Source organism: Oncorhynchus masou, chromosome 12 (genome assembly GCF_036934945.1).
Source record: "Oncorhynchus masou masou isolate Uvic2021 chromosome 12, UVic_Omas_1.1, whole genome shotgun sequence".
Lineage (NCBI taxonomy): Eukaryota > Metazoa > Chordata > Actinopteri > Salmoniformes > Salmonidae > Oncorhynchus > Oncorhynchus masou.
Genome location: NC_088223.1, coordinates 44,653,267 through 44,797,445, shown reverse-complemented (window position 1 = coordinate 44,797,445; position 144,179 = coordinate 44,653,267). Strand labels below are relative to the sequence as shown.

Genomic DNA, 144,179 nt, shown 5'->3' with positions numbered 1-144,179 from the left:
AAGCCTCCTCCATATTTCACTGTAGGTATGATGTTATTTTCTTTGAAAGCTTCATTTTTTCATATGTGAACATAGAGCTGATGTGACTTGCCAAAAGCTCCAGTTTTGAATCATCTGTCCAAAGGACATTCTCCCAGAAAGATCGTTGCTTGTCAATATGCATTTTAGCAAATTCTAGTCTGGCTTTTTAATGTTTTTCTTTCAAAAGGGTCTTCCATTGAGCCCACTTTCGCTCAAAAAGCGACGGATGGTGTGATCAGAAACTGACGTACCGTCACCTTGGAGTTCAACTTCTATCTCTCTGGCAGTTATCCTTGGTACTTTTTCTACCATTTGCACTATCCTTCTGTTCAATCTGGGGTCGATGTTCCTCTTGCGGCCGCGCCCAGGGAGGTTGGCTATAGTTCCATGGACCTTAAACTTCTTAATAACATTTGCAACTGTTGTCACAGGAACATCAAGCTGCTTGGAGATGGTCTTATAGCCTTTAACCTTTACCACGCTTGTCTATTATTTTCTTTCTGATCTCCTCAGACAAATCTCTCCTTTGCTTTCTCTGGTCCAAGTTCAGTGTGGTGCACACAATGATACCAAACAGCTCAGTGACTACTTTACTCTGGTCCATGTTCAGTGTGGTGCACACAATGATACCAAACAGCACAGTGACTACTTTACTCTGGTCCATGTTCAGTGTGGTGCACACAATGATACCAAACAGCACAGTACTTTTCTCCATTTAAATAGGCTGAATGACTGATCATAAGATTAGAGACGTGTGATACTAATTAAAGAAACTAATTAGTTTGAAATATCCCTATAATCCAACGATTTATTATCTTTTCTAAGGGGTACCAACAAATGTGACAATATCTTTGTAGAATAAGCAATAATGAATATTTTTCACAGCTTCTTTGCTTTATTCTATGACGTACCAAAGGTGGCAAGTATACATGATGAAATAGCTTTTAATTTCATCACTTTTCAGGAGGAATGAAGCATTATTTCAATGAGCTGTAAGGCTACCCAACAAATTTGAGCATGTCTGTATGTTACCACTAGGTTTGTAATTTTCTACCGAGAGCTGATCTTGAATCAGTCTCTTATTGGACATGTTTGAGTAAGTCAAACTCCCATGAGCACAGTTTTAATGCTAAGTAGCTTTCCTTTTCTCTGTTTCTCTTGTCATTTCCCTTTATCACAACTTTGGACTACCTTCCATTTATTTCCTCTCTACTTCAAACTTTAACCTCCTTTTTTCATTTCTTTCAATGGCTCCCTTTCTCACATCGCATCACTTCTTTCTCTCTCCTTTCATCTTTGCCACTTGCAAAATCATTCCCTTTAACCTTTCTCACTTTTCCATAACGTTTTTGGGCTCTCACCCTCTTTGTCTGTAATCATCTCTGCTTCTCTCCATATTTTACTTTCCCATCTATTTCCCTTTTCCACTCTCCCATCGCTGCCTTTTCTTTCGCAAACTCTGCCTTTCTCCCTCCCTCTCTGGGTTGCTGGGTGAAAGGGGGCTTTATCAGTGTGGCTGAATGGTGCAGGTCCAGTGTAGGCTGGGACAATACGTCCATCATCAGAGGAGAGCAGAGCACATGAATGAGGAACAAAGACCCCCAGCCCTAGAGAGGCCCCACGCTCCACGCTCCACCTCACACAACCACACAGCAGCCCCAACTGAACCCTGCCCTGTACACAGTACTGCACACCCTGCTCCACTGTGTGTGTGTGTGTGTGTGTGTTTTTGTGTGTGTGTGTGTTTTTGTGTGTGTGTGTGTGTGTTTTTGTGTGTGTGTGAGAGAGCAGGTGTTAAATTGAGATTGAGGGAACTGTTCCCAAAATGTATTGTCTCAGGTTCAGCTATCCATTTTTTAAACAGGCACTTTGATATTCACTGACGGCACTATGCACCTATTATTGTCTCGATCCATCATTTGACTGCATTACCTCCAGTGTATTCGTACCACTATGCATTATGTACTATTGTTTGTCAGTGTGCATATGCCACTGCACTTTGCCTGATGTCTGTGTGGATATGCGACTGCAAGTGACAGCCGTGATAATGCAAGTGACAGCCATGAATATGCATACTAGGCTTTGTGACTTCGTGGCTGCCTAGCAGCGGGAAAGAAAGTGAGCACTTCAAAACAAATGTGTTTGTGCATAGAAAGCAGCATGTGTGTGACTGGAATTTGACATGTACTACAGTGTGTGTGTGTGTGTGTGTGTGTGTGTGTGTGTGTGTGTGTGTGTGTGTGTGTGTGTGTGTGTGTGTGTGTGTGTGTGTGTAGCAATGGTACTCAAAATTGTTAAAGGTTTTTAAAAACAACTAATATATGCAATAGTTGGAGAATGGATGAAGATGCTCCAAACGTTTTGAATTTGTATAATCCATCAGATATTGATTGAATTATAGAACATAAAACATTTTACTGGCACGGACAGTTCAGGGATTTGTGGGAATTCAGGTATTTTCAAATATCACTTTTCTTATTTAGAATGCCCTCAAATATAAATATATACTTTCTTATTGTATCAGGTATTTTGTTGGTGTGTGTGTTAAAATAAAGAAAAGGTGCAGCATTTGCATAAATACAATGGGTGTATTTGCATATATGGATACATTAACATAAATGAGAGGAACAGAGCTGCAACCCCAAAACACTCGATCCATCTACCCTACATGCACTCACCTGCACTGTCTAGACTGCCTAATTAATTACTTTGTTGTCACGTTCTCTTGCATATTTCAACAAGTGTCAGAAATCAACAGGCTTGGCTCTAGATTACACCTATCTAAACCATTGGTGGTCAGTGACGTTTAAGATGAGGAAGGACAATATATATTTTTTATGAGCAAGGCCTTATTTTTATTACAGCATATTGGATGACTGTCATTTATATTCCATTCACCCAGCTCAATGTAACATCAATAGGTTAAGGCTATTTACCACATGATACTCAAATGTTCCCTATACCCATCATGAGGTTGCTACCTTCTAGCCTAGGAATTAAAGTTTACAACGTAGGTACAGAGGTCGAGATACATTTTTCAGTAGCTGGCTGTAATTTATGCATTCAGTTCTAGATTCATTCTCTGATCCTTTGATTGGGTGGACAACATGTCAGTTCATGCTTTTTATGAAATTCACGGAGGAAAACAAACGTTACATTGTTTGCGAGATCAGACATAATTTCACTATAATCCAAGTGTTCATTTTTTAAATTTGCTTTCATTTCAGCTAATCTAATTTGTAAACATTTCAACTGTATTGAATTGCTACTTTTTTAAATTACACAAAAAAATGAACTCCCATCAAAATAAAGTTATCTTTCTTCTCTTTCTTGTGATGTATAGTTGAAGTCGGAAGTTTACATACATAAATGCATTTAAACTCAGTTTTCACAATTCCTGACATTGAATTCTAGTAAAAACTCCCTGTTTTTAGGTCAGTTAGGTTCACCACTTTATTTTAAGAATGTGAAATGTCAGAATATTATATTCCCAGTTGGTCAGAAGTTTCCATACACTCAATTAGTATTTGGTAGCATTGCCTTTAAATGATTTAACATGGGTCAAATGTTTCGGGTAGCCTTCCACAAGCGTCCCACAATAAGTTGGGTGAATTTTGTCCCATTCCTTCTGACAGAGCTGGTGTAACTGGTTTGTAGGCCTTCTTGCTCGCACACACATTTTCTATAGCATTGAGGTCAGGGCTTTGTGATGGCCACTCCAATACCTTGACTTTGTTGTCCTTAAGCCATTTTGCCACAACTTTGGAAGTATGCTTGGGGTCATTGTCCATTTGGAAGACCCATTTGCGACCAAGTTTTAACTTCCTGACTGATGTCTTGAGATGTTGTTTCAATATATCCACATCATTTTCCTTTCTCGTGAAGCCATCTATTTTGTGAAGTGCACCAGTCCCTCCTGCAGCAAAGCACTCCCACAACTTGATGCTGCCACCCCCGTGCTTCACGGTTGGGATGGTGTTCTTCGGCATGCAAGCCTCCCCTTTTTCCTCCAAACATAAAGATGGTCATTATGGCCAAACAGTTCTATTTTTGTATCATCAGACAAGAGGACATTTCTCCAAAAAGTACGATCTTTGTCCCCATGTGCAATTGCAAACTGTAGTCTGGCTTTTTATGGCGGTTTTGGATCAGTGGCTTCTTCCTTGCTGAGTGGCCTTTCAGGTTATGTCGATATAGGACTCGTTTTACTGTGGATATAGATACATTTGTACCTGTTTCATCCAGCATCTTCACAAGGACATTTGCTGTTGTTCTGGGATTGCACTTTCGCACCAAAGTACGTTCATCTCTAGGCGACAGAACGCGTCTCCTTCCTGAGTGGTATGATTGCTGCGTGGTCCCATGGTGTTTATACTTGCGTACTATTGTTTGTACAGATGAACGTGGTACCTTCAGATGTTTGGAAATTGCTCCCAAGGATGAACCAGACTTGTGGAGGTCTACAATTGTTTTTCTGAGGTCTCGGCTGATTTATTTAGATTTTCCCATGATGTCAAGCAAAGAGGCATTGAGTTTGAAGGTAGGCCTTGAAATGCATCCACAGGCACACTTCCAATTGACTCAAATCATGTAAATTACCCTATCCGAAACTTCAAAAGCCATTACACCATTTTCTGGAATTTTCCAAGCTGTTTGAAGGCACAGTCAACTTAGTGTATGTAAACTTCTGACCCACTGGAATTGTGATACAGTGAATTATAAGTGAAATAATCTGTCTGTAAACAATTGTTGGAAAAAAATACTTGTGTCATGCACAAAGTAGATGTCCTTACCAACTTGCCAAAACTATAGTTTGTTAACAGGTTGAAAAAGGAAGTGGTTGAAAAACGAGTTTTAATGACTCCAACCTAAGTATATGTAAACTTCCGAATTCAACTGTATGTGTCGAGACGTTGCATTAAATCCCAGACGAAGCTTTAGCATTCTTATATATTCAACGGAAAGCCAATTTGTAAGGGTTTTCCTCTGGTGAAGGAGAAGCGGACCAAAATGCAGCGTGGTGGTTATTCATGTTCTTTAATAAAAGGAACTCGACATGAAATAACTAACAAAACAATAAATGTGTGAAAACCTAAACAGTCCTATCTGGTGAAAACACAGAGACAGGAACAATCACCCACAAACACACAGTGAAACCCAGGCTACCTAAATATGGTTCCCAATCAGAGACAATGACTAACACCTGCCTCTGATTGAGAACCATATCAGGCCAGACATAGAAATAGACAAACAAGACATCCAACATAGAATGCCCACTCAGATCACACCGTGACCAACCAAAACATATAAACATACAAAGCAAACTATGGTCAGGGTGTGACACAATGTATCCCATTGAGCCCAGTTCAGCCATTACCGTGGTGTGTTTGACAGGTCATTAGAATTATTTCCATGGTGGTAACGTTAATGGGAAAAAACACAGGCACAAGAAAGAGTATGAAAGAGTCACAGGAGTAAAATGAAAGCAATCAATCCAGCGAGATTTAAGTGACAAGTGGGTTTCGTACCTCTCAAACACAGAAAATTCATGTCTGAAAAAGTCAGATCCTCAGGTGGGTGGGGCATGGCGCATTGCTAGTGTGCGTGTGTGTGTGTGTGTGTGTGTGTGTGTGTGTGTGTGTGTGTGTGTGTGTGTGGGCTCTTATTAGAGAAAGACCGTTGCTGTAAGAAACAAAGGAACCCATCTGTTCTTAAATTTGTAATCATTTACTGTTCACATCTCCCCAGACATCAAAAGCACAGCGATAAAACCCAAAGGGACTTAACATATGACAAAAACTAAGAATACCTATAATGCGCTTAATAGCGAAAGAACACCTAATGCGTGCTCTAAGCCTGTATTCCACATAATAATGTTGTGCAATACTGTAGCTGTTATATATCCGAGGTGAAGCCAGTTCGTATTAACCTGACCTTAAAGAATGAACTGTAGAGAGCTTGTGATGGATGTTAGTAAGGCGACACTGCATCTTAACTTTTCCTCCACATTTATTGGATTGGTTGAACAGTGCAGAAGAGAACCTCCCCTGCCAGGAGTGTATTGGGATTGTGTAACTGAGTTGTCAGGTAACCCATGTTGAGACTTGTTTACATGCACTGCAGGTGGATAACATACCGCGCCCTGAGCATGACACGTATACACACATGCATGTACGCACGCACGCACCAACACACACATGCATGACATGCACACATGCACTCACTCACTGATCACTTGGCTACATAGCTGATGCACGCTGGACTGTCCATTAATCACGGTACCTCATTCTGCTTGTTTATGTTTTATCTGTCGGCCCCGTTGCCTAGTCAACGCCATTTTACCTGCTGTTGTTGTGCTAGCTGATTAGCTGTTGTTGTCTCACCTACTGTTTTAGCTAGCTCTCCCAATTCAACACCTGTGATTACTGTATGCCTCGCTGTATGTCTCTCTCAAATGTCAATATGCCTTGTATACTGTTGTTCAGGTTAGTTATCATTGTTTTAGTTCACAATGGAGCGCCTAGTTCCACTCTTCATACCCCTGATACCTCCTTTGTCCCACCTCCCACACATGCGGTGACCTCACCCATTACAACTAGCATGTCCAGAGATACAACCTCTCTCATCATCACCCAGTGCCTGGGCTTACCTCCGCTGTACCCGCACCCCACCATACCCCTGTCTGCGCATTATGCCCTGAATATATTCTACCATGCCCAGAAACCTGCTCCTCTTATTCTCTGTAACCAATGCTCTAGGCGACCAGTTTTGATAGCTTTTAGCCGCACCCTCATACTACTCCTTCTCTGTTCCACGGGTGATGTGGAGGTAAACCCAGGCCCTGCATGTCCCCAGGCACCCTCATTTGTTGACTTCTGTGATCGAAAAAGCCTTGGTTTCATGCATGTCAACATCAGAAGCCTCCTCCCTAAGTTTGTTTTACTCACTGCTTTAGCACACTCTGCTAACCCTGATGTCCTTGCCGTGTCTGAGTCCTGGCTCAGGAAGGCCACCAAAAATTCTGAGATTTCCATACCCAACTATAACATCTTCCGTCAAGATAGAACTGCCAAAGGGGGAGGAGTTGCAGTCTACTGCAGAGATAGCCTGCAAAGTAATGTCATACTTTCCAGGTCCATACCCAAACAGTTCGAACTACTAATTTTGAAAATTACTCTCTCCAGAAATAAGTCTCTCACTGTTGCCGCCTGCTACCGACCCCCCTCGGCTCCCAGCTGTGCCCTGGACACCATTTGTGAATTGATCGCCCCCCATCTAGCTTCAGAGTTTGTTCTTTTAGGTGACCTAAACTGGGATATGCTTAACACCCCGGCAGTCCTACAATCTAAGCTAGATGCCCTCAATCTCACACAAATCATCAAGGAACCCACCAGGTACAACCCTAACTCTGTAAACAAGGGCACCCTCATAGACGTCATCCTGACCAACTGGCCCTCCAGATACACCTCCGCTGTCTTCAACCAGGATCTCAGCGATCACTGCCTCATTGCCTGTATCCGCTATGGAGCCGCAGTCAAACGACCACCCCTCATCACAGTCAAACGCTCCCTAAAACACTTCTGTGAGCAGGCCTTCCTAATCGACCTGGCCCGGGTATCCTGGAAGGACATTGACCTCATCCCGTCAGTTGAGGATGCCTGGTCATTCTTTAAAAGTAACTTCCTCACCATTTTAGATAAGCATGCTCCGTTCAAAAAATGCAGAACCAAGAACAGATACAGCCCTTGGTTCACTCCAGACCTGACTGCCCTCGACCAGCACAAAAACATCCTGTGGCGGACTGCAATAGCATCGAATAGTCCCCGCGATATGCAACTGTTCAGGGAAGTCAGGAACCAATACACGCAGTCAGTCAGGAAATCTAAGGCCAGCTTCTTCAGGCAGAAGTTTGCATCCTGTAGCTCCAACTCCAAAAAGTTCTGGGACACTGTGAAGTCCATGGAGAACAAGAGCACCTCCTCCCAGCTGCCCACTGCACTGAGGCTAGGTAACACGGTCACCACCGATAAATCCATGATTATCGAAAGCTTCAACAAGCATTTCTCAACGGCTGGCCATGCCTTCCGCCTGGCGACTCCAACCTCAGCCAACAGCTCCGCCCCCGCCGCAGCTTCTCGCCCAAGCCCTTCCAGGTTCTCCTTTACCCAAATCCAGGGAGCAGATGTTCTGAAAGAGCTGCAAAACCTGGACCCGTACAAATCAGCTGGGCTTGACAATCTGGACCCTCTATTTCTGAAACTATCCGCCGCCATTGTCGCAACCCCTATTACCAGCCTCTTCAACCTCTCTTTCATATCCTCTGAGATCCCCAAGGATTGGAAAGCTGCCGCAGTCATCCCCCTCTTCAAAGGGGGAGACACCCTGGACCCAAACTGTTACAGACCTATATCCATCCTGCCCTGCCTATCTAAGGTCTTCGAAAGCCAAGTCAACAAACAGGTCACTGACCATCTCGAATCCCACCGTACCTTCTCCGCTGTGCAATCTGGTTTCAGAGCCGGTCACGGGTGCACCTCAGCCACACTCAAGGTACTAAACGATATCATAACCGCCATCGATAAAAGACAGTACTGTGCAGCCATCTTCATCGACCTTGCCAAGGCTTTCGACTCTGTCAATCACCATATTCTTATCGGCAGACTCAGTTGCCTCGGTTTTTCGGAGGACTCCCTTGCCTGGTTCACCAATTACTTTGCAGACAGAGTTCAGTGTGTCAAATCGGAGGGCATGCTGTCCGGTCCTCTGGCAGTCTCTATGGGGGTGCCACAGGGTTCAATTCTCGGGCCGACTCTTTTCTCTGTATATATCAATGATGTTGCTCTTGCTGCGGGCGATTCCCTGATCCACCTCTACGCAGACGACACCATTCTATATACTTCCGGCCCGTCCTTGGACACTGTGCTATCTAACCTCCAAACAAGCTTCAATTCCATACAACACTCCTTCCGTGGCCTCCAACTGCTCTTAAACGCTAGTAAAACCAAATGCATGCTTTTCAACCGATCGCTGCCTGCACCCGCATGCCCGACGAGCATCACCACCCTGGATGGTTCCGACCTTGAATATGTGGACACCTATAAGTACCTAGGTGTCTGGCTAGACTGTAAACTCTCCTTCCAGACTCATATCAAACATCTCCAATCAAAAATCAAATCAAGAGTCGGCTTTCTATTCCGCAACAAAGCCTCCTTCACTCACGCCGCCAAACTTACCCTAGTAAAACTGACTATCCTACCGATCCTCGACTTCGGCGATGTCATCTACAAAATTGCCTCCAACACTCTACTCAGCAAACTGGATGCAGTTTATCACAGTGCCATCCGTTTTGTCACTAAAGCATCTTATACCACCTACCACTGCGACTTGTATGCTCTAGTCGGCTGGCCCTCGCTACATATTCGTCGCCAGACCCACTGGCTCCAGGTCATCTACAAGTCCATGCTAGGTAAAGCTCCGCCTTATCTCAGTTCACTGGTCACGATGGCAACACCCATCCGTAGCACGCGCTCCAGCAGGTGTATCTCACTGATCATCCCTAAAGCCAACACCTCATTTGGCCGCCTTTCGTTCCAGTACTCTGCTGCCTGTGACTGGAACGAATTGCAAAAATCCCTGAAGTTGGAGACTTTTATCTCCCTCACCAACTTCAAACATGTGCTATCTGAGCAGCTAACCGATCGCTGCAGCTGTACATAGTCTATTGGTAAATAGCCCACCCATTTTCACCTACCTCATCCCCACACTGTTTTTATTTATTTACTTTTCTGCTCTTTTGCACACCAGTATCTCTACCTGTACATGACCATCTGATCATTTATCACTCCAGTGTTAATCTGCAAAATTGTAATTATTTGCCTACCTCCTCATGCCTTTTGCACACAATGTATATAGACTCCCCTTTTTTTGTACTGTGTTATTGACTTGTTAATTGTTTACTCCATGTGTAACTCTGTGTTGTCTGTTCACACTGCTAAGCTTTATCTTGGCCAGGTCGCAGTTGCAAATGAGAACTTGTTCTCAACTAGCCTACCTGGTTAAATAAAGGTGAAATAAAAATAAAAATAAATAAATAAATAAATAAATAAAACTCATGCACGAACCCTACATACTCAAGACCAGTACGTAGGAGATCAAGTTTCAGGCATTGATTTTATGCCTGCTAAGTTAGGTTACACCTGCAGAGACCTTGGATGACTTAGTCTGAATATACATTCTATGAAGCGCTTAAGAGTGGCTCAGTTGGTAGAGCATGGTGCTTTGAACGCCAGAGTTGTGGGTTCGATTCCCATGGAGGCCAGTATGAAAATGGATGCACTCACTACTGTAAATCGCTTGGGATAAGATGTTAAATGGTTGTGCTGTTTAAGATTTCATTTTTTTTATTTCACCTTTATTTAACCAGGTAGGCTAGTTGAGAACAAGTTTTCATTTGCAACTGCGACCTGGCCAAGATAAAGCATAGCAATTCAACACATACAACAACACAGAGTTACACATAGAATAAACAAACAAATAGTCAATAACACAGTAGAACAAAGAAAACAAAAAGTCTATATACAGTGAGTGCAAATGAGGTAAGATAAGGGAGTTAAGGCAATAAATAGGCCATGGTGGCAAAGTAATCACAATATAGCAATTAAACACTGGAATGGTAGATGTGCAGAAGATGAATGTGCAAGTAAAGATACTGGGGTGCAAAGGAACAAGATAAATAAATAAATACAGTATGGGGATGAGGTAGGTAGATAAATGGGCTGTTTACAGATGGGCTGTGTACAGGTGCAGTGATCTGTGAGCTGCTCTGACAGCTGGTGCTTAAAGTTAGTGAGGGAGATATGAGTCTCCAGCTTCACTGATTTTTGCAGTTCGTTCCAGTCACTGGCATCAGAAAACTGGAAGGAAAGGTGGCCAAAGTAGGAATTGGCTTTGGGTGTGACCAGTGAAATATACCTGCTGGAGCACGTGCTACGGGTGTGTGCTGCTATGGTAACCAGTGAGCTGAATTAAGGCGGGGCTTTACCTAGCAAAGACTTATAGATGACCTGGAGCCAGTGGGTTTGGTGACAAATATGAAGCGAGGGCCAGCCAACGAGAGCATACAGGTCGCAGTGGTGGGTAGTATATGGGGCTTTGGTGACAAAACGGATGGCACTGTGATAGACTGCATCCAATTTGCTGAGTAGGGTATTGGAGGCTATTTTGTAAATGACATCGCCAAAGTCAAGGATGGGTAGGATCAGTTTTACGAGGGTATGTTTGGCAGCATGAGTGAAGGAGGCATTGTTGCGGAATAGGAAGCCAATTCTAATTCTGGAAGCCAATTCTGGAAGGAGAGTTTACAGTCTAACCAGACACCTAGGTATTTGTAGTTGTCCACATATTCTAAGTCAGAACCGTCCAGAGTATTGATGCTGGACAGGCAGGCAGGTGCAGGCAGCGATCTGTTGAAGAACATGCATTTAGTTTTACTTGCATTTAAGCGCAGTTGGAAGCCACGGACGGAGAGTTGTATGGCACTGAAGCTTGTCTGGAGGTTAGTTAACACAGTGTCCAAATAAGGGCCAGAAGTATACAGAATGGTGTCGTCTGTGTAGAAGTGGATCAGAGAATCACCAGCAGAAAGAGCGACATCATTGATGTATACAGAGAAGAGAATCGGCCCGAGAATTGAACCCTGTGGCACCCCCATAGAGACTGCCAGAGGTCCAGACAACAGGCCCTACAAAAAATGTGCAACCCTTTGGGTCCCCACGACTAGGATTGGGAAACACTCAACTATTTGAATGCTCACTACACTGACTATTGCAATTAGAGAGCAGACATCTCCCTAATTTTCCTGTGTAGCATGAACTTTACCAGTCCAAACCCAGAATCTGTACCTTACCCACAACAATACGTCAGGTCTTTGGGAAGGTGAGTTCACTGTGTGAGGTCTAAGCTAACTTTGAATAGCGCCCATGCACAACACCTGTACTAATAATAGATCAGTGGGTGCATCCAAAATGACACTGGTCTCTGGTCACCAAGGTTCTGATCAAAAGGGAATAGGATGCCATTTGGGACACTTTCCGGGTTGTTTGATCACTCTGACCCATTTTTTATTGTGTGATAGTATTGTCTGTGTTTTGTTTTGGAGTGTATTGGGATTGTGTACCTGAGTTGTCAGGTAACCCATGTTGAGACTTGTTTACATGCACTTCAGTTGGATAACATACCGCGCCCTGAGCATGACACACATACATGTACACATGCACCAACACATACATGCACACACGCACTCCAATACATAATTTCCTGTCCGGCTTTGGTCTGCATCTGTCCGTCTCTCTCTCTCTGTCTGTCTGTGAGTGGATATGTCTGTCTGTTTGTCCGTCATCTCGTTTATCAATATCCATGTATGAGACAATCTATCTATAGCACAAATGAGCACTTTTGTATTTATCCCACTCCCAATATAAGGTACAATCATATTTCATAATGTGTTGGTCTACTACAGTAAGTGGGCTTAGGCTAGTCTGGACAAGGGCCAGTATTGGTGTCCTCGCAAATGGCACCCTATTACCTACAGTGGGGAGAACAAGTATGTGATAACCTGCAAAATCGGCAGTGTTTCCTACTTCCAAAGCATGTAGAGGTCTGTCATTTTAATCATAGGTACACTTCAACTGTGAGAGACGGAAACTAAAACAAAAATCCAGAAAATCACATTGTATGATTTTTAAGTAATTAATTTGCATTTTATTTAGCATTTTATTGTTTTAGATTCCGTCTCTCACAGTTGAAGTGTACCTATGATAAAAATTACAGACCTCTACATGCTTTGTAAGTAGGAAAACCTGCAAAATCGGCAGTGTATCAAATACTTGTTCTCCCCACTGTACATAGTGCACTGTTTGACCAGAGCTCTATGGGCTCTGGTCAAAAGCAGAGCACTATATAGGAAAGAGGTTTCTATTTGGGACATGGACCCTGTTGAAAAATAGACAGCCAAGGTCTCGTAATGGTACTGAGGTTTTGGCCTTGTTATGTGAGGGCAGGTGAGGATAGCTAGCTGCCATCACAGAATGAGTACGTGCCCACTGTTCAATACCAGAACAATGGCACTTTACCGCATTACACAGGTGTGATATCCTTTTTTGGGGCCCTAGGGTATGAATGATGCAATGGAGAGAGTCTGAGAACACACATAATGTGATTTAATTTGTATGCGTTGCGATTGCTGCAAAATGAATTGGTTCATTGAGGCCCTCCCTCCTGTCAATAGGGCTATATATGGACGGACAGCCAACAATATCTAGGCTTGTTAAATCTCCTATTATGACCATGGAATTAATAGACCACTAACATGGAACACATAGTGTGTGAGGGAGGGAGAATAAACCTAATGGAGAGATTATTTGAGATCATTTGAATAGGTACATATTTGGATATAACGCCAATAGAGGGCATGGCCTCTGTCCTGCCATCACCATGTTTACTAATGGATGCAAAGCCAATCCAGGACACAGACAAAAGGCTCTCTATTCAATCTATTCAATCCGCATCGTGGAAGTTAAGCTTTACAACGTGATTGAAATCTAAAGGCAATGTTCCCGCGTTAGCAGAGACTGCATTCACGGTAAACGCTGTTTATGTTGACTCAATCGAAGATTACCTTTACATTTCTATTGCACAATCCAGAACGCTTCAGCAATCCAGATTGAATAGAGCCCAGATACTCATTTTGTGTCCCAAATAGCACACTATTCCTTATGTAGTCCAGTCATAGTTGAAGTGTACCTATGATGAAAATTACAGGCCTCTCTCATCTTTTTAGAAGAGAACTTGCACAATTGGTGGCTGACTAAATACTTTTTTGCCCCACTGTATACTGTAGTCCGAGTTTAAAAAAAGGAATGATACAAAAAAATAATTTATTTTGCACTGGCTGTTACACAAACAATGTTTTTATTACATTTTTAGGTATGCTTGCAAAGCAAAGCACTATATATTTCTTATGTACTCATATTATTATTAGATTTCTTTAGGACACTCTATAGCTTAAATGATTTAAGGTATTAACACGAAACCAACTTCCCAATGTCCAGACTGCCCCAGATTACTTTTTTGAACTATAACAATATTTAAATGAGCTCCCAATGCATTTTAATGGCAAAAAAGGAACCATAGACTTGAATGGTAAAAAATAAACTATTCTAGACATATCTACTCCTACACCGTTTAAGCTATCATCACCAAACCAATGTTAAGAGGTTCAGACTGGTCGAAGGGATATGGCTTGTCAAAATAAATGTAATTACTATCCATACTTTTGGAACCATAACCATTTAAAATGTGCATAAATTAACATGGGTTTGAATGAGAACCATAGGAATACAGTGGTTGCTATTCAAAATTGTCCTGCTCGTTGGTTAATGAAGATACAAGACCAACTTGTACCAAATACAGTATACCTAAAACAGTGGTAATCAACCTTTTTGAATAAAGATCACAGTTTTTTTTTTACATTACTTAAAAAACGTAAGCATATGCAACATTAACCTATTAAAAATAGTATTGTAGTAATGAGGTTTGTGCAGTAGGGTATAGGCCCAAAACATTATCACCGCATATTGACTTTGCTTGAATTGCCCTGCCAGTGCATTGTTGTTCTTATCAGACCATTTAAAAAAATTATATTTCAGGTAGGAACATTTGAGGTAGGATATGATCACACCGGTAATAATGCAGTTGTTGTATTACTTGTGAGGCACAGCTGAGTGAGCATACATTTTAGTAATTAGCTTTTAAAATTTTTACTGGGCTGATAGAGTCTGCATCTGACACTGACCAAAAAGGGATACTGTCTTCAAGCTGATGGCAAAACTCGAATCAGACAGCATTATTTCTGCCTCATGCACAAATTAATGTTGTTACTCCTATGACCAGAGAAAATGAAAGATTCCTTGATATTAAAATTACCCAAGCTGTTAATAATCACAATAACACAAGCTGGCCGTGCTGAATTAAAACATGAACTCACTCATAAAAACAGCAGCTCTTTGCTGTATTTGTTGACAATCTCTCTCTAGTCATGGTTTTAAAAATGTAGAAATCTCACAGTATCAACTTTGCTGTAGCTTTCTTTTACACATGCTACGTTACTGCAGACACTGAAATCTGAGGCATCCAATTGGTCAGTGGTAGGCCTATAGTGCACTTGATTTGCTCCCCCGGGCCTGCCGGGAAGGCAGTTTGTACCTTTAGAAGTATGAAATGGCTCAAACTGGGAACACGTCGCCTAACTATATAAATTGGCATACATTTGCATAATATAACTCACCAACAGTAACACTTGAACTGTTCAATCTAGAGAACCAAACCAACTTCATCATGTTCAGGTTATCCTAAATTAAAATTCTTAAAAGATTTTATCAACTATAACTATAAAAAAAAGTATCAATTAGCACCAATTGACTCACCAACAGTAACTCGAGACACGCTATCGGAGTCGGTACAGCCAGCTGGTTTCTTCACCCATCGCGCCGACAGAAACAAGCATCTTTCTGGTAAGAAGAAGGGCGGGGGGTATGCCTTATGATTAACGAGACATGGTGTGATCATAACAACATACAGGAACTCAAGGCCAATCTGAAAACAATACTCCCTCAATTCTATCAGCATATCGATTGTGCAATCAGGGCTGGTAAAACCCTGGATCATTGTTATTCTAACTTCCGCGACACATATAAGGCCCCCCCGCCCTCCCTTCGGAAAAGCTGACCACGACTCCATTTCGTTGCTTCCAGCCTCTAGACAGAAACTAAAACAGGAAACGCCCATGCTCAGGTCTATTCAACGCTGGTCCGACCAATCTGATTCCACGCTTCAAGATTGCTTCGATCAGGTGGACTGGCATTGCGTCAAACAACAACATTGATGAATACGGCTTGAGAAAATATTTTTTATATAGTTTAAAAACTATAAATGCTAACAATATTTAAATGAGATCTCAAATATGTTTTAATGGGGGGAAAAGGGCCATAGACTTGAATGTAAAAAAACAAAAAAAATATTCTACAACTCTCCCCTCTTTTACCATTTCAGCTATCAACTCCAAACCAAAGTTGAAATGTTCAGAATGGCCCAACTTAGATTGCTTGACAAAGGATTTTTGATACAATTTATACTTTGTGACTATAGTGGCAATTAGCATAAATGTGTATAAAACGTCATGGATTCAATGCCAAAACACCGGAACATTTTTTATGCTACTGCTCTTAACCATTTCAGCCAAAAAAGCATTAAAACATTAAGATTTTCAAAACCATAAATACATTAAACAAGAGCTTCAACGATATAAGCTATTCAATAAACCAACTTCCAAATGTGCAGACTACCCCAACTTAGATTTCCTTGAGAATTAAAAAAAATATCATTTATACTTTTTAAACTATAACAATATTTAAATGAGATTAAAATCTGTTTTAATGGTGAAAAAAAACTCCAAACCGTCATTGAGATGTTCAGAATGGCCCAACTTAGATTGCTTGTCAAAGGATTTTTGATACTTTTTGAACTATACCCATTTTAAACATACATCATTTGAAAGAGAGATATAGGACTACAGTGTTAGCCTTTCAAAATGGTCCTGCTCCCTGGCCAACTAATCTACAAGACGAACTTTAAAACATTCAGCCTATCCTAATTTCAAAATCTTTAATATCTTTATAAACTATAACTATATAAATGTGCATACATTAGCATAATGTAACCCACCAACAATAACCCTTTAACTGTTCAATCAAGAGACACTAATTCTACTTTCACATGTTCAGGCTCTCCTAATGTCAAATTCGTTTATCAACTATAGCTATATAAATTTGCAGAAATTAGCATAATATCACTCACCAACAGTGACTCTTGAACCGTTCAGCTAGAGACACAAAACAAACTTTTACATGTTCAAGCTATCCTGTCCTATCCAATCAATCAATCAGCCAATCAATCAACACACGATTAAATAAAGCGTGAATAAAGCATACTTAAGTATTTTCTTATTATGAGTTATTATTATGAGAGGAAATAGGGGTCTTTCAGCAATGTTGAAATGTGTTTGTCTTTCATTTATAAGGTGCTTTGGCCACACAAATGGGGACATATTATTTTTATATTCTAAAAAGGAGGTGATCCATGTGAGAGGCCTTTTAATGATAAATTATCCCTGTCAAAGAGCTGTAAAGACATCTGATTTGATGAGTTGTGAATGTGTGAAAAGCCCCCACTCTCGTTTATACAGAGACTTAAGGAGATTCACTGTTTTATATGTTGATTTCGAACATTATGGACATAGTTATTCATAGCAAACTGTAGTTGGTGGCTGGTGACAGAAGTTCCATTTGATATTCTGTGATAAGGGTCTTCCGCTTTTCAACACATTGGGCTCAACTGATCCAGAGGATTGTCAGGAACCCAAATTAATGCGCACAAAAGCCCTCGAGGAATTGAGCTTAACGCCTTTCTAATTAAGATACACATTGATATTTCCCCGCTCCGAGCTTCCAGACTGTAGGCACTTTACAGCAGCATTTCCTTGAAGAACCTAGCTCTACAGATAAAGCCCTAAATGTAGCAACAGCTGTTCAGATGCCATGCCTACCTGGCTAATTCCGCCATGTCAGCTGTTCTTGTAGTCCACTGCCTCCATCATCCTCAACTGTGCCACTCAGAGGATTGGTATCTGTCCAAAGGGTCAGGCACCTCAGTCTGTGACCATGTGTGTGAACTAGCTAACAACAAGGAGACAAGCATGAGACAAAGCATGAAAAACATGATCATCCAAACATGATAACCCCAACCATTCCTACACATGTATTGTGTGAAAAGACTCAGGAATTAGCAAGTGGCCTTTTTCTGTTTTGAAAGCGCTTTGAAATTGACTGTGTTGTCACTCTCTATAATAGCCTACTGGTTTGGTTTAAGATTGAGGCTCGAGGTTGAACAGCCAAAACATTATAAAGGTTTTCCTCAAGGCGTTTGTAATGTAGACGGATGTTTGCTTTCATAAGCGGCTCATGCTTCCTACCGGTCTATGGGCGGGAAGCACGAGCCGCGTAGCCTAGGCCAACATGTAAAATAAATGAGAGGGATGATGGAGGCTGATTTTTTGACAGCTAAATTCTGTACAGTTGACAATATATTATCACAATAGTGATACAATAGCCTGGGGCTATTTGGTTAACCACCTATGAATAATTAGCAAATTCTTCAGCTATAAAAAAATAAATACATTTGAGCAGTTGCCAAATAAACAACAGGCCTACCTACAGCTGGAACCAGCCTTCCATCCGACCAGCCCCATTTTGAAGCATGCTGACGAGATTCTTCATTGATGTCATACGCTCTTACAAGTTCTCAGTGGAACTAGAGTCGGCATCTGGTTCATTGTCGGGACCAGACGGTGCAGGTTGTCTAGGGAATTCTACCCGGGGTCCGCCATGCACCCAGTAGGCTAGGTTACAGATGGTTTATCTCACAATACATGACTCAGAAAACAATGTGTCCAAATCACCTAAAGGTTATCTCCCTTTACTAATGGAATGTCACAAAAAATGGTGAAATACCCTTTTTTTAAGGAGTATAATGTCAATGGATTAGGCTATAGCACCTTGGTAAGCTCTTTTAAAAATCAAACTAACATTAATCATCATTTCCAACGTTCTCCAAACATGCAATCCTCAGGCTAATGTCAAGCAATAACTGATGGTGGCACACACATGAGCTATCATGTTACTTACTCGCAGATGGCGATATTGAGTCGTTTCATCTTACCGTCCAACGGGAATGTATTCAGCCGGCTATACACTCGTATCCCACGTGGACAGGTTTGTACATCTCCATTCAGGCTGCAAAGGCATCGATGTCCTCTTTAATTAGATTTAATGGCAAAAAGGTGGAAAGAAATGGAGAAAATATGCATACTTTCTTTGGCTAATGCTACTTCCTGACATTGCGTACAGCGTTCAGACCAAGTGTAAACAACAGACTGTTGCAACTTGACTGGCTGAACGTGATACACAACATCCAGGACTAGCATTTAGACGCTAGCATGGTGGAGGAAAATGGGGTTTCATAAATAAAGCATGGATAGTTTCTATGTTTTTTCCCACATTCTCACTATTGAATTGAGTTAAGGAGGACATCGACACCTTTGCAGCCTGAATGGGGAATGTTTTATGTACGAACCGGTCCACGGGGGATACGAGTGTAAAGCCTGCTGCATATATTCCCTTTGGATGGGAAGATGAGGCATTTATTCTTGAAGTGATGATTTATCTTATAACCAGTTTAGCCCAAAGAGCGACAGTACATCCTACCTCTACCCCCAAAAAACATAAATAAAATCATACAAAATGTAAGTATTAAATGAATGTACAAGTCTAAAGGAGACTGACTAAGATCCCAAACGCATGTGCATGCAGAGCGCCAAGGTGACATGTAATGTAATGTAATGTAACTATCGATCTTTCAATTAAACCCATAAATATCAGATATAATCAGGTTTTAATATCTATAATTGCAATGAGACACCAGTTAACGTTCCTCTGCACCTTTTTCACCTCCAGCTAAACAGCTTTGTCATTGCAGTGAAAAAGCAGGAGAGAGAGAGAAAGAGAGAAATAAAGCTAGAAGCACAATCATTCCCAAACCTCATCCTGAGGACACAAAGAAGTGCACTTAGCACTAAGTAACACTTGATTCAACAAATAAACGTATCATCAAGCCTTGAGTTGAATCAGGTGTGTTACAGTAGTCATAGGGAAAAAACAAACATGCACCTTTTTGGGTGCCCAGGACCTGGATTGGGAAACAGTAAAACATGAAAGAGAAATCTAACTTGCCCTCTTTTCTCTCTGATGTGGACATTACTGCATCTGATATACAGTTGAAGTCGGAAGTTTACATACACCTTAGCCAAATACATTTCAACTCAGTTTTTCACACACCTTAGCCAAATACATTTAAACTCAGTTTTTCACAATTCCTGACATTTAATGCTAGCAAAAATTCCCTGTTTTAGGTCAGTTAGGATCACCACTTTATTTTAAGAATGTGAAATGTCAGAATAATAGTAGAGAGAATGATTTATTTCAGCTTTTATTTCTTTTATCACATTCCCCGTGGGTCAGAAGTTGACATACATTCAATTAGTATTTGGTAGCATTGTCTTTAAATTGTTAAACTTGGGTCAAATGTTTCGGGTAGCCTTCCACAAGCTTCCCACAATAAGTTGGGGGAATTTTGGCCCATTCCTCCTGACAGAGCTGGTGTAACTGAGTCAGGGTTATAGGCCTCCTTGCTCGCACACACCTTTTTAGTTCTGACAACAAATTTTCTATAGGATTGAGGTCAGGACTTTGTGATGGTCACTCCAATACCTTGACTTTGTTGTCCTTAAGCCATTTTGCCACAACTTTGGAAGTATGCTTGGTGTCATTGTCCATTTGGAAGACCCATTTGTGACCAAGCTTTAACTTCCTGACTGATGTCTTGAGATGTTGCTTCAATATATCCACATAATTTTCCTTCCTCGTGACACCATCTATTTTGTGAAGTGCACCAGTCCCTCCTGCAGCAAAGCACCCCCACAACATGATGCTGCCACCCCCGTGCTTCATGGTTGGGATGGTGTTCTTCGGCATGCAAGCCTCCCCCTTCTTCCTCCAAACATAACGATGGTCATTATGGCCAAACAGTTCTATTTTTGTTTCATCAGACCAGAGGACATTTCTCCAAAAAGTACGATCTTTGTCCCCATGTGCAGTTGTAAAACATAGTCTGGCTTTTTTATGGCAGTTTTGGAGCAGTGGATTCTTCCTTGTTGAGCGGCCTTTCAGGTTATGTCAATATAGGACTCGTTTTACTGTGGATATAGATACTTGTGTACCTGTTTCCTCAAGCATCTTCACAAGGTCCTTTGCTGTTGTTCGGGGATTGATTTGCACTTTTCGCACTAAAGTACGTTCATCTCTAGGAGACAGCACGTCTCCATCCTAAGCGGTGTGACGGCTGCTTGGTCCCATGGTGTTTATACTTGTGTACTATTGTTTGTACAGATGAACGTGGTACCTTCAGGCATTTGGAAATTGCTCCCAAGGATGAACGAGACTTGTGGAGGTCTTGGCTGATTTCTTTTGATTTTCCCATGATGTCAAGCAAAGAGGCACTGGGTTTGAAGGTAGGCCTTGAAATACATCCACAGGTACACCTCCTATTGACTCAAATTATGTCAATTAGCCTATCAGAAGCGTGTAAAGCCATGACATCATTTTCTGGAATTTTCCAAGCTGGTAACAAGTGGAGGAGAGAGGAGCCTCTTAAAGAAGAAGTTACAGGTCTGTGAAAGCCAGAAATCTTGCTTGTTTGTAGGTGACCAAATACTTATTTTCCACCACAATTTGCTAATAAATTCATTAAAAATCCTGCAATGTGATTTTCTGGATTTTTTTTCTCAATTTGTCTGTCATAGTTGAAGTGCACCTATGATGAAAATTACAGGCCTCTCTCATCTTTTTAAGTGGGAGAACTTGCACAATTGGTGGCTGACTAAATACTTTTTTGCCCCACTGTAGATGTATGTAAACTTCCGACTTCAACTGTATGTGTCAGTCCCTTTTGTAGACTTCTCCGGTTAGCGTACCAAGATTAGAGAGAAACTGACAGGGGCACAGGGAGCGAGAGGTGGAGGGGCGGGGAGAAAGACTGAGGGAGATAGAGATGTGTGGAGACATGAATGGCTTGCAGGTGTTTTGTGGGGAGGAGAGCGAGAGAATGGGGGATGGAGAGAGAGAGAGATAGAGCAGTGGGTTGGTTTTCCCCACGTTGTCATTATGTTTTATGGGTGCTGCGTTTGTGCTCTCAAGTGGAGATATATACAGTAGTAGGCTTGATTACCAACAACGACGAGACGGCCTACAGGGAGGAGGTGAGGGCCCTCGGAGTGTGGTGTCAGGACAATAACCTCACATCAACGTCAACAAAACTAAGGAGATGATTGTGGACTTCAGGAAACAGCAGAGAGAACACCCCCCTATCCACATCGATGGAACAGTAGTGGAGAGGGTAGTAGGTTTTAAGTTCCTCAGCATACACATTACAGACAAACTGAATTGGTCCACTCACACAGACAGCATTGTGAAGAAGGCGCAGCAGCGCCTCTTCAACCTCAGGAGGCTGAAGAAATTCGGCTTGTCACCAAAAGCACTCACAAACTTCTACAGATGCACAATCGAGAGCATCCTGGCGGGCTGTATCACCGCCTGGTACGGCAACTGCTCCGCCCACAACCGTAAGGCTCTCCAGAGGGTAGTGAGGTCTGCACAACGCATCACCGGGGGCAAACTACCTGCCCTCCAGGACACCTACACTACCCGATGTTACAGGAAGGCCATAAAGATCATCAAGGACAACACCCACCCGGAGCCACTGCCTGTTCACCCCGCTATCATCCAAAGGCGAGGTCAGTACAGTTGCATCAAAGCTGGGACCGAGAGACTGAAAAACAGCTTCTACCTCAAGGCCATCAGACTGTTAAACAGCAACCACTAACATTGAGTGGCTGCTGCCAACACACTGACTCAACTCCAGCCACTTTAATAATGGGAATTGATGGGAAATGATGTAAAATATATCACTAGCCACTTTAAACAATGCTACTTAATATAATGTTTACATACCCTACATTATTCATCTCATATGTATACGTATATACTGTACTCTATATCATCTACTGCATCCTTATGCAATACATGTATCACTAGCCACTTTAACTATGCCACTTTGTTTACATACTCATCTCATATGTATATACTGTACTCAATACCATTTATTGTATCTTGCCTATGCGGCTCTGCACCATCACTCATTCATATCTTTATGTACATATTCTTTATCCCCTTACACTGTGTATAAGAAATTCGTTTTGGAATTGTTAGTTAGATTACTTGTTGGTTATTACTGCATTATCGGAACTAGAAGCACAAGCATTTCGCTACACTCGCATTAACATCTGCTAACCATGTGTATGTGACAAATAAAATTTGATTTGATTTGATATTACTGTAACCACAGGCCATGTGATGAAGGTGTTCGTGTGGGTGAGTGGGTTGTGCGTGTCAGTATGTAGGATGGAAATAGTTCAAATGAGTATACGAGAGAGGGAATGGATCTTAACAGGAAAAGACAAGGACCAAACAGAAAGGGAAGATAAACACACAAACTGTAAGAGAAAGTTTAGGGCAAGGTAAGGTGGAGGTGAGATAGAAGATCAAATACGAAAAAGAAACATAAATGGAGACTGAAAGGTCGTGCTAAATCCAACAAGCTCTCAGTCTGTCAGAATTAGACATTCATCCATGTTTCTCAAACATCAAGTGTTTAGTAACTTCTCCGCATCATTCCAAGGTTAAGTTTAGGCATTAACTCATCATTCTTAAGGATAGGAATGAACTACAAATGGTTACGTTAAGGGTTAAGGTTAGGGATAGGCTTACATTTTTTTTTAAAGCAACTTTCTATCGCTGGATTCGAACATGCAACCTTTGGAACCGCCCTAGCAAAACCAAAGCCTCCTTGAAGGTAACAACGCTCACTGCTGCTCCTAGTGGCTGGTTTCCACGTCATCTCCCAACGTCCTTAGACATGGATGGACATCAAATACTGACTTGTATCATGGGTGACGTGCCTGGCGAAATCATTCTTATAAAGAACGTTCCAGACAAAACAACTTAGCAACTGAATAATTTAACTTAGGATATAGATGTATAAAGACTTTTGCTAAAAGTATGATTTTTATTGTCATCATTTTAATCATTGTCATTCTTAGTTCAATTTACATGTTTTTAAATTGATTCTTGTCAAAGGTAAACACAATTCTTGTTGTTGTCTCCAACATTAGTAAATGCTTTTTTTTTTTAAATCCCCCCGGCCCCTAACATAAGCTAACATTACTGAAGCACATACTCTCTATCTCTCATACACTCCTGCATATTCAGATCCTACAAACAAGTCCCTCAACGAATACGAAAAGTCTAAAATGCACACATACTCGAAAGCGCGGACAGTCACACTCCTTATACCTCCATACGCACAACAATGTGTTTTTCTCTCTCAATAATGCCTTTTCTCTCTCACTCTCTCTGACACACCCACACACACACACACAAATCCAGCACCTACCAGCACATTTATAAAGTTATATTACAATGCACTATCGTCATTTCTCGTGTCAAGAATTTTAAGTGCAGCACTGGAGGAGTGATGTTTTTTTATCCAGTATCACCTCTCCTCTTATTTCCCCCATGCTGCTGGCATAAATGCTATTGTTAAATGTAATGCTTTATAACATGTGAGAAGAATAGTTACACCTCCTCAAAAGTCTTAACTGGCATACACCCATGTACTGTACTTAACAGAAGCAAATGCTTTAGCAAAAATAAAAAAGTAAAAAAAATTTGGTACAATAGCTTAATGAAAAAATACTTGGAAATGTACATGGATAAACAAGCAAAGCAATAAATAATGTAAATACATGTTAATAAACCATACAGCATTATCATTGAAAATGCAATCCTCATATTGTCAGACTTTATAGTATAAAACAGTAAATCTGTGGATTGCTGTCTGTCTGCAAATTCACGTATGTTTACAAAATGGAGACTAGAGTAATCTGTGACACAAATCACAGTTTCCTCAGGCACCTGCCGCACTGTGACTACTGTATTTGGTAGTTACCACAGTGACTGAGATTGTAATAATGAACAGCCCTGATTCGGTAACCTTTGAAAGTGATGGAGGAAAAAATAATAATAATCAGGTCTGGATTTGTAGGGTATTTGTTGTTATGAAATGTTTAATATTGTAATTTGTGGCAATAGAAACCATTCTGTTGACTATTGATACAAGATTGCTACCTGGAACCCAGACAAAGTGTTATGGGTAGATGCATCAGGCAAAAACACAGATTTGTGCTTCTGGGAATGCCCTCAAAGCACAGGTCTCTTTAATTCCAGTTAATAAGGTTTGAAGGCAGATATGAAAACAGATCGAGGACCAGTTCTTGAAGGGCACCGTCTATTTTGTCTTTGACATGTGGGCTTTGGACCTTTCTATGCACCACAATGCCACAGTTAGAGCACATCTAGAGGAGATGGATAAGGGCTCTCGAAAGCCTTATAGAGATTCTCTAAAAATATTTCTGTCTTCCGGTCAACACCATTAACACCTGGGCCTCAGTGTGACCAACTCGTATCTATGACAGTAAAAGATGGGTTAACATCCGGTAGAATGGCAGCAGTGTAGAGAAATGGCTGCAAGTATATGGCACAGCACAGTACAGTGAATCTTGGCAGAGTCCAGCATGGTCCACAGTACTGCAGCACCGCCAAGTCCAGTTGAGTCCCATCCATCAAAGCCTATTGGACAGTCCATTGGTCAGGCTCAGTGGAGCCCAGTCCAGTTATGGCCATCCTACTCCACAGAGCTCAGAGGTCCTTCATATTGGGACAAGCTGAAGACAATGTCATGCGAGTTCCTTCGCAGATAGACAGGCAGCCATACTCCCATTACAAATCCCACTGCACATGCCCTACTTTAACTCTGTGTGTGTAGCCAGAGGCAGCCTAGGCATTATGGCTGTATCATGTCTAAGTCTGAATGCCATTTTCTGCTTTGGTCCGTGTGGTGGCACACCGAATGCATGAAATGCAGTGGCACATATGCACGTAGTGTATGTCCGACAATGCATGAACCAAAGAAGTCGCACAAACTGTGTATCAACAGTGACTACAGGTGAGTTAAGATAGAATTGAGTGAGTACGATTTGAGAGTAAGTCCTGTTTTTTATGGTTGTGTCAAATTGTTTGTAATTCTGGCTTTTGATTGGTTGAATTGTGTGACATTTACTTGGTTCCCTCTCACTTTCTAATTGAACCCGGGGTCAATGGATACAGAGCCCTTCAGTCTAAGCTGTTCAGATATCCATGTGATGTCACTCGGGGGGACAGTCGCTAGGAAACCAAGAGGGCGGAGATGAGCAGTGTTGCCACGGTGAGCAGAAGGCGATCGCGTGATCGGCTGCTGCCACTGACGCTCTTCTCCAGTTTGGGAATTTCAGGGTTAAATTCATCTGTGGAGAGAGAGAAAAAGAGAGAGAGAGAGACAGAGGGAGCGAGAGAGACAGACAGAGACAGACCGAGAGAGTGCGAGAGAGAGAGAGAGAGAGAGAGAGAGGGTGAGAGAAACCATCAAATGACACATTAACTCAATCAATCTACAGCCAATGTTGTGCAATGCATACAAATAATGCACATCCACATGTAGAGAACAAACAGAGAAATATAACAAAAATCGGCAATTATCACCTGTGCTGCTACATATGATGCCATATTCCCTCTTGGGAGGAGGAATAAACACACTTTGTTGTAAGCTTGGGATGTGTGACCCGAATCCTGAGCCTCCCTATAGGCAGGTAGCCTAGTGGTTAGAGCATTGGGCCAGTAACCGAAAGGTTGCTGGATTGAATCCCCGAGCTGACAAGGTAAAAGTCGTTCTGCCCCCGAACAAGGCAGTTAACCCACTGTTCCCTGGTAGGCCGTCATTATAAATAAGTATTTGTTCTTAATTGACTTGACTAGTTGAATAAAAGGTGAATAAAATAAATAGGCCACTATGGGGACAGACAGTGAAGAGTTAACGAACGAAGAGAGACACACACACAAGATGTGACACTGACGTGGCAGCAGACTTTTCCCTCTCGTTGACTCAAGAGAAAGAACAACATCCAACTCAACCGGTTTGTCTGTGCGCGTCTGACACAACAAAACCATTCTTAGAAATATTAGGAAACATGTCTGTCGGCAACGACGATGACACAACCCTGACATCTACACCAGTGACATGGTCAAATAAAGTAATATGGTAAAGTGAAAGGGCCGAGTCCAGTTGAGTACATGTGGTAAACTGAGACTGTTCCAGCTGACAGCCCATAAAGTTAGATAGAGGATTCCAGATGGATATAACCCATTTAAGCATGCCATTGAGGGCCTCTACCCTTTTAAAGCAGTCAACTGGGTGGGGATTCCTATGGGTTTTGAGCAATCAGCCAAGGATCAGAGCATGGTCTTCTTCAAATTGGATGGCCTATGGTCAGTTTTAATGGCTTTAAGCTAAATCACCACCATCTATTCTCAACAATAAACACACAAGATTTGATTCAGGACTCCAGCACTGCAGGTGGCGGTAAACCACCAATATTAGCTTTACACTTCATTCAAACACAAAAGAAAAAGATTGACTACTTGGAGCCTCAATAGCAATGTCCATGTTGTCACAGATGCCACAATTGCACAAATAAAAAGACGAGTTCTTTATTTAACTCTTAGCTGACAGTGTATTCATCAATATGTTATCTCAGACAGGGAGGGGCGTTGAGTGAGTTTGCTCCATAGAAACTGTAAGTGAGTTTTAACCTGAACAGGAAGTTAGTATGCTGCAAAGTTAGAGAATATTGACACGGCATTAGGTGGAATAGTGTCCCTGATTGTGTAAAGTAGTGTTTAAAAAAAAGAGATCAGCTTTAATATGGAAGATAGATTGTGACTTCTATCAATGTAATTCTCTGCATTACTTCCAATACACCACATATCTTTGTTGTAAATATATACTGAACAAAAATTTTAACGCAACACGCAGCAATTTCAAAGATTTTAATGAGTTCATGTAAGGAAGTTAGTCAAATGAAATAAATTCATTAGGCCCTAATCTATGGATTTCACATGCCTGGGAATACAGATATATATCTGTTAGTCACAGATAACTTTAAAAAAAAGGTTGTGGCGTGATCAGAAAACCAGTCAGTATCTGGTGTGACCACCATTTGCCTCATGCAGCGCAGGACATGTCCTTCTCATAGAGTTGATCAGGCTGTTCATTGTGGCCTGTGGAATGTTGGCCCAATGGCTGTGCGAAGTTGCTAGATATTGGCGGGAAATGGTACATTGAGTATGCAGGCCATTGGAGAACTGGGACATTTTGAGCTTCCAGGAAATATGTACAGATCCTTGCAGCATGGGACCGTGCATTATCATGCTGAAACATGAGGTGATGGCGGCGGATGAATGGCACAACAATGGGCCTCAGGATCTCGTCACGTTATCTCTATTGACATCGATAAAATGCAATTGTGTTGTCTGTAGCTTATGCCTGCCCATACCACAACCCCCACCGCCACCAAGGTGCACTCTGTTCACACATCACAATGACGTCAGCAAACTGCTAGCCCACACGACGCGGTTGTGAGGCCGGTTCTCCAAAACGACGTTGGAGGTGGCTTATGGTAGAGAAATTAACATTCAATTATCTGGCAACAGCTCTGGTGGACATTTCCACGCTCTCTCAAAACTTGAAACATCTGCGGCATTATGTTGTGTGACGAAACTGCACATTTTAGAGTGGCCTTTAATTGTCCTCAGCACATTACCTGTGCAATGATTATGCTGCTGAATCAGCTTCTTGATTTGCCACACCATTCAGGTGGATGGATTATTTTGCAAAGGAGAAATCTTCACTAACAGGGATGTAAACACATTTATGCACATTTGAGAGAAATTAGCTTTTTGTGCTAATGGAATTTTCTGGGAAGTTTTAACATGGGACCAACACTTTACATGTTGTGTTTAAATTTTTGTTCAGTATATATACATATATATATAAAGAATATATTTTAATACATTCCCCATTATTTTTCGCAACTCCTACCACTCCTCCCCTAATTGGAGTAAACGAATACTTAGGCTTCTACATCCAGCTTATACATGCCATATACATTTTACGAACATATTATATTTTACATTAGTTATATTTTTGTTTTGTTTTTAGTCCCACCCTCCAGCTACCCTCAACCCCTCCCATATATATCTGAAGGCCATCCAGTTTTGATTTAAATGTTTCACAACATTTCGGAACCTTTCTATTCTCATAGTTTCTACAGATTGTAAATTAAAGACAAAAAAAATGTCTAAGACTATTCTTATGTTATTCATCAATTGACTATGACTTTTCAAATCACGTAGCAGTGCTATATGCAGAGTTAGCTCCAGGTAAATGCTACAATTCTTCAGCCATTGCTGAACCTACGACCAAAAACAAGCTACATATGGGCACTACCAAAACAAGTGACCTAATGATTCCGTCTTGTCGCAGCAAAATCTGCAGAGCTGGGATGATTGTATCCCCCATATACATACAGTGCATTCGGATAGTATTCAGATCTCTTCACTTTTTCCACATTTTGTCACGTTACAGCCTTAATAATTTTTTTCTCATCAATCTACACACAATACCCAATAATGTCAAAGCAAAAACAGGTTTTTAGAAATTTTAGCAAGTGTATTAATAATAAAACAGAAATACCTTAAGTATTCAGATCCTTTGCTATGACACTCGAAATTGAGCTTCCTGTTTCCATTGATCATCCTTGAGATGTTTCTATAATTAATTGGACATGACTTGGAAAGGCCCACATCTGTCTATATAAAGGTCCCACTGTTGACAGTGCATGTCAGAGCAAAAAACAAGCCATGATGTCAAAACTGTCCGCAGAGCTCTGAGACAGGATTGTGTCGAGGCACAGATCTGGGGAAGGGTACCAAAAAATGTCTACAGCATTGACGGTCCCCAAGAACAGAGTAGCCTCCATCATTCTTAAATGGAAGAAGCTTAGAACCACCAAGACTCTTCCTAGAGCTGGCCACCCAGTCAAACTGAGCAATCAGGGGAGAAGGACCTTGGTCAGAGAGATGACCAAGAACCCAATGGTCACTCTGACAGAGCTCCAGAGATCCTCTGTGGAGATGGGGGAACCTTCTAGAAGGACAACCATCTCTGCAGCACTCCACCAATCAGGGCTTTATGGTGGAGTGTCCAGACGGAAGCCAATCCTCAGTAAAAGGCACATGACAGCAAGCTTGTAGTTTGCCCAAAAAAACTAAATGACTCTCAGTCCATGAGAAACAAGATTCTCTGGTCTGATGAAACTAAGATTGAACTCTTTGGTCAAGCGTCACGTCTGGAGTAAACATGGCACTATCCCTACGGGGAAGCATGTTGGTGACAGAATCATGCTGTGGGGATGTTTTTCAGCAGCTGGGACTGGGAGACTTGTCAGGATCGAAGGAAAGATGAAGCAAGCAAAGTACAGAGAGAACCTTGATAAAACAAACCTGTTCCAGAGTGCCCAAGACCTCAGACTGGGGCGAAGGTTCACCTTCCAACAGGACAACTACCCTAAGCACACAGCCAATACAACGCAGGAGTGGCTTTGGGACAATGCTCTGAAAGTCATTGTAACATAACAAAAAGTCAAGGGGTCTGTCATGCGTACTCCCACTCCCCCGCTCGATGTTGCCGGTGTACTACTAACCACCAGTCCTGGCAATCATCATTACGCACATCTGCCCCCCATCGTTACGCACACCTGGACCTCATCATCACCTTGATTTACTCTCCCTTTATTTTGCCCTCAGTAGCCCCAGTCATCAGGCAGTATTGGTTTTGTACACATGTTTTTTTCTCTTTTTTTTCTTTTCATTAAACTTACCTTCTGCACCTGTTTCCAGTGTATACTTTACAGGGTCTGAATAATTTCCAAATGCACTGCATACATTTATTTATCTATCTATATACTGTATATACAGTATATCACAAAAGTGAGTACACTCCTCACACACTGAAGAAATGACACATTGCTACAATGTAAAGTAGCGAGTGTACAGCTTGTATAACAGTGTAAATTTGCTGTCCCCTCAAAATAACTCAACACACAGCCATTAATGTATAAACCGCTGGCAACAAAAGTAAGTACACCCCTAAGTGAAAATTTCCAAATTGGGCCCAATTAGCCATTTTCCCTCCCCGGTGTCATGTGACTCCTTTGCGTTACAAGGTCTCAGGTGTGAATGGGGAGCAGGTGTGTTACATTTGGTATCATTGCTCTCACACTCCCTCATACTGACTGGTCACTGGAAGTTCAACATGGCACCTCACGGCAAAGAACTCTCTGAGGATCTTTTTTTTCTTTTTTTTGCTCTACATAAAGATGGCCTGGGCTATAAGAAGATTGTCAAGACTGAGCTGCAGCACGGTGGCCAAGACCATACAGCGGTTTAACTGGGAAGGTTCCACTCAGAACAGGCCTCGCCATGGTCGACCAAAGAAGTTGAGTGCACGTGCTCAGCGTCATATCCAGAGGTTGTCTTTGGGAAATAGACGTATGAGTGCTGCCAGCATTGCTACAGAGGTTGAAGGGGTGGGGGGTCAGCCTGTCCGTGCTCAGACCATACGCCGTACACTGCATCAAATTGGTCTGCATGGCTGTCGTCCCAGAAGGAAGCCTCTTCTAAAGATGATGCACAAGAAAGCCCGCAAACAGTTTGCTGAAGACAAGCAGACTGTGGTCTGATGAGACCAAGATAAACTTATTTGGTTCAGATGGTGTCAAGCATGTGTGGCGGCAACCAGGTGAGGAGTACAAAGACAAGTGTGTCTTGCCTACAGTCAAGCATGGTGGTGGGAGTGTCATGGTCTGGGGCTGCATGGGTGCTGCCGGCACTGGGGAGCTACAGTTCATTGAGGGAACCATGAATGCCAACATGTACTGTGACATACTGAAGCAGAGCATGATCCCCTCTCTTCGGAGACTGGGCCGCAGGGCAGTATTCCAACATGATAACAACCCCAAACACACATCCAAGACGACCACTGCCTTGCTAAAGAAGCTGAGGGTAAAGGTGATGGACTGGCCAAGCATGTCTCCAGACCTAAACCCTATTGAGCATCTGTGGGACATCCTCAAACGGAAGGTGGAGGAGTGCAAGGTCTCTAACATTCACCATCTCTGTGATGTCATCATGGAGGAGTGGAAGAGGACTCCAGTGGCAACCTGTGAAGCTCTGGTGAACTCCATGCCCAAGAGGATTAAGGCAGTGCTGGAAAATTATGGTGGCCACACAAAATATTGACACTTTGGGTCCAATTTGGGCATTTTCACTTAGGGGTGTTCTCACTTTTGTTGCCAGCGGTTTATACATTAATGGCTGTGTGTTGAGTTATTTTGAGGGGACAGCAAATTTACAGTTATACAAGCTGTACACTCACTACTTTACATTGTAGCAAAGTGTCATTTCTTCAGTGTTGTCACATGAAAATATATACTCAAATATTTACAAAAATGTGAGGGGTGTACTCACTTTTGTGATATACTGTATATAACATTCAATTGGTTGCAAGTTTTGAATCAGGCGTCGTCTTGTGTATCAGCAATGTGCCACGGAATAGGTCAATCGAAAATCTCTTCCCAACTATTTTCAACCTGTTTGGCGCAGCTATTGTTGTTTGGCGCAGCTGTTGTCCTTAAATAATATGCTTTTTTATTTATCACAATTTTCTTTAACCAATTTTGGTCTTTAATGCAGGGCCAACAGACAAGTTCATTACTGCCTCCCCTTTCCATTGCAGTAATACTGCAATCTTTTGGTTGTAATTTTGGATAGAGCAGACATTTCCATATATTTTTGTTAACTGCATGTGTGACATGCACTACCGTTCAATAGTTTGGGGTCACTTAGAAATGTCCTTGTTTTTTAAAGAAAATCTAAAAAAATGGTCCATTAAAATAACATCAAATTGATCAGAAAAACAGTGTAGACATTGTTAATGTTGTAAATGACTATTGTAGCTTGAAACAGCTCATATTTAATGGAATATCTACATAGGCATACAGAGGCGTATTATCAGCAACCATCACTCCCGTGTTCCAATGCAACATTGTGTTAACTAATCCAAGATTATAATTTTAAACGGCTAATTGATCTTTAGAAAACCCATTTGCAATTGTTAGCGCAGCTGAAACTTGTTGTCCTGATTAAAGAAGCAATAAAACTGCCATCCTTTAGACTGGTTGAGTATCTGGAGCGTCAGCATTTGTGGGTTCGATTACAGGCTTAAAATGGCCAAAAACAAGGTACTTTCTTCTGAAACTCATCAGTCTAATCTTGTTCTGAATGAGGAGTGATGGGGAGTGAGGAGTGATGGTTGCTGATAATGGGCTTCTGTACACCTATGTAGATATTCCATTAAAAATCTGCCGTTTCCCACTACAATAGTCATTTACAACATTAACAATGGCTACACTGTATTTTTGATCAATTTGATGTTATTTTAAATGGACAAAAAATGTGCTTTTCTTTCAAAAACAAGGACATTTCTAAGTGACCCCAAAATTTTGAATGGTAGTGTAACTCCACCAGTCCTATTTTTTTTTTAAATGTAAAAAATAAAAAATCAATCCATTTGTTAATTCTGGTGCTTAAACTGAAATTGCAACCAGATTTCTATAGCTTCAACATGGCCAGCGAGGCCATCAGGGTCGCACAAGTGTTTATGGGTTATGACTTCTATTGTGTCCTCTTTCTGTTGATGCCACTAATCCATAAAGTACAGAAAGATGCATCAGGAGGCCCCAAGGCATTTGGGTTGTTTGGACTATGTGTGTTTACTCCATAAACTCGGTCATGAGCCATCCGGCAACCATTGAACAACTGTGTGTGTGTGGTTGTATGTGTTTGTGACAGAGAGAAAAAGAAAGAAAGATAAATATAATGTGTGTGAGTGTGTGCCGAGCAAGGTGGTATTCAGAACTAGAGATCGACCGATTAATCGGAATGGCCGATTAATTGGGGCCGAATTCAAGATTTCATAACAATCGGAAATCGGTATTTTTGGACACCGATTTGGCCGATTTGTTTTACATTTTTTTACAGCTTTATTAAACTAGGCAAGTCAGTTAAGAACAAATTCTTATTTTCAATGACGGCCTAGGAACGGTGGGTTAACTGCCTCGTTCAGGGGCAGAACGACAGATTTTGACCTTGTCAGCTCGGGGGATTCAATCTTGCAACCTTACAGTTAACTAGTCCAACACTCTAACCACCTGCCTCTCATTGCACTCCACGAGGAGCCTGCCTGTTACGCGAATGCAGTAAGCCAAGGTAAGTTGCTAGCTAGCATTAAATTGATCTTATAAAAAACAATCAATCAACCATAATCACTAGTTAACTACACATGGTTGATGATATTACTAGTTTATCTAGCGTGTCCTGTGTTGCATATAATCGACGCGGTGCGTATTCCCGAATAAGGAATGTCGTTGCTCCAATGTGTACCTAACCATAAACATCAATGCCTTTCTTAAAATCAATACACAGAAGTATATATTTTTAAACCTGCATATTTAGCTAAAAGAAATCCAGGTTAGCAGGCAATATTAACCAGGTGAAATTGTGTCACGTCTCTTGCGTTCACTGCACGCAGAGTCAGTGTATATGCAACAGTTTGGGCCGCCTAATTTGCCAAAATGTTACGTAACTATGACATTACATTGAAGGTTGTGCAATGTAACAGGAATATTTAGACTTATGGATGCCACCCGTTAGATAAAATACGGAACTGTTCCGTATTTCACTGAAAGAATAAACGTCTTGTTTTCAAGATGATAGTTTCCGGATTCGACCATATTAATGACCTAAAGTTCGTATCTCTGTGTACTATTATGTTATAACTAAGTCTATGATTTGATAGAGCAGTCTGACTGAGCGGTGGTAGGCACCAGCAGGCTCGTAAGCATTCATTCAAACAGCACTTTAGTGCGTTTGCCAGCAGCTGTTAATGACTTCCATCCTATCAACTTCCAAGATTAGGCTCGTGTAACCGATGTGAAATGGCTAGCTAATAGCGTTTTAAACGTCACTCGCTCTGAGACTTGGAGTAGTTATTCCCCTTGCTCTGCATGGGTAACGCTGCTTTGAGGGTGGCTGTTGTCGATGTGTTTCTGGTTCGAGCCCAGGTAGGAGCGAGGAGAGGGACGGAAGCTATACAGTTACACTGGCAATACTAAAGTGACTATAAGAACATCCAATAGTCAAAGGTTAATGAAATACAAATGGTATAGAGAGAAATAGTCCTATAATTCCTATAATAACTACAACCTAAAATGTCTTACCTGGGAATATTGAAGACTCATGTTAAAAGAAACCACCAGCTTTCATATGTTCTCATGTTCTGAGCAAGGAACTTAAACGTTAGCTTTTTTATTCCACTTTTACTTTCTTCTCCAACACTTTGTTTTTGCATTATTTAAACCAAATTGAACATGTTTCAGTATTTATTTGAGGCTAAATTGATTTTATTGATGTATTATATTAAGTTAAAATAAGCGTTAATTCAGTAGTGTTGTAATTGTCATTATTACAAAAAAAAATAAAAAAAATTGTCCATTTAATCGGTAGCGGCTTTTTTGGTCCTCCAATAATCGGTATCGGTATTGGCGTTGAAAAATCTTAATCGGTCGACCTCTATTCAGAACCCATTACTGAGAGAGAAAAAGAAAGGGGGCAGCAAGAACGGGGGAAAGCATCAGAGAGAGCACATCAGGATAGAATTGAGAGCACTCACCAATGTTGTGTATTTTGATATTGGGCCTGACTGTGTAGTCAGGTGGAGTCTGACTGGAATCATCACCATGGGAGACTTAGAGAGAGAGGAACACAAATATGCAAAGTCATTAAATTGCCCACACTACTTATTTTACACAGAAACCAGAGAGCGGGTTCCGTCTCAAACGGCATCCTATTCCCTATATAGTGCACTACTTACAGTGCCTTCAGAAATTATTCACACCACTTTACTTTTTCCCAATTTTATTGTGTTACAAAGTGGGATTAAAATTGATTTAATTGTCATTTTTTTGTAAACAACTTACACAAAACGCTGTAATGTCAAAGTGGAAAAAAAAATCATTTTTTTTTACAAATGTATGAAAAATAAAACGCTAATATATCTTGATTAAATAACAATTCAAGTCAATACATGTTTGACTCACCTTTGGCAGCGATTACAGTGAGTCTTTCTGGGTAAGTCACTAAGAGCTTTCCACACGTGGATTGTGCAACATTTTCCCATTATTCTTTTCAAAATTCTTTAAAATCTATCAGATTGGATGTTGATCATTGATAAAGAACTATTTTGAGGTATTGCCAACTCCAATGAAGATTTGGCCTTGTGTTTTGGGTTATTGTCCTGCTGAAAGGTGAATTCATCTCCCAGTGTCTGGTGAAAAGCAGACTAAACCAGATTTTGCCTGTGCTTAGCTCCATTTAATTAATGTTTTATCCTGAAAAACTCCCCAGTCCTTAAGGATTATAAACATACCCATAATATGATGCAGCCACCACTATGGTTGAAAATATGGAGGAGTAATGTTTTATATTGGATTTGCCCCAAACACAACACTGCATTCAGGACAAAAAGTTCATTGCTTTGCCAAATGTTTTGCAGTATTACTTTAGTTCCTTGTTGCAAGATTTTTATTCTGTACATGCTTCCTCTTATTTATTCTGTCAATTAAGTTAGTATAGCGGAGTGACGACAGTATTGCTGATCCATTCTCAGTTTTCTCCTATCACAGCCATTAAACTTTGCCCCCATTGTCCTCATGGTGAAATCCCTTTAATTTATTAGTCAACAATTTTTTTTTAAATGACGGCCTACCCCGGCCAATCCCGATGGGACTCCCAATCACTGCCAGATGTGATATGGCCTGGATTTGAACCAGGTACTGCAGTGACGCCTCTTGCACTGAGATGAAGTGTATTAGACCACTGCGCCTCTCGGGAGCCCCCTTCATTATTTATTTACTTATTTAGGCTTGCCATAACAAAGGGTTTGAATACTTATCAACATTTTACATACACAATTCCACTTTGACATTATGGGTTATTGTGTGTAGGCCAGGGACATTTTAAATTCAGGTTGTTACACAACAAGTGTGGAAATAGTCAAGGGGTCTGAACACTTTCTGAAGGTAGTGTTGAAGCTCCTTTGGCAGGCAGTGCCTTCAGAAAGTGTTCAGACCCCTTGACTTTTTCCACATGTGTCAATCGACAAACAACACTCCATAATGACGAAGCAAAAACAAGTTTAGACATTTTTGCTAATTTATTCAAAATAAAAAACGGAAATATCACATTTACATAAGTATTCAGAACCTTTACTCAGTACTTTGTTAAAGCCCCTTTGGCAGCGATTACAGCCTTGAGTCTTCTTGGGTATGATGCTACAAGCTTGGCACACCTGTATTTGAGGAGTTTCTCCCATTCTTCTCTGCAGATCCTCTCAAGCTCTGTCAGGTTAGATGGTGAGTATCACTGCACAGCTATTTTCAGGTCTCTCCAGAGCTGTTCGATCAAGTTCAAGTCCGGGCTCTGGCAGGGCCACTCAACACCATTTAGAGACTTGTTCCGAAGCCACTCCTCCGTTGTCCTGGCTGTGTGCTTAGGGTGGTTGTCCTGTTGGAAGGTGAACCTTCACCCCAGTCAAGGTCCTGAGCGCTCTGGAGCAAGGATTTCAAGGATTTCTCTGTACTTTGCTCCGTTCATCATTCCGTCTATCCTGACAAGTCTCCCAGTCCCTGCCACTGAAAAACATCCTCACAGCATGATGCTACCACCACCATGCTTCACAGTAGGGATGGTGCCAGGTTTCCTCCAGACGTGACACTTGGCATTCATGCCAAATTGCTACATCTTGGATTCATCAGACGAGAATGTAATTTGCCTTTTATTGAGGAGTGGCTTCTGTCTGCCCACTCTACCACAAAGGCCTGATTAGTGGAGTGCTGCAGATCTGGTTGTCCTTCTGTAAAGTACTCCCATCTCCACAGAGGAACTCTGGAGCTCTGTCAGAGTGACCATCGGGTTCTTGGTCACCTCCCTGACCAAGGCCCTTCTCCCCCGATTGCTCAATTTGACTGGGCAGCCAGCTCTAGGAGGAGTCTTGGTGGTTCCAAACTTCTTCCATTGATGGAGGCCACTGTGTTGTTGGGAACCTTCAATGCGGCAAACATACCCTTCCCCAGATCTGTTCTTCAACACAATCCTGTCTCGGAACACTACGGACAATTCCTTCGACCTCATGGCTTGGTTTTTGCTCTGACATACACTGTCAACTGTGGGACCTTCCATAGACAGGTGTGTGCCTTTCCAAGTCCATTGTATTGAATTTACCACATGGACTCCAATCAAGTTGAAGAAACATCTTATGTAAATAATATATGTCTTTATTTTGATTAAATTTGCAAAAAAATCTAAAAAGCTGTTTTTGATTTGTCATTATGGGGTATGTTGTGTAGATTGATGAGGAAAATGTTTAATTTAAACCATTTTACAATAAGGCTGTAACATAAGAAAATGTGGAAAAATGGAAGGGGTTGAATTCTCTCTGAATGCACTTTATATAGTGCTACAGTTTATAGTACACCGTATAGGCCTAGGTCAGAAGTAATGCACTATAAAGGGAATGCGTGCCATTTGGGACACATATTGTGTGAATGCCAGGAAACTCCAGTCCAGTACATAAAGATATACTATGAGGTGAAGCTATAGAGCAGAAGATGAAGGCATATTCACTGAGAGGGAAAGTATTACACACACTGATAGTCTAGACTTGGCATTACATTAACATCAGCTCAGTGAGATTTTAAATAAGAATGCACATTGCTTATCCATATTCTATTGCACAGCAAAGAGGGATGTAGCATATGGCACAAGATACGAGGCATATGGTAAGTATTTGTAGAGAAAAATGGTTTCAAAACAAAAGGGATAGGGCAGAGATAAAGTGGAATGAGAATAGCAATTGGGTTCAGATGATAGCCAGGCTACTAAGCAGACCTTGCAGAGTAACGGTTGTCGTTTGTAAAGTAAACACTATCACACACATTGGAAAACACACGGACACACACGGACACACTTTATGCCCCCCCCAAGTGGACACTTCAATAGATTAGCCCTGACACTCAGAGAGGAGGTTAAGGTGATGTGTACACAGAAGCTGACACTGGCCTGGGTGTGGGATGTATTAATGCTGACAAGGTTATAGAGAAGTAGGGAGAGCTTTCAGCACAGGGCTTTGATCAAAGGCCTGCAGGGGAGAGAGGCTACTGGAGTAAAAATAACACAGAATGTCACTATCAGAGAGAGAATCAACTATCAGAGCGATGGGGAGAGGAGAGAGTGGGGCAGGAGAGGAGTGAGCGAGAAAATCAGAGAGAGAGAGAGAAATAAAGAGAGAGAGAAATAAAGAGAGGGAGATAGAGAGGGAAGTTGAAGAGAGGCAGAGAGAGAGAGGGAGAGAACGAGAGAGGAGAGCGGCTGAGAAAGGGGGAATGCTTCAGAGGGAGAGAGCACATCAGGATAGAAGAGAGATTTACCTATCAAACGCTATTAGAGCACTGAGACCCAGAATAACACTGTACATTACTACCAATGCCCTGGAACACAGAATAACATCATACAACCCTGGAACACAGTGAGATAGAAATAACCTCACCATAAGAACACTGGGAAATCACTGTCAAAACATGTAGCCTCAGGTCTCCAGTGTCAACTGTGTGTGTGCGTGTGTACATGTGACTGAGTGTGTGTATAGAGAGAGAGAGAGAGAGAGAGAGAGAGAGAGAGAGAGAGAGAGAGAGAGAGAGAGAGAGACAGACAGAGAGACAGAGAGAGAGAGAGAGAGAGACCCACCCGTGGAGCAGCAAACGTAGACTCTCAGTCTCAGGCAGCTGTGGCCGTGGTGATGGGTGGGCGTGGCTTCAACAGAACACATATACAGGTCAGCCATGCGCCATCTAGAGGCCAGTCTATGAACTAATGGCTTTGGCTTTCTTGGCACAATATGGTTTTGTCCCATATGGCACAATATTCACTACATACTGCACTACTTTGACATATATGCCTTTGACAAAAAAAAGTGTGGTACATAGGGAATAGGGTGCCAAATGGGATGCAACCAAAGTGAAATGTTCATTATAGTTTATTACAGCAGTTTAACAGTTACTGTATAGTGGTACGTTTATTCACAAATAACAAAGTATATTTAGGAATGTGGTGTAAGAGTTAAATGACCTAAAGTAGTTTAATGACTCACAAATTGAATCCTGATATAGTCCAACTCTAACTTACTAAGGTATGTGGGTGAGTGCTACACATTGCTAATGGCTGAAGCGAATTTCCACTACCGACGTAAAGTACCTGCACTTGGGAAAGCGCTATATAGATAGCCCATGCAACCTATTGTCATTAGTCGACTATAACGCTATGTAGAGAACGAGTATCTCAGCTCCTTACTCATCATTACATCATTATTATACACTACCGGTCCAAACTTTTAGAACACATACTAAATCAAGGGTTTTCCTTTCTTTTTACTATTTTCTACAAGACATCAAAATGATGAAATAACACATATGGAATCATGTAGTAACCCAAAAAGTGTTCAAAATTAAAATACATTTTAGATTAATCAAAGTCGCCACTATTTGCCTTGATGACAGCTTTGCACAATCTTGGCATTCCCTCAACCAGCTTCACCTGGAATGCTTTTCAAACAGTCTTGAAGGAGTTTCCACATATGCTGAGCACTTGTTGGCTGCTTTTCTTTCACTCTGTGGTCCGACTCATCCCAAACCATCTCATTTTGGTTGAGGTCGGGGGATTGTGGAGGCCAGGTCATCTGATGCGGTCTAGGATACTGCATCTCAGTGCAAGAGGCGTCAATACAGTTCCTGATTCGTATCCAGGTTGTATCACATGATACAGTGATTGGGAGTCCCATAGGGCGGCGCATAATTGGCCCAGCGTCATCTGGGTTTGGCCGGGGTAGGTCATCATTGTAAATAATAATTTGTTCTTAACTGACTTGCCTAGTAAAACAAAGGTAAAAATAATAATGCAGCACTCTCCTTGATAAATAGCCCTTCCACAGCCTGGAGGTGTGCTGGGTCATTGTCCTGTTGAAAAACAAATGATTGTCCCACTAAGCCCAAACCAGATGGGATGGCATATCGCTGCAGAATGCTGTGGTAGCCATGCTGGTTAAGTGTGCCATGAATTCTAAATAAATAACAGACAGTGTCACCAGCAAAGCACCCCCACACCATAACATCTCCTGCTCCATGCTTTACGGTGGGAAATACACATGCAGAGATCATTCGTTCACCCACACCGCATTTGAGATTTTTGGTTCCAACCGCCGTGTCTTTGTGAGCAAAGACATGGCGGTTGGAACCAAAAATCTCAAATTTGGACTCCAGACCAAAGGACACATTTGCACCGGTCTAATGTGCATTGTTCATGGTTCTTGGCCCAAGAAAGTCTCTTATTATTATTGGTGTCATTTAGTAGTGGTTTCTTTGCAGCAATTTGACCGTGAAGGCCTGATTCACACAGTCTCCTCTGAACAGTTGATGTTGAGATGTGTCTGATACTTGAAGTCCGTGAAGAATTTATTTGGGCTGCAATTTTTGAGGTTGGTAACTCTAATGAACTTATCCTCTGCAGCAGAGGTAACTCTGGGTCTTCCATTCCTGTGGGAGTCCTCATGAGAGCCAGTTTCATCAAAGCACTTGATGGTTTTTGTGACTGCACTTGAAGAAACTTTCAAAGTTCTTGAAATTTTCCGTATTGACTGACCTTCATGTCTTACAGTAATGATGGACTGTTGTTTCTCTTTGCTTATTTGAGCTGTTCTTGACATGATATGGACTTGGTCTTTTACCAAATAGGGCTATCTTCTGTATACCACTCCTACCTTGTCACAACACAACTGATTAGCTCAAATGCTTTAAGGAAAGAAATTCCACAAATTAACTTTTAACCTCTCTAGGCTAGGGGGCGGTATTTTCACGTCCGGATGAAAAGTGTGCCCAAAGTAAACTGCCTGCTACTCAGGCCCAGAAGCCAGGATATGCATATCATTAGTAGATTTGGATAGAAAACACTTTGAAGTTTCTAAAACTGTTTGAATGATGTCTGTGAGTATAACATAACTTTTTTGGCAGGCGAAACCCCGAGGACAAACCATCCAGGAATTATTTTTTTGAGGTCACTCTCTTTTCTATGTGGATCTTGATTTCTAAGGTACATGCTTGCAGTTCCTATCGCTTCCACTGGATGTCAACAGTCTTTAGAAATTGGTTGATGTTTTTCCTTTGAGAAATGAACAAGTAGGGCTGTTCAGAACGAGGGTCGAGTCGACCTGAAAGCTCGCTCCACTTAGTTTTTATCTGCTATTGAACGCAGTTTATCCCGTCTTAAATTTGATTGATTATTTACGTTAAAAAAATACCTAAAGTTGGATTAGGAAAGTTGTTTGAAATGTTTGGACAAAGATTACCGGTAACTTATTACATATTTTGGAGTCATGTTGCGCGAGTTGGAACCGGTGTTTTTCTGGATCAAACGCACCAAATAAATGGACATAATCGCATAATTTGCTTTCGCGTGAAAGCCTTTTTGAAATCTGACACTGTGGCTGGATTAATAAGAAGTTAAGCCTTATTTTGACATATTGCATGTGTATTTTCAAGAATGTTAAATATTTACAATTCTGTAGTTTCAATTTGGCGCCCTGCACTTTCACTGGATGTTGGTCAGGTGGGACGGTAGCGTCCTATCTAGCCTAAAGAGGTTAAGAAGGCACACCTGTTAATTGAAATGCAGTCCAGGTGACCACCTCATGAAGCAGGTTGAGAGAATTCCAAGAGTGTGCAAAGCTGTCATCAAGGCAAAGGGTGGCTATTAGATTAACACTTTTTTGGTTACTACATGATTCCATATGTGTTATTTCATAGTTTGTCTTCACTAATATTCTGCAATGTAAAAATAAAGAATGAATGAGTAGGTGTTCTAAATCTTTTGACCAGTAGTGGACTTCTATATACACTTAGAATATAAATATTCCACTCACATATGTAGTAGTACTCATGACCCACATTGAACTCGTAGCCCAGGGAGAAGGCACTGTAGCGCTGGAACTTCTCAGAGAACTTGATGGGTGCGTGGGGCGCGTGCGGCCGGTTGCACTCCCAGCGCTTGAAGCCCATCTGGGGGTCGCAGGTGCGGTAGCCGCGGTAGCTGACCATGTAGAGGACGTACTGCTCGGCCACAGTGCGCTCCAGTGTCCCCCGCTGGCTGGCGGCGGTAGTGTTGTAGTGTGGGCAGTAGATGTCCAGGTAGTCGTTCACCGCCACCTGCACCGTGTAGCCCTCCCTCCGTAAACTGGCGAGAGAGGTTGGAGAGGAAGAAGAGAAAGGTGGAGGGAGATGAAGGAAGAAGAAAAAAAAAGAAAAAAGAGAAGAAAAAAATACAACGATGAGTAACAGCATAGTATAAAACTCTTATCAGGGAGGGACTACTTTACCTGTGCATACAAATAGTAATGTTCTCACTCTATTCCCAGTCCCAAAACCAACCAGTGTTGCTGCAGAAAATAATACCCAATCCTTCAAGCCTACTGTTATTCCCATGAGCATGACATAGTCTAGGTCAGTGAGGCGGAAGGAGATCATGCCATTGTAGACATGTAGCTCTTCTACCACAGGGAGGAGGTATACCCTGACATGTGAAGGGTCACATGCACCCACGGCGACTTAACACAGTGTACCAGTGTGTTAGAAGGTACCGAAGGTCAGTCTAGGGTTGGGACATGTGAAGTGTGTGTGCGTGCATGTGTATACAGTCAACGCTTTAGCCTTAGGTGAGGAAATGAGGTGACATGATTTAACATCCTACCCAATAACATGGCAGTTAACAATACTATGTACAGTTGAAGGCAGTTAACCCACTGTTCCTAGGCCGTCATTGAAAATAAGAAATTGTTCTTAACTGACTTGCCTAGTTAAATAAAGGTAAAATAGAATAAAAAAAATTAAAAAAGTTGGAAGTTTAAATAATCTTAGGTTGGATTCATTAAAACTCGTATTTTCAACCACTCCACAAATGTCCTGTTAATTAACAAACTATAGTTTTGGCAAGTCGGTTCGGACATCTACTTTGTGCATGACAGAAGAAATGTTTCCAACAATTGTTTACAGACAGATTATTTCAATTATAATTCACGGTATCACAATTCCAGTGGGTCAGAAGTTTACATACACTAAGTTGACTGTGTCTTTAAACAGCTTGGAACATTTCAGAAAATGATGTCAAAAGGGTACCATGTTTATCTGTACAAACAATAGTACGCAAGTATAAACACCATGGGACCAAGCAGCTGTCATACCGCTCAGGAAGGAGAAGCGTTCTGTCTCCTAGAGATGAACGTACTTTGGTGCGGAAAGTGCAAATCAATCCCAGAACAACAGCAAAGGACCTTGTGAAGATGCTGGAGGAAACAGGTACAAAAGTATCTATATCTACAGTAAAACAAGTCCTAAATTGACATAACTTGAAAGGCCGCTCAGCAAGGAAGAAGCCACTGCTCCAAAACCGCCATAAAAAAGCCAGACTATGGTTTGCAACTGCACATGGGGACAAAGATCATACTTTTTGGAGAAATGTCCTCTGGTTTGATGAAACAAAAATAGAACTGTTTGGCCAAAATGACCAATGTTATGTTTGGAGGAAATAGGGGGAGGCTTGCAAGCCGAAGAACACCCATCCCAACTGTGAAGCACGGGGATGGCAGCACAATATTGTGTGTGTGTGTGTGGGGGGGGGGGGTGCTTTGCTGCAGGAGGGACTGGTGCACTTCACAAAGTGGATGGCATGATGAGGAAGGGAAATTATGTGGACATATTGAAACAACTTCTCAAGGCAAGGTATTGGAGTGGCCATCACAAAGCCCTGACCTCAATCCTATAGAAAATTTGTTGGCAGAACTGAAAAAGCGTGTGCAGGCAGGGAGGCCTATAAACCTGACTCAGTTACACCAACTCTGTCAGGAGCAATGGGCCAAAATTCACCCAGCTTATGCTTGGGAAGCTTGTGGAAGGCTACCCGAAACGTTTGACCCAAGTTAAATCATTTAAAGGCAATGCTACCAAATACTAATTGATTGTATGTGAACTTCTGACCCACTAGGAATGTAATGAAATAAATAAAAGCTGAAAGAAATCATTCTCCCTGCTATTATTCTGGTATTTCACATTCTTAAAATAAAGTTGTGATCCTAACTGACCAAAGACAGGGAATTGTTACTAGGATTAAATGTCAGGAATTGTGAAAAACTGAGTTTAAATGTATCTGGCTAAGGTGTATGTAAACTTCCGACTTCAACTGTACACTCATTATCATAATTGTACAAAGTATTACTATACAAACTTATTATGCTTATCTTGAAGGGGTGGAAAGGACAATTGATTAGATGTGAGATATCCTTAGCTGTGTCAGGATAAATGGCAGGGGAAATCTGCAACAACTGGAGCGGTATTTACTACTATGTAACATTAGGCGGCAGTATTGCGTTGCATTCAGCCCTAGGGTTTCCCTCTCTCACCCTCTTCTTTCTCGCACTCTTTCTCTCAATTCCAATCTCTCTCTCTCTCACACACACACACACACACACACACACACGCACGCACACACGCACAGACGCACGCACACACACACACACACACACACACACACACACACACACAAAAATGAGCAAACGCACACGAGTGAACAGTCACACACATGCACACACGTACAGACACAATACTAGGTCAGGTCTCAAGGGAGATTATTATTCAATTACAAAATGAGGATCACCTCTCTCTCTCTCCCTCTCATTATAGTGTAGTAACATTTCTCCTTTTCTGGGTATTTTTCTCTACCACAATCGATACCTCTGTCTTTTCCCTTCTCTTTGTTTGCATTACACATATGCATAGAGAGAAGAATATCATATCCCTTAACCACTGTTCTTTCCCTGGCATCAATCTTATCTCATCGCTCGTACCCCACTCCTCTCTCAGATGTTGGATGACAGATTTTTGTCTCGCAGTGTTGTAAAAAGAAACACAGCCATGCTTCAAAGGGACTATATTTAGAGAGAGTGGGAGAGACAGGAGGGAAGAAAATGAGAGAGGGGAAAGAGAGAGAAAGCGGGAATGAGATGGAGAGAGGGGGGAGAAGAGAGAGGAGAGTAAGAGATAGTAAAAGAGGGAAAGGAAGAGGAATGATGGAGAATGTGATGACGGGGAAGCTTGGATGCAAATGGGGTATAAATACATAGGGAAAGGAGCTTCTGTCATTGAGAGAGTAGGCAGAAAGGAATGAGTGAGGGTGTGCATTTACAAGTGGGTGTGTATATCATGTGTGCATGTGGGTGTGTGTGAGTGAGTGTTGAACACCGAGGCTTTAGTAGCACACTACGCATAACACAAGGACAGAATGTTAGATCACAGTTCTGTCATAAAGGCACAGAAAGAGTCAGAGGAGGGAAGAGGATGCTTTGTTGGTGTGTTGAATCACAGGCTTATATACAAAACAAAAATATGAACGCAACAATTGTATTGATTTTACTGAGTAACAGGTCATATGAGGATATCAGTCAATTGAAACAAATTCATTAGGCCCTGATTTCACATGACTGGGAATACAGATATGCATCTGTTGGTCACAGATGGGCCTCAAGTGGGCCTCAAGATCTCATCACAGTATTTTTATTCATTCAAATTTCAATCGATAAAATGCAATTGTGTTTGTTTTCCGTAGTGTATGCCTGCCCATACCATAACCCCACCGCTCACCCACTCAACGCCATGGATTATCTTGCCAATGCTCACTAACAGGGATATAAACAAATTTGTGCACAACATTTGAGAGAAATAATCTTTATGTGCATATGGAACATTTCTGGGGATCTTTTATTTCAGCTCATGAAACATGGGACCTACATGTTTTTATATTTTATATTTTTGTTCAGTGTATAAGCAGTCCACTTTAGTGACCCATGACACTTTAGGTGGTGGGGCAAGGACGGGTGGGGAGGAAGATTTAACAACAGAGAAAGTGAGAAAAGGAGGAAGCGGAGGAGGGTTAGTGGGGGAATCTAAGCAGGACAAAGAGAGGAAAACACAGTGAATGATGACAAACAAGTGAATAAAATGGAGAGTAAGTGAGGTAGAGGGAGAGACAGAGATGTAGTGCACCCCAGGGATACACGTAGATGTAGTAGTGCAGGGGGGAAAAAGAGTGATGGTGCCTTTCTTTCTCATCCTGTATCACTCTCTCTCTCTCCCCACTGTGCATTGTATCTGTGTCGTTTCTGCTGTATCATCATCATTTTCCTATGAGTGTGAAAGCACTTCTCGTTAGTACAGCCGGCAGAAGCTGGTGAAGACAGCCTAGCAAGAGGGGAGCGAGGGAGAGAGGGGAGTGACAAAGACAAAGGTAGCACCACTGTACCTTGCACCACTAAAACAAGTATTTTGAGAATACATCCGCTATCACTAAATAACAAAGATACTGTAAAAGAAAGAGACCACAGTGGACAGAAACTAGCGGTCTGTTCTGCAGTGGAAGATCTAAACAAAATCCAATTTCCAACCAAACCAACCTTACTTGTGAACGAGCATAAACAAAATGTCCATTACCATTACATCACAGACAATAATACTGTTAGAGTAACAGCATTGACTGTTAGTAATAGTAGATATACATGCTGTTTACATGCAAGCTGCTGTCTGACCATCATATCCAACCAAACCTCTCCATTGTGGATGAGTATAAACAATATGGTCATTACCTTTACATCACTGTCAATACTATCACAGTTAAAGCATTGACTGTTAGTAATAGTAGATCACTAGACCTACACGCTGTTCACATGCACGCTGCTGTCTGACCTAGCCTGACGACTCACAATAAATTATTCCGTTGCTCTATCATTCATTCTATCATTCACTTCATACTTTAGTCTGAGATTGCCATCGCACACATAAAATGGTCAATACCGTTACATGATTCATTATGTTACATAGTTCATTATACTTACATTCATGTCCCTGCTGTTACAGTAACAGCATTGACTGTTAGTATTAGTAGTGTTAGTGTTGATCCCATGTTTCATGAGCTGAAATAAAAGATCCAAGAAATGAAAGAAATGTCCCACAAAAAAGCTTATTTCTCTTAAATGTTGTGCACAAATTTGTTTACATCCCTGTTAGTGAGCTTTTCTCCTTTGCCAAGATAATCAATCCACCTGACAGGTGTGGCATATAAGGAAGCTGATTCAACAGCATGACCATTACACAGGTGCACCTTGTGTTGGGGACAATAAAAGGCCACTTTAAAATGTTCAGTTTTGTCACACAACACAATGCCATACATGTCTCAAGTTGAGGGAGTGTGTAGTTGACATGCTGCCTGCAGGAATGTCAACCAGAGCTGTTGCCAGAGAATTTAATGTTAATTTCTCTACCATAAGCCGCAGCCAATATCATTTTAGAGAATTTGGTAGTACGTCCATACCATTCCTCCCAAACTATAATCAAAGAACAGAACAGGACCATGTTTTGGTGTGGTTTGCATTCATCAGTGAGCAAATTTTGCAAGATATTGAAGAAAATGAAGATAATATTATAAGTCCAAACGGCCTCACAACCGCTGACCATGTCTCACCGTGCAAGTGCATGACCTCCACATCCGGCTTCTTCACCTGCGGGATCGTCTGAGACCAGCCACCAGGACAGCTGATGAAGCTCAGTAGTATTTCTGTCTGTAATAAATGCCTTTTGTGGGGAAAAACTCATTCTGATTGGCTGGGCTCATGCCCTCCCAGGCCCACCCATGGCTGCGCCCCTTCCCAGTCTTGTGATATCCATAGATTAGGGCCTAATGAATTTATTTCAATTGACTGATTTTATTATATAAACTGTAACTCAGTAAAATCGAAAAATTGGTGCATGTTGCATTTCTATTTTTGTTCTGTATACATGCCACTCACATTCAGGTTGGTTTCTTAGTCTGACCATCAAACAACCTTCATTCAATCCCAATACAAACATCATTACATCTTCAATCATCTCCCTCAAGGTCACCATTAAGGATTTACAGTTGAAACACAGGTGCAATCATGGAATAAATGTACCAGTAACATAGTGATGCACAATCAGTTTCTTCCTCTGATTTCTCCAATCGTCGAACTAATAAAAGACCGACAGGCTCCTCTAGCTGCGGGACGAGACAGGGACAGGCTCTGCTGCTTTTCCCCATACCTTAGCACCAAAAGTCATTACATCGTCTCCAAGTAAAAGTACACCCAGTCTCCAGTAAATCCTCCCTCCGCTGATTGGGTTAGCCTCGTAATTAGCACACGGTTTACTGTGTTCCGATCCAAAATGGAGGCTGAAAATAAATGCTGACGCGTGGGGGAAAAAAAGAGCTAGATGCTACAGCCTTTCAGGTCTGGGATTGGCCCTGGATCTGACTGGAGTATACTGTAGTGATGATTCAGAGATGACTCAGAATAGTGGTGGTGGGTGCTGCTCTACACATTACACACACTACACACCACCAGTCTCTGTAATTCAATCTGACTGCACACATTAGGGAAACAGGTCCCCATTATGGAGCCAGGTCTGGCTGCAGATTGGAGCTACTAAATGAATACTGTCCGATGACTGTAGTGATTCCAGCATGTGACAGTCACTATCTCAGGCAAAACAGCCAATAGAGGGAGTAGGTGGAAACTGTCTGCTCTCAGATTGGTGGAGAGCTGATAGTGAAAGACCACCAAGTGATGTCACACAACAACAAATAAATACCAGACTTTGCAGTACATTCTTTAGAGTGTACTTTAGAAGTATAGAACTACTAGCCTATAATAACTTAAAGGCATCTTAAGGCTAAGTTCATTGTTAGAACATAGGATCCAATAGTGATGAACTTAGCCTTAAGATGCTTTTGGGAAACCGGGCCCTGGTCAAAAGTAGTACACAAAATAGTGAATAGGGTGCCATTTGGGATACCTGGCACACTCTCCTTTCATACCTCTGTTGATAGAACATTGGGAAACCGGGCTCTGGTCAACAGTAGTGCACTGTAAGGAATGGGGAGCCATTTGGGACACAACCCCATCTCTGAAGGTGAGTCTCTAATTGTGGGTGGATATTAAAAGGCCTCGGTCTCACCTTTACTCATTCTCAAAGTGCCTCCTGATGAAAAGCAGATCTCATTCTCCCTCTCTCTTTCTTCATCTAATACCACATTCTCTCAGAAGAGCTGTATTGATACCAATACAAAAAGCTGAGGTGCGGACGAGCCTCGCTCTGCTCGCTCTCTGAGAGTGCACAGTAAATGGGTTCTGTCAGAGAATGGAGACACTCATCACAGTGCATTCTCCACAGTGCCCATCTCAGTGGGAATGTCAGGAACATGTGTAGAGGCGAAGGCATACGAGAACACAGTGCTTATCTTGTAGACATTCCTCCTCTCAGGCTACAGGCCACATTGATGAGACAACGGTGTAGAAGAGCCAAGGGGTAAGAGGACTCCCGGAGGTATGTGGACACGCATGCACACACAGACACGTGCGCACAATAGGACACACAGACGCACTCTAGCAGCACTAACGCATGCAAACACACACACAAATATGAAATACTTTTTTTGAATCCACAAATCACATTACACTCGAGAGGGATTCCAACATTTCTAAGGACACGGATATTTGGACACTTATGGATATAGATAGCACCTCCTTCTCCACAGAGCTAGGCTGCCCATGACTGCTGACACGGAGCAGTACCTCGTTAGCTGCTTTGCCTCGGTCTTATGCAGGACTGAAATCTGAAGACCATGTACTCTCAGCCTATGTAGATGGCCGAGACTCCCGAATATCAGCACCACAACCTTGCACTTTCGAACCGAGGCTGTTCAGCCGTGACACTGAGGGGCTGGTATTTCAGTAACTTGTCAGCAAAGGCCTGCTCCATGTAAGAGTGAAAAGAGTAACTCACTTCCAAAATGAGCACCTCCCTCTGGCGTCCCCCCTCAACAATAATATCTGCCATAGTTGGTATACAAGAAAACACATCATCGTCAACATCGAACCAGCCTCCAATGACAAGAGAATGTTTGTCAATGTGTGCTGTCGGTGAGGCTACCGGTCTCACCTCAGTAGCTATCAAGTCGACAAGGTAATCATGTCTAGCTATGTACAGGTCTTGTACGAACGGCAACCATTAACAACATGTGCAACAGACTCCATTACATTTGACTTGTGTAAGACACACACACACACACACACACACACACACTAGACAAACACATAAACAGAAGAACAAAGATTGCCAGCGAACAGCCCGAGGAATAAAAAAGTAAACCCAGGAAGAAATACACTGAAGCCATAAGACAACAGAACCATACCTACTTCTAGGTTTCAAAGAGCAGTGTCTGAGCTTTGAAGTGTGGGGTGTGAGAGCCTCAGCAGCTCTCATAGGAAGTCTGCTACAGTGGGGTGTTAGCTTTCACAAACCTAACTCTTCAAGCCTCTCCTTTGGGTTCGCACAGAGAGCGAGACAGAGGATGGAGAGGGAGAATGATGAGAGAGTATGAGAGAGCAAGAGAAAGGGAGAGGAAGAGAGAGTGAGAGAGAGGGATAGAACGGAAGAGAGGAAATTGGAGAGAAGTAGAAAGGGAGAGAGAGAGAGAGAGAGAGAGAGAGAGAGAGAGAGAGAGAGAGAGAGAGAGAGAGAAAGGAGAAAAGAATGCTACTCATATTGTCTGGGCCTTCAACAGTGCCAACCTCAGCAAGCCCAATAGAGTACGGTGAACTTTATGTCTGAGCCAGAGTAACTGCAGCGATTTATGCAAACGTACACACACACACAAATCTACAGTATGCAAATGTAGCTCCATTTTGTTTATTATTTGTCCTGAAACTCCCCAGTCCTTAATTTACAAGCATACCCATAACATGATGCAGCCACCACGATGTTTCAGAATATGCAATTTGGTACTCAGTAATGTGTTGTATTGGATTTGACCCAAACATAACATTTTGTATTCAGGAAATAAAGTAAATTTCTTTGCAATATTACTTTAGTGCCTTGTCACAAACAGGATGAATGTTTTGGAATATTTGTATTCTGTACAGGCTTCCTTCTTTTCACTCTGTCAATTAGGTTAGTATTGTGGAGTAACTACAATGTTTTTGATCCATCCTTGGATTTAAACTCTGGAACTGTTTTAATGGTGAAATCCTGAGAGCGGTTTCCTTCCTCTCTGGCAACTGAGATAGGAAGGACGTCTGTATCTTTGTAATGACTGGGTGTATTGATAGAGCAATGTAATTAATAACTTCACCATGCTCAAAGGGATTTTCAATGTCTTATTTTGACCCACCTACCAATAGGTGCCCTTCTTTGCGAGGCATTGGAAAAACTCCTTGGTCTTTGTGGTTGAATCTGTGTTTGAAATTGACTGCTGGACTGAGGGCCCTTACAGATAATTGTACATGTAGGGTATAAAGCTGAGGTAGTCATTCAAAAATCATGTTAAACACTATCACACCCTTTGCCATAACAAAGGGGTTGAATACTTATTGAATGAACACATTTCAGCTTTTCATTTTCTATTAACTTGCAGAATAAAAAAACAAACATAATTCCACTTTAACATTATGGGATATTGTGTGTATGCCAGGGGTGTGAATACTTTCTGAAGGCACTGTATATCACTGTATATATAAAATAATTACAACAGACACATACAGAAACAGCAGAAAAGAAAAACACTATGTATGCTCCAGAGAAGGCCTCTTTCTGCCTGGAGCAGTACTGAGGACACTGGGGCAGTGCTGAGGAAAATTCAAGTATCCGGCTAAATCTATATCCTGATATGAGTCGGTGCCATACAGGTTTAGAGTAGCAAAAGCAGAGCGGTGGATGATGGACCATGTTTTACATCCTAAATAATTGACTGGCACTATAACATTTGGTATCTCTCTTTGTTTATTCCATCTCTTGCTCTCTCAGGGCCATGACTTGGGCGGCAGGTACATAAAGACCTTAACTTAACTGAGAGAATACATACATTCAAGGTATTCTCTGTGATAAATCATTGAAGTGAGTGAACCTATGTCAAGGTCTTTTATTTATTTTATTTTTTTACCTTTATTTAACTAGGCAAGTCAGTTAAGAACAATTTCTTATTTTCAATGACAGCCTATGAACAGTGGGTTAACTGCCTGTTCAGGGGCAGAACAACAGATTTGTACCTTGTCAGCTCGGGGATTTGAACTTGCAACCTTTCGGTTACTAGTCCAACACTCTAACCACGAGGCTACCCTACCGCCCCTTCTCCAAAGTAAGTTCCTTATTCTGACTGTCTATGTAATACCCAGACAAAGATGGTCTGCAAGTTTACTTAACTTCTTCGATATAGGGGGCGCTCTTTTAATTTTTGGATAAAAAAACGTTCCCGTTTTAAACAAGATATTTTGTTACGAAAAGATGCTCGACTATGCATATAATTGACAGCTTTGGAAAGAAAACACTCTGACGTTTCCAAAACTGCAATGATATTGTCTGTGAGTGCCACAGAACTAATGCTACAGGCGAAACCAAGATGAAAAATTTCATACAGGAAATGCCCCAGATTTTGAATGCGCTGTGTTCCAATGTCTCCTTATAAGGCTGTGAATGCGCCAGGAATGAGCCTACACTCTGTTATTTCCCCAAGGTGTCTGCAGCATTGTGACGTATTTGTAGGCATATCATTGGAAGATTGACCATAAGAGACTACATTTACCAGGTGTCCGCTTGGTGTCCTCCGTAAAAAATTAGAAATAATTGCTCAATCTCCAGCTGCGTGCACTTTTCCATTTGGTTCAGAGGAGAAAGGCAACTGCCACGAATGATTTATCATCGAATAGATATGTGAAAAACACCTTGAGGATTGATTCTAAACAACGTTTGCCATGTTTCTGTCGATATTATGGAGTTAATTTGGAAAAAAGTTTGGCGTTGTAATGACTGAATTTTCGGGTTTTTTTCTTAGCCAAACGTGATGAACAAAACGGAGCGATTTCTCCTACACAAATAATCTTTTTGGAAAAACTGAACATTTGCTATCTAACAGAGTCTCCTCATTGAAAACATCCGAAGATCTTCAAAGGTAAATGATTTTATTTGAATGCTTTTCTTGTTTTTGTGAAAATGTTGCCTGCTGAATGCGAGGCTTAATGCTATGCTAGCTATCAATACTCTTACACAAATGCTTGTGTAGCTATGGTTGAAAAGCATATTTTGAAAATTTGAGATGACAGTGTTGTTAACAAAAGGCTAAGCTTGTGAGCCAATATATTTATTTAATTTCATTTGCGATTTTCATGAATAGTTAACGTTGCGTTACGCTAATGAGCTTGAGGCTATGATTACGCTCCCGGATACGGGATTGCTCGACGCTAGAGGTTAAGCTGCAGGATGACTATTTTTCTTCTAATATGGATTCAAGGTTCTTATGAATGGAAATAAGTGACCACAATGTAAATAAGTAATTGACTGTCTTCCCTGACAAGTGTTAAAATGTGCGTGTTTTGACAAGACAATAACCAAAAATGTTAAATTGTCAAATAAAATCAATGAACAGTTCATTAGCTGGCTCGTCAAGGACCGCCAACTATATTGAGAAGACAAAGATGAGCATTAGCTGGAATTACATGGCAGAGGAAGTAAACTCAGCAAAAAAAAGGCCCATTTTCAGGACCCTGTCTTTCAAAGAAATTCGTAAAAATCTAGATACCTTCACAGACCTTCATTGTAAACTCTGTTTCCCATGCTTGTTCAATGAACCATAAACAATTAATGAACATGCACCTGTGGAACGGTCGTTAAGACACTAACAGCTTACAGACTGTGGGCAATTAAGGTCACAGTTATGAAAACGTAGGACACTATAAAGAGGCCTTTCTACTGACTCTGAAAAACACCAAAAGAAAGATGCCCAGGGTCCCTGCTCATCTGCGTGAAAGTGCCTTAGGCATGCTGCAAGGAGGCATGAGGACTGCAGATGTGGCCAGCGCAATAAATAGCAATGTCCGTACTGTGAGACGCCTAAGACAGCGCTACTGGGATACAGGCTGGACAACTGATCATCCTCGCAGTGGCAGACCACATGTAACAACACCTGCACAGGATCAGTACATCCGAACATCACACCTGCGTGACAGGTACAGGATGGCAACAACAACTGCCCGAGTTACACCAGGTACGTGCAATTCCTCCATCAGACTGTCTACAATAGGCTGAGAGAGGCTGGACTGAGGGCTTGTAGGCTTGTTGTAAGGCAGGTCCTCACCAGACATCACCGGCAACAACGTCGCGTATGGGCACAAACCCAACGTCGCTGGACCAGACAGGACTGGCAAAAGTGCTCTTCACTGAAAAGTCACGGTTTTGTCTCACCAGCGGTGATGGTTGGATTCGCGTTTATCGCTTATGGAATGAGCCTGAGGCCTGTACTCTGGAGCAGGATCAATTTGGAGGTGGAGGGTCCATCATGGTCTGGGGCGGTGTGTCACAGCATCATCGAACTGAGCTTGTTGTCATTGCAGGCAATCTCAATGCTGTGCGTTACAGGGAAGACATCCTCCTCCCTCATGTGGTACCCTTCCTGCAGGCTCATTCTGACATGACCCTCCAGCATGACAATGCCACCAGCCATACTGCTCGTTCGGTGTGTGATTTCCTGCAAGACAGGAATGTCAGTGTTCTGCCATGGCCAGTGAAGAGCGCGGATTTCAATCCCATTGAGCACATCTGGGACCTGTTGCATTGGAGGGTTAGGGCTAGGGCCATTCCCCCCAGAAATGTCCAGGAACTTGCAGGTGCCTTGGTGAAAGAGTAGGGTAACATCTCACAGCAAGAACTGGCAAATCTGGCGCAGTCCATGAGGAGGAGATGCACTGCGGTACTTAATGCAGCTGGTGGCCACACCAGATACTGACATTTACTTTTGATTTTAAACCCCCCTTTGTTCAGGGACACATTATTCCATTTCTGTTAGTCACGTCTCAGTTGTTGAATCTTGTTATGTTCATACAAATATTTACACATTAAGTTTGCTGAAAATAAACGCAGTTGAGATTGTGTGCTCAACCAAGTGCAGCATAATAATAAACAATCTCATACTTTCCAAATTCACAGAACCCACCATCATTGACCATCAACTGGTTGTTACGTTCCCCACCTAGAAAACTAAAAAATGTCACTCAAACAGAAGGGTGAACTAACAAAGAGTCACTGACAACAACCAAAACAGGTGGGGTTATAGGAGGGGTTCCGAAATTAATGACCGGAAGCAAACCAAAAAGTCTAGCAAAACTAAAACAGGGAAAATCAGACAAATGAATGTTTTTCTACAAATCAAATAGCGAGAGCCAACTAAAGGTGTGGACCATCCACATCTCTCAAGACAACAGGAGCAGGACCTGTATGCTCTCGTTGGCTGCCCCTCGCTTCATACTCATCTCCAAACCCACTGGCTCCAGGTCATCTACAAGTCTCTGCTAGGTAAAGCCTTGCCTTATCTCAGCTCACTGGTGACCATAGCAGCCCACGCGCTCCAGCAGGTATATCTCACTGGTCACCCCCAAAGCCAATTCTTCCTTTGGCCACCTTTCCATCCAGTTCTCTGCTGCCAGTGACTGGAACGAACTGCACATATCACTGAAGCTGGAGACTCATATCTCCCTCACTAGCTTTAAGCACCAGCTGTCTGAGCAGCTCACAGATCACTGCACCTGTACATAGCCCATCTGTAAATAGCCCATCCAACTACCTTATCCCCATACTGTATTTATTTATTTATATTGCTCCTTTGCACCCCAGTATCTCTACTTGCACATTCATCTTCTGCACATCTACCATTCCAGTGTTTAATTGCTATATTGTAATTACTTCGCCAGCATGGCCTATTTATTGCCTTACCGCCCTTATCCTAACTCATTTGCACATGCTGAATATAGCTTTTTTCTACTGTTTTATTGACTGTATGTTTGTTAATTCCATGTGTAACTCTGTGTTGTTGTATGTGTCGAATTGCTTTACTGTATCTTGGCCAGGTCGCAGTTGCAAATGAGAACTTCTCAACTAGCCTACCTGGTTAAATAAAGGTTAAATTTAAAAAATGGGCCAGACACTCTTAAATATCACCTGGGCCAGCACAGGTGAAACACCTTCCCACTAACGAGATGGAAACCAACACAGGTGGAGCAAATGCTGACTAACAAGGTGCGCCCTACGTGCTAATGAGCTATACTTGCTAAAGTCCAACCTCAAAACATACATGGAAAAACCAAAGCCTGTAACACTGGTCATAGAGCACAATGTATAATCCTAAAATCGAATGTATTAAGTCCATGTTGTAGTGTGTAGCCTGTACCTATGGTGATCATACTAATGAATGTGTATGCTTTGCCATCTCATCATGGAAAAGCCCAGCCCCCAAACTATAGCACAGTGGCTGTGTCCGAAATGGTACACTATCCCCTCTTTACATCACTTTTGACCAGAGCCCTATGGAGCATTATTCACTATAAAGGGAAAAGGGTGCCATTTCAGACATACCTCGTGACATCAGCTGAGAAGCAGCAGATTACAGAGAAGATAAAAATGATAGACCACGACAAGTGCCCAGCAGAGATAGAGGTGAGAGAGAGGTATCCTCCCATCTCTCCTTTCTAGTTGTTGGAAAGTGGCTGGCAGCAGATTCCTGCCTGGCGCGTTGTCACACCTCAGTATCGAGGAGTGTTTGAAGACGATTGCAACAAAGCCTTGGCTGTGTTGTATGCCTTTGCTCTAGGGCCCAACCTGTGCTGGCCTGGCCTGGGCTGTTGTACCGTGGCCCAGACAACACAAACACTTTAGATAGGATAGCCATATCTGTCTGGCTATATTTTGGATGATACAGCTCTGAGCTCCCTCTCACTCCCTCTTCCTCCTACCCCCACCTTCTGTGTCTCCAGCTCTGTCTCTCTTCCACTCCCTCTCTCACACCCCCCCCCCCCCCCTCAGAGTGGATGGTACTGCAGCTCAGCAATGTGCTGGTGCCTTTTCATAATTAATATAGTTTTTCTTAGATTTGGGTCTGAATCTGTGCAGCTGAAAGAGTCTCTTAACCAAAAACACCCCATGTAGTCAGGGGCTTGGTGTGGCTGAGGGCATCATGCTCGATCCACCATACAATGGATGCGTCCCAATCGACACCCTATTCCCTATATAGTGCAATAATTTTGACCACAGCCCATAGGGTGCACTATGCAAGACTACATGGGCAACACTTTCAATGGGCAGAATAAACACTTTAACGTAGCCTAATATGGGACCATATCTATTTTGAAGGACAAAATAGCATAGTAGAAAAAGATGGAGGAGGTTTTTTACAGACTGCATTGATATTGGTTAAAAACTGGGGTGGTGTTCATCTTTGAAGGTGGTGTTTATGGAAACAAGACAAGGTGAGAATGAGACAAAAAGGAAAACACACATGCACACGGGAGTGAGCACACACACACAGGCACACACACACACACACATGCGCACACAAGAACAAACACATACACACAGAACCATCTGAACTGCCAAGATCCCACAGCTGTGCCTCTCCCTACTCTGACACCCTGGCCAGATGATTGACACTTTCACAGTCTAACACACACCCAGTCTCACATGCACACATATCCACCGTGTGTTTCACACACACACAGTTGTGTCTTACTACTGTATACTTGTGAGGACTTTTAGGGAACCAACTATTGATTCCCATTCAAAATCCTATTTTCCCTAACCCCTAAACACTAACCCCTAACCCCCAACTCCTAACTACTAGTCCCTAACCCTAATTCTAACCCTTATTTTGGGGACTGGCAAAATGTTCTAAAATTCTCAGAACTTTTGCTGGTTTACTATTCTTGTGAGGACTTTTGGTACTAGTAAAATGTCTACACACTGACACTGAATGAGTGTAACTACTTTAATCAGTGTTAATCACTGCAGACTCTCGTCTCACTCTCAGACAGACCATGTAACAAAAGAGAGAGAGAGAAGAAGAGGGGGGGTGAGAGAGAGAGAGGGTGAGAGGAAGAGAGAGGGGTGGGAGAGGAAGAGAGAGGAAGGTGGAGAAAAAGAGGCACAGAAACAGCTTGTAAAAATGTGGAATGGTGTCTAAAAATATACAGTGCCTACAGAGCCGCGAGTCTGTGGCAGTTTTGATGTACTTTATCGTATACTTCAAGGTTTATTTCTTAGGTCCATATGGCTGGGCCTTGGCGGGAGAGGTGGACAGGCCAAGCCATCATGGTCAGGTTTTAATTTCAGTCAGGGCCAGGGGGACAGCACAGAGGGTGGGGAGCGAGGGACCACGGAATGCAGAGCGAGTCAGGCAGAGAGATAGAGAAAAGGTGAGGTAAAGAAGGAGAGATGAAGGGATATAGGGGGAAGAGATAAGGGGAGAGAGGGAGGCAGTGGGGGGGATGAGAAAGGAACGGCAGCACAGAAATGGAGATAGAGGAGAGGTGATGTGCTTTACACAGAGGAGAAGAAAGAGAGGCCGAGACGGAGGGAGGCAAAGGGGAAAAATTGAAAGATAAGAGGGAGAGATTATTAAGAAAAGACGGGTAATGTATAAATAAACTTGGAGCGAAACGGGGAAAGGCAGCCAAAGAGAGAGAGGTGGAGGGAGAGAGTTGAGATTTGTATTATTTGTGGATAAACACAATGTGTTGTTTTTTTAAGAAATGGCTTTGGCCTTCATATTTTAACCTAAACTCTGTAGAAAGCTTAGCTGCCTGCATAGCAGGAATAGTCATCATAATAGTCATTCCTATGTTTGGTGTTTAGAATTTCAGATAGCCTGAGCAGCTGGAGTTCAGGGAGAGACTATTTTGTGAGGCCCTAATGCAGCCAGTTTGTTCAGTGGAGCATGCAGGAACTCAATGTGACCTTATGTGCGTAAAGATAGCATACAACATCAACTGTGTTTCTATTTAAACGAGCATGTGAGCATACGAATGGCATGTTTAGGTGTGCATTCAAATGTGCAGCTGGAGCATAATAATCGTAACGTAATTGTGCGTAACATAGCCTACCCTACAGAACACACTGGAGTGTGTGTGGCTCGAGATTTGCCAAACAGCACTAGTGAGGGTTAAGTGTTTCAGATTTGTGTGATCTGCTAGCCAACATGCTTTGTGCTCTGGTGGGCTAGTGTTTATACAGTACAGGACACTTATGTGAGGTAGTGCCTGGCGGATACATACAGACACACACACGGAAAGCCAAACACACACACGTACACACACAGGTCACAACACCTCCCTGCTCCTGCTACCTTGGCAGTGTGTGTGCACGCATGTGTGATTGACATCTGTCAAACGACAGAGCACCAGGAGGAGGAAAAGAAGAGAGGGAGAGGTGTCAGAGTATATGTGAAAGCCAGATGGAAGGACAAAGATAAGGGAAGAAGAAACACAGAGGGGAATGATAGGGATGAGGGATGGATAGATGGATAGATGAGGAATAGATGGATAGATGAGGGATGGATGGAGGGAAGAAGGGCGTGCCCCCCCTTCCCTCTGTCAGTGTCTGTGATCATCTATTCCTACTGTTCTGTATATCAGTGACTTAGTAACCCTCAGCACAAGACCCAAGTTGAGATGATGAATTGAGACGCATACAGGAGAAAGGACAGAGATTAGGAAACACAGACAGATGATGAAAAATGACAAACAGAGAGAGGAGGCTTGGAGAGGAGGAGAGGAGGAGAGAGGAAAGTGGAAGAGAGAGGGCAAGGTGAAATTGAGAGAAGTGTAGAGGTGACTGCTCCTGGCTTTTAGCTGGAGGACCGACACAGGATGACATTAGTGTAACACACTTTGGCTACACCTGCTGTGAGAGAGGTCCACACACACACATGCACAGACAGAGACACACACACAGGTAAAAATAAGCATTTTAGGCAGATTCCATACTTAACCTGGGGGGGATCTTCCCTCCCAATCACCTATATTCTAGTAACTACCTTAATAAACTTCCCATGTGCAGTACAATATATGGTCCCCAAAAACAGTGATGGTCGTTTCTGAAAAGAGTAACCTGATTAAATAAACTATCATTACTCTTTGGAGTGGTTTTCCATACACAGATTAAGCATACTCCTGGATTGAAAAGGATTTTCAATTGAATTTGCTTTTTAGTCCAGGACTAGGCTTAATCTGAGTCCGGAAAACAGTCTCCATATGTGGTTATAGCCAATACATGGACATTTTCATCAGCCATTTTATCTTCATGTCGGTCACATTTTAGTGGATGTGTTGTTTAAACAGTTTAAAACACAAAAAAACAGCCATCTCAGATAATGTCATCATCTTCTACTGTTTACCTTCACAGGCTCAATACACCTGGGATTGATAGTAAATGGAAGTGAAGATGCTGGTGGCCATACAAAACACGTGGTCTACTGATGAGGCTGAAATTGGAATATAGAACGTCCTCTAAAAAACACAACACTACCAAAACAACATTTTCTGAGGGGTACCCTGTAATGGTGACCATGCTTGGTGGAGTGAAAACCAAAGACCTGCCACAAGTCACACGCCAGAGTTTACATGGAGCAGAAATAGAGGGGGAGTAGAAAGATGGGAGGGAGGCGGAAAAACGAGATGGAGAGGACAAAGGAAAAGGGAAAATGAAGAAGAAGGTGTAAAAAAGATGCATTCAATGATGAAAAGAGCATTATTGCCCCCCCCCCCCCCACACACACACACACAAACACAGTGGCCTTTACCTCTCCCTCGGAGCGAGACATAAACGAGTGGAATGACAGACAGAGAGAGCCAACGGGCCCCCTCCCCAGAGGGTAAACGCACTCATCCATACTGATCTTAAAACAACAGCCTCACCCCCTCTCTCTCCCTCTTCCTCCCTCCCTCGCCCCTCTCTCCCCTGACTCACGACCTCCCACCCACTCTCTCTGTGTCTCCTACATCCTTTCATTCATTCTTCCTTTTCTTCTCCCTTTGTCTCTTGTTTATCTATTTTACCACTTTTTTGCATTTGCAATGCTTTCTCATCATCCTTCCATGTCTCCCTCTACTGCTGTGCTTTACTGCAAAGTCAGTCTGAATTATCGTCTTCCTCCTTTATATCCTGTCTTTATATATACCCATTCTTCTGAGTCTCTTTCTCCACATTCTCATCGATCGATCTTTCTTGCGATACACTTTTCAGTCTCATAAGAGTTTGACCCTGTGTCATCCGACTCTTTCACCACAAGCTTCTCTGCCTCCTTTAACGTTCTCTTGTGTTTTCCTCTTCCACTTCAGAATCAATTTGTTACATGAGCTCTCCAAATGGTGAACTTATTTTTCATTGTAAAGCCCGCATTTACATGGAGCACAGTCAATCTCCTCAACCCTGATTCACATCTATACTCAGACTCAGACTCTGATGCCGGTGAAATGCTGCTGATGCATCTCAGCGGTAGACAAATGAGGCAACAAATTGACTTCTCTGAAGCATTCGGAAACAATAAAACACCCAAAGCAAATCTCACTTAACTAAACATTGGAAGAAATCCCACAATAGGACTGGGGGCTTATCACACATTATTTAATTCTCTCCCTTCCTGTCTTTCCTCCTAATCTCCCTATCCCCTCTTTCTCTCTTTCCCCTCTCTATCTCCCCATCCCTGTTTCCAGTGGTTTGTGCCCAGACGTACATTGACCCTAGCGCTGTGGACCCAGTAGGGGGCCTTGTTCCTCTGCGTCGCTCCACTGCACATGACTGACGTTCTTTGTAAGGGAGGGAGCAATGGAGGGAAGGAAGGAGGGTGGGAGGAAGATGGAGGGAGGAAAGCATAGCAGAGTGCTAGCTGCGCTGAGGGAGGAGAGGGAGCTGAATGTGATTTATGATCAATGGGGCTTCTCCAATTACATTCCAATTAAAGTAGCGTCTCGAGCATGGCTCTAGTACAACGTGTCGACAGAAGGACTTTTGTATGGGCATGCTACTATGTCCATAATAATGGACAACTGCACACAGTCATAAATACACACAAAATGTACGCACGGACGCACATATGTATAGCGCACCCCCCGCAGAGTAAGTCTCTCTCCAATAGTGTTGGTTTGTGTGCTTGTGTATGGGTGCCTACGAGAGAATGCAGCCCCCCTTATGAGTTTATTTAAAGTCAGATTAAGGGCAGTTCAAAGTAGAGGTCGACCGATTATGATTTTTCAACGCCGGTACCGATACCGATTATTGGAGGACCAAAAAAAGCCGATACCGATTAATCGGACGATTTTTAAAATGTATTTGTAATAATGACAATTACAACAATACTGAATGAACACTTATTTTAACTTAATGTAATACATCAATAAAATCAATTTAGCCTCAAATAAATAATGAAATATGTTCAATTTGGTTTAAATAATGCAAAAACAAAGTGTTGGAGAAGTGCAATATGTGCCATGTTGTCAAGTCCTGACCTAAGTTCCTTTTTTATGTCTCTATTTTGTTTGGTGAGGGCGTGAGTTGGGGTGGGCATTCTATGTTTTGTTCTAGGTTTTGTACTTCTAGCCTGTAGCCTGTTCCCACCTGTGTTTGTGGATAGTTGTTTTCTATTTTGTGTTGTTTCACCTGACAGGACTGTTTCATTTCTTACATTCTCGTTGTTATTTTTGTTTCGAGTTCTGTTATATTAAAATTATTTACATGGACACTTACCACACTGGGTGTTGGTTCGATCATGACTACTCTTCCTCAGACGAAGAGGAGAATTTCGCATGTAAGAAAGCTAATGTTTAAGTTCCTTGCTCAGAACATGAGAACATATGAAAGCTGGTGGTTCCTTTTAACAGGAGTCTTCAATATTCCCAGGTAAGAGTTTTAGGTTGTAGTTATTATAGGAATTATAGGACTATTTATCTCTATACCATTTGTATTTGATTAACCTTTGACTATTGGATGTTCTTATAGGCACTTTACTATTGCCAGTGTAACAGTATAGCTTCCGTCCCTCTCCTTGCCCCTACCTGGGCTCGAACCAGGAACACAACGACAACAGCCACCCTTGAAGCAGCATTACCCATGCAGAGCAAGGGGAATAACCACTCCAAGTCTCAGAGCGAGTGACGTTTGAAACGCTATTAGCGCGCACCCCGCTAACTAGCTAGCCATTTCACATCGGTTACACCAGCCTAATCTTGGGAGTTGATAGGCTTGAAGTCATAAACAGTGCAATGCTTGACGCACAACGAAGAGCTGCTGGCAAAATGCACAAAAGTGCTGTTTGAAAGAATGCTTACGAGCCTGCTGCTCAGACTGCTCTATCAAATCATAGACTTAGTTATAACATAATAACACACAGAAATACGAGCCTTAGGTCATTAATATGGTCAAATCCGGAAACGATCATCTCGAAAACAAGACGTTTATTCTTTCAGAGTATTATTCTTTCAGAGTAATACGGAACCGTTCCGTATTTTATCTAAGGGGTGGCATCCATTAGTCTAAATATTCCTGTTACATTGCACAACCTTCAATGTTTTGTCATAATTACGTAAAATTTTGGCAAATTAGGTGGCCCAAACTGTTGCATATACACTGACTCTGCGTGCAAAAAACGCAAGAGAAGTGACACAATTTCACCTGGTTAATATTGCCTTACTAACCTGGATTTCTTTTAGCGAAATATACAGGTTTAAAAATATATACTTCTGTGTATTGATTTTAAGAAAGGCATTGATGTTCATGGTTAGGTACACATTGGAGCAACGATACGCACCGCATCGATTATATGCAACGCAGGACACGCTAGTTAAACTAGTAATATCATCAACCATGTGTAGTTAACTATTGATTATGATTGATTGATTGTTTTTTATAAGATAAGTTTAATGCTAGCTAGCAACTTACCTTGGCTTACTGCATTCGCGTAACAGGCAGGCTCCTCGTGGAGTGCAATGAGAGGCAGGTGGTTAGAGTGTTGGACTAGTTAACTGTAAGGTTGCAAGATTGAATCCCCCGAGCTGACAAGGTGAAAATCTGTCGTTCTGCCCCTGAAAGAGGCAGTTAACCCACCGTTCCTAGGCCGTCATTGAAAATAAGAATATATGTTTTTAACTGACTTGCCTAGTAAAAAAAGATTAGATAAAGGTGTAAAAACTTAAAAAATAAAAATAAAAAAATCGGCCAACCGATTTCTGATTGTTATGAAAACTTGAAATCGGCCCTAATTAATCGACCATTCCGATTAATAGGTCGATCTCTCGTTCAAAGGGCTAATGCCCACGATTACATTGATGCTAGTTTAACACACCCTTACACTCTACAGTCAATAAAGAACAAGGGAGAAAGAGGGGAGAGAGCAGCTGACCAGATCAAGGCTGGCTGGAGACTGGAAGTTAGACTGGGGAAAATAAATTGTAGCATAGCTTCAACCTGTTTTTTCTGTCTCTCTCTGATTTCAACATGCTACTCACTAAATGTTGCAGTGCATTTAGATTTTGATTGGCATGTTCAATGCATGCGTATCCAGCGGAAATAATCACTCCAAGTTTACCGTGGTACAACCAACAAAGCATTAGGGACTGCACTATTACGTGGTAGAAACCAGTAATTATTTGTGACAACAGGTTAGTCATCACAAACGTCCACTTGGCAATTTGCACTGTAGCATATTGGCATTAGTAACACATAATCATCGGCGTTAATTACAACAAGCAACCTGTAATAATGTTCCAAGATGGCACCATCAGAGGGCTGCCACGCTTCAAGTCCTTATGAAACTTTGCAGTATTTAGTTTTTTTATGTATTATTTCTTACAAATGTTAGCCCAGAAAATCTTAAGTGTTATTACACTCAGCTGGGAAGAACCATTGGATATCAGAGCAACGTTAACTTACCAGGAATAGGACTTTCCCGAAGCGGAACCTTTGTCTGAACGACCCAGGGCATCTGAACTGATTCCAGAGGCTGACACAAAACAACGCTGCAGGAGAAAAGGAAGATGGAGCGATCTTCTGGTCAGACTTCGGAGGAGTGCACAGCACCCACCGCTTCCAAGTATATTACTCGCTAATGTCCGGTCTCTAAATAATAAGGTCAACGAAATCAGGGCAAGGGTTGCTTTCCAGAGAGACATCAGGGATTGTAACATACTCTGTTGCTGTCGGAGTCTGTACAGCCACCTGGATTCTTTGTGCGTCGCGCCGACAGGAATAAACATTTCTCAGGGAAGAAGAATGATTAATGACTTGTGTAATTGTTACAACATACATGAACTCAAGTCCTTTTGTTAGAATTCCTCACAATCAAATGCCGAACGTATTATCTCCCAAACATTTAAGTCATTTGGCAGACGCTCTTATCCAGAGCAACTTACAAATTGGTGAATTCACCTTATGACATCCAGTGGAACAGCCACTTTACAATAGTGCATCTAAATCATTTAAGGGGGGGTGAGAAGGATTACTTTATCCTATCCTAGGTATTCCTTAAAGAGGTGGGGTTTCAGGTGTCTCCGGAAGGTGGTGATTGACTCCGCTGTCCTGGCGTCGTGAGGGAGTTTGTTCCACCATTGGGGGGCCAGAGCAGCGAACAGTTTTGACTGGGCTGAGCGGGAACTGTACTTCCTCAGTGGTAGGGAGGCGAGCAGGCCAGAGGTGGATGAACGCAGTGCCCTTGTTTGGGTGTAGGGCCTGATCAGAGCCTGGAGGTACTGCGGTGCCGTTCCCCTCACAGCTCCGTAGGCAAGCACCATGGTCTTGTAGCGGATGCGAGCTTCAACTGGAAGCCAGTGGAGAGAGCGGAGGAGCGGGGTGACGTGAGAGAACTTGGGAAGGTTGAACACCAGACGGGCTGCGGCGTTCTGGATGAGTTGTAGGGGTTTAATGGCACAGGCAGGGAGCCCAGCCAACAGCGAGTTGCAGTAATCCAGACGGGAGATGACAAGTGCCTGGATTAGGACCTGCGCCGCTTCCTGTGTGAGGCAGGGTCGTACTCTGCGGATGTTGTAGAGCATGAACCTACAGGAACGGGCCACCGCCTTGATGTTAGTTGAGAACGACAGGGTGTTGTCCAGGATCACGCCAAGGTTCTTAGCGCTCTGGGAGGAGGACACAATGGAGTTGTCAACCGTGATGGCGAGATCATGGAACGGGCAGTCCTTCCCCGGGAGGAAGAGCAGCTCCGTCTTGCCGAGGTTCAGCTTGAGGTGGTGATCCGTCATCCACACTGATATGTCTGCCAGACATGCAGAGATGCGGTCGCCACCTGGTCATCAGAAGGGGGAAAGGAGAAGATTAATTGTGTGTCGTCTGCATGGCAATGATAGGAGAGACCATGTGAGGTTATGACAGAGCCAAGTGACTTGGTGTATAGCGAGAATAGGAGAGGGCCTAGAACAGAGCCCTGGGGGACACCAGTGGTGAGAGCGCGTGGTGAGGAGACAGATTCTCGCCACGCCACCTGGTAGGAGCGACCTGTCAGGTAGGACGCAATCCAAGCGTGGGCCGCGCCGGAGATGCCCAACTCGGAGAGGGTGGAGAGGAGGATCTGATGGTTCACAGTATCGAAGGCAGCCGATAGGTCTAGAAGGATGAGAGCAGAGGAGAGAGAGTTAGCTTTAGCAGTGCGGAGCGCCTCCGTGATACAGAGAAGAGCAGTCTCAGTTGAATGACTAGTCTTGAAACCTGACTGATTTGGATCAAGAAGGTCATTCTGAAAGAGATAGCGGGAGAGCTGGCCAAGGACGGCACGTTCAAGAGTTTTGGAGAGAAAAGAAAGAAGGGATACTGGTCTGTAGTTGTTGACATCGGAGGGATCGAGTGTAGGTTTTTTCAGAAGGGGTGCAACTCTCGCTCTCTTGAAGACGGAAGGGACGTAGCCAGCGGTCAGGGATGAGTTGATGAGCGAGGTGAGGTAAGGGAGAAGGTCTCCGGAAATGGTCTGGAGAAGAGAGGAGGGGATAGGGTCAAGCGGGCAGGTTGTTGTAAACAAATTATCTTCAGTTATTGTCACAGCAGTGTATATCCCATTTTGCTCCTCCCTTCCAAAAGGCAGAAACTCAAACAGGATCTACCTATGACAAGGACAATTCAACGCTGGTTTGACCAAATCGGAATCCACGCTTCAAGACTGTTTTGATCAAGCGGACTGGGATATGTTCCAGGTAGCCTCAGAGAATAATATCGACGTATACGCTGATTCGGTGAGTGAGTTTATAAGGAAGTGTATAGGAGATGTGGTACCCACTGTGACTAATAAAACCTATCCTAACCATAAACTGTGGATAGATGGTGGAATTCGCGCAAAACAAAGCTCAAACCACCACATTTAACCATGGAAAGGTGACTGGGAATATGGTTGAATAGAAACAGTGTAGTTATTCCCTCCGCAAGGCAATCAAACAAGCAGAATAGTATAGAGTATAGAGACAAAGTGGAGTCGCAATTCAAAGGCTCAGACACGAAACGTATGTGGCAGGGTCTACAGACAATCGCAGACTAAAAAAGGAAAACCAGCCACGTCACGGACACCGACGTCTTGCTTCCAGACAAACTATAAACACCTTCTTTGCCCGCTTTGAGGATAATACAGTCCATCCAACGTGGCCCACTATCCAGGACTGTGGGCTGTCCTTCTCCATGGCTGATGTGAATAAGATATTTAAACGTGTTAACCCTTGCAAGGCTCCTGGCCCAGACAGTATCCCTAGCCGTATCCTCAGAGCATACGCAGACCAGCTGGCTGGTGTGTTTACGGACATATTCAATCTCTCCCTACCCCACTCTGCTGTCCCTGATCATATCACCTCCACCTTACCGGTCATCCTAGATCCACATTGATTTGCTAACGACCCCAAATAGGTTCACAAACGATGCAATCGCCATCACACTGCCCTATCCCATCTGGACAAGAAGAATACCTATGTAAGAATGCTGTTCGTTGACTATACAGTGAGGGAAAAAAGTATTTGATCCCCTGCTGATTTTGTACGTTTGCCCAATGACAAAGAAATGATCAGTCAATAATTTTAAAGGTAGGTTTATTTGAACAGTGCGGCAGGGCAGCCTAGTGGTTAGAGCGTTGGACTAGTAACCGGAAGGTTGCAAGTGCAAACCCCCGAGCTGACATGGTAAAAATCTGTCGTTCTGCCCCTGAACAGGCAGTTAACCCACTGTTCCTAGGTCGTCATTGAAAATAAGAATTTGTTCTTAACAGACTTGCCTGGTTAAATAAAGGTAAAATAAATAAAAGAATAAGAACAAAAAATCCGGAAAAACGCCTGTCAAAATGTTATAAACTGATTTGCATTTTAATGAGGGAAATAAGTATTTGACCCCGTCAATCAGACAGATTTCTGGCTCCCAGGTGTCTTTTATACAGGTAACGATCTGAGATTAGGAGCACACTCTTAAAACATCTTACAGCTCCCCCCTACTTTGTGCAATTTCCGCCTGAAGACATACCCAAATATAACAGCCTGTAGCTCAGGCACAGAACCAAGGATAAGGATATTCTTGGTATCATTTGAAAGAAAACACTCTGAAGTTTGTGTACATGTGAATTGAATGTAGGAGAATATAACACAATAGATCTGGTTTAGATAAACAATGGAAAAAAAACATGTTTTTTATTTTTATTTTTTTTTCATTAAAATGAACAAGATAAAACATACATTCAGATAGGATGATGGGGACAATTTCAGTGAAAAATATAAGAAGGCAACAATACATGTGCAAAGTTTCAGAATGATAACTTCCAAAATGAGTTTGCTTCATGACATTGATCATGAAGTCACCCAGGTGTCCCACACAAGTAGCCCAAATGTACCCAAGTGGCCAAATTGGTGAAGGTATACATTTTGAAACAAAAACCATATACAAAATACCAGAATGGTATTCTAACACACCCCCCCCCCAAAAGAAATTGAGAAAAAAAATGGGAAAAATAATAATTATTGATTAAAAAATATATATATACACATTTACAAAATAACATGGGTAACTATTTACATACTTTCAATATTTGGAAGTCCTCTATCAAATCAAATCTATTTATATAGCCCCAGCCTAAAACCCCAAACAGCAAGCAATGCAGGTGTAGAAGCACGGTGGCTAGGAAAAACTCCCTAGAAAGGCAAAAACCTAGGAAGAAACCTAGAGAGGTACCAGGCTATGAGGGGTGGCCAGTCCTCTTCTGGCTGTGCCAGGTGGAGATCACAGTGGTTGTAGTTGGTGCAACAGGACAGCACCTCAAGAGTAAAAATGAACAGTTTAGGGTTCCAAAGCCGCAGGCAGAACAGTTGAAACTGGACCAGCGGCAAGGCCAGGTAAGACTGGGGACAGCAAGGAGTCATCATGCCAGGTAGTCCTGACGCATGGTCCTAGGGCTCAAGTCCTCCAAGAGAGAGAAAGAGAGAATTAGAGAGAGCATACTTAAATTCACACAGGACACCGGATAAGACTCCCATTCGGAGTCAGTGTCACGGTGAAATAAAATGTTCAGTTAGAATAGATTCACATATGAGCCTTGTATCAACAGGTATAATAAACATATATATATTAGAGAGTTGAAGGTTGAAGGTTGAATATATGAAGTTGAATATATTATTATATTATTATTACCTGCTAGATCTACTGTCTCTTTTATATTATGACATTTCAGCTAGATCTACCGTCTCTATTATATTATGACAGACCAGCAAGATCTACCGTCTCTATTATATTATGACAGACCAGCTCGATCTACTGTCTTTATTATATTACAACAGACCAGCTGTATCTACCTTCTCCATTTCACTTTGGCCATTGATGTGGTCCTGCCCTCTCCTCAACAGCCTCAATTAGGCTATTTCATGTGGGTTGGGGTGGGGCGGCAGACACACGCATCTCACATGTCATGACATTACATGTTTATATATTGCTTCTGAAATTAAAAAAAAAAAAAATCACAAATAATATTTAATATTATTAATTTCAAACAAGGGCATTAGCATAAGAACTTACCAGTCCAAAACGATCTCCTCTCCCGTTCAAAGAATATTCCTCTACATTCGCTAAATGAAGCATCCTACAACAATCTCTGTCTCACTTTCCCAATCAAGTTATTCTAAAATTGTGTGTACATCTAGACTTAGATTTAGCTTTCCCTGACTTAGTCGCCATAATGATTGATATATAAACAGCTGAATCTGCGTGTTCACCAAACAATGCAGTGCGTAATATGTGCTTCTCTTTCCGGTATGAAACTTCAATAGCGAATGACTCTTGTTACGCTGGACCTTACTACATGGGTTGGTCTTGCAACACATAAAACATGGCGTATTGCCGTTTAGCTCAGCTCATTGGCTATCTACCCAGCTAGATTTCAAGACGATCAGTGGTCATTGGGTTAAAAGACAGTCAATCAACGAAACAGCGGGCAAATCATTGGTGCACAATGATGTCATGACTTGTTGTCTTCAAATCGGTTTATTACAGTCAATACGTCCCGCGAAATGGCCCATCACGTTTGATTGTGTTACAAACAAACCAGTTGATTGCAGTGAAACCAAACATGACTGGAAAAGTCACGTTCTGTGTGGGTTATTTACTTGGAATGTGTCGTCGAAAATGGAATGAGACGGAATTCACGACACAAGCGGTTCACAAAATGTTTCGTGTTAGGCTATAAAAACGGATTTTATCAAACAAAAGATCATTCATTGTGTAACAATGAGCATTGGAATTGCAAACAGACAAAGATTGTCAAAGTTAAACAATTTATTTTAATGCAGTTTGTGATTATGTTACGCCTGTGCTGGTGAAAAAACATTTTTTTTTATGGGGCTCTATGCTCAGATAATCGCATCGTATTCTTTCGCAGTAAATCCTTTTTTAAATCTGACAACTCAGTTAGATTAGCAAGATTCTAGGCTTTCGATATGTGAGACACTTGCATTTTCATGAATGTTTAATATGACTATTTATGTAGCGATCACCGTATGTTGTGGAATTTCAGCCCGCTAGCGGGTTCCGTGTGCAGAGAGGTTAAAGGGAGTGCTCCTAATCTCCGTTTGTCACCTGTATAAAAGACACGTGTCCACAGAAGCAATCACTCAATCTGATTCCAAACTCTCCACCATGGCCAAGACCAAAGAGCTCTCCAAGGATGTCATGGACAGGATTGTAGACCTACACAAGCCTGGAATGGGCTACAAGACCATCGCCATGCAGCTTGGTGAGAAGGTAACAACAGTTGGTGCGCTTATTCGCAAATGGAAGAAACACAAAAGAACTGTCAATCTCCTTCAGTCTGGGGCTCCATGCAAGATCTCACCTCGTGGAGTTGCAATGATCATGAGAACAGTGAGGAATCAGCCCAGAACTACACGGGAGGATCTTGTCAATGATCTCGAGGCAGCTGGGACCATAGTCATCAATAAAACAATTGGTAACACACTACGCCGTGAAAGACTGACATCCTGCAGCACCCGCAAGGTCCCCCTGCTCAAGAAAGCACATATACAGTGCCTTGCGAAAGTATTCGGCCCCCTTGAACTTTGCGACCTTTTGCCACATTTCAGGCTTCAAACATAAAGATATAAAACTGTATTTTTTTGTGAAAAATCAACAACAAGTGGGACACAATCATGAAGTGGAACGACATTTATTGGATATTTCAAACTTTTTTAACAATTCAAAAACTGAAAAATTGGGCGTGCAAAATTATTCAGCCCCTTTACTTTCAGTGCAGCAAACTCTCTCCAGAAGTTCAGTGAGGATCTCTGAATGATCCAATATTGACCTAAATGACTAATGATGATAAATACAATCCACCTGTGTGTAATCAAGTCTCCGTATAAATGCACCTGCACTGTGATAGTCTCAGAGGTCCGTTAAAAGCGCAGAGAGCATCATGAAGAACAAGGAACACACCAGGCAGGTCCGAGATACTGTTGTGAAGAAGTTTAAAGCCGGTTTTGGATACAAAAAGATTTCCCAAGCTTTAAACATCCCAAGGAGCACTGTGCAAGCGATAATATTGAAATGGAAGGAGTATCAGACCACTGCAAATCTACCAAGACCTGGCCGTCCCTCTAAACTTTCAGCTCATACAAGGAGAAGACTGATCAGAGATGCAGCCAAGAGGCCCATGATCACTCTGGATGAACTGCAGAGATCTACAGCTGAGGTGGGAGACTCTGTCCATAGGACAACAATCAGTCGTATATTGCACAAATCTGGCCTTTATGGAAGAGTGGCAAGAAGAAAGCCATTTCTGAAAGATATCCATAAAAAGTGTCGTTTAAAGTTTGCCACAAGCCACCTGGGAGACACACCAAACATGTGGAAGAAGGTGCTCTGGTCAGATGAAACCAAAATTGAACTTTTTGGCAACAATGCAAAACGTTATGTTTGGCGTAAAAGCAACACAGCTCATCACCCTGAACACACCATCCCCACTGTCAAACATGGTGGTGGCAGCATCATGGTTTGGGCCTGCTTTTCTTCAGCAGGGACAGGGAAGATAGTTAAAATTGATGGGAAGATGGATGGAGCCAAATACAGGACCATTCTGGAAGAAAACCTGATGGAGTCTGCAAAAGACCTGAGACTGGGACGGAGATTTGTCTTCCAACAAGACAATGATCCAAAACATAAAGCAAAATCTACAATGGAATGGTTCAAAAATAAACATATCCAGGTGTTAGAATGGCCAAGTCAAAGTCCAGACCTGAATCCAATCGAGAATCTGTGGAAAGAACTGAAAACTGCTGTTCACAAATGCTCTCCACCCAACCTCACTGAGCTCGAGCTGTTTTGCAAGGAGGAATGGGAAAAATGTCAGTCTCTCGATGTGCAAAACTGATAGAGACATACCCCAAGCGACTTACAGGTGTAATCGCAGCAAAAGGTGGCGCTACAAAGTATTAACTTAAGGGGGCTGAATAATTTTGCACGCCCAATTTTTCAGTTTTTGATTTGTTATAAAAGTTTGAAATATCCAATAAATGTCGTTCCACTTCATGATTGTGTCCCACTTGTTGCTGATTCTTCACAAAAAAATACAGTTTTATATATTTATGTTTGAAGCCTGAAATGTGGCAAAAGGTCGCAAAGTTCATGGGGGCCGAATACTTTCGCAAGGCACTGTACATGCCCGTCTGAAGTTTGCCAAAGAGCATCTAAATGATTCAGAGGACAACTGGATGAAAGTGTTGTGGTCAGATGAGACCAAAATGGAACTCTTTGGCATCAACTCAACTCGCCGTGTTTGGAGGAGGAGGAATGCTGCCTATGACCCCAAGAAACCATGCCCACCGTCAAACATGGAGGTGGAAACATTATGCTTTGGGGCTGTGTTTCTGCTAAGGGGACAGGACAACTTCACTGCATCAAAGGGACGATGGACAGGGCCATGTACCATCAAATCACGGGTGAGAACCTCCTTCCCTCAGCCAGGGCATTGAAAATGGGTCGTGGATGGGTATTCCAGGATGACAATGACCCAAAACACATGGCCAAGGCAACAAAGGAGTGGCTCAAGAAAAAGCACATTAAGGTCCTGGAGTGACCTAGCCAGTCTCCAGACCTTAATCCCATAGAATCCTCTGTGGAGGGAGCTGAAGGGTCGAGTTGCCAAACATCAGCCTCGAAACCTTAATGACTTGGAGAAGATCTGCAAAGAGGAGTGGGACAAAATCCGTCCTGAGATGTGTGCAAACGTGGTGGCCAACTACAAGAAACTTCTGACCTCTGTGATTGCCAACAAGGGTTTTGCCACCAAGTACTAAGTCATGTTTTGCAGAGGGGTCAAAAACGTATTTCCCTCATTAAAATGCAAATAAATTTATAAAATTTTTGACATGCGTTTTTCTGGATTTTTTTGTTGTTATTCTGTCTCTCACTGTTCAAATAAACCTACCATTAAAATTATAGACTGATAATTTCTTTGTCAGTGGGTAAACGTACAAAATCAGCAGGGGATCAAATACTTTTTTCCCGCACTGTAGCTCAGCATTCAACACCATAGGACCCTCCAAGCTTATCAGGTGGTCCTGGGTCTCAACCCCACCCAGTGCAATTGGGTCCGGGTGGTGAGGGTAGGAAACAACAACTCCACTTTGCTGATCCTCAACACTGGGGCCCCACAAGGGTGCATGCTCAGCCCCCTCCTGTACTCCCTGATCACCCATGACTGCATGGCCATGCACGCCTCCAACTTAATCATCAAGTTTACAGACAACACAACAGTAGTAGGCTTGATTACCAACAACGACGAGACAGCCTATAGGGAGGAGGTGAGGGCTCTCAAAATGTGGTGTCAGGAAAACAATATCTCACTCAATGTCAACAAAACAAAGGAGATGATCATGGACTTCAGGAAACAGCAGAGGGAGAACCCCACTATCCACATCGATGGGACAGCAGTGGAGAAGGTGGAAAGTTAAGTTCCTCGGCTTACACATCACAGACAAACTCAAATGGTCCACCCACACAAACAGTGTGGTGAAGAAGGCGCAACAGTGCCTCTTCAACCTCAGGAGGCTAAAGAAATTTGTCTTGTCACCTAAAACCCTCAAACTTTTACAGATGCACAATTGAGCACATCATTTCGGGCTGTATCACCGTCTGGTACGGCAACTGCACCGCCCACAACCGCAGGGCTCTCCAGAGGGTGGGGTGGTCTGCACAACGCATCACTGGGGGCAAACTACCTGCCCACCAGGATACCTACAGCACCCGATGTCACAGGAAGGCCAAAAAGATAATTGAGGACAACAACCACCCGAGCCACTGCCTACCATCCAGAAGGTGAGGTCAGTACATGTGCATCAAATCTGGGACAGAGAGACTGAAAAACAGCTTCTATCTCAAGGCCATCAGCCATCACAGAGGCTGCTGCCTACATACAGACCTGAAATCATTGGCCACTTTAATGCATCACTAGTCACTTTAGTAATGTGATTATTATTATTTTTTTTGCTTTATGTAACTAGGCAAGTCAGTTAAGAATAAATTATTTCTTTTCAATGACAGCCTAGGAACAGTGGGTTAACTGCTTTGTTCAGGGGCAGAATGACAGATTTTTACCTTGTCAGCTCGGGGATTTGATCTTGCAACCTTTCGGTTACTAGTCCAACGCTCTAACCAATAGGCTACCTGCCACCCCCTTTAATAATGTTTACATATCTTGCATTACTCATCTCATATGTATCTACTGTATTTTATACCATATATTGCATGAGTCTTTATTGAAGACTCATCTCTTCAGTAGGTCCCATGATTGGCCCAGGAGTGTGAAAGTGAACGGAAAGGCACCGGAGCAACGAACCGCCCTTGCTGTCTCTGCCTGGCCGGTTCCCCTCTCTCCATTGGGATTCTCTGCCTCTAACTGGCTTACTGGTGCTGCCTCGAACTGGCTTACTGGTGCTCTTTCATGCCGTCCCTAGGAGGGGTGCGTCACTTGAGTGTGTTGAGTCACTGACGTGATCTTCCTGTCCGGTCTGGCACCCCGCCTCCTTGTTGTTGTGCGTGGTGGAGATCTTTGTGGGCTATACTCGGCCTTGCCTCAGGATGGTAAATTGGTGGTTGAAGATATCCCTCTAGTGGTGTGGGGCTGTGCTTTGGCAAAGTGGGTGGGGTTATATCCTGCCTGTTTGGACCTGTCCGGGGGTATCGTAGGACGGGGCAACAGTGTCTCCCGACCCTTCCTGTCTCAGCCTCCAGTATTTAAGCTGCAGTAGTTTATATGTCGGGCGGCTAGTGTGAGTCTGTTATATCTGAAGTATTTCTCCTGTCTTATCCAGTGTCCTGTGTGAATTTAAGTATGCTCTCTCTAATTCTCTCGCTCTCTCTCTTTCTCTCAGAGGACCTGAGCCCTAGGACCATGCCTCAAGACTTCCTGGCCTGATGACTCCTTGCTGTCCCCAGTCCACCTGGCCGTGCTGCTGCCCCAGTTTCAACTGGTCTGCCTGTGGCTATGGAACCCTGACCTGTTCACCGGATGTGCTACCTGTCCAGGACCTTCTGTTTTCAACTCTCTAGAGACAGCAGGAGCGGTAGAGATACTCTGAATGATCGGCTATGAAAAGCCAACTGACATTTACTCCTGAGGTGCTGAGCTGTTGCACCCTCGACAACCACTGTGATTATTTTATTTGACACTGCTGGTCATCTATGAACATATAACATCTTGGCCATAGTTCCGCTCTAGGTTTCTTCCTAGGTTCTGGTCTTTCTAGGAAGTTTTTCCAAGCCACTGTGCTTCTAAACCTGCATTGCTTGCTGTTTGGGGTTATAGGCTGGGTTTCTGTACAGCACTTTGCGACATCAGCTGATGTAAGAAGGGCTTCATAAATACATTTGCCTAACTTGCCTAAGCCTCTCCGTCATTGCTCATCCATATATTCATATATTCTTATTCCATTCCTTTACTTAGATTGGTGTGTATTTATTTATTGATTTGATTTGATTTAATGCAATTAATTAATGATCAAAAACAACATGAGTCATCCATCAGCAGTGTTGCAAACGGCACCATTTTCCCTACATAATGCACTACTTTTGACCAGAGCCCTATGGGTCCTGTTCAAAAGTAGTGCACTATATAGAGATTAGGCGCCATTTGGGACGCAGACAAATCAGACCTGACCAGGCCAGGAAGTTTGTCGGTCTGAATGCTTAGGTTCCATCCCAAATGACACTCTATTCCCTATATAGGGATATCCATTAGAAATACCTCAGTAACCCAACTGCTGCTTCCAATTCTAGACTATGGTGACATCTAATTAAAACAGCTTACTTTGCGAAATAGATGTAATTTATTACAATCTTTGCAGATTCAATTTTTGGAAGCTATAATAAGACCATAAGTGCACAATGTATGGATCCCTAAATTGTCTGTCATGCAAACAGAAGACAACTGCATTGGTACTAATCTATTTTTAAATGTATCAACTTAAATGTCCCTGTATATACAGTACTAAGGAACACCTAACTTAAAAAAAAAAAATCACACTACTACTTTCAACAACAGCAGCAAATACACATTCAAAGGGTACATCATGAGGTGAGAGTAAGATTTTTCAAATACAAAAGGCCCAAATGACTGGAATCATCTTACCTTCAAAAATCATGGCATTAAAATCACACAATGAATTCAAGAAAGCCCTTTTTCAAATGTTAAACAAAATATTTGTAGAAACATCACCATGTGAAGACATTTGTCAATATGGATGTGTGTATAGTACCAGTCAAAAGTTTGGACACCTACTCATTCAAGGGTTTTTCTTTATTTTTACTATTTCTTCATTGCAGAACAATAGTGAAGACATCAAAACTCTGAAATAGCACATTTGGAGTCATGCAGTAACCAAAAAAAGTGTTTAAAAAATCTAAATATATTTTATATTTGAGATTGTTCTAAGTAGCCACCCTTTAGATTAATGACAGCTTTGCACACTCTTGGCATTCTCTCCACCAGCTTCACCTGGGATGCTTTGCCAACAGTCTTGAAGGAGTTTCCACATATGCTGAGCACTTGTTGGCTGCTTTTCCTTCACTCTGCAGTCCAACTCATCCCAAACCATCTCAATTGGGTTGATGTCGGGTGATTGTTGAGGCCATCTGATGCAGTTATGCCATAACTCTCATTCTTGGTCAAATAGCCCTCACACAGCCTGGAGGTGGTTTGGGTCATTGTTCTGTTGAAAAACAAATGAAAGTCAAACCAGATGGGATGGCGTATCGCTGCAGAATGCTGTGGAGCCATGCTGGTTAAGTGTGCCTTAAATTCTAAATAAATCCAGACAGTGTCACCAGCAAAGCACCCCCACACCTCCTACTCCATGCTTCATGGTGGGAACCACACATGCAGAGATCATCCGTTCAACTAGCCTGCATCTCACAACGACACGGTGGTTGGAACCAAAAATCTCCAATTTGGACTCATCAGACCAAAGGACAGATTTCCACTGGTTTAATGTCCATTGCTTGTGTTTCTTGGCCCAAGCAAGTCTCTTCTTATTATTGGTGTCCTTTAGTAGTGATTTCTTTGCAACAATTCGACCATAAATGTCTGATTCACGCAATGAACTTATCCTCTGCAGCAGAGGTAACTCTGGGTGTTCCTTTCCTGTGGAGGTCCTCATGAGAGCCAGTTTCATCATAGAGCTTGATGGTTTTTGCGACTGCCCTTGAAGAAACTGTCTTAAAGTAATGATGGACTGTCATTTCTGTTTGCTTATTTGAGCTTTTCTTGGCATAATATGGACTTGGTATTTTACCAAATAGGGCTATCTTCTGCATACCACCCATACCATGTCACAATACAACTGACTGGCTCAAACGCATTAACAAATTAACTTTTAAGAAGGCACACCTGTTAATTGAAATGCATTCTAGGTGATTACCTCATGAAGCTGGTTGAGAGAATGTCAAGAGTGTGTTCAAGGCAAAGAAGAGCTGTCATCAAGGCAAAGAATTGCTACTTTGAAGAAGCTAAAATATAAAATAAATAAACTCTTTTTTAGTTACTACATGATTCCGTATGTGTTATGTTATAGTTTTGATGTCTTCACTATTATTCTACAATGCAGAAAATAGTAAAAATAAAGAAAAACCCTTGAATGAGTAGGTGTGTCTTTTGACTGGTACTGTATATTTCATAGATACCTAGTCTTATTAATTGTATTAGTAGTTGTAGCAGTAGTTTGTATTATTTGTAGGACTATTAGTAGTTGTACATCAACTTTTTTATGCTGTTAATGTAATAAAAAATAGATCATTTTTATTGGACAGTAGTTGAATAAATTCTTGTAATTGATGGTATTTTTTAAACATTCTTGAAAACAAGATGGTGCAGCTTAAGAGAATTCATCTTGCAAAATGTCAAGCTTTTAAAAAAAATATATAGTGCAATACTTTTGACCAGGTTCTATAGAGCACTGATCAGCAGTACTGCACTATAATAGTAAATATAGTTCTAATAGTTCTCCATGCTCCCATCTGGCAATGCTCAGACCAACAGACTCCTAAACAGCTTATATTTAAGCCTGTTAAATGGCTAACAACTACACAAGGTACTAAGTAGAAACATACAGGGTTTTTCGGTTTGGCCCCATAAGGGGAACCATTCTATGGTATATGGTTCTACCTAGAACCCTCTATGAAGGGTGTTAGGAATCTCCTGGTTTACAGGCCACATCAGACCTGCAAGTCACATTATGCTAGCTTGCAAAGTGATGTGTAATTCCTATTGAAATCCAGCCAAAGTTAGGATATCCAACATTCAGAATCACTGCCAGGGTAGGGAAGATTGAATACTGTGACAACCTCAACCTCAAGACAACCTATAGGGAGAAGGTCAGAGACCTGGCCGTGTGGTGCCAGGACAACAACCTCTCCCTCAACGTGATCAAGACAAAGGAGATGATTGTGGACTACAGGAAAAGGAGGACCGAGCACGGCCCCATTCTTCTCGACTGGGCTGTAGTGGAGCAGGTTGAGAGCTTGATGTCCACATCACCAACAAACTAACATGGTCCAAGCACTCCAAGATAGTCGTGAAGAGGGCACAACAATTCACAACAACGACCTATTCCCCCTCAGAAGAATGAAAAAATTTGGCATGGGTCCTCAGATCCACCATCGAGAGCCTCCTGACTAGTTGCATCACTGCCTGGTATGGCAATTGCTCGGCCTCCGACCACAAGGCACTACAGAGGGTAGTGTGTACGGCCCAGTACATCACTGGGGCCAAGTTTCCTGCCATCCAGGACCTCTATACCAGGCAGTGTCAGAGGAAGGCCCTAAAAATGGTCAAAGACCCCAGCCACACCAGTCATAGACTGTTCTCTCGGATTCCGCATGGCAAGTGGTACAGAAGCGCCAAGTCTAGGTCCAAGAGGCTTCTAAACAGCTTCTACCCCTTAAGCTATAAGACTCCTGAACATCTAATCAAATGGCTACCCGGACTATTTGCATTGCCCCCTCCCCCCTTTTACGCCGCAGCTACTCGTATTATCTATGTATTGTCGCTGTAATATCTCCACCTACATGCACATGTTACCTCAATTACTTCGACTAACCAGTGCCCCGGCACATTGACTCTGTACCGGTACCCCCTGTATATAGTCTCGCTATTATTTTACTGCTGCTCTTTAATTATTTTTTTTTTAACTGCATTGTTGGTTAGGGGCTTGTAAGTAAGCATTTCACTGTAAGGTCTACTACACCTGTTGTATTCGGCGCATGTGACTAATAAAATTTGATTTGACCTAAACTGGAACAACCATCTCAGTAACTGGTACAATAAATCTAATTACTAACAGATTGGATTAGTTTAGAAAAATGTATGTGTAGCATAACATTTATCAATCAATCAATTAATGTACAACCAATCATTGTAAAAACACAGATTACATTCAAACAAAATAATTTTAGAAAATCTCCCTTCAATAGAGCATGTTGGGAAATATTATACATAAAAAGTATTGATATATTCCTGCCACCAATCACTTTTCAGCACTGTTTACATGTATTTTGTACTTTTTATGAAGAACATATCAAGACCATTTCAAGGACAGCTTTTTTCCATCTACGTAATATTGCAAAAATCTGAAACTTTCTGTCCAAAAATTATGCAGAAAAATTAATCCATGCTTTTGTCACTTCTAGGTTAGACTACTGCAATGCTCTACTTTCCGGCTACCCGGATAAAGCACTAAATAAACTTCAGTTAGTGCTAAATACGGCTGCTAGAATCCTGACTAGAACCAAAAAATTTGATCATATTACTCCAGTGCTAGCCTCCCTACACTGGCTTCCTGTCAAAGCAAGGGCTGATTTCAAGGTTTTACTGCTAACCTACAAAGCATTACATGGGCTTGCTCCTACCTATCTCTCTGATTTGGTCCTGCCGTACATACCTACACGTACGCTACGGTCACAAGACGCAGGCCTCCGAATTGTCCCTAGAATTTCTAAGCAAACAGCTGGAGGCAGGGCTTTCTCCTATAGAGCTCCATTTTTATGGAACGGTCTGCCTACCCATGTCAGAGACGCAAACTCGGTCTCAACCTTTAAGTCTTTACTGAAGACTCATCTCTTCAGTGGGTCATATGATTGAGTGTAGTCTGGCCCAGGAGTGGGAAGGTGAACGGAAAGGCTCTGGAGCAACGAACCACCCTTGCTGTCTCTTCCTGGCCGGTTCCCCTCTTTCCACTGGGATTCTCTGCCTCTAACCCTATTACAGGGGCTGAGTCGCTGGCTTACTGGGGCTCTCTCATGCCGTCCCTGGAGGGGGTGCGTCACCTGAGTGGGTTGATTCACTGATGTGGTCATCCTGTCTGGGTTGGCACCCCCCTTGGGTTGTGCCATGGCGGAGATCTTTGCGGGCTATACTCAGCTTTGTCTCAGGATGGTAAGTTGGTGGTTGAAGATATACCTCTAGTGGTGTGGGGGCTGTGCTTTGGCAAAGTGTGTGGGGTTATATCCTTCCTGTTTGGCCCTGTCCGGATGGGGCCTCAGTGTCTCCTGACCCCTCCTGTCTCAGCCTCCAGTATTTATGCTGCAGTAGTTTGTGTCGGGGGCTGGGGTCAGTTTGTTATATCTGGAGTACTTCTTCTGTCCAATTCGGTGTCCTGTGTGAATCTAAGTGTGCGTCCTCTAATTCTCTCCTTCTCTCTCTCGGAGGACCTGAGCCCTAGGACCATGCCCCAGGACTACCTGACATGATGACTCCTTGCTGTCCCCAGTCCACCTGGCCGTGCTGCTGCTCCAGTTTCAACTGTTCTGCCTTATTAGTATTCGACCATGCTGGTCATTTATGAACATTTGAACATCTTGGCCATGTTCTGTTATAATCTCTACCTGGCACAGCCAGAAGAGGACTGGCCACCCCACATAGCCTGGTTCCTCTCTAGGTTTCTTCCTAGGTTTTGGCCTTTCTAGGGAGTTTTTCCTAACCACCGTGCTTCTACACCTGCATCGCTTGCTGTTTGGGGTTTTAGGCTGGGTTTCTGTACAGCACTTTGAGATATCAGCTGATGTACGAAGGGCTATATAAATAAATTTCATTTGATGATTTAGATTTAAACCCACATCAACCACTCCAGTGCCCCTGCACATTAAATAAGGTACTGACCTGTATATACTATTCTCATGTTTCTTTAACTCACATTGTAGTTATTGTGTTTTATTTTATTATACTTTCTATTATTATCTATATTATTACCACTGCAATGTTGGGAAAGAACTCTCAAGGTAAGAATTTCACTGTACTGTTTTACACCTGTTGTGCACATGGCGAATAAACTTTGAAACTTGAATAGGGAATAGAGTGTAATTTGGGAAACAGATTAAAATCAGGCCTGGCTGGTCCAGAGGTGGATTGTGTAGAGGCTGAATTTATTGGTCACTCAGAGTACTGTAGTGTTTACTGGCCAGTCATTACTGATGACTAAGGTGAACAGGGCTCTGATTCAAGGGGAAATTGCAGCCAGTTCTAGCCGGTTGGTCACAGTAGAGTAACAGTAGGGCAACAGTAGAGTAGCTACTATATAACCTGGAGGCTATAGATGGGGGCCACGAATCTCTGGACCGAATAAGAGTTGGACATGGTCTGTTAGATATATTATGTACGTGATAAATATGTAGCAAATACTGTAGTTTGAAATATAATATTTAATGACTGATAGCTAGGTAAGTGATATCACAATATTGTGTTTACTACTGTTAGGTTCTTATTTTTTAGAGTAAATAAAGCACGGACACTAGAGAAGCTTGAACCAAGTTTAATTCTTCCTAAAGGTTCTGTACAGCTGTAATCAGACAGCAAAACATTTCTCACATGACAGTTTATATACATCCTACTTAAGACACTCCCTCTCTCTAATCCTTAGTTTATGCCTAAGATTGCTCCCTTAAAGGGAACTGACCTCACCCCTCACCCCTGATCCACAGATATCCATATGTCTTCCCTATATCAACATGGTGTCACGCCTTGGTCTTAGTATTTTGTGTTTTAGTTAATTAGTTGGTCAGGCCAGGGTGTGACATGGGTTTATGTTATTGTGTTGTGGAATTGGGTTTTTTGTAGGCATTGGGATTGTGGTTGATTAGGGGTGTCTTTAGTTTAGGTTTGGCTGCCTGAGGCAGTTCTCAATCAGAGTCAGGTGATTCTTGGTGTCTCTGATAGGGAACCGTATTTAGGTAGCCTGGGTTTCACTGTGTATTTCGTGGGTGATTGTTCCTGTCTCTGTGTAGTTTCACTAGATAGGCTGTATTTAGGTTTCACGTTCCGTTTTGTTGTTTTGTATTTGTCTCAGTATTTTCATGTAATCGTCATTTGTTTTCATTAAAAAACATGAGTAACCAACACGCTGCATTTCGGTCCAACTTTCTTGCGACAAACGAAGAACGCCGTTACACACGGTGCTCTGATCCCGTCCCCTAACACATTCCACAGCTATCTGTCCTTCTACAGAGAACCCTTAACTTTCTCCTTTGATTCTACGCTTCTTTCTCTATCACTTATTTAATATCTCAATGTTCAAAATGTCAAACCCAACACTAGTGATATAGGCCATTGTCATGGGGATTACGGGGACCAATTAATTTCATGCTTGCCGATTAATTCAATCAATCACCGTTGAGTTTACCTCTTTGCATTAGCAAGTGTTTGTGTGGAGACACAGCAATGAAAGTGTTTCCTCAATCTCTGATTATTGAGTGTTGGATAAAACATTTACACATAATCCAAGGTTTAGGCAACTGTAATGAATCTCAGATCCTATCTAGGATTATTGGATCCCAGACCACATTAATCTTTATAATGATATGGAGATGACCTAGGGCACTGAAGATAATCTATTTACTCACTGCTGCCCAGGAAAATATTAATACTGTATTCTTACAGACCGTCACCATTCAACACCACCAACAGAGAGTACACATCTCTAGCTTGGACTCCTACAAACAGACTGATACATTATATAATTAAGATTGATATTGTTTAGAGATATAATATATCTATTATTTTTGGTTAATAATCCAAGACTCGCTGCAGGTTTTGTCTGTCAGTTGAAACCAACGGCCCTTTCAAATGGAGAGAGAATAATTAAAACTCCATTTAATTTCAAAACCCTCCCATTTCATTTCCTATGTCCGCAGGTGCCTCTTTCATGCTCGCTGCCTTTTTACCTCTTGCCCTCCTGATTTCTATTCCTCTGCTCACCTTGAATTAAATGAAATGCAATTGCAATGAACACAAATTGCTTCATTGGCATGACAAAAGAACATTTTGTGTTGCCAAAGCGTGAACAGAAACAAACAAATTGAGCTCAGAAACAATAAGCGAGAACAATAAATGGTAATTATGAGGCCCAATTAAAGCTGTAATCCAATGAGTGAGGTACAATTACAGTGGAAAAAAGGTCCCGACGGGTCGGCTATTTTTGCGGTACCTGCTGTTTTTTCAGGTTGTGACAGGTGGCTGCGTGCTATGCTGCCATTCCAGCACACCTCTATACCCCCTCTCCAGAGAGTTTGGGAATTAGTGATAAATTCATATTACAGTTTATTTGCAGTTTGAGCACAGCCACTGTTCTCGGCGAGGGGCAAATCATCCTCTTTGTGCGCTGACAGATAGGGACAAATAAATAACGCCTACACTACAGCCACAATATGTAAACAATGGCACACCATCCCCACACAACTCATCTAAACACAGGCGCGCATACGCATGCACGCACGCACACACGCTATTGTGGCTATTGTGATTGCATGGGAAATAAGGAAACTGGAATTGTCACATGAAGGGAAGATGCTTTAAGCATAATGCTGAAACAAGCAAGAAACGCAGACACAAAGAGCACAGCAAATAGGCATTTTGAGGAATATTAAATATTGCAAGCCGTTTCACATTGTTTGCTAGTCACTCGCTGCTAACAAGGCACAGATCTTTCTATAGGCTTAGGAAAGGAAGAAAGCAAACAGGCAAAAAGAGGTACGGTTGTAGCCAATTGCTTTGGCATTTGTCAGGGAGAGTTTGGATGTGGTGTTTCATTAAAGGAATTGCTTTGGTCAATTGATTTTTGTGCATGTGGCGCCGCACACCGTGTCTGCAGTTTAGCCGTGTGTGAATTAAGTGAGGCACTCCTTTATGGTAGTACTCCACTGATCCCCTCTTCCCGGCCAGTTCTCTTTTTCCCTGAATGAGTGTGCATCTAGATAGTCAGACATTCAGCCCCCCAACAATTTCAATAGCATCCCTTTGATCAGTCGAGTGTAGAGGTCGACCGATTAATCGGAATGGCCAATTAATTAGGGCCGATTTGAAGTTTTCATAACAATCGGAAATCGGTATCTTTGGACACCGATTTGTTTTTTGTTGTTTTTTTACACCTTTATTTAATCTTTATTTAACTAGGCAAGTCAGTTAAGAACACATTCTTATTTTCAATGACGGCCTAGGAACGGTGAGTTAACTGCCACGTTCAGAGGCAGAACGACAGATTTTCAGCCTGTCAGCTCGGGGGATCCAATCTTGCAACCTTACAGTTAACTAGCCCAACGCTATAACCACCTGCCTCTCGTTGCACTCCACAAGGAGCCTGCCTGTTACGCGAATGCAGTCAGCCAAGGTAAGTTGCTAGCTAGCATTAAACTTATCTGGTAAAAAAAACAATCAATCAATCATAATCACTAGTTAACTACACATGGTTGATGATATTACTAGATATTATCTAGCGTGTCCTGCGTTGCATATAATCTGACTGAGCGTACAAGTATCTAAGTATCTGACTGAGCGGTGGAAGGCAGAAGCAGGCTCGTAAGCATTCATTCAAACAGCACTTTCATGCGTTTTGCCAGCAGCTCTTCACATATTGCACTTTTACTCTATTCTCCTTGTTTTTGCATTATTTAAACCAAATTGAACATGTTTCATTATTTATTTGAGGCTAAATTGATTTTATTGATGTATTATATTAAGTTAAAATTAGTGTTCATTCAGTATTGTTGTAATTGTCATTATTACAAATAAATATAAATATATAAGTATATATATAATATAAGTCGAGTGGCACTAAATAGGATATATTTCACAGTTTCATTCTCTCTCTCTCTCCGTCACACCCTGGTCGAAATATATTATGTTTATTCTTCATTTATTCGGTCAGGCCAGGGTGTGACATGGGTTATTGTGGTGTGTTTTTGTCTTGGGGTTTTGTGGGATGTCTAGCGTTAGTCTATGGCTGCCTGAGGCGGTTCTCAATCAGAGTCAGCTGATTATCATTGTCTCTGATTGGGAACCATATTTAGGCAGCCATATTCTTTGTGTGTTTCGTGGGTGATTGTCCTCAGTGTCCTTGTTCCTGTATCTGTGTTAGTTTACACTAGTATAGGCTGTTTCGGTTTTCGTTATGTTCTTTGTTTTGTAGTGTTTGTTTTTAGATTCGATTTACTTTTTGTTCATTAAACATGGATCGCAATCTACACGCTGCATTTTGGTCCGACTCTCTTTCACCACATGAAAGCCGTTACAGAATCACCCACCACAAACGGACCAAGCAGTGTGTCAACAGGCAGGAGCCACAGGAGAAACAGCAAAGGCAGCAGCAGGAGCAGCGTAAAAAGGACTTTTGGACTTGGGAGGAAATCCTCGACGGGAGAGGACCCTGGGCTAAACCAGGGGAGTGTAGCCGCCCCAAGGAGCAACAAAAGGAGGTATCGACATGGGAGGTGGAATTATTCGGAGAAGGACCTTGGGATCAGCCTGGAGAATATCGCCGCCCCAAAGAAGAACTGGAGGCGGAGAGAGCTGAGAGGCGCTGGTATGAGGAGGCAGCGCGGCGACGCGGATGGAAGCCCGAGAGTCAGCCCCAAACATTTCTTGGGGGGGCTCAGGGAGAGTGTGGCAGAGTCAGGAGTCAGACCTGAGCCCACTCTCCCTGTTTATCGTGAGGAGCCAAGGAGGAGACCAGAACCAGAACCGGTGTTGGAGGTGAGCGAAGCAGAGACTGTGAAGGAGTTAATGGGGAAATTGGAGGAGAGAGAAATGAGGTTGAGTTGCTGTGTTGGTGCTTTTTGCATGGAATTCGCCCAACAGAATGTGTCAGGGATTTGATGGCACCTGGGTCAGCGCTCCATACTCGTCCTAAGGTGCGTGTTAGTCGGCTGGTGAAGTTGGTACCAGCTTCACGCACCAGGCCTCCTGTGCACATCCTTAGCCTTGCACGTCCTGTGCCAACACTGCTCTCAAAATCTCCAGTACGCCTTCACGGTCTAGCCCATCCTGTGCCACCTCCACACACCAGCCCTCCGGTGGCAGCTCCTCGCACCAGGCTTCCTGTGCGTGTCCTCGGCCCAGTACCACCAGTGCCAGCACCACGCATCAGGCCTACAGTGCGCCTCGCCTCTACAGCGCTACGGGAGCCTTTCTCCTCTCCTGCGCTGCTGGAGTCTCCCGCCTGTTTAGCGCAGCCAGAGCCTTCCTCCTCTCCTGCGCTGCTGGAGTCTCCCACCTGTTTAGCGCAGCCCGAGCTGTCAGTCTACATGGAGCAGCCAGAGCTGTCAGTCTACATGGAGCAGCCCGGGCTGTCAGTATACATGGAGCAGCCAGAGCTGTCAGTCTGCATGGAGCAGCCGGAGATGCCAGTCTGCATGGAGCTGTCAGTCTGCAAGGAGCTGCCAGTCTGCAAGGAGCTGTCAGTCTGCAAGGAGCTGCCAGTCTGCATGAAGCAGCCAGAGCTGCCATTCTGCAAGGAGCTGCCAGTCTGCACGGAGCTGCCAGAGCTGCCAGTTTGTAAGAAGCCGCCAGAGCTGTCAGCCTACATGGAGCAGCCAGAGCCGCCAGTCAGCTTGGAGCAGCCAGATCCGTCAGTCTGCCAGGATCTGCCAGTCAGCCAGACTCTTCCAGATCCGCCAGTCAGCCAGACTCTTCCAGATCCGCCAGACTCTTCCAGATCCGCCAGACTCTTCCAGATCCGCCAGACTCTTCCAGATCCGCCAGTCTTCCAGACTCTTCCAGATCTTCCAGATCCAGCCAGACTCTTCCAGATCCGCCAGACTCTTCCAGATCCGCCAGACTCTTCCAGATCCGCCAGACTCTTCCAGATCCGCCAGACTCTTCCAGATCCAGACTCTTCCAGATCAGCCAGACTCTTCCAGATCCGCCAGACTCTTCCAGATCCGCCAGATCAGCCAGACTCTTCCAGATCCGCCAGTCAGCCAGACTCTTCCAGATCCGCCAGTCAGCCAGACTCTTCCAGATCCGCCAGTCAGCCAGACTCTTCCAGATCCGCCAGTCAGCCAGACTCTTCCAGATCCGCCAGTCAGCCAGACTCTTCCAGATCCGCCAGTCAACCAGACTCTTCCAGATCCGCCAGCCAGCCAGGATCTGCCGGAGCCAACTACCTGCCTGAGCTTCCTCTCAGTGCTGAGCTTCCTCTCAGTGCTGGGCTTCCTCTCAGGGCTGGGCTTCCTCTCAGTGCTAGGCTTCCTCTCAGTGCTGAGCTGCCCCTCTGTCCCGAGCTGCCCCTCTGTCCCGAGCTGCCCCTCTGTCCCGAGCTGCCCCTCTGTCCCGAGCTGCCCCTCTGTCCCGAGCTGCCCTCTGTCCCGAGCTGCCCCTCTGTCCCCCCTCTGTCCCGAGCTGCCCCTCAGTCCAGTGGGGTTCTGGGTGAGGACTACTAGGCCATGGTCGGCGGAGAAGGTGGACTATCCTAGGACGCGAGGAGGGGGGACTAAGACATTTATAGAGTGGGTTCCACGTCCCGCGCCGGAGCCGCCACCATGGACAGATGACCACCCGGACCCTCCCTATTGTTTTGATGTGCGTCCAGGAGTCCGCACCTTAGGGGGGGGTTCTGTCACGCCCTGGTCGCAATACATTATGTTTATTCTTCATTTATTCGGTCAGGCCAGGGTGTGACATGGGTTATTGTGGTGTTTTTGTGTTTTGTGGGATGTTTTGTCTGAGGCGGTTTAGCTGATTATCATTGTCTCTGATTGGGAACCATATTTAGGCAGCCATATTCTTTGTGTGTTTCGTGGGTGATTGTCCTTAGTGTCCTTGTTCCTGTATCTGTGTTAGTTTACACTAGTATAGGCTGTTTCGGTTTTCGTTACGTTCTTTGTTTTGTAGTGTTTGTATTTAGATTAGTGTTACGTTTTGTTCATTAAACATGGATCGCAATCTATACGCTGCATTTTGGTCTGACTCTCTTTCACCGCATGAAAGCCGTTACACTCACTCACTCACTCACTCACTCACTCACTCACTCACTCACTCACTCACATATTTATATTTATTTATTTGTAATAATGACAATTACAACAATACTGAATGAACACTAATTTTAACTTAATATAATACATCAATAAAATCAATGACAACTCACTCTGCTAATGCGAATTTGCCCTGGCCCCCGACATTTCCTCCAACACTTCTTAGAGGTGTGAATCATTGTGACCAGGGCCATTAAGGCCTTATCAGCCTCCACTGTGCTACTGTGCTGCTGCAGCCCACTCTTCTCTCACCCTCCTGTGTGCTTTTGAACAGTGGCAAAGTGCCCGCCTGCGCTCTCTCTCGCTTTCTCCCGTTTGACCCCCGTCGCATCACCGGTCACTCCTCACAGAATGGGCTTTATTTGAATGGCAGCGGCGTCCTGGGTCCAGGAGCTTTCAAGATACGTCAGAATGGCCTAATTTATTTCTGTACGGCCTAATTTATTTCAAAGTTACCCCTCTCTCTCTCTCTCTGCAGATGAAGTCAGCCAATTGTCTTTCATCAGCTCTATTCCTGTGTGTGAGCCAATCTAGTCTTTGACTCTGGACCTCAAGATTTTACATGCTGAGTCTCTGATACACCTAACTCTACAGCAGATGTTTTAAAAGCCGGTAGTTCAAACTAATCATGTTTTTTCTGTCCAGAATAAAACAGGTGTAGACCTTGCAGTGAAATGCTTACTTACAGGATCTAACCAATAATGCAAAAAAAGGTATTAGGCGAACAATAGATAAGTAAAGAAATAAAACAACAGTAAAGATATAAAACAACAGTAAAAAGACAGGCTATATACAGTAGCGAGGCTATAAAAGTAGCGAGGCTACATACAGACACCAGTTAGTCAGGCTGATTGAGGTAGTATGTACATGTACAGAGAGTAGCAGTAGCGTAAAAGAAGGGTTGGCGGGTGGTGGGTAGCGGGACACAATGCAGATAGCCAGGTTAGCCAATGTGCGGGAGCACTGGCAATTATTATTATTTGACCCTGCTGCTCATCTATGAACATATAACATCTTGGCCAAGTTCTGTTATAATCTCCACCCGGCACAGCCAGAAGAGGACTGGCCACCCCTCATAGCCGGCTTCCTCTAGGTTTCTTCCTAGGTTCTGGCTTTTCTAGGGAGTTTTTCCTAGCCACCGTGCTTCTAAACCAGCATTGCTTGCTGTTCGGGGTTTTATGCTGGGTTTCTGAACAGCACTTTGAGATATCAGCTGATGTAAGAAGGGTTTAAATACATTTGATTTGAGGTAGTATGTATATGAATGTATAGTTAACGTGACAATGCATATATGATAAACCGAGAGTAGCAGCAGCGTAAAAAGAGGGGTTGGGGGGCACACAATGCAAATAGTCCGGGTAGCCATTTGATTATCTGTTCAGGATTCTTATGGCTTGGGGGTAAAAACTGTTGAAAAGCCTTTTTGTCCTAGACTTGGCACTCCGGTACCGCTTGCCGTGCAGTAGTAGAGAGAACAGTCTATGACTGGGGTGGCTGGAGTCTTTGACAATTTTTAGGGCCTTCCTCTGACACCACCTGGTGTAGAGGTCCTGGATGGCAGGCAGCTTAGCTCCCGTGATGTACTGGGCCGTACGCACTACCCTCTGTAGTGCCTTGCGGTCAGAGGCCGAGCAATTGCCATACCGGGCAGTGATGCAACCAGTCAGGATGCTCTCGACGTTGCAGCTGTAGAACCTCAGTTACCTGAGGGGGAATAGGCTTTGTCGTGCCCTCTGCACAACTGTCTTGGTGTGCTTGGACCATGTTAGTTTTTTGGTGATGTGGACACCAAGGAACTTGAAGCTCTCAACCTGCTCCACTACAACCCCGTTGATGAGAATAGGGGCGTGCTCAGTCCTCCTTTTCCTGTAGTCCACAATAATCTCCTTAGTCTTGGTTACATTGAGGGATAGGTTGTTATTCTGGCACCACCCGGCCAGGTCTCTGACCTCCTCCCTATAGGCTGTCTCGTCATTGTCGGTGATCGGGCCTACCACTCTTCTGTAAAATGCAAACTTAATGATGATGTTGGAGTCGTGCCTGGCCATGCAGTCGTGGGTGAACAGGGAGTACAGGAGGGGACTGTGCACGCACCCCTGTGGAGCGCCGGTGTTGAGGATCAGCGTGGCAGATGTGTTGCTACCTGCCCTCACCACCTGGGGGCAGCCCGTCAGGAAGTCCAGGATCCAATTGCAGAGGGAGGTGTTTAGTCCCGGGATCCTTAGTTTCATGATGAGCTTTGAGGGTACTATGGTGTTGAACGCTGAGCTGTAGACAATGAATAGCATTCTCACATAAGTTCCTTTTTTCCAGGTGGGAAAGGGCAGTGTGGAGTGCAATAGAAATGGCATCATCTGTGGATCTGTTCGGGCGGTATGCAAATTGGAGTGGGTCTTAGGTTTCTGGGATGATGGTGTTGATGTGAGCCGTCACAAACCCTTTCAAAGCACTTCATGGCTACGGACGTGGGTCTGTAGTCATTTAGGCAGGTTGCCTTTGTGTTCTTGGGCACAGGGTGGTCAAGAACCACCACTATGGTGGTCTGACCACCACTATGGTGGTCTGCTTGAAACATGTTGGTATTACAGATTCAATCAGGGACATGTTGAAAATGTCAGCGAAGACACCTGCTAGTTGGTCAGCACATGCCTGGAGCACACATCCTGGTAATTCTGGTAAGTCTGGCCCCGCAGCCTGGTGTATGTTGACCTGTTTAAAGGTCTTACTCACGTCAGCTACGGAGAGCATGATCACACAGTCGTCCGGAACAGCTGATGCTCTCATGCATGCCTCAGTGTTGCTTGCCTCGAAGCATGCATAGAGGTGATTTAGTTCGTCTGGTCGGCTCGTGTCACTGGGCAGCTCGCGGCTGTGCTTCCTTTTGTAGTCTGTAATAGTTTGCAAGCCCTGCCACATAAGACGAGCATCGGAGACGGTGTAGTATGATTCAATCTTAGCCCTGTATTGACGCTTTGCCTGTTTGACGGTTCGTCGCAGGGCATAGCATCTGACTGAGTGCGGTCAGATGCGGTCCTAGTGCCAGCATCGGTCTGTGGTGGTAAATAAACAGCCACGAAAAGTATAGCTGAAAATTCTCTAGGCAAGTAGTATGGCCTGCAATTTATCACATTATACTCTAGTTCAGGCGAGAAAAATCTGGAGACTTCCTTAGATTTCGTGCACCAGCTGTTGTTTACAAACATAAACAACCCCCCCCACTCGTCTTCACGGAGTGTGCTGTTCTATCTTGCCCGTACAGCGTATATCCCGCTAGCTGAATATCCATGTCGTCATTCAGCCACGATTCCGTGAAACATAGGATATTACAGTTCTTAATGTCCCGTTGGTAGGATATGCGTGATCGTACCTCGTCTCATTTATTGTCCAATTATTGCATGTTGGCGAGTAGTATTGACAGTAACGGCAGCTTTCCCAGTCGCCTTCTCTGGGTCCTGACCAGTCATCCGGCTCGTCCTCTGTACCTGCGTTGCTTACAAATAACGGGGATGTCGGCCCTGTGGGGTGTTTGGAGAATGTCCTGTGCGTCCTCCTTTTTGTAGAAAAAAATCTTTGTCTAATCCGGGGTGAGTGATCGCTGTCCTGATATCCAGAAGCTCTTTTTTGTCATATGGTACGGTTGCAGAAACATTACGTTCAAAATAAGTTACAAATAACGCGAAAAACTCCCACATAATAGCACAATTGGTTGGGCGCCCGTAAAACTGCTGCCATTTCTTCCGGCGCCATTTTAACTCTTTGGATAACACCTTCATGTCTTCCTTCCCTTCACTTTCCTATCCTTCAATATCTCTCCCCATCTCATCTCTCCTCTCTCACTCCCTCCTTAAGCCTCCCTAAATCCATCACTCATTCACTTCATCCCCTTCCACCAAAACAGTCCTCCTTTCAAATCTCTCTATCCTCCTCGGTTGTGATCGACTACAGCACCGTCACATGTGAGTGATATCAGTGATTACTCTCTTGAAGGCCTGGCTGCAGCCTGGTGCCATGCTTCATATTTCACTGTGATGATCGCCTCCGTTATTAGAGAGAGACTGGCCTCGGGGACAGTGAGGTACAGTGACAGCGGCGGTATCAGCCCTCCATATTGGGGCCTGTGTCCCAAATGGCACCCGATTCCCTACGTAGTGCAATACTTTTGACCAGGGCCCACACTGTAGTGCACACTGTAGTGCACACTGTAGGGAATGCAAGCTGAAAATATCTATTGATCGGGCCGTTTTAGCTCGTTAATGAATCTTTTCTCTCATTCTTTTGTTTTATGTCTTTTTCCACATGCTGGATTCCTTCCAGGCTGGTAGGTTTGTAGCACGAGCTATTCTTAGGTTAGTATTAGGGCTTATCATTGAGAAATGCACTAGTATGGTTCCACTAAATCCCATTATGAATTTCACACTTTCTGTGCATGTGGGTAGTAGACTTTATGCTGACACAATAGAAACGAGACCAAAACATCCTCTTTCTATCGCTCTATTCACCATAATGGACAACACAAGTCACGTATGCATTTTCTGATTGTCAGTATCAGCCTACATGCCAGCCATCATAGAGGGGTCATATATTTTTGAGAGAGGCTGATGAGGTGCACAGAGGACAGCCTTCACCACTCCTTCTCATTTACCATTTTCCTCATTACCTGTCAGTCAACAACTCCAAGGTGTTTTCTCGTTTGTCTACCATAGTATACCGGAATATCAGTCAGCCCAAATCTTTGCATATTTTTGCGTGATAATTAAGAGAAGATTGCGACGTGACGCAGACGATCAATCTGCAAATCAACAGACCAGAATTAATCCAAATTCCAACTCTGTTCGCAGATGGCAAACTAAACAGCCTAAACTGACAGGGCTGCATTCGGGTGGCAGGAAGGACCCCCCCCCTGCCAGGAAGAGAGGCCCATGTCAGTGCCTGTGTGTAATTTGGAATTAATGGGACGGTAAAACTTTTAATTCAAAATCCCAGCCTTGGGGACAAACACATTTGCATACAAATTAACACAATTTCCTGTTTGTTCGGTATGCAAATGCAAAACAGAAGAAACTTACAGGAGGCTGCAAGCCAATGCCGCAGCTTTTGTCGAGTGCAGAATGCAGGCACCCAACCGAGCACTTCAAACACAGCCCTGTTTGAGATATAAGGCTGGGGCAGAGGGTGAGCAGTGCTACTCCTGGAGGACCACAGCAATCTGTGGGGTTCGGAGAAACCTCTCTCTCTTCAACTAATTTACACCTGGAAATAACAGGTGAGGTGACTTCCTCTCAACATGGAATCCAATTATATGACTACCAATTAGAGGTGGGAAAAAACTATTTAAAAGGCGTTACTTTTCACAGTGTAATTATCAAATTACACTATGTTGCGTTTTTTTGTTTTGATACCCTATATGACGCTCTACTCGAAATACACTGAGCGTACAAAACATTAAGGACACCACTTTCCATGACATAGGGTAACCAAATGAATCCAGGTGAAAGCTATGATCCCTTATTAATGTCACTTGTTAAATCCACTTTAATTAGTGTAAATGAGGGGGAGGAGACAGGTCAATGAAGGACTTTTAAGCATTGAGACAAATGAGACACGGATTGTGTATGTGTGCCATTCAGTGGGTGAATGGGCAAGATAAAAGATTTAAGTGCCTTTGAACGGCATGGTAGTACAGTAGGTGCGAGGCGCACCGGGTTGTGTCAATAACTGCAACTCTGCTGGATTTTTAAAGCTCAACAGTTTCCCATGTGTATCAAGAATGGTCCACCACCCATAAGACATCAAGCCAACTTGACACAACTGTGGGAAGCATTGGAAACAGCATCCCTGTGGAACACTTTCAGCACTTTGTCGTCAATGCCCCAACAAATTGAGGCTGTTCTAGGCGCAAAGGGAAGGTGTTCTTAATGTTTTGTACACTTAGTGCATATCTGTTGCTATTTCTGAGTTTTCACACAAGCCACGCTGAAAAATAATCAAATGCTACTAGTTTCTGAATCTTTTATTCAAAGCCTCAGCTATGCCCTGAATCAAAATAGTAAATAGGGAAAAAAGGGCACAATTTGATAGCAAAACAGAATTCATCACAACCAACATGAAAGAGACTGTTGAGGCAAAACATGTTTACATTAAGATGCTGTAAGTGACTGAAGTGTTGAATGGGACACAAACCAACAGCTTATTGAAAAATTACAGGAAGAGGGCTGCCAGCTTGGAATTGATTTAGAGACTAAACTGTGCACTTAATGCTGCCGGGTGTTTACACTGTGTGAGATGTGGGTAATCAAGGTGATATTTACAGTACATGAGAAAGTGCCATAATGTCATTTTCACAGCAATCACAAATACACATAAACATAGCACACCAAGCGATACAACATTGCAACATTTGTAATCACTGCTTTCCTCTTAATTTAAAACAACCCTACGTATCAGGATAAGTTGAAATACAGCGTCTCCAACAACCACTTATTAATAGGCCTAGCAGCATCTAGCAATTCTCCCCAGAAACTCTGAAGATGACACAGCACTTTCAGAGGACCTTGATGGGCCACTGGGGAGCTGTATTTCAGATCATATAAGTGCTTCTCCACGGTGGAGGATGCTTTTACAATCAGCCACAACCATTACGGACAGGTCTCTCTCTGGCACAGAAAGGGTATTTCCTGTCTCTTCTACGTCCTAAACCGGAGAGGCTTGTGTTGTCTGCCAGTAAATTAAAGATGAAACTCTTCCAGATCGTTTTAGCTCTGCTGCACATATAATCTAATCACTAAATCATTCATTAATCAAGTGTTTACATCAACAGTAAATCATGCCTCTCTCCCAAAGGAACGTCCTTGTGTCTCAAGCCTCCTAAGCAACTTAACACACTAAATCAGCGGGTTAGGGGATGTTTGAAGGGGCTTCACCGTCTTCACACAGAAAGGGAGAAGAAAATAAGAAATCAGAAAGTGAGTGAGAAGGGTAATTGCTCATTAAAAAGCTAACTGTCCAGGAATATTTGTATGGACTCCGGCCCAATTTACAAGTCAGAATCAGGGCCGCCTCCCTCTGTCTCGCCCACAAGGCCAATCCTCTGTTATCGGGCTGGAAACCCACGGCAACCCGGCCCACACCGACAAGCCTTCAGTTAACAGACGGATCGCATTCCGTATTCACATCCGGACTGCCGGCGTGATTAAATCTGTATTTAATTGGATAAAATGTAGTCGTGATGGAGCGCTCCCCCCAGTGTTTAACCCACAGTCCTCTGTCAAGCAAAATATTTAAAAAAAATACTATTGGGGAATTAAGAGTGAGAAATGAATACCAATGATAGCAGTTTCTAATAGTAAGCTGCTCTGGAGGTGAGGACCACACCTGCAGGTTGGTGCTGGGAATCAGAGGCACTGGATTCTTGGAATCAGAGGTAACTGCATCAAAATGATACCCTTTGCATTTATAGTGCACTACATGGAATCAGATGTAACTGGCATCTTGGAGTGTGGTCTGGAGTCTTGGGGTAAACAGCTGGATATGTATTGGCACGAGTCCCACTAAATTTCTCCAGTGATTGAGCCTGGATACTGTGTGGAAAGACAGACAGGACTAAAAAGTGTGAAGGGACTGATGTGGTTACTAAAAAGGTGTTGGGTCTGGATGGAGATCAGGGGTAGCCTAGTTCCTCCCACAATGATTGACAAATCTAATTCAAGATTTCAGAAAAAGGAATCAGAACAGAAGTCAAATTGTGATGTTACATGCTATCTACTTAATGCTTTGTTTTGTGCTTCTACACATAAGCCCAAGTGCCTGTGAATGAACACAAGGTTGATTGAAAAATTGACATTTGCATACAAGGCTATTGAGTGGCTGATAGCGAACTAACCGGCTCTGTGCAGTAGTGGGAATAAGTCCTTGCTATGAAGTAGAAAAGCATAATTTGCTTAGGCACCGAGCACTTCTACACAATAGCCTGACACTAAGGATCAAATGTACTGAAAACTAAATAAGGAACCTGCAGTGTGTTTACAATTAATGTAGTTCTGCTAATAAATAATACATGTGCTGATAGATTGTTGATGAGCTGTCTAATTAATGAGGTGGGGGGCTTGTTGCTTAAGAACTGCAATTACATTTTTTGGGGGGTGGGGGATTAAAAACTGGAACCTTGTATGCAAAGCACGAAGCAAGAATACTAATGGTGTTGGCATTTTATAATGAGACTGGTATCTTTCTCATGTCATGTATCAGATATTAAATGTATTCTACTGAGAACTAGCTGCACTACATATACTGTATATGGCATCTAGGATGCACATTTCGGTACATTTTGCTAACCGACTAACCGACCTGCATTAACTGGTCAACAAACTGTAAAAAGATTTACAAACCGTAAAATGATGTGACTAACATAAAACACTTTGCATGCATACAAGGAATGAAACATTTTCATTAAGAGTTTAATGTATGCAACAACAGCAAGCCTATTGTCTTACAGTCAAAAGGCTATAGACTATTATTAAACATGCAAATGATTTAATGAAGCAACTAAATAATAAAAATAAAAAAACATAACTTTCAAACGGTTGCCAAAATGCCACCATTCCGTGGGAAAACACTATTCTAAACCTCGCACCAAATGTGACACAGAAGAAAATCTGTTAGAAATATAGAAAGAGGGGAAAGATACAACAACTAGGATGGGTTGTTAATATGACTAGAATTGAGACTTTGGCTTCTGGACAACGAAAGAAAGTTATTTATATATTTATTTTATAAAATAATTGCTTCCATATTTCTATGGTTGGATTTTGGCTACGCTACTTTGAAGCAAGGTAAGACAATCATCATTATTTGCAGTAAAATAAATTGTTTAGGTTTCAAACAATTATACTGCCTCAAGCTCATATTGTAAAGTGGTGGGTGTCGCGCCCACCAATGTACTTGAATGGCGAATGAGAAGCCAATGTATTTGAATGGTGAATGGGAAGCAGGTTTTAATTAATAAGTTAATAAATTGAGATTGAGAAATAAAAATAGAAGCTCTTTTAATCAAGGCCATCAAAACAGTTTTAACATGTGATTGCATTTAGATTGGTTATGTGTTGCGCAATGACTGGGCTTATAAAAGCATGTTTCATTCCAGTACCAGCTTTTTGAGGAGCTGCTCTCATGCCATCTGACAGGTGATACATCAATCCGCTCCAACCAAGCATTGTATGCTGTGAGCGTGTGATAAATAAGATACATGACGACTAACGGAAATACAAACGCAACCAATTTAATTCCACAAAATTATGCAAATAAACCTTTAGACCGATAAGCATGAATGGTAAAATGTATTTTCAGCAGCTAACTGATTAACCGTTAAGATACCTTAACGGCATCACATGATATATCACGTGCATAGAAACGGCTGCTAGAATTACAGAACAGTTAGAATTATGGAACTAGTACAGACCTAATTAATGTTGATTGAAAATTAGTTTGTTTAATTAGATAACAACTAAACAAAATACACAACATCAAAAGTAGAGAAAAATAGCAACTGTAAATTGTATTTAAGCATCATATGGCACATCATATGCACAGAAACAACTGTTGGTGTCACGCCCTGGCCATAGAGAAGCTTTTATTCTCTATTTTTGGTAGGCCAGGGTGTGACTAGGGTGGGCATTCTAGTTTCTTTATTTCTATGTTTTCTGTTTCAATGTTTTGGCCGGGTATAGTTCTCAATCAGGGACAGCGGTCTATCGTTGTCTCTGATTGGGAATCATACTTAGGCAGCCTTTTTTCCTTTGTATTTGGTGGGTAGTTATCTTTGTTAGTGGCACTATAGCCCTAGTAAGCTTCACGGTCGTTCCCTCATTCTTTGTTTTGTTGGCGACATTGACATAAATAAAGGAAAATGTACGCTCCCCGCGCTGCACCTTGGTCCGGTCATTTCCACGGCGACGAACGTGACAGAACTACGTGCGTGGCCAGGAGAGGCAGCCCCCAAAACTTTTTTGGGGGTGGCACACGGGACGGTCGGCGGAGCCGAGGTTGGAACCAGAGCGATTCGGGGAGAAGAAGGTGAACTTGGAGGGGAGTGAAGTGAGTGAAGCAGAGACAGTTAAGGATTTGATGGGGAGATTGGAGGAGAGAGTTAGGAGAGAGCTGTTGTGTTGGTGCATGAGGCACGACATTCGCCCTACGGAGCGTGTCCTCAGTTTAATGTCACCTGAGTCAGCTCTCGATACTCGTCCTGAGGTGCATGCTAGCCGTCTGGTGAAGACTGTACCAGCCCCACGCACCAGGCCTCCTGTGCGCCTCCCCAGCTCTGCACGTCATGTGCCAGCTCTACGCTCCAGACCTCCAATGCGCCTCCACAGCCCGGTGAGTCCTGCGCCGGCTCTGCGCACTGTGTCTCCGGTGCGCTGTGACAGCCCGGTTCGTCCTATGCGCTCCTTACGTGCCAGGCTAAAGTGGGCATTCCGCCAAGAGGAGCGGTGAAAGTTCTAAGCACCAGATCTCTCGTGCTCCCCCACAGCCCGGTTCGACCTGTGTCTGCGCTCTGGAGGTGCCGGGCTAAAGTGGGCATTCAGCCTGGAAGAGTGGTGCCAAGGATACGCACCAGATCTCCAGTGCTCCCCCACAGCCCGGTTCATCCTGTGCCTCCTCTAAGGACCAGGCCTCCAGTAGGTCTCCACGGGCCAGTCCGGGGCCTGCAGCGAGGGTCCCCAGTCCGGGGCCGGCAGCGAGGGTCCCCAGTCCGGAGTCGGGATGAGGGACCCCAACACCAGAGGCGCCACCAAAGTGGGGGGAGCCAGAGGCAGAGGGGGTTCTACGTCCCGCACCAGAGCCGCTGCCGTAAGGGATGCCCACCCGGACCCTCCCCTTTAAAATCAGGTTTTGTGGCCGGGGTCCACACCTTTGGGGAGAGGGGTACTGTCACACCCTGGCCATAGAGAGGCTTTTATTCTCTATTTTGGGTAGGCCAGGGTGTGACTAGGGTGGGCATTCTAGTTTCTTTATTTATTTATTTTTCTAATCAGGGACAGCTGTCTATCGTTGTCTCTGATTGGGAATCATACTTAGGCAGCCTTTTTTCCTTTGTATTGTGTAGGTAGTTATCTTTGTTAGTGGCACTATTGCCCTAGTAAGCTTCACGGTCGTTCCCTCATTCTTTGTTTTGTTGACGACATTGACATAAATAAAGGACAATGTACGCTCCCCACGCTGCACCTTGGTCCGGTCATTTCCACGATGACGAACGTAACAGTTGGAGTTCAACTGTAATGTACAATGACTGCGGGGCCATTGTATTTCATGTTGACTGCAAATTAATTAAGTTTTAGTGGGATAAACACCACAAAAAGACACAATGTGTGTAAAATAATGAGAAATAGCAACTGTAAACAGTATTTCAGCAGTTTTATGATACCCTGCACCAGGAGTGTCCTATACTGGCATATACAGCTTCAATAGTGTTTGGCAGAAATGTACAATGTTGAGTTTTTACAAATCCAGCTATATTTTGAGAGAGACTTGACTGTGAAGTGGGGCTTGTGTTCCAATCTACTAAACGTAACATCAAACAAAGACAATCTTGTAAACTCAGCAAAAAAAGAAATGTGCCTTTTTCAGGACCCTATCATTTAAATAACTGCTCATCTGCGTGAACGTGCCTTAGGCATTCTGCAAGGAGGCATGAGAACTGCAGATGTGGCCAGGGCAATAAATTGCAATGTCCGTACTGTGAGATGCCTAAGACAGCGCTACAGGGAGACACGACGGACAGCTGATCGTCCTCGCAGTGGCAGACCACGTGTAACAACACCTGCACAGGATCGGTACATCCGAACATCACACCTTCGGGACATGTACAGGATGGCAACAACAACAACAACGTCTGGGACCTGTTGGATCAGAGGGTGAGGGCTAGGGCCATTCCCCCCAGAAATGTCTGAGAACTTTTATGTTGTTCAGAGACACATTATTCCATTTCTGTTAGTCACATGTCTGTGGAACTTGTTCAGTTTGTCTCAGTTGTTGAATCGTATGTACATACAAATATTTACACGTTAAGTTTGCTGAAAATAAATGCAGTTGACAGTGAGATGATGTTTATATACAATTAGTTTGGGGATTTTTCCTCAGCCACAGACCTCTTTGTTGCTAATATTATCCTACTCTGTGCTTATGGGTACAAAGGGCTTGGTGGTATATATCAGGCTTGACCAATTTTCACAAGGAAAATCTCATTGCTTTAATATGCTACAGTTGCTTATCCATCATGAACAACCACCCTAACCACCATGTTATTTTTTTCCCTGCATCATTTAACAGAATATATTCCACATCTTCTACCCTTTGACAGTATACAATCTCTCTCCCACCATATTAATTCTGGTTTCACCTTCTCTCTTTCCCATTCCAGACAGCAGTGTGCTTGAGCCTGTCTGTTTGGCTGTCACCCTTGAATGAGAGGGTGTCTCTCCCTCACAAACCCGCCCCTGCTCACATTCTAATTGAATGTGTGTGTGTCATATATATATATTATATATATATATATATATATATCCAGACGCTGGCAGGGATTTCCAAGTCCTGATACAGCAGTAACTGGTGTGTGTGGGAGTGAGTCAATATTTGCGGTCTCGAAGTCAGCCAACTGAGCAGGTGTTCAAGGCCAAAGTTGTAGCACAGGTAGAAGATGGGGAATTAAGGAACGGGTCACCTCTCAATTAGTTAAGAATACATCATGAGTTGAATTATTAGGTGTTTGCATGCTAGTTTTGTCTGGTGTAGTGAGTCATTTTGTAAAGACTACAGTATGTGAACATTTCTCTTTCCAAGATTTGTGTTTTAACATTTTGCTACCTGTGGACGATTGTTGTGTTTCTGGAAGCATTCCCAATTTGAATTGTCAGTGTCTGATTAAATAGTCTGATCCAAGTAACTGAGTACCCAAGTATTGTGCTTATGTTGTTTGTGTGTAGAAAGATACCATGAGTGTGTGCGTGCGAGCGAGTGGGGTGCTGGTCTGTGAATAAACTCCACTCCCTGACACAGGGACATTAATATTCTATATGCCAACTCTCCCTCCCCCTCCATCTCCTATCTTCTTTTACATCTCTGCCTTGGCTTATAGCTACCTCCTCTACCTCTCTTCCTGCCATTCTTCCAATCTTCCTATCTTTCTTTAGCTGGTTATTTCTGCCTTACCTTGTTCTACCTCTTTCTGTTGCTCTTCCTCTCTAGGGAAATGGCACAGAATCCTTTAACTACTGTAAAAGCAAATACATGGTTATGATAAATATATCTCCTATATTTACTAACAGAAATGCACAAAAAACACACACATACACAGCCTGCAGCTAGCACAAATAGATTTTAGCCAACACACGCACACACACACAATACTGTAGCATGGTAAATGAAAGGGGTTTAATGTGCGGCAGTGTCCGCTCTCCTCCAACACACGGCAATGCGGTTTAGTGTGGTCTTCTGGGAATTCCCATTGTCTCCACACAAGGTGAGAACAGAACAGCAACAGAAGGCTGGGCAGAACCACTTCAAATACACCACCGAGAGTGAAGACATAAGAGAAGGGCTACTCTTGATGTAGGAACATCCCCACATAGCAGCAGCCATGGTCTGCCGTGTACTCAGTCAGAAAGAAAAACACACATCAGGTAGGAGAAAGAGCGAGAGAGAGCAAGACATTGAAAAAAGGCTGAATCAGTATTCTGCACTCCCAGACAATCACAGATAGGCTAGATATTCACCCACCCACCCACCCACACATACACAGTCACCCAATCATAGACATATACTGTCCCTTCCATGCAAAGTCTTACACACCAAGACTCAAGACACATGCACTCACACACTCATATACACGTTAATACATTGAGGGAGAAAGAGAGAGTGCAGCAGGACATTGATATTCAGCACACCCACACACAACGTGTTGAGGATCTGGAATCTAGGATCTGGGCTCATCTCTCTGTGTGTTCTCCCAGTTTACATACTGAACTGTTCTGTTCCGCACAATCACTTGACACACACAACACTGCACACTGTAGTCTACACAAACGCACACAACTATACATTAAGCGCAAAATCTGAAAAAGACACTAAAGTAACAATTACAGTACCCATTACACAGACATAAGAACATAGGCGCACAGGCAAAAATAACATGCACATACTGCACTGTCCTTGAAATAGAACAGCAAACAAAGCCACCCACACACACCGGACATAACAGATACTTTTACACACATCCTCACTGCATCGCTTGAGACATACCCACACTCGTTTTCGAATTCACAAACAAACACACACACACACACACTACTACTACACACACTAGTGAACCAGAGAGAACACGTCCAATGACACTATGAGTGAGATTTGAGTCACATATATTCCTATATACATCAATGACAATAACACAGAGATTACAACATGTGCATGTGTGTGAAGAGAAAGGCTTGATTATGCATGTGCCGTAGCTCATGTATTAACCATAACCAAATGTATTTCATTTAAGTTTTTTAATTTAATTTTTTTTACCTTTTATTTAACTAGGCAAGTCAGTTCAGAACAAATTCTTATTCACAATGACGGCCTACCCTGGCCAAGCCCAGACGACGCTGGGCCAATTGTGCGCCACCCTATGGTACTCCCAGTCACGACCAGATGTTTTACAGCCTGGATTCGAACCAGGGACAGTAGGGACGCCTGTTGCAATGAGATGCAGTGCCTCAGTAGTGACGCTGCACCACTCGGGAGCCCAGTGGGGAGGAGAATTAGGTCAGCAGTTTGGGAGTTGCCATCTATGCAAAACACAATGACACAAACTTCTTGTCTTGTATGTCAAATAATACTATTAGCTTTTCTGTAAAATGGTCTGCTTTTAGGTTAAGTCTTTTGGCTTGGCAAAGGTGGGACTTCTGCCATCAAGGCTCCCCAGCCCTATATGGCTTACTAACAATAATTCTTCTTTCACCCATGCCTTGAGGTAGTGGCCTCCTGTCCATTCCATTTATTTGACTTTCAAGTTCTAAAGACTTCCCCTATTATATTGGTAATAGAACTGTTTCGCTTGAAGTTGTCCCCCTTCAACATAACCGGACATATTAAACTTCTGGAGGCAGCAGTGGCTGCCTGCTGCCGTTGAAGGAGGTCAAATTACATTTAGTCATTTTGAATGTGCAAAGCACTGGAGAGAGATTTCAATTTTCTTTAGATGTTCTCATTACAGAGACGACAGCTGCCAAAGGGTCTCAGACCTTCCTATAATTACAGCTTCAATAGGCAAATTCTCAATTATAACAGAATACCTAATTATTACATCCATATTCAGAATTGCCCCCCTTGATAGATAGACTAAAAAGCACTCCCATCCAATGAACTTGAGGAGAGCTTCTGTTCCGCTGCCTGTTCATGTGACTGCATTGTTGTAAAATACTCAGCAGTATTACAGCAAAGACATGGCTTAAGGCCTGTAGGGGGATGTTAAGACAACAAGATATGTGACCCGATTCAGGAAACTAGGCGTATGTCGCACCTCACAACTTCACAGGAGAGCCATTTGAACGTTTAAAAAAAATGGTGCAGAAATGCCTTCTTGAACATGTGAACTTTCATGTGCCTTAATAACAAACTTGTATGCCATATGCAAATACAAATAAAAGTGTTACATTTAGGAGCCTTGTTGGTTAAGCCACAGAAAAAGCAACCTTCCCACTAGACATGATTGGCTGAGATAATAATTGGGCTGGACATGCGAGAGAGGAGTTTGGATTGGTCTGCCATATAGAAAGCTTCTGTCTATTTGAGCTGGTTAGTCTGTGGTGGTAATCCTGTCGAACGCTGCTTTTTTTTAAAGTGTATAATGTAGTGGAGCAGCATAGCTCCACTCTCTGGGGGATCAAGTTTTGAAATCAGTGGAATTAGAGTATGATAGCTAAAGAGATTTTTTTTTTTTTTTTACCTTTATTTTACTAGGCAAGTCAGTTAAGAACCAATTCTTATTTTCAATGATGGCCTAGGAACAGTGGGTTAACTGCCTGTTCAGGGGCAGAATGACAGATTTGTACCTTGTCAGCAGGGGGATTTGAACTTGTAACCTTTTGATTACTAGTCCAGCACTCTAACCACTAGGCTACCCTGCTACCCTGCCACCCCAGATGGTGAAAACACCTGTCTCCAGATTACATCCTCAAACTAAGGGCAACTGTGGCATGGCATCCATGACAGGGAGATGCGTCCATCATGCATGATGAAGTATACAGGTAAAATAGCTAGCTTCATTTTCAGTTATTAAACTATTCTAATTTTGACAAAGTGGTTTCACTTCAAGCTAAAGTGTTAGCTAGCTAGCTAACGTCAGCTGGCTGGCATTAGCTCGTTAGCTTATGTGTGGCTCGTTAGCTAACGTGTGATTTTATACATTGTTTACCTAACGAGGTTCCTTGTTGACCTAGCTACATGTTTTAAGGTAAAGTGTACAGTTAGCTAGCTAGCAAACATTATCTTGCTGGTTCCCTAGCTGACGTTGTTAGTCGTATCCCACAGCTGTTTGCTTCGCTAGGTAGAGCCTAATGTTACCTAGCTAACATTGAACCTGGATGGGTAGCTCCCAGCATATTCATGCATTGTAGTAACAACATGATTTGGCACTATGTTCATTGTTGTTTAACTAGTTAACGTTAGCCTGGTCTAAGGCACTGCATCGCAGTGCTAGCTGTGCCACTAAAGATCCTGGTTCAAGTCCAGGCTCTGTCGCAGCCGGCCGCGACCGGGAGACTCATGGGGCGGCGCACAATTGGCCCAGCGTCATCCGGGTTAGGGGAGGGTTTGGCCAGCAGTGATGTTCTTGTCCCAAAGCGCACTAGCAACTCCTGTGGTGGGCCGGGCGCATGCATGCTGACACAGTTGCCAGGTGTACGATGTTTCCTTTGAAAAAATTGGTGAGGCTGGCAGTATGTTAAGAAGCAGTGCGGCTTGGCTGGGATATGTTTCGGAGGACGCATGGTACTCGACCTTTGCCTTTCCCGAGTCCGTACGGGAGTTGCAGCGATGGGACAAGACTGTAACTACCAATTGGATACCACGAAATTGGGGAGAAAAAGGGGTAAAAAATAATAAACTAGCTAACGTTAGCTGGCTGGCTCGTTAGCTAACGTTACATGTGTGATTTTACATGTCGTTTACCTAGCTAGGTTCATTGTTTACCTAGCTATGTCACGCCCTGACCTTAGTATTCTTTGTTTTCTTTATTATTTTGGTTAGGTCAGGGTGTGACATGGGTGATGTATGTGTTTTGTTCCTGTCTAGGGGTTTTGTATGTCTATGGGTGTTACTAGCCTAGGTGTTATGTATGACTATGGATTCCACCATAATTTGCAAATAAAATCATTAAAAATCCTACAATGTGATTTTCTGGATTTTCTTTTCTCATTTTGTCTGTCATAGTTGAAGTGTACCTATGATGAAAATTACAGGCCTTTATCATCTTTTTAAGTGGGAGAACTTGCACAATTGGTGGCTGACTAAATACTTTTTTGCCCCACTGTATTCCTTGGGTATTTCGTGGGTTATTGTCTATGTGTTAGTTGCCTGTGTCTGCACATTTATACTCTAGCTTCACGTTCGTTTTGTTGTTTTGTATAGTTTTTTTAGTGTCCGTCTTCATTAAAAGTAACATGTATTCACATCACGCTGCGCCTTGGTCTCCTCCATTCAACGAACGTGACAAGCTAGCAACATGTCTTAAGCTAAAAAGTGTACATCACGTGTTGAATATGGTCGGTGTTAGTAAATGTCTGCAAAGAAGCGTAATGAAATTGTTGCCAGCGGAGCTGGTTAGGCTGTTTTCATGTTATCCATAGGTAAACAAATCATCGGCCAACGCTCCGAGGGCGAAACAAGATGGGTGGGGCTAAAGCTTTCAGAGGGTGTGAACGATGCTGAATGGGTGTAGACATAGAAGAGCTCTTCACTAGATACCAAAACATTCAAAGGTCATTTTCTCAAAAGTTAGCGAACAAGTTTGTCAACTTTCAAAGCAGAATTACTTTCCCATTGTTCCTCAACAATAGAGCTACAAAATGATATGTCATAGTGTGAGTCTCTACTTTTATCCAATGTAAAAAAAACACTGAGTCAAATATGACAAAGCACAGCCTTGTGAGTAAGTGATTTTTCCCACCAAAAAATGTTCAATTACAAAGTATAGTTATCTATTAAAGAGGTACTGGCTAACAAAAACTACAGACCCAATCTTCACACCAGAGAGGTTTTCTTATCGACAAACGATAACGTATTTTCCAGGCCCTGTGGCAAATCCATGACAAGATACTATGGCCAGTGACCATCCATTTATCAATGGCGTTGATATTTTTCTACATGGGAACAATTTGCTTCACAAGCGCAATGCAATTTCCTGGCAGCAACCTAACAACACTGGTAACATAACACACTCCAGAGACGAACTGGCCATAGAGCAGTACTGGCAAATGCCAGAAGGGCTGGTCCATCTTAAGCTTATTTGGGCCTGTCTAAATTGGGGGTTTTGTGCAAAAGTATGATTATTTGGCTATTAATGGGGGGGGCCTTGGAAAATAAAATAATGGGGGGCCTTGGAAAATAATGGGCTGGTGTGTGTGTCGTAGCAGAATCAGAATTCTTTAGGTAACATTTATAAATAAAATGTTTTATTCATTTTATTGCATGCTTATGTGAGATATTTGTCATTAGAATGTCTTCTTTTGGATAATACTGTTGGCCGTTTGCAGTTATCTGTTCTCTGTCAGGGTTCAGTTACTTGGGCCACAGAAAGGGGAGAGGTCAAGCTTGTAAACATATCTTTTAAACCATGTGAAGGGATGATTGAGGGGAAACCAATTATATCTTGGCTCCACAATGTCTGTGTGCCAGTCACTGTCTCGCTGTGATCTTGTCCAGTAGGGGGTGTATTTGATATATGCTATTGGGTGAGGTAATGGTGCTGGTCCTGAGTGGTACCAAGAGTGAGATGATAACATAGTTTAGGAGACAAAGCTGAACGATAATTTATAGCCAATCCTGTCTAGCTATGTGTGTCTTCGCTATAAAGGATCTCAGTTGCAATGTGTAAGCACTCTCAGAAAATTCATTTATAGACACTGAATTGATCTGAGAGTCACAGGGTTGTGATGGAGCTCATAATAATTAAAGATGGACTTTATGATAACTCTGACTTGTGTGGTGGTTTGCTCTCATGATTTGGTAAATACAGGAAATTTCCACTAAATGTGTTAGAAATGCCCGTGCCAATTTCTAGTATGTCCTTGCTCATACCACTACTAGCTTAATATACCATACACTGTAGTAGAACTTAGAGGAGGCGGCTCAGGCTGAGAGTTGGAAGGCCTCCTCTGTAGGAGTATTTGCATTCAAATCATTGAGTCTGAAATTGGTTCTACCTGTCTGGATCAGGGCTATCTCCTGTGGGTTTACAGAGCCAGCTAAGTGCAGCCTCTATAACCTTGGAGTGCCTGGAATACTAATGACTTTTGATGGCACGTGAAGGAGCCTTGTGTGTTCTCTCTGTGTTAATCTGAAGAATGCATGCCCTAACTCTCAGATTAGTCCCATGACACTTCCCCAGTAGGGCTCTTGATATGAACAGAGAGAAAATACACAGTGGTTGTGTCCCAAATGGCATCATGTTACTCAAGAGCTCTCTCCCTCATTATTGAGTGGAATTTTCATGGTGGGAATTCAGTGTGTTTCAAATGGCACCCTATTCCCTATATAGTGCACTACAATATTTAGGGAATAGGGTGCCATTTGAAACACACCAATCTTATGAACATCTTAGAAAGAGCTTTCCATACAAGAGATTCGCCTCTTCTCTATATCTCTACATTCTACGACGTGACCAGTCTTCTCATCAATCTATAGCTGGATCATGTCTCAAGAAGTCCCTTTATTGTATAATAAGGTAACTGGAAAAACACTACATGATCAGAAGTATGTGGACACCTGCTCGTCGAACATCTCATTCCAAAATCATGGGCATTAATATGGAGTTGGTCCCCCCTTTGCTGCTATAATAGCTACCACTCTTCTGGGAAGGCTTTCCACTTGATGTTGGAACATTGCTGCAGGGACTTGCTTCCATTCGGCCACAAGAGCAGTAGTAAAGTCAGGCACTAATGTTGGGCAATTAGGCCTGGCTCGCAGTCGATGTTCCAATTCATCCCAAAGGTTTGATGGGGTTGAAGTCAGGGATCTGTGCAGGCCAGTCAAGTTCTTCCACACTGATCTCACAAACAATTTCTCTATGGACCTTGCTTTCTGCGCGGGGGCATTGTCATGCTGAAACAGGAAAGGGCCTTCACCAAACTGTTGTCACAAAGTTGAAAGCACAGAATCGTCTAGAATGTCATTGTATGCTGTATCGTTAACATTTCCCTTCACTGGAACTAAGGGGTCTAGTCCGAACTAGAGGTCGACCGATAAATCAGAATGGCCGATTTCAAGTTTTTTGGACACTGATCATGGGCGATTACATTGCACTGCACGAGGAGACTGCGTGGCAGGCTGACTACCTGTTATGCGAGTGCAGCAAGAAGCCAAGGTGCTAGCTAGCATTAACCGTATCTTATAAAAAACAATCAATCTTAACATAATCACTAGTTAACTACACATGGTTGATGATATTACTAGTTTATCTAGCTTGTCCTGCGTTGCATATAATCGATGTGGTGCCTGTTAATTTATCATTAAATCATAGCCTACTTCGCCAAATGGGTGACTTAACCATACACAAGTATATACACTGCTCAAAAAAATAAAGGGAACACTAAAATAACACATCATAGATCTGAATGAATGAAATATTCTTATTAAATACTTTTTTCTTTACATAGTTGAATGTGCTGACAACAAAATCACAGAAAAATTATCAATGGAAATCAAATTTATCAACCCATGGAGGTCTGGATTTGGAGTGACACTCAAAATTAAAGTGGAAAACCACACTACAGGCTGATCCAACTTTGATGTAATGTCCTTAAAACAAGTCAAAATGAGGCTCGGTAGTGTGTGTGGCCTCCACGTGCCTGTATGACCTCCCTACAATGCCTGGGTGAGGCCAACTCCTGGACAGTCTGTGGTGCAACGTGGCGTTGGTGGATGGACGGAGACATGATGTCCCAGATGTGCTCAATTGGATTCAGGTCTGGGAAACGGGCGGGCCAGTCCATAGCATCAATGCCTTCCTCTTGCAGGAACTGCTGGCACACTCCAGCCACATGAGGTCTAGCATTGTCTTGCATTAGGAGGAACCCAGGGCCAACCGCACCAGCATATGGTCTCACAGGGGGTCTGAGTATCTCATCTCGGTACCTAATGGCAGTTAGGCTACCTCTGGTGAGCACATTGAGGGCTGTGCGGCCCCCCAAAGAAATGCCACTCCACACCATGACTGACACACCGCCAAACCGGTCATGCTGGAGGATGTTGCAGGGAGCAGAACGTTCTCCACTGCGTCTCCAGACTCTGTCACATCTGTCACGTGCTCAGTTTGAACCTGCTTTCATCTGTGAAGAGCACAGGGCGCCAGTGGCGAATTTGCCAATCTCTGGCAAATGCCAAACATCCTGCACGGTGTTGGGCTGTAAGCACAACACCCACCTGTGGACGTCGGGCCCTCATACCACCCTCATGGAGTTTGTTTCTGACCGTTTGAGCAGACACATGCACGATTGTGGCCTGCTGAAGGTCATTTTGCAGGGCTCTGGCAGTGCTCCTCCTTGCACAAAGGCGGAGGTAGCGGTCCGGCTGCTGGGTTGTTGCCCTCCTGCGGCCTCCTCCACGTCTCCTGATGTACTGGCCTGTCTCCTGGTAGCGCCTCCATGCTCTGGACACTACGCTGACAGACACAGCAAACCTTCTTGCCACAGCTCGCATTGATGTGCCATCCTGGATGAGCTGCACTACCTGAGCCACTTGTGTGGGTTGTAGACTCAGTCTCATGCTTCCACTAGAAGTGAAAGCACCGCCAGCATTCAAAAGTGACCAAAACATCAGCCAGAAAGCATAGGAACTGAGAAGTGGTCTGTGGTCACCACCTGCAGAACCACTCCTTTATTGGGGGTGTCTTGCTAATTGCCTATAATTTCCACCTGTTGTCTATTCCATTTGCACAACAGTATGTGAAATTTATTGTCAATCAGTGTTGCTTCCTTAGTGGTCAGTTTGATTTCACAGAAGTGTGATTGACTTGGAGTTACATTGTGTTGTTTAAGTGTTCCCTTTATTTTCTTGAGCAGTGTATATTCATCTCTAGGAGACAGAACGCGTCTCCTTCCTGAGCTGTATGATGGCTGCGTCATCCCACGGTGTTTATACTTGCGTACTATTGTTTGTACAGATGAACGTGGTACTTTCAGGCATTTGGAAATTGCTCCCAAGGATGAACCAGATTTTTCTGAAGTCTTTTTGATTTCTTCTGATTTTCCCATGTCAGGCAAAGCGGCACTGAGTTTGAAGGTAGGCCTTGAAATACATCCACAGGTACACCTCCAATTGACTCAAATCATGTCAATTAGCCTATGAGAAGCTTCTAAAGCCATGACATAATTTTCTGGAATTTTCCAAGCTGTTTAAATGCACAGTCAACATAGTGTATGTAAACTTCTGACCCACTGGAATTGTGATAGATTATTTCACTTATAATTCACTGTCTGTAAGCAATTGTTGGAAAAATTACTTGGGTCATGCACAAAGTCCTAACCGACTTGCCAAAACTATAGTTTGTTAACAAGACATTTGTGGAGTGGTTGAAAAACGAGTTTTAATGACTCAAACCTAAGTGTATGTAAACTTCCGATTTCAACTGTACAGTGTTGGCCAAAAGAATGACAAGAATGACAAATATTAATTTTCACAAAGTCTGCTGCCTCAGTTTGTATGATGGCAATTTGCTCCAGAATGTTATGAAGAGTGATCAGATGAATTGCAATTAATTGCAAAGTCCCTCTTTGCCATGCAAATGAACTGAATCCCCAAAAAACATTTCCTCTGCATTTCAGCCCTGCCACAAAAGGACCAGCTGACATCATATCAGTGATTCTCTCGTTAAGACAGGTGTGAGTGTTGATGAGGACAAGGCTGGAGATCACTCTGTCATGCTGATTGAGTTCGAATAACAAACTGGAAGCTTCAAAAGGAGGGTGGTGCTTGGAATCATTGTTCTTTCCCTGTCAACCATGGCTACCTGCAAGGAAGCATGTGCCGTCATCATTGCTTTGCACAAGAAGGGCTTCACAGGCAAGGATATTGCTGCCAGTAAGATTGCACCTAAATCAACCATTTATCGGATCATCAAGAACTTCAAGGAAAGCGGTTAAATTGTTGTGAAGGCTTCAGGGCCTTTTGCCTAAGAACACAGCCATGAATAAAGAATGGTACCACCACATCCCCGAGAGCAACTTCTCCCAACCATCCAGGAACAGGTGACAAACAATGCCTTTTCCAGCATGATTGGAGCACCTTGCCATAAGGCAAAAGTGATAACTAAGTTGCTCGGGGAACAAAACATTGATATTGTGGGTCCTTGGCCAGGAAACTCCCCAGACCTTATTCCCATTGAGAACTTGTGGTCAATCCTCAAGAGGCGGGTGGACAAACACAAACCGACAAATTCTGACAAACTCCAAGCATTTATTATGCAAGAATTGGCTGCCATCAGTCAGGATGTGGCCCAGAAGTTAATTGACAGCATGCCAGGGCGGATTACAGAGGTCTTGAAAAAGAAGGGTCAACACTGCAAATATTACAAATATATTAACTCTTTGAATCACCTTCATGTAATTGTTAATAAAAACCTTTGACACTTATGAAATGCTTGTAATTATACTTCAGTATTCCATAGTAACATCGTAACATCTGACAAAAATATCTAAAGACACTGAAGCAGCAAACTTTGTGGAAATTAATATGTGTCATTCTCAAAACTTTTGGCCCCGACTGTATATATAGTAAAGAAACCAAGAGACAACAAAAATACTATTTACAAACTATTCATATATACATTCGTATTCAGTTCTTTAGAAAGAAGGTGCAGCGATACAAGATGTTTTTTAAAGCTAAACTTGCTTTTTGCCTGAGTAACCTCTGGTGGTAGAGCATTCCACGATGACATGGCTCTATATATATAACTGAGCGCCGCATTAAATATGGTTTTGGTTTGGGTACTGTGAAGAAACCCATAGTGGCGTGTCTGGTGGGTTATGCATATCTGTTTGAAGTGTATGCAAATATACAAGTGGTTAGGCATTTTCAACACACAAATGTTTCTTGAAAAGACTAGAAGAAAAGTAGAACATTTCTCCTAAACCCTCAACCATGAAAGATTATCATGCATGTAGTTGATGTTAGTTCTGTGTGTGCAGTTAAGGGCAAGGCATGCTGCTTTGTGCGATGTGCAGGGGTACGAGGTGACTAGGCAACAGGATATACAATAAACAGTAACAGCAGCGCATGTGATGTCTTTCATCTCTGACTCATTGAAGTAGAAGTCCTCATCCAAATTAAGGTTAGTTATAGCTGTTCTGATGTCCAGAAGCTCTTTTTGGTCATTGGAAACAATGGCGGAAACATTATGTTTAAAAAAAGTTACGATCAACGCAAAAAACTACACAAAATAGCACAATTGATCAGGAGCCCGTAAAACAGCTGCTATTCTCTCCAGCACCATTCTCTTCTTCATTCTCTTTGGAATCAGTGTTGCTCACAGATTCCCATTCAGCACTATAGCCATCAACTACAAGGCAGGAAAGAAAGAAATATATAATGCAGTTTGAGACGGTTGCGTGTCACGGTGGTATGACGAATGTTGAAAAGAACAAATTGAATGTCACTGAGTAAGATACACTTGTATGCAAAATTGGCGAGACTGTTCAGTGAGCAAGCCAGACAGACAGCCTTGCATGTAATCAGCTAGAAAATCCACTTGTGTCTCACGCGTTGCGCTGCACAGTATGCATAGGGCCAGACCTCTGCTATTGTCTCCGAGCACTGGTCCACATGAATAACCCTGCGTGTCCACATTAGCACGGGTCATCTCTCCAGAAACAGCAGCCGCAGCACATTCGCCAAATAACTTTAATTTCCACAAAAGCTCACTGCCTTACTCTCCGTCCCTGTCTTTGGGCTCTCTTAATCATTCTCAAAATATCCTCTGCCTCACTCTATCTTCTTGGCACACTTTCCATTACTCTACCAGCTCTCCATCACTACTCCCGACCCCTTTCTTTCAATACCGTTCTCCACACTTTTCCTCTTGTCCATCTCTATTTGTCTCCCTCTGTGTGTTTATCTATCATTCATCTTCCCTATAAATAATCTCACTGAGAAGATCAGAAACCTCTCTACCCAAAGTGTGTTGGGGCTCCCCTCTCCTCCGCCACCACACAGTGCCACCACCTCTGAGTTGCTGGTCCTCCACCCACACATCTTCAGTGGGGCGGTTGAGTAAGACAGCAGCTCCGCTCCACATTGATCATGAGGAGCCCCCACGCCTCTTACTCTCAGGGAAGCAATTTGTCAAGGTGATAATTTATTTTGTAACACTGGATATGGTGAGCCAACCAGGCAGGCAGGGAGGGATGCATGCAGGCAGTGTTTTCTTTCTTTCTTTGGTTTGGGGGCCTGACAGACTCAATTTCAGGTCTCAAATCGGGTTCACAATATGTCATACAATGAACGCACATAGCGCAATAACACACTGAGGTTCCACATTTCATCTTGTCTAGGAGGCAATGGTAGGCCGATTTTACACCATGGGTTCCTTGCTATTCCCTCCGACACCTGTGCAAAGGACCTCTATGCCCTGATGTCCTGCTAAGTTATGATCCTTAGGAGCGACATTGAGAATGATTGAAAGCCACATTATTGTTTTGATCATGTTGAACATCCAATTAAGACGCTACAGTTTGTGGATGTGTCCCAAATGGCACCCTCTTCCCTACATAGTGCACTACATTTGTGTACAATATAGAGAATGGGATGCCATTTGGGACTCAGACTGTGTCACTGGCAAGGCCAACACCACTCACATGTGCTCCTCAAGATGTTCCACATCTCCCCTCTCTAATTGGCAGATGGCCTCAGATGCGAGATGATTTAATGGCCTGCGTGTGTTTTTTCCTGCTTTCAGTCAGCCATTAGCAGGGACATATTTAACGAGTTGGCTTAGGCATGCCGCTGTGAGCGGAAGCTGGGAGCAACTCTTTCTAAAGGAGATGGAGGTAGATAACTGTGCTGCAACTCTGACTGCTGCAATCAGGGCACTTCTTGTATCTCCAACTTTTGTTATGGTATCCCAGTCTTTCCTTTTCAAACTAGTCGTCTGTTTTAAAGCGGTGCTGGAGTGGCCTAAAGCCTACGGCCTATGAGGCTTGATGGCCTATCAGTATTCCTGCCATAGCCTCTGTGGATTTGTCTGCTACCTGCAAACTGGGTCAATTTTTGCATTATTCTACAGATACTTATCTCAGTGTAGAGGGGAAGATATTACAAACAAACACACACACACATGCATACACACACACACACCCCACACTGAAACACTCATTGGAGTATATTAAAATTAAAATATATTCATATAAATGTTATATTAAGGAGCTGATGTGCCAACACTTGATGAATGATTACACCATACAATGCCTGGGTGAACTCCTCACGCTGTGCACGTCATTCTGGATAGAACACGCGCCAAATTAATAATGAACAATGATAGATAATACTAATACAGAATGTGACGCTCACAAACCTGCAAAAATCCTCACAGCACTTTGAACATGCACTAGCAATGCTAATGAGTCTCATCTAATATACCTCTCCTCTATTCAGATTCTCACTGACATAGTTAATTGCTATCGCAACCAGAGCTGGTTGGAATTTTTATGAGGCGTTCATTTGCACTGTTTGTTGTGTGATTGAGATACCTTGATTATAAAAAACTGTCTGTGAGCCTCACATGCCCAGAATCCTTAATTAATTATCTTTGAGATGCATTCAAACAACTTTATCCTATGTAATTATCTTTGTGTACCTTTCATTCTGGGTATGTGTCCCAAATGAGACCCTATTTCCTATATATAGTGTACTACTTTTTATCAGAGCCCTATGGGCCCTGGTCAAAAGTAGTGCACTATAAAGGGAATAGAGTGCCATTTGGGGTACAACCTGGGTTTTGGAGGTGAATGATGAAACAGGAGCAGATGGGGGGTGGTAATGAGATGCACACAAAAAAAGGAATTGATGGGAACAGGCTGGCCATCAGAGACAGTAGAAAAATAAGAGAGAGGGAGGAAAATAACCAAGTATGAGATCAAGAGAGGCCATACAGGGGAGAGGCCAGTGTCTGAGGTGAATATAAATGGACGAAAGGAGGAGGAAAACAAATAGAGAGAAAAAGAAAGAGAGAGCAAAAGAGAGAGAGCAAGAGGTGGGGTGAGGGGATAAGATAAAAAACAATGTGAGAATGATGGATTCAATGTAAAATAATGAGAGGACAAAGGCACCAGATACCCAATCAATCTCTGCTGCAGAGGTATTGAGTTAGAGGTATGGAGACACTTACCTACAGTATTGTAACCTACTGTAGTAGGATGGAAGGTGGACAAAGATGGCAGACAATATCAGAATGGATTGCACTCAAATGCGTAGGATTGTGTGTAAAATGGAGAGAGAGAGAGAGAGATACAAGTCATGGTGGAGGAAGAGATGGACAACGAGAACTGAGTTGGCCATATTAAGTATGCATATAGAACACCAGGGTACCCGCTAACATGGTGGAAAGGAACATTACAATAACACAGCTGCCTGTTATTGGCTATTATACTGTGTGTGTGTGTGTGTGTGTGTGTGTGTGTGTGTGTGTGTGTGTGTGTGTGTGTGTGTGTGTGTGTGTGTGTGTGTGTGTGTGTGTGTGTGTGTGTGTGTGTGTTATTGGCAATGGGCAAAATCCGTCATTCACTGTAGAAATAGCCTACAATTTGTGGAAGGGGTAAATAAAGTTATGGCATAAACATAAAGGCTACTTTTCATGCTTATTTGAAAAAGGCACAAAGGGCATTTATCACACAATTGACCGAATGATTTATACATAGGCCTATCAGTTCACATATGAATCCTGTAAAATAGTCACACTTCATGATTTAAACTTGGATTATTTTTGTTTCACGTTTTTAGAAATTAGGGATGATCAATTCCTAATACTGACATCTGTCGTCAAAGTAGGTCCACAGCAACAAATAAAACCAAGATGATAGTCTGTCCTACTGTATTACGCCCATATCTGTAGGCTAGTTTACTTACTGTAAATTTGAGCTGTTCCAATAGACGGCATGTCGGTCGTTGGCACGCGTCAGGTGCAAATGTGTAAAGGCGAGCGCTATTAGACAGAGAGAAACGGTTGCGAGAGCCATAATCCCACTGTTCCTCGTTCTCTAGCCTACCTTCTTCGCTCTCAGTCCCTCCGTCCCAAACAGCAGGTCGCTGTCAACATCCCAGCGGTAACACAACCTAGTTGAAGTTTCCAGAGACGTTTGGAACGGACGAATACTTCTTCAGCACTAATTCCATAGCGACTACGAACCCGGATTCCTCCCCAACCCTATGTTTACTTACTTTGCCTGCTGCGCACTTTGAAGTCACTGTGCTTTGAGTATTCCTTTTATGTTCCCTAATCCTCTCCACAGACTGAAAACAATAGTGTTCAGAAGGAGACGTGATAAGGTAAAGTAGACTGCAATATTTGACAATGACAACTGAAGTCCCGTGTTGATGAAACGTTGCAAATCACCTCAATGTAGCCTCACATCAAGACAACCTTTCGTCTTGGACAAGCACAGCTGGCGTTGAAATGGTATCATCAAAGTTCGTCAAAATGTGTTTACATTATCCTCCTGTTGGTAGGTTTCCTTTTTCTTTTCGACTGTAAATTTAATTGTCTACATTGTCATTTGAAATGAGTCTTAACTCAGTCTGTGTCCGTTGAGACTTTTAGGTTTCTACCTGCCGCGGCTTCCAGACTAGCTACACACCCGTAGACTCTACATTCCCGCCCTCTGATAGACACGATGCGCTCGCTCTGTCCATCCAGCAGCCCCGCCCCACCACACCACGACTGTGTGTGCGCGTGTGTTTGATGCGCGTGCGCATGTTTAATATCCCAAAGAGATATTAATTAACCTGTTCAATTTCATCAATGGTGGATTGTAAAACCATGCTTTTGGCCAGTGAAGTAATTACTATTCATTTAACTATTTTAGTCATTACTGTGTTTGATTAAATATGCACATTCTGTAGGCCTATTAAAACAGATTTTATCATATCTTAGGTGTAACTTTCATAAAAGTGGTTTCGGTGATGTGAGGCTTGATTTAGTCCCCTTAATGTGGGTGTCTGTAAACTGTCCTTGAGTATAGCCTACTAAATAATTTGTATCTTGTGATTAGTTCTCACTGAAGTTCAAGTTTAAAATACTTAATTGAAGAAGATTCTAAATGCCAAAAGCACAGTCGGTCAGCCCTACTCTCTCCTACTCACACCCCTTCTCTCATGCCCAGACACACAAACACACACGTGCAAGCACACACACACGGTCTATTTTGCTCTTGTTTCCCTTCACTCACTCTCCCCCTCTGTTGTTTTTGTCAGTGATGAGTGCCCTCCAGGCATGTTGCCGTGGTGACTGGGAAAGGGGGATGAAAGAGAAAGAGAGAGTAGGCTACTAACACTTTTCCCGAACTCTCCCTCTTCTCTGTTGTTGCCTCTTGTCTGTTCTTACTATGCCAGATCACTTGCTACTACCATTTGTCATCCCTTCACCTCTCACTGCATCTCCTTGGCAAATCCCTGCATCTCTTCACCAACATTCTCTTTTGTATATTCTACACCTCATATTGTATATACTGTCAATGACGATCCAAAAATATTGAAATGGATAGATTTAATATTCACCTATTCCTATTTGAGAAACATGAACCCTACAGTAGCCCCTATACATGGAAGGGTAGGCCTATGTATACGTGTGAGACTGTGAGCTTCTCAAATGTAGGCTTTGTACATACATAGTATGGGAGAGGGAGGCATGGTCTCTGGTGAATTTCTTCATGTCATCAATAATCAAATGTGTTTAAATTTAATGTGTTGCGGATGTGCACGAGCATGTTGTTCTTTCAACGATGCTAAGCACTGTAAGGCAGACATTTGTAGCCTTACACTAGAGTAAGTTGTTACCTTGTTTACTTTATATGCATAATGATTAATTAATGAATGGTATCGGTATGGACACATTGATTATTTAGATAATATAATATCTATCACTTCGTATTCTTATATCCTCATTGGCTTATTATTCATTTACTAACATAATTAATATACAAATATTTAAATATGTTTTAAATGTTGCGCTTTGTTTCTCATCCATTTTGTCCTATCTCTATTTACCACTCTATTTTTCTCTCTTTTCATTTCTTATCTCACTAAATAATATTCATATTTTAAATTCAAACACCAAAAACCCACTTTGAATGAAGTGTTCACAGAATTCTGTGTATGAGGGGGATCCAAAATAAACACATTGTGATAAAGTGCGTCTCGGTGAGAGGTGTAGGAGTCAGGCGCAGGAGAGCAGGGATTTTCTTTGAGAAGCGTGTTTAATGTAGAGATCTGTACACATAGTCCACCAATACAAAAATTGGCACAGATAAATGTCCAAACAACGCGCTCGGAGGAAAACAAACTCGTGTCAGTACACGGAGGAACAACCACAGTCCCGACACTACATACACATGCGTCAAATGCGAAAATAATAAACCGCATAGAATACCGAACGCCAATACTCACAAGCTTAATCCTGCACGAATTACGGCAGGTAACAGGTGCCCTATATACCCACAGAAATCAAAGCAATTGAAACCAGGTGTGAAAAGGAACACAGACAAAACAACCAGAAAAAGAAAAAGGGTCGGTAGCGGCTAGTAAACCGGCGACGCCGAGTGCCGCCCGAACAGGGAGAGGAGTTACCTTCGGTAGAAGTCGTGACAGTACCCCCCCCCCCTGACGCGCGGCTCCCGCAGCGCGACGACGCCGGCCTCGAGGACGACCCGGAGGACGAGGCGCAGGGCGATCCGGATGGAGGCGGTGAAACTCCCTTAGCATAGGTGGATCCAGTATGTCCTCCACCGGCACACAGCATCTCTCCTCCGGACCGTACCCCTCCCAGTCCACGAGGTACTGAAGACCCCCCACCCGACGCCTCGAGTCCAGTATGGACCGAACTGCATACGCCGGCGCCCCCCCGATGTCCAGGGGGGGCGGAGTGTCCTCCCGCACCTCATCTTCTTGAAGCGGACCAGCCACCACCGGCCTGAGGAGAGACACATGAAACGAGGGGTTAATACGGTAATACGGGGGGAGCTGTAACCTATAACACACCTCGTTTATTCTCCTCAGGACTTGAATGGCCCCACAAACTGCGGACCCAGCTTCCGGCAGGGCAGGTGGAGGGGCAGGTTTCGGGTCGAGAGCCAGACACGGTCCCCCGGTGTGTACACCGGGGCCTTGCTGCGGTGGCGGTCGGCACTGGCCTTCTGCCGCCCTTCGGCCCGTTTAAGGTACCCGTGGGCGGCCTCCCAGGTTTCCCTTGAGCGTCTCACCCAATCGTCCACTGCAGGAGCCTCGGTCTGGCTCTGATGCCATGGTACCAGGGCCGGCTGATAGCCCAACACACATTGGAAGGGCGACAGGTTCGTAGAGGAGTGGGGGAGTGAGTTCTGGGCCATCTCTGCCCAGGGGATGTACTTCGCCCACTCCCCTGGCCGGTCCTGGCAATACGACCGCAGAAACCTACCCACATCCTGGTTCACTCTCTCCACCTGCCCATTACTCTCGGGGTGAAACCCAGAGGTCAGGCTGACCGAGACCCCCAAACGTTCCATGAACGCCTTCCACACCCTGGACGTGAACTGGGGACCCCGATCAGAAACAATATCCTCAGGCACCCTGTTGTGCTGGAAGACGTGAGTAAACAGGGCCTCCGCCGTCTGTAGGGCTGTAGGGAGACCGGGCAAAGGGAGGAGACGACAGGACTTAGAAAACCGATCCACAACGATCAGGATCGTGGTGTTGCCCTGTGACGGTGGCAGATCGGTCAAGAAGTCAACCGACAGGTGTGACCAAGGCCACTGTGGAACGGAAAGGGGTTGTAACTTCCCTCTGGGCAGGTGCCTAGGAGCCTTGCACTGAGCGCACACTGAGCAGGAGGACACATAAACCCTCACGTCCTTGGCTAAAGTGGGCCACCAGTACTTCCCACTAAGACATCGCACCGTCCTCCCGATACCCGGGTGACCAGAGGAGGGGGACGTGTGAGCCCACCAAATTAACCTGTCTCTAACCTCCAGCGGAACATACACCCGTCCCGCTGGACACTGTGGTGGAGTAGGCTCAACACGCGATGCTCGCTCAATGTCTGCGTCCACCTCCCACCTTACAGGTGCCACTAGACAAGAAGCCGGGAGGATGGGTGCAGGATCAATGGCCCGCTCCTCCGTATCATATAGTCGGGACAGTGCGTCTGCCTTAGTGTTCTGGGAGCCTGGTCTATAGGAAATGGTAAACCTAAATTGGGTGAAAAACATGGCCCACCTTGCCTGACGAGGGTTCAGTCTCCTCGCTGCCCAAATGTACTCTAGATTACAGTGGTCAGTCCAGATGAGAAAAGGGTGTTGGGCCCCCTCAAGCCAATGTCTCCACACCTTCAGGGCTCTGACAACAGCTAGCAGCTCCCGATCCCCCACGTCATAGTTTCGCTCCACTGGGCTGAGCTTCCGAGAAAAGAACGCACAGGGGCGGAGCTTCGGTGGCGCACCCGAGCGCTAGGAGAGCACGGCTCCAACCCCAGCCTCGGATGCTTCCACCTCCACTATGAATGCCAAAGAGGGGTCTGGATGCGCCAGCATGGGAGCCGAGGTAAAAAGAGCCTTCAGGCGACCAAAAGCCCTGTCCGCCTCAACCGACCATCCCAGACGCGTCGGCCCCCCCCTTCAGCAGTGAAGTAATGGGCGCAGCCACCTGCCCAAAACCCCGGATAAACCTCCGGTAGTAGTTGGCAAACCCTAAGAACCGCTGCACCTCCTTTACCGTGGTTGGAGTCGGCCAATTACGCACGGCTGCAATGCGGTCATCCTCCATCACCAACCCCGATGTGGAAATGCGATATCCAAGGAAGGAGACGACCTGTTGGAAGAACGAGCATTTCTCAGCCTTGACGTACAGGTCATGCTCCAACAGTCGCCCAAGTACCCTGCGCACCAGAGACACATGCGCTGCCCATGTGGCGGAATAGACCAGAATATCATCGATGTAAACCAACACACCGTGACCGTGCAGGTTCCTGAGAATCTCATCCACAAAAGATTGGAAGACTGCTGGAGCATTCTTCAACCCGTACGGCATGACGAGGTACTCATAATGGCCGGATGTGGTACTAAACGCCGTCTTCCACTCATCTCCCTTCCGGATACGCACCAAGTTATATGCACTCCTGAGATCCAGTTTTGTGAAAAACCGTGCTCCGTGAAATGACTCAATCGCCGTGGCAATGAGAGGTAGCGGGTAACTATACCCCACCGTGATGGAATTTAGACCTCTATAGTCAATGCACGGACGCAGACCACCCTCCTTCTTCTTCACAAAAAAAAAACTCGAGGAGGCAGGTGAGATGGAGGGCCGAATGAACCCCTGCCCCAGAGATTCCGATATGTATATCTCCATAGCCACCGTCTCCTCCTGTGACAGGGGATACACGTGACTCCTGGGAAGTGCAGCGCCTACCAGGAGATTTATCGCACAATCCCCTCGTCGATGAGGTGGTAATTGGGTCGCCTTCTTTTTACAGAAGGTGATAGCCAAATCGGCATATTCTGAGGGAATGTGCACGGTGGAGACTTGGTCTGGACTCTCCACCGTTGTAGCACCGATGGAAACTCCTACACACCTGCCTGAGCACTCTTCCGACCACCCCTGTAGAGCCCTCTATTGCCATGAAATCCTGGGGTTGTGACGGGCCAACCAGGGGATCCCCAACACCACCGGAAACACAGGAGAATCAATGAGGAAGAGACTAATGCTCTCCTCATGACCCTCCTGTGTATCCATACCCAGTGGAGCCGTGGCCTCCCTGACCAGTCCTGACCCTAATGGTCGGCTATTGGGAAGGGTTTGTCAAGCTGAACAAGGGGAATCCCTAACCTGTTCGCTAAACCACGGTCAATAAAATTCCCCGCCGCGCCTGAGTCTACTAGCGCCTTATGCCGGGAAAGAGGGGAAAATTCAGGAAAAACAATCCATACATACATGTGACCAACAGGGGGCTCTGGGTGAGCCTGGTGCCGACTCACCTGAGGTGTCCGGGCAGTGCTCGGCCTGGCGTCTCGACTCCCGGGGGGACCCCCCCAGCACCGGTCTGCAGTGTGCCCTCTGCGACCACAGCTGGCACAGGAAAGGCCCCCTCCTCCGGTCGCCCTCGCTGCAGCACCTCCTAGCTCCATGGGTGTTGGAGTGGTGGAGCTGGAGGATGGAACTGACAGAACCCGATCTGGACGTCCGCGGGTCGCCAGCAGGTTGTCCAACCGAATGGACATGTCGATCAATTGGTCCAAGGACAAGGTAGTGTCTCTACAGGCCAGCTCCCTACGGACGTCCTCACGCAAACTACACCTATAGTGATCGATCAGGGCCCTGTCGTTCCATCCCGCGCTAGCAGCCAAGGTCCGGAACTCTAGAGCAAAGTCCTGAGCACTCCTCTTCTCCTGCCTCAGATGGAACAGCCGTTCACCCGCAGCTCGACCCTCAGGTGGGTGATCGAACACGGCCCGAAAGCGGCGGGTGAACTCTGGGTAGTGGTCCCTCGCCGAGTCAGGATCGTTCCATACCGCGTTGGCCCACTCCAGGGCTTTACCTGCGAGGCAGGAGACGAGGGCGTTCACACTCTCACCCCCCGAAGGAGCCGGACGAACAGTCGCCAGGTATAAGTCCATCTGGAGTAAGAAGCCCTGGCACCCGGCCGCCGTCCCATCGTACTCCCTCGGGAGGGCGAGTCGAATCCCACTGTGCTCAGGCAATGAAGGAGAGGGTAGTGGTACTGGTTGGGGTGTGGCTGATAATGGTGTGGGAAGGCCACCTCTCTCCCATCTCTCCATCGTCGCCATCACCTGATCCATGGCAGTCCCCAGCCGGTGTAACACTGCCGTGTGGTGTTGAACTCGCTCCTCCACGGACCCTGGGAGCGCGTCTGCTCCTGCTGACTCCATAGTTATTGGTGCAGGATTCTGTGATAAAGTGCGTCTCGGTGAGAGGTGTAGGAGTCAGGCGCAGGAGAGCAGGGATTTTCTTTGAGAAGCGTGTTTAATGTAGAGATCTGTACACATAGTCCACCAATACAAAAATTGGCACAGATAAATGTCCAAACAACGCGCTCGGAGGAAAACAAACTTGTGTCAGTACACGGAGGAACAACCACAGTCCCGACACTACATACACATGCGTCAAATGCGAAAATAATAAACCGCATAGAATACCGAACGCCAATACTCACAAGCTTAATCCTGCACGAATTACGGCAGGTAACAGGTGCCCTATATACCCACAGAAATCAAAGCAATTGAAACCAGGTGTGAAAAGGAACACAGACAAAACAACCAGAAAAAGAAAAAGGGATCGGTAGCGGCTAGTAAACCGGCGACGCCGAGCGCCGCCCGAACAGGGAGAGGAGTTACCTTCGGTAGAAGTCGTGACACACATTTAATGAGTGTAACCAACCATTATTCATAAGACAGCAACAATATTTGGTCAAAGAAAGTTTAGGGAGGAGAAGAAAGAAAGACAAAGAACACCATAGCGTGGCTGTTATGATTATTGGCAATTAGGAGGATGGCAGGTCTGACCTCCAGGTGGACCTTACTGCTCAAATCAAATCAAATGTATCACATGCGCCAAATACAACAGGTGTAGACCTTACTGTGAAATTCTTACTTACAAACTGTTAAGCAATAATGCAGTTTTAAGAAAATAAGAGTTAAGAAAATATTTACTAAATAAACTAAAGTTTTTAAAAAAGTAACACAATAAAATAACAATAACGAGAATATATACAGGGGGTACCGGTGCTGAGTCAAACGTGCGGGGTTACAGGTTGGTTGAGGTAATATGTAGGAAGGTAGGTGAGCGTGGTGCTTAACCTGATTTGCTCCAGCAAGTACCCAGCTGTACAAATGGCTAATGTGATTGTGAAGATATCGGCCAGGGATAATGGCATCTGCCAAGCCATCAAGAACAATGTTCTGTATTGTCAGGACATGTTGAAAAGAGAGAGAGAGAAAGTGGATGAAGGGTGAACCTTCAGGGAATGAGCTGGGGATTGGTAAAGGATCGTGGTGAATGAAAAAGAAGGGAGAAGGGGAATGGGGGCATGCTGTATGTCCTAGCAATATTGATGAGAGATATCATAACAGAGTCACGAGACACATGAACAATAAGTGCTTGTCTTTTGTATGTGTGTGCATGCATGCGTGTGTGTGCGTGCAAAATGGTGGTAGCGTGTTTGCAAAATTGAGGTAGTGACAATAATGGAACAGTGGCATACAAACATGGGGGGAAAATGAAATAAATGAGGGCAATCATTGCAGCGACGGTCATCATCAAGAAACATGATGGTCTCAATGGAGATGATTGAGAAGCAAGGGGGGTGAAAGAGTCAAGGAGCGGGATGTCTAATGATAGCAAATCATGTTTTAACAGTCAGGAGGTGGTAGGGCATTTGGAAAACGCCAGAACAGATGCACTTTCAATGGCATGAAATATTGAAGAGAGGAGAGGAACAAACAAGAGATGGGAGAGCAGGATGGGTCTGATGAAAAGACAGAAAGTATAGTGTGTTTATTAGCATTAGTGACGCATGGAGTATTACAGTAGAAAGAAGGAGGGAAGAGAAAGGAGGGAGATAGATAAGAGGGGGGATGTTCAAAGGTATTGGGGAAAGTCTTAGTGCTCTCTTACCATTGACTAAAAATCAATAGAAATAATACCACATCTCATTGCTAGCTGAATGTATAACGGGGCGGCAGGTAGCCTAGTGGTTAGGCCAGTAACCGAAAGGTTGCTCGATCGAATCCCCAAGCTGACAAGGTAAAAATCTGTCATTCTTCTCCTGAACAAGGCAGTTACCCACTGTTTCTAGGACATCATTGTAAATAAGAATTTGTTCTTAACCGACTTGCCTAGTTAAATAAAGGTAAAAAAATATATAAAAAAATATGGAGCAGTACCTTGAAAATGTGATGACGCTTACATAAGCTATATACAACAACACTTGACAGGTACAGGAACAAATATTGACAAGCATGATGGCAGGCTGCAGCCTGGAAGCCATAACTTCTACTTGAGAAAACTGTAGGGTAAGCAAAACAACTTAAGAGATGATAGTTGACTGTACCATACCTCAAGTATTTGGTAGTGCCAAGTGTGCGTTTCTTTTTATAGTGCTTCTCTCTTATTAAGCCTCTGAGAATTGGTTATAAATAAAGGAAATGCACAATCAACAACAGGGTCAATATCCAGCTCCTCCCAAATCAGCAGTCTCAACTAACCAAGGTTGCATAACAAATGGCACCCTATTCCCTTTATATTGCACTACTGAGCCCTATGGGTCCTGGTCAAAAGTAGAGCACTATAACGCATAAGGTTGCCATTTGGGATGTCGCCCAAGCCACAGGACGATAATCGATTACGGAAGCAATTAAGTAAGGTGCTCAATGAATCCATAGATGTTTCTCTTTCCTTTTCACCTCCTCTCTTTATTTCTCTCTCACTCTTTCAAATTCTCTGTTTACATCAATCGATAACTGTGGTGTGTAAATGTACTGTAATAGTTTGATAGTGAGCATCATCATTTCATTTGATGTGCTTCTCATTGTCTTGAGGTGTTGATGGTACAGTAGAGTACATTTTGGATTGGCTGAGTTGCACTCTACATCCTCTCTTGTTTCACCACCCAACACTAATGAGAATCTATGAGAAGAAAACTACGCTGGCAGAGTGAATCAGAGTCAAAGGCAATATTAGTCTAAGTCTTCAGGATCAAAGCCTTAGGGCCTGACTGGAACCTGGTTTACTCCCTTGGACACTGAGTTGTAGTGACATCAGCACCAAACAAGAATAGAGACCGAATAGAAATATAGTCACCTAAATGTAGATTGTCTCTTAATAATTGGAGATATTTTTGTTATCCATTCACAACCTGTTAACATCCTATGTCTAAAATAAAATAAGGATATTCCTGTAGCATCCATTCAAACAACAACATGCCGACTGAACTCCAAAGTGTCACGTCAAGGGTTATTTTTCGCCTCCTCTCTCTGCAAATGTTAGGTCAAAAGTTCCGTTTGAAATAATGGAGCATGTGACCGTTTTCTCTGTGAGGAGGAGATATTGCTCCTTAGGAATTGGAGCATTTTGGATGTCGACGGGGGTGAGGTGCATTGAGGTCCTCCGGTAGGACTGGGGGGCTTGGCATGGACATAAGACTTTGTGTGTGCTTTCGGAAGGAGGACACTGACAGAATTATGGCCTTACATTTGAAAAATAAACAGCGTATTGGGCTTTAGTAAGAGAAATTATATAAGAATATGACACAGCAGGTTTTTGGATCCAACCACCAACCACTTCTCACGATTTGAGAAGACATGCCTTGAAGGGCAGCAGTTCACTGTCACCTCTATCAAGGCTTAGTCCATTAACCTTGTCAGAGCTTATAATCAGGTTTGATATGCAAGGTATAATAAAGTTATAGTCAGTATGTAAGATGTGCAAATTCCAGTAAGTTATTATCTATATGTTGGTGGTTAGGTAAGGTTGCCATGAATATCTAGCACAAAAGCCTGTGGAATCTATGGCCTTTAAAACCCTGCTCTAGATCCATTCCCCTCAATCTGATGTCAATCTGATGTCTGCATGCTATCAGAGAAAAATTAAGCACAGTCCAATCCTTCACGTGGCCCATGGTCGTACCACGTCATATGCCTGGGAACATCGCAGGGTGGGCTGGCAGGTCTACAGTACAGTGGAGGGTCACGAGTTTAATCATGAATTTGGTTAGGTCAACCGTCCCTAGGTGTTGGACCGATTACAGCCAGCGATGTTCAGACACTCCACTGAAGGAGAGTCAGTAGGTCAGTCTCGGCCGTCTTGCACACTGTTCCTCCTGCGGGGCTGGAGGAGCTGACTGACCTAATTAACTGTCTGAATAATTGCCGATGGGCTGGCTTGAGGGCAGGGTGCGGGGGCGCAGCAGCCAAGGACGGGTGGTCAATGGCCTGACCGATATGAGGAGTTTGCAGCCCTGCCCTCTCAGTCTCGCTCATTGCTCAGCCGACTGGTCAATGAGCGGCCCAGGCAGACGGCCGTACGGACACTGGTCCGTTGTAATGAGGTCTCGTGCTTCTTGTGCTGCCTGGCCTGCATGGTCCCTGTCTGATGGATAGATGGCTCACACAGCCTCTCCTCTCCGACAGGGATATTGACCCTATTGGCTGTCTGTGGGCCAGCCGGCTGAAAGCCACAGTGCAATATCTGCCTCTATTTAAACCCCTTTCATCTATCATCTATTGTGCTGGTCAGAGTGAACGACAGGGGGGATAGCCGAGCCGATGCCCGGAGTGCTATTTTAGGCAGGGGACCAGGATCTCTTAATTGTAAGCACTAGTAAAGGAGGAAGTGCAATGCCTTGGAGGAGCATTATTAGGCAGTAGTCTAGTGGTATATACCAATGAGGCTATCAGAGGGGTCAAGTGTTCACCAGTGACACAGCTTGTATGCCCTATCAGGCACCGCATTGCCAATGACTTCAGTAGTATATAAACATCTGCAGAGATTCAGTACATAGAAAAATAGGCTGTCCCAAATGGCAAAAAGGTCCAAAGTAGTCCATTATAAAGGAAATAGATGCCATTTGGGATGCAGCCATGTACTTAAAACTATGACAGCCATCTTGGTTGAGCATGTTCTCTCCTCTAATGAACTAATATCTGCAAGAGCAGCACTTAATACAGTAAAGCCCTTCACACTTCACACTTCATTGTTCTTTTTCGCTTTATCTTTGTACCAAATTGAGTCGCTAATAATGTGATGAGTTTGCTAATGCTAATTAAGGTTTTGAAAGAGAGCATGGTAAAAGAGTGAGAGAGGATGAAAAAGTGTATGAATAAAGAGGATTAGATGTAGGATGAAAAGAGATACTCAAGGAGATATTTGAGGAGATACACTTTGCAACTCTCCTGTCAAACTTTTCTGAAAGATAAAGGTTGTCAGGTTTTTTTCTCTGATTGAGGATGTCTCATTATTAGAGGTGTTGTGAATCGCACCGAAGCAGCTTATTACCATCACCAGCCCTCGATAATTGAGATGGAGGTGATCCACTTCTGAGCCCTGGGCAAGAGCAGTTGTGTGCTTTTGATTTGGCTGTGAAGAGGTGCTTGTGTTAAAGGCCACATTGCAGTCTTTCGTTAAGACAATTGCACTCAATCACATTTTGCACACCAATGAATACATTTTCTGATAATGAAGTTGCTTTTATGTTGTTGTTGTTTCTGAGACAGCTCCAGAAGTTAAGTAGCTATGTGCCTTGCTCAGGGCTTACTAGATGGTTAACGAGAAATAAACAATTTCTCAGCCTGAAGAAGAAAAAAAACAGTATAAATCATAAAGTCTCGGCAAGAGACTTGATTGATTTTGTAATTTTCCCCGACAAATTGCAAAAGTTATATTTTAGACTTAGAAACTACTCTGAGTTTCACATGTTGTTTGAATCTATATTGCTTGGAGGCTTTTGAATAGTGGCTCAAAAACATTGTGGCTGCCCTATCGGCCCTGGTCAAAAGTAGTACACTATATCGGGAATGGTGTACCATTTGGGACACACTTTAGGACAATGAATACACTTGATTCTGGATCAGTTAGAGCCATGACCCCAAACTTCTCTCACTCCTTCCTGGAAAGTGGTACTCTAGAACCCTTTTTTTGTTGTTGCCGAGGGCCCGTTTTATGGCAAACCATTCAGTATTAGCATTTTCGAAAGGGCAATCGAGTCAGAGCGTCAAAAACAGTGAAAGGTCACCAGGTTTCCTGCCTGTTAGAACCTCCACACTCTATCAAACTCTGCTTGGCTGCCACTGAAGGGCTCCCGCCAAATCGAGAGATGGCTCTGTGTTCTTGCCGGTGACATTAAAAGGGTCATTTAGCACTTCAACTGGAAAATCCTGATCAAATCCTCACGGACTCACACACAGTCTACAGTGGAAACGAGTTGGAGAGGCTGAGTTCCAAATGGCCCCCTATTCGCTATATAGTCCACTACTTTTGACTAGGGCTAATAGGGCTCACCAGGGCCCATAGGCGCACTATGTAGGGAACAGGGTGCCATTTGGCATACAACCATATGTTTCCATTTGGAACGCAACCATCATACGTCTCCAGACAGCAGCAGGACTAGGCTGTGACCTGGCTGACTGGCACCGAACCTCAAGGGTAGAGAGATGGGTGGAGGGTGGTAGTGGTGGTGGTGCTGGGGGGATTTCTCTCTAAGCGCCTGTCTCCCTTCCAGTGAAATCGGCGGTGCATGCCTCTTCGCTCGTCATGTGCAGTGTGGCAAAGCCAGCTCGGGGCCCCCACGGAGGCTAGATCCAACGGTCGGGAGATATGTACTTACACGGCTGAGTTAGCAAAGCCTGGAGATCCAGAGGGGACCCAGGTGTTGGTTGGGAGAAAGAGGGAGCGCTCCTGCGACTCGCATGGCACTGGCTGAGGATAAAAGTGATGGCTCAGAGGCCCTGGGTTGACCTTGGCAAGCTCCTGCTGGCTGTCACCCCGTCAACTTGTTATAATGATGTTATAGATATGGAACAGCCACATTCTCTCATATCTGGTTGCTAGGAAGTGTTCACTGAGCTTTGTAGTGTATGAATGGAGAGAGTCAGAGTAATGTGGTTTGTCAACTTTTTGACTCGAGAGTGATTTTCCCAACTTTGTATGATTAAATCATGTCTCGATTCTAACTAAGCTCAATACACAAATGTGAATGAGCACATTGAATCTCGGTCGACAATCATTTCCCCTAACTCTTTGCCTCTATTTCAATCTGTAAATCTGAACATAATGTTTCCATCTGTTACACTCATTGGCAGCACATTATCATCGCTTTAACACCTCTCTTTCTCTTTCATCGCCCTCTTCTCACCTCACACTCCCAATCACTCTTCCTCTCCACCCCCTCTCCTCACCTTGCTTGCCCAGTCTCTCTCTCCCTTCATCACCCTCCCCCCACCTCGCTCGCCCAGTCTCTCGCTCCCTCTATCGCCCTCTCCTCACCTCTCCTCGCCCAGTCTCTCTCTCTCTCGCTCTTTCTCTCTCTCTCTCTCTCTCTCTCTCTCTCTCTCTCTCTCTCTCTCTCTCTCTTTGACTTTTGCCTGGGCATCATACGGTGAGCAGGTAAATAAATCACTAAGCAGCTCCAGCTCAGATAATGAGGCGATGGGGGATACTCAATCGCTGCAGATGTGTACAGATGCTTCGCCTCAGGCCAAATGGAGAAGGACCATGATGCCAGAGACATTATACACCACTATACTGTATGTTGACTGACTACACCACCAGAAAAACACATGGTACTTTTTATTTATTTTTTATTTCACCTTTATTTAACCAGGTAGGCTAGTTGAGAACAAGTTCTCATTTTCAACTGTGACCTGGCCAGATAAAGCAAAGCAGTGTGACGAAAACAACAACACAGAGTTACATATGGGATAAACAAACGTACAGTCAATAACACAATAGAAAACCTGTATACAGTGTGTGCAAATGAAGTAAGGAGGTAATGCAATAAATAGGCCATAGTGGTGAAGTAATTACAACTTAGCAATTAACACTGGAGTGATAGATGTGCAGATGAAGATGTGCAAGTAGAAATACTGGTGTGCAAAAGAGCAGAAAAACAAATATAGGGATGAGGTAGGTAGTTGGATGGGCTATTTACAGATGGGCTGTGTACAGCTGCAGCGATCGATATGCCTCTCTGACAACTTCAGGGATTTTGCAATTCGTTCCAGTCACTGGCAGCAGAGAACTGGAAGAAAAGACGGCCAAAGAGGTGTTGGCTTTGGGGATGACCAGTGAAATATACCCGCTGGACTACGTTCTACGCGTGGGTGTTGCTATGGTGACCAGTGAGCTGAGATAAGGCAGAGCTTTACCTAGCAAAGCCTTATAGAAGACCTGGAGCCAGTGGGTTTGGCAACAAATATGTAGCGAGGACTAGCAAACGAAAGCATACAGGTTGCAGTGGTGGGTAGTATATGGGGCTTTGGTGACAAAACGGATGGCACTGTGATAGACTGCATCCAATTTGCTGAGTAGAGTGTTGGGTGCTATTTTGTAAATGACATCACTGAAGTCAAGGATGGGTAGGATAGTCAGTTTTACAAGGGTATGTTTGGCAGCATGAGTGAAGGATGCTTTGTTGCGATATAGATAGCCGATTCTATATATAATTTTGGATTGGAGATGTCTACTATGAGTCTGGAAGGAGAGTTTACAGTCTAGCCAGACTCCTAGGTTTTTATAGTTGTCCACATATTCTAATTCAGAACCGTCCAGAGTAGTGATGCTAGTCGGGCGGGCGGGTGCGGGCAGTGATCGGTTGAAGAGCATGCATTTAGTTTTACTAGCATTTAAGAGCAGTTGGAGGCCACGGAAGGAGTGTTATATGGAAAAAAAGAGTCGGCCCGAGAATTGAACCCTGTGGCACCCCCATAGAGACTGCCAGAGGTCCGGACAACAGGCCCTCCAGCAGGTACTTCAGCAGGTACTTGCATGAAATGTGAAAAAGACGGCCAGCAGTGCACTCACTGCTTAGCTGTATCATCAGCAGTCACAATGGACGCATTTTGGCCATCAAGCCTTCGATAACAACCAGATACAGCAACCAGAGAGATAAAGGGAAAATGGAAGAGAGTGTTGCCATTGTTCCACCTCTCTTACACACTCTTTGAATCCCCCACTCTTCCAAACGGATTCCTCATTTCCCAACAGGGAGAGAGAGGGAGAGAGAAAAAGAGAATAAAAAAAATCACAATATGTATGCAGAGCAATATCTGCAGCACTTTATATATAAAGAAAATATAAAAGGTATCATTGCAGGAGAGAGGGGAAAACCAACACTGACAGTAGAGTAAGGGGGAGGTAAAAAAAAAAAGGAATAAAAAAAGAACAAATAGAGTGAACATAAGATCTCAGGTCTGGATGGATCCACAGTCGTTTGTAGACAATTGGGTGAGGCAGGAGAACAGCAGAAAAAGGGAACAAAAAAATTTGAACGTACAATTAAATCCCCTAACATACAGCCCGATTCAAAGCGCCCATTAGCGAAAGATATCTTTTCCTCATTTGCTATGAGAAGAAGGAGGGGGAGATAGAGGGGGATAAAGAAAACCATCAGAGAGATATCCATTTACCAAATGACACTAATGAGCAATGAAGAGAACAGAGGAACACCGAGACAAATAGATCGACCAACAGTCAGTTTGGTGGGTAAAAAGATAAACGAGCAAGGAAATAGTATCTGAGCACATTATACACCAGCACGTTTTCACATGATTACATTATACTGTTATAATTAATGTCATAGTGAATGCTTTGATATATAAAGGACCTAATTATGAAGTGATACAGTGTGTCTGTCTGTGTGGATGTGTGTGAAGAGCAGGCAGAAGTTGTGTGTGAAGAGCAGCCATTGGGAGACCAAAAGGTGGCTCAATTAAGGCAAATAAATTAGGATTAAGGCAGAAATGTGGTGCATTTTCATTTGAATTAAATCCGTTTATTATTCCTTTTTTGTACGTAAAAATTATAGCAAGGGGAACAAGGGGGAATGAAATGCCCGGCTCGTCTCTAATGCCATGGCACACAGACTCTGACTGGAGAAGTTAACCAGATAAGAAGTTTGTTTGGCAAAAACTAAATGGCTACACTGCACCATAAACGATAAATAGGACATTATACATGGTATGATTGTTTTAAAGCATTCCCAAATATCCTTCCATATCAAACCATTAGTCCCTGTGATCATAACCATGCTGAGTACATTAACCAAGCGCTGCAATGCGATAAGGGTATCAACACCATATCTTTACACAAATCATATTAGAGTTGCCACCGAGTCAATTCTTAATATTATTGCTGAGTCTCTGTGATATTTGTCCCGAGAAGGAACGGAGCAAGGCCTCACGCTGCGATTGAGAGACATGCCTCTAAATGCCAGGAATACAGAGGAGGGGTGACACACATTGTGTCATCGATGTCCCGGCAACCCATCCCTGCTGTCTTGCTCTGTATCATAGCCAGTTTTGGCATCAGCCGAGCCTTTTCTGTCATGCCAATATGGCTGCTTGGTGTATGGTGCCCAAAATCTGTCTCGCTGTACTATTTTGCTAAGGAAGTTAGAAAAGAGGCAATCTCTATTGCAAAACCAAATGTGTCAAATGTAGAATGAACTTCAGTCATGAAGCTGAAAGCTCACAGTACTTTCTGATTATGATCTGACTCACAACATGTGGCAATATCACAACACAAAGACCCATATACATATTTTGTGAAGCAGGGGATTAAATCATTACCTCTTTAAGTGTAGCTTTGGAGTTGGTGGCAGGTCTAATACATTGCGTAATTATTCCCATAACCATTTGTCCTGCATTAGCGCCCTCTCTGAATGCAGTAGGAGTAACATGGTAGGTTTTTGCAAATGTATATTAAAAAACGCAGCAATACCTTATTTACATAAGTATTCAGACCCTTTGCTATGAGAATCGAAATTGAGCTCAGGTGTGTCCTGTTTCCCTTGATCAGCCTTGAGATGTTTCTACTACTTGATTGGAGTCCACCTGTGGTAAATAAAAAATAAAACACTGGTTTTGCTTTGTTATTACTGGGTATTGTGTGTAGATTGATAAGGGGTAAAAAATCTATTTAATCAATTTTAGAATAAGGCTGTAACGTAACATAATGTGGAAAAAGTCAAGGGGTCTGATTACATGCCGAATGCATTGTATGCCTCATATTCTCATTTTCTACTTGGGTGCATACAAACATGAATCAGACCTTCATTAGACTTTCATGAGGGTCCAGAAAGACAACCCACTGCTTTTACTGTATCTACTTTACATTAGATCCCTAGTCACAAAGGTATCGGGAAGTGTTTGGCTAACAATGATGTATGGCACATACCCACAACCATGCATTATCATAAAGAGTAGCACAATTGTTAGATAATAGGAGAGAAAATCATTTTTCAGCCCCTGAGCCAGACAAAGCACCTAGATTGGAAGGGCAGCTTTTAGAATGTAACTACTAAGTATTGGGTGTAAATTAGGCATTCATTCTCTGGAATGAGACCCTGCATAGCAATCCACTGAGTTGATGGAGGCAAAGAAATTAGAGGGATAATGAGAGATTGAAAAGATATGAGGGAAAGAGAATGAACAACAGACAGGGATCATAGCCTCGGAAAATGAAGTCAGGTAAGGGAAAGAAGCTAGGCAGAGAAAACCGAGGGAGGAGAGGCAGTGAGAGAAAGGGCAGATTGGGAATAATAACAACAGGAAAGGACATTTATAAACATGTCTCTATAGTAACCAGCTGGTAATTTGGCTGGTGGGAGAGAAAGAGGGGGATATAGCGGGATTTATCACCGCCACCAGAATCAGACTGGTTATTATAGTGAGAGAGGGAGAAAAAAGAGAGATCTCGAGAGAAAAGGAGAGTGAGAGGAGAAGGAGGAGTTAGAGGGTGAAAGAAAATAAAGAATAGATTGAAAGTGAGAGACAGCAAGATACAGACAAAGAAGTAGAAGCAGAGGTGATCGAAAAAGAGATAGCGGGGATAAAACATGCAGATTTGCAGAAAAACAAGAGATGATTGTCTTCGTTCCCCAGAACAAAATAAAAAAGGACATAATCTTCCCTTGGGTTCCATAATTCTGGTGATAGTGCTGTAGTTTGGCCCTGCTGTGGGAGTGGTTACATCTCATTGTCTGCGCCCGAAGGGGGACCCTATTCCCTCAATAGTGCACTACTTTGACCATGCGGGCCCTGGTCAAAAGTAGTGCACTATATAGGGAAAAGGGTGCCATTTCGGACACACCCTCTTTTTATTACACCGTTCTCAGGGTGCTTTACCCTGGCTGTGTAAAATCACAAGCATTTACAGCCAACCTATACTAGGAGGCAATAATGTTGTTAGGAAGAGACAAAAAGGGGTGAGATTGGGCATTTAAGATAGAGGTAATTTGTACTGTATCGCTACGTGCTCAACATACTTCACCATTTCCCCTGTGAGGACATTTTCCAGGTCCCCACGAGGACAAAGGCTATTTTAAGCTTAGGGGTTAGGTTTAGGGTTAGAATTAGGGTTAGGGCAGTGGTCACAACCGTTGCTGAGTCTAGATCACTTTCTGGATCAAAATGCAAGCGGAGATCTACTACTCAGAGTTTTTTTTAAGCATGACTTAACAAAATAAGCCTATGCAACATTTACCAATTAAAAACAGTTCTGTAGCAATGAGGTTCGTGCATTAGGCTATAGGCCCAATACAGTATCACTTCATATTGGCTATGCTTCAATTGCCCTGCCAATGTTGTTCTTCTCAGATCGTTCCTATGACCAGAGAAAGTGAAATATTCCTTGATATTAAAAGACGCAAACTGCTAATAATAACAATGCAAGCTTATCGAAACACTATACCCATTCATTGCAGCTGCAGTGCTGGATACACTTATAAAGCTTACATGGCTTGTAAAGGTGTTGAACAAAAGGAAAGGGGGATACCTAGTCAGTGGTACAACTGAATGCATTCAACTGAAATGTGTCTTCCGTATTCAACCCAACCCATCTGAATCAGAGAGGTGGGGGGGGGGGCTGCCTTAATCGACATCCACTTCATCGGCACCCGGGGAACAGTGGGTTAACTGCCTTGCTCAGGGATAGAATGACAGATATTTACCTAGTCAGCTCGGGGATTTGATCCAGAAACCTTTTGGTTACTGGCCTAATGCTTCTACCCGCTAGGCTACCTGCACTGTCACCAAAGTGTTGACAGTGCTGAATAACAACTAACACGAACTTACACATGCAAACAGCAGCTTTTTGCTATATTTGTTGAGTGTCTTGTCATGGTTTTAAAAGTACTGAAATTTCACAGTATCAAATTTGCTGTTCGTTCAAGGATTCTTTTTTACAGTCTATGGCTCGAGGAAACTGTGCAGACATGGTGAGCTACACTACATGAGTATGTGTACACCTAGGGAGAATGAGCTAGTTAGGGGAGATGTAGAACAGCTGAAGAGGAGAAGAAGGTAACCCTAATAAGACCAGCAGAGAGAGACAGTGGGAAGGAACAGACATAATAAGACATGGTCCTAGAGGCACTGTGTAAACCCAGACATGGATCGAGCTACACTACATGAGTATGTGTACACCTACTAATTGAACATCTCATTCCAAAATCATGGGCATTAATATGGAGTTGGTCCCCACTTTGCTGTAATAACAGCCTCCACTCTTCTGGGAAGGCTTTCCACTCAATGTTGGAACATTGCTGCTATAACAGCCTCCACTCTTCTGGGAAGGTTTTGCTGCAGCGACTTGATTCCATTCAGCCACAAGAGCATTAGTGAGGTCAGGCACTGATGTTGGGCGATTAGGCCTGGCTCGCAGTCGGTGTTCCAATTCATCCCTAAAGGTGTTTGATGGGGTTGACGTCCTGGCTCTGTGCAGGCCAGTCAAGTTCTTACACAACGATCTCAAGAAACCATTTCTGTATGGACCTTGCTTTATGCACGCACGGGGGCATTGTCATGCTGAAACAGAAAAGGGGCTTCCCCAAACTGTTGTCACAAAGTTGAAAGCACAGAATCGTCTAGAATGTCATTGTATGCTGTAGCATTAACTTTACAGTTGGCACTATGCATTGTGGCAGGTAGCGTTCTTCTGGCATTCGCCAAACTAGTATGTTGGACTGCCAGATGGTGAAGTGTGATTCATCACTCCAGAGAACACGTTTCCACTGCTGAGTCCAATGGTGGCGAGCTTTACAACACTCCAGCTGACGCTTGGCATTGCACATGGTGATCTTAGGCTTGTGTGCGGCTCCTTGGCCATGGAAACCCATTTCATGAAACTCTCAACGAATAGTTATTGTTGCTTCTAGAGGCGGTTGCAACCGAGGACAGACGATTTTTACACACCTCAGCACTCGGTGGTCCCATTCTGTGAATTTGTGTGGTCTACCACTTCGCGGCTGAGCCGTTGTTGCTCTTAGACATGTTCACTTCACAATAACAGCACTTACAGTTGACCGGGGCAGATCTAGCAGGGCAGAAATTTGACGAACTGACTTATTGGAAAGGTGGCATCCTATGACGGTGCCACGTTGAAAGTCATCGAGCTCTTCAGTAAGGTTATTATAGTGCCAATGTTTGTCTATGGAGATTGCATGGTGGTGTGCTCAATTTTATACACCTATCAGAAACGGGTGTGGCTAAAATAGCTGAATCCACTCATTTGAAGGGGTGTCCCCATACTTTTGTATATACAGTGTATCTGATTGGCCAGCGGCAGGCTTATAGGTGCACTTGATTTGCTCTCTGGGCCTGACAGGTAGGCGGAGATCTACCATGAGACACCTGAAATGGTTAAAATTGGGAACACTTTGCTTTCCCCGGCACTAGGGCTGCTGAATCAAGTGCACCTGCTGCCAACAGCATTGGGTTTTTACAGAAATGTTTGGTGATCAACCATTGGGTTAGGAGTTAGGTTTACAGTTAGGGGTTAAGGATAGGGTTTTGAGTTAAGGTTAGGGTAAATATTAGGGTTGGGTTAGGGTTAGGCAAAATAGGATTTGAATATAAATAAATTGTAGGTCCCACAAGGATAGTAATACAAAAAATATGTGTGTGTGCGTGTGTTGTTCCTGTTGCTATGGCTGTTCTGTCACCTCCAAGTTTCTTTCTGTCAGGGGGGTGCAATGCTTTTGTTATGAGACATGCTGCATAAGAAGCACATGCTCTTTCCGTCACACACTCAGACACACAATCACATACACAAATCAAATCCCCCCAAAAATGTCACATACACATGGTTAGCAGATGTTAATGTGAGTGTAGCGAAATGCTTGTGCTTAGTTCCGACAATACATTAATATCCAACGAGTAATCTAACCTAACACATTCACAACACCTACCTTATGCACACAAGTGTAAAGGAATGAATAAGAATATGTACATTAAAAAATATATACAGTGCCTTGCGAAAGTATTCGGCCCCCTTGAACTTTGCGACCTTTTGCCACATATCAGGCGTCAAACATAAAGATATAAAACTGTGTTTTTTTGTGAAGAATCAACAACAAGTGGGACACAATCATGAAGTGGAATGACATTTATTGGATATTTCAAACTTTTTTAACAAATCAAAAACTGAAAAATTGGGTGTGTAAAATTATTCAGCCCCCTTAAGTTAATACTTTGTAGCGCCACCTTTTGCTGCGATTACAGCTGTAAGTCGCTTGGGGTATGTCTCTATCAGTTTTGCACATCGAGAGACAGAAATGTTTTCCCATTCCTCCTTGCAAAACAGCTTGAGCTCAGTGAGGTTGGATGGAGAGCATTTGTAAACAGCAGTTTTCAGTTCTTTCCACAGATTCTCGATTGGATTCAGGTCTGGACTTTGATTTGGCCATTCTAACACCTGGATATGTTTATTTTTGAACCATTCCATTGTAGATTTTGCTTTATGTTTTGGATCATTGTCTTGTTGGAAGACAAATCTCCGTCCCAGTCTCAGGTCTTTTGCAGACTCCATCAGGTTTTCTTCCAGAATGGTCCTGTATTTGGCTCCATCCATCTTCCCATCAATTTTAACCATCTTCCCTGTCCCTGCTGAAGAAAAGCAGGCCCAAACCATGATGCTGCCACCACCATGTTTGACAGTGGGGATGGTGTGGTCAGGGTGATGAGCTGTGTTGCTTTTACGCCAAACATAACGTTTTGCATTGTTGCCAAAAAGTTCAATTTTGGTTTCATCTGACCAGAGCACCTTCTTCCACATGTTTGGTGTGTCTCCCAGGTGGCTTGTGGCAAACTTTAAACGACACTTTTTATGGATATCTTTAAGAAATGGCTTTCTCCTTGCCACTCTTCCATAAAAGCCAGATTTGTGCAATATGCGACTGATTGTTGTCCTATGGACAGAGTCTCCCACCTCAGCTGTAGATCTCTGCAGTTCATCCAGAGTGATCATGGGCCTCTTGGCTGCATCTCTGATCAGTCTTCTCCTTGTATGAGCTGAAAGTTTAGAGGGACGGCCAGGTCTTGGTAGATTTGCAGAGGTCTGATACTCCTTCCATTTCAATATTATTGCTTGCACAGTGCTCCTTGGGATGTTTAAAGCTTGGGAAATCTTTTTGTATCCAAATCCGGCTTTAAACTTCTTCACAACAGTATCTCGGACCTGCTTGGTGTGTTCCTTGTTCTTCATGATGCTCTCTGCGCTTTTAACAGACCTCTGAGACTATCACAGTGCAGGTGCATTTATACGGAGACTTGATTACACACAGGTGGATTGTATTTATCATCATTAGTCATTTAGGTCAACATTTGATCATTCAGAGATCCTCACTGAACTTCTGGAGAGAGTTTGCTGCACTGAAAGTAAAGGGGCTGAATAATTTTGCACGCCCAATTTTTCAGTTTTTGATTTGTTAAAAAAGTTTGAAATATCCAATAAATGTCGTTCCACTTCATGATTGTGTCCCACTTGTTGTTGATTCTTCACAAAAAAATACAGTTTTATATCTTTATGTTTGAAGCCTGAAATGTGGCAAAAGGTCGCAAAGTTCAAGGGGGCCGAATACTTTCGCAAGGCACTGTATATGAATGAGTGATGGTATAGAACGGCATGGCAAGATGTATTAGATGGTATAGAGTACAGTATATACATATGAGATGAGTAATGTAGGCTATGTAAACATATAAAAGTGGCATTGTTTAAAGTGGCTAGTGATACATGTATTACATCAAGATGGCAAGATGCAGTAGATGGTATAGAGTACAGTATATACATTTGAGATGAGTAATGTAGGGGATGTAAACATTATATGAAGTGGCATTGTTCAGATACACAAGGAGACAAAGAGAACATGTTACAGGTCCCAGTTTTGGGACTGGTGCAGCAGATAATTGTTCCTGTAACACTGGATAAATTATGAAACAGAAGATGTGGTCTCTCTTTAAAAGGTTCTCTCAATTATTTTATTCAACATTCTCTCAAGTGCAAATCGTCTTTCTGTCTTTTCATTGTATTTCAATGTTTTATTTTGTTTTCTTTAAAGTCTGTTTAATCATTTGTCTTGTAAATCCCTGACATATTATTTCAGAAACATAAAATAATACATAACAATATTAAATTCCAATCCAATTCACATCCTAAAATTCTTTATATTTCTACCTCAAAAACATTTACTCTTAACTTTAATTCACCTGTTTAGGTTATAATTATGTAGTTGACTGTTGCCCACTGTAGCCCTATAGGACTCTAAAACATGAAAGCCTTTAAAGACTGGTATAACTCATTAAAAAGTACTTTATTACTTTACCCAGCTAGCACAGTGGATCTGGTCTGATTCCATCTGAGAGTCAGGGCACTCGGCTGTGAGTCAGATTCGGCCGAGTCTGGGCCGCCTTCGGCAGAATTACTTATAGCTAGGATGCGGGGATTGAGCTCGGGCCGATTCCAGTATGAGTTATCTGGCCCAAATGTATTACTTGGGCCTCGGGCTGATTCCGGTGAGAGTTATCTGGCCCATATGTATTACTTGGGGCTCGGGCCAATTCATGTTGAGAGTTATCTGGCCCAAATGTATTTCTTGGGGCTTGGGTTGATTCCGGTGAGATTTATCCAAGAGTTATCTGACCCAATGTATATTGTGTTTGGCGCTGACAGAGATGACGCCTCGCTTCACATTCTTAGGAAACTATGCAGTATTTTGTTTTTTTTACGTATTATTTCTTACACTGTTACCCCAGGACATCTTAAGTCTTGTTACATACAGCCGGAAGGAACTATTGGATATAAGAGCAACGTCAACTTACATACATTATGACCAGGAATAAGACTTTCCCCAGGCGGATCCTCTGTTTGAACCACCACCCAGGACAATGGATTGGATCCCAGTAGGCGACCAAAAACAACGACGCCACCGAAGGGGCAGACGGGGCAATATTCTGGTCAGGCTCCGTAGAAGGGCACATTGCCCACCCCTCCCGAGTAAACTACTCTCCAATGTCCAGTCTCTTGACAACAAGGTAGACGAAATTCGAGCAAGGGTTGCCTTCCAGAGAGACATCAGAGATTGTAACATTCTTTGTTTCGTGGAAACACGGCTCACTCGGGATACGTTATCAGAGTCAGTACAGCCACCCGGTTTCTTCACGCATCGCGCCGGCAGAAACAATCATCTCTCTGGGAGGAAAGAAGGGCGGGGTGTATGCCTCATGGTGTGATCATAACAACATACAGGAACTCAAGTCCTTTTGTTCACCTGAGCTGGAATTCTTTACGATCAAATGCCGACCGTATTATCTACCAAGAGTATTCTCTTCGATTATGATCACAGTTGTGTAAATCCTCCCCAAGCAGACACCTCGACGGCCCTGAAAGAACTTCATTGGACTCTATGTAAACTGGAAACCACATATCCTGAGGCTGCATTTATTGTAGC

The 144,179-nt window shown here is 43.3% G+C and overlaps 1 protein-coding gene across 1 annotated transcript; it reads right to left on the bottom strand.

Moving 5' to 3' along the window:
- Positions 1-23,851: 23,851 nt before the first annotated feature.
- Positions 23,852-119,380, bottom strand: LOC135550164 (ephrin-A3-like). Its single transcript, XM_064980714.1, has 5 exons — positions 118,610-119,380; positions 42,940-43,250; positions 39,717-39,782; positions 35,587-35,661; positions 23,852-26,206 (listed from the first exon to the last, which is right to left on the bottom strand). Exons 1-5 carry the CDS (start codon positions 118,717-118,719, stop codon positions 26,088-26,090), a joined length of 681 nt encoding a protein of 226 aa, XP_064836786.1. The 5' UTR covers positions 118,720-119,380; the 3' UTR covers positions 23,852-26,087.
- Positions 119,381-144,179: the final 24,799 nt, after the last annotated feature.

Excerpts from the sequence above, each read along its gene's own strand:
- LOC135550164 (XM_064980714.1), bottom strand. The coding sequence starts at position 118,719 with ATGGCTCTCGCAACCGTTTCTCTCTGTCTAATAGCGCTCGCCTTTACA. Across the intron at positions 35,662-39,716 it reads CTACGTTTGCTGCTCCACGG|TCTCCCATGGTGATGATTCC; the intron begins GTGGGTCTCTCT and ends TCTCTCTCTAAG. Across the intron at positions 26,207-35,586 it reads TATCAAAATACACAACATTG|ATGAATTTAACCCTGAAATT; the intron begins GTGAGTGCTCTC and ends CTCTCTCCACAG.